Raw genomic sequence first — 133802 nt, 5'->3', positions numbered from 1 at the left:
AAATAACGAAATGGCGATGAAACGAGAGCCTCATTCCAGTCGTGACGAAAATTGAAGGGAGTCGACTGAGCTCGGCGTACGACAAGGTCAGGGCCCTCCACCAGGTCTAGACCGGCGGCGTCCAGGACTCCAGGACGACCATTCCCCATTGTGTGTGAGCACGGCGTCGACCGCCGCCGTCAACGCGTCATCGCACACCAACCAAGCCGTCACGGCGGTGCGGCGGTGCGGCGGACCGGCCTTCCCTCCACTTGCTCATCACTTCGGCCGACTCGTAAAGAGGCCGTTCCGAACCCAGCCGTGGTAAATGATGATCTGATGTTATCACCCGCTGTGCCCCGCCGCTCCCCGCCCGCCGCGCCCCGCCGTGCCATACACTCTCGGGAAAGGGTTGCGTTTCGCGCGGCCTCGCGGTGCACGGGCGACGTTTCCGAGCGGGAGCATCCCGCGATGAACTCAACGGGACGCTGCCGGGGATGCGTCTCCCAGGAAACGGACCTCTGAGAGAGTGCCTGCAGTGCCTGCAGTGTGCGCGGCTGCTGCGCCGCTGCAAGTTTATAATTATAGGTGGTCATGCAGGACGGCGCGGCCGCTCCTATCGGCCATATTGCCCCAGCCCTGGCTGCTCTGGCTGCCCCGCTGCACTGCCGGGCCGTGGCAGGGCCGTACCGGCGTGGCGGTGGCGTGGCACCATCCTCGGCCACAAACAGGTTTCGTTCGTTGGCGGGCTTCTCCCTTATTTTCCAATTTCCTCTCTTCAGTTTAATTGGTAATCACGCTTTGCCGCCGCGGCCCTCAGTCCGCGCGGTCCGCGCGTCGCGACGACGGCGACGAGGATGAGGCACAGCAGGCGCAGCAGGCACAGCAGGCGCGGTCGCTAACGGTGCGGTGCGCGGACTACCCGGACTGCCGCGCTAACGACCACGGGGAGGGCCAGGACGACGACGGGCAGGACGGATACAAGTGTGTTGCTGCGGGCCTGGCGCGGTGACGCGGCGCCGCACGGAGCCCCATCCCAGGGCAAACCGTTTAGGCGTTTACGCGCGCACCAAAACACCTCTGCCGATGTTTTCGGAAATCACCGACCGAACAGCAGTTCTCTATTATCCCAAACCAAATTAAGTGATACGCCCACTCGCCCACCGAATACCTGGGCCGCCCGGTATCGGGCCCTTGACGGGGCCTGTCTGGCGGGGGCGGGCCCGAGGGGGGCGGACCCAGGGGGCGGGGTGGGCCTCCCGTCTGTGATGAAGGGGTGGTGGGCCTCGGTGCGGGGGTGGGCAGCAAAGGGTTGTGGTCCTGCAGCAGGCCACCAGGGCTACCATGGAAGCCGCCATAAACCATCATCAAGTCAAACTCTGCTGCATCCGCCCACTACAGTACCGACCCAGTGAGGAATGGGTGACCGAAGCAGTCCAGCAGAATTGGTCCGCGGGGCGAGGCAAAGACGAGGCGCCGCCCCCAGGCGCCCCCGCCCCCAGGTGGCGGAGTTCTGGTGGTCCCGGAACGAGGGCTGGAGGACTCGTGAAGTGGGACGCGCGTGCACGGCAGGACCAGGCAGGACTTGGTAGGGCCACGCCGGGAGCCGACCGGACGTGGCACGGCGGCACGCGGCGGCACGGCCTCTCGGATGGCCTCTGGACCTCTGGACCTCCCTGCGAGGGCCGCGGCGTCCCGCGTCCCGCGCCACACCGAGTAGAGCCATTTCCTGTATTACCGTGCGATGTGGCTGCGTCCGGGGCGGCAGGGGGCGGTCCCTAGGCCCCAGGACCCTTCCCTGCGGGGCGCAGCACTCGCAGACGCAGCCGCGGCGCTGGCCCGCCTTGACCGCGACTACCATGCTGCAGCACCACCGCGGCGATCACGTCCACGACTCAATGAAGCCCTGCTTCTACTTCTACTCCACTTCCTGTGCGCCCAAACCGCTCTCGGCTCTTCCTTTTCCCCGTAATAATAATTCGGGTCGTTTAGGAGACCTGCTTGATTGATAACCGAGCAGATGAGATGGGCAGCGTCGTCGTGTAGCAGCAGACTGATTCCGAGAGTCGCTTTCGTCGCTCTGTCCCCCTCGCACCTGTAGGGGACGCCCCATGAGTGCGAGAGAGACAGAGCGACGAAAACGACTCTCGGCATCAGTGGGCAGTCCAGGCAGCCCGTGGCGGCCGTGCGACACGAGGCTGCACCGCGTGCACGCGAGGAGTGCCGCCGCCGCAGCCAGGCCACGTCAAGGGCCACGTCGGCGACGCCGCCACGACCATCAAATCAGTTGCGTTCTTGTTTTTTAGCAGCGAACGGTCGCCGCGCGCTGCATCGTTTCGGTTACCAGAACTGTGAAGTCGATTCGAACAGCGAGTCGTACCCACAGTCGGAAAATAATCTTCCCCTCCCCTCCGCGCGCTCTGCCTTCCCTGGCTTGTCTGCGGACGATGACAGCTCGGTTCCACTCCGGTCCTCGTCACATTACTGATTCGACTCGCTTTACGGAGACGGCCCCACGGCCCCACGGCCCCGCCACCGTCAGTGTCCGGTAGCAATTGAAGAAAAATTTTGGTCAGAACGGACTGGCTGTGCCTAGGCCTGGACCAGAGAAATGCCTCTTTATACTGAATTTTGGTTGAGTGAGTTTTTCTGATTCGTCCATGAAGACATGGATGTGTGGTTGTCCAATTGGACAACCACACAATGGAATGAAATAGATGAAAATATTATATCATGATATATTATAGATGCAAACAACAAAAAATATATGAATGAATGAATGAATGGATGAATGAATGGATGAATGAATGAATGAATGAATGAATGAATGAATGAATGAATGAATGAATGAATGAATGAATGAATGAATGAATGAATGAATGAATGAATGAATGAATGGATGAATGAATGAATGAATGAATGAATGAATGAATGAATGAATGAATGAATGAATGAATGAATGAAGGAATGAGCGCCGCTACTGATACTAAATGACAGCCCACCGCCTAGCGCAATATCATGCATTCACTCAAAGCCACTCAAAGCCGCTCAAAACCCATCAAAAACAAAATTGCGGTTCGTTCCAGCGATGGACAGCTTTGCGCCACTTTTGAATGAAGCCCACCTTCGCGCGCTTCCAGCTAAACTGCCTATAACGCTACGCCACCTTCCTCGCAGTCAGCGCCAACAACAACAACAACACACAGCAGACAGAAGAGCAGCAGAAGAAGGCAGCAAGATGGCGTGAAGACGCTGAGAACCTGCCGCAGGGACTTTTACATGAGAAACAAATATCTGTATCGCCCTAGTTCGGCAACGATTGCTTGAGGACTGGTTCGCTGACTGCTTAGTTTCGGTCATGTGATTGTGATAAAGGCACGTCTGACGCGTGTCCCGAGGTTACAGCGTCATTTCAGTAGCCACAACTCTCTCTCCCTGTCCCTGTCATTGCCATGGGGGACGCCACTGATGGCGATGAAGGAGCCTTAGATCCTAGAATTCAGGTAATTTTTCGTGCCCGAGATTCCCTGAAGCACGTTCAGCAGTTCTGTGTGCATTGATCCTCTCCTGACCCCCTGAGCAGGATGCACTAACCGTGGCCTAAAAGTGGTTTTAAGGTCATTGCACTTACTACCAAAGATCTTAATTTATTCTGTCCATGAACTATAAAATTTCCTGATCATGTGTCTGGAAGCTGTGATTGTAATTAAACTGTCTAAATTTCAATTTTTGCAGATTGAGCTGGAGAACCTCAACACTGCCACAGATGAAATCAATCGTCTAGAGATTGCGCTTGATGTAAGAATCCTGCACTGAGGATCTCCAGTTTTGTTCTTCAAACTTGATATATTTCTTCAATATTATTCTTTGCTGTTGCAGGAGGCCAACACTACATTCAGAATTTTGCTCAATGATTGTACGAGGCGTTTGAAAAACAAGTCCAAGAGCTTGGGCAGCTGTGTTGAGAAGGCACGTCCGTACTATGAATCGCTAGACATAGCAAGGCAGGCGCAGATGGAATGCCAGAGAGCTGCAGTTAATTACCAACGAGCTAATGGTAAAATAAAGCTGAAAATTTGTTCAAATGCGGAAATGATGTTTTGTTTTAACAGATAATGATATTGTATACTATTAATGATATTATATACTATTACACAAATGCAAAATTTTTATTTCAGAGATCCATGCAGCCGCTAAAGAAACTGTTGCTCTTGCGGAGCAACGATTTCTCAGTAAACAACATGAGTGGCAATTTGATAATGCGTGGCAGGAGATGCTAAATCATGCAACAATTAAGGTAAACATTTTGAAGTTGTATACCTTATCATTTTTCAAACCACCTGATGTACTTCCCCTCTCCTGTTTGTTTACCATGAATAACTTATTCCTTCAAAATAGGTGAGGGATGCGGAAACTAAAAAGGCTGAAAGTGGGAGAGAACATCACCAAAGAGCAATGCTGTTTCATGCTGCTGAACAGAAGGTATATTGCCAATAGCGAAAGATCCGTTGCTTGTGTTCAAATCTTTTAAATTAGAAATGGTAGCTTATAGTTAAACACTTTGGTTCAATATTTAATTGAAGCAATTCTTCTGCAACCCCAGGTGCAGCAGCTTGAACAACGATTCCATCGCCAGATTATCAAGTCAAGACCTTATTTTGAGGAGAAATCTCTTTGTAATGAACAACTAGCGAGCCAAAAGGAGAGAGTGGAAGTTTTACAGACACAAGTGGCAGCTGTGAAGGGCGCTTATGCAGCATCTCTGAAAGAACTGGAAAGAATTTCTGAAGAGATCCACTGCAAGCGGAATAAAAACAAGCAAACGGAAAGTGAGCAAGAACCGCCCTGTGGACCAAGGGAACCAGGTGTCGGAGCAGAGTTGGAACCAGTCTTCTGTGAATCTTCTGTGCCAACTGATGCCATTGCTAATGAACCTCAGCAGAATGCTGAAAAGCCACCAGAACCTCTTCCAATTGTAAACCCTGCTGAAGTGCAGAAGGAATCAGCCCCTCAACTCAAAAGCTTACCACCATCACCAACTAAAACTTCCTCTCCTACTCCACATTCTCCTGCTTCAAGGCCTAATCTTACAGCCCTACCTCTATTAGACAATTTAACACACCTTAAAAATACTATTGAAACCCCATTGAGTAATGCTATGCTCTGTTTACCTGGCTCCTCTGACATTTTTAAGAATAGCCATGTTTTGGAAGATGACTTTGGAAAAGTTGCAAAATCATCAACAGATAGTGAGGAAGCGTACAATCATGTACTTTTGAATCACTTGATGGAAAATTATGAATCTGAACTGGATCGATGTGATATGAATAGCTTGAGTGGCATGTCTGCTGCCACTGGATCATCAGCTGTGAGTGAGAAGGATGAAACAGAATACTACCTTGATGAGGTAAATATTTAGATTAGATTTCATGATTGATTTCATTCACTTACCAAAATTTCTGAGCATATGTTTTTGATTCTTCCAGGAGCTAGAAGATCTCAGGGAGCAACTACGTGAAATTTCATTGTGTCCCTCTGCCGATTCTTCAAGGAATGTTTTAGCGGTCAACAAAGCATCCAGCTTACCTGGTAGCAATAAACACTCTGTGCCTCAAAGCCCAGTCAAGAACCCACTCCCCTCAGAGACTGTTTTACCAAGTTCGAAGAGCTGCAGCAACATAGTGAGCAATGCAGTGGAGTCTCTCTCATTGCAGTAAGCTGTAAAATAATTTTTCTTTATCTAGTAACATGTTGCTTGTGATCTGACAACCACCATGTAAGGTGACTTATAGTGAACGTTTGATTGATAGTTCTGTCTCAGACTACATGTTATTAGTGCTTACCCACCGACTCTGCTGTCTTCAGTGTATTATCATGCCATTCCTGTTGCCATGACTGAGACCTGTGATAAAATCTGTAACTACATAATACATACCGGTATATGATTGTGGTGGTCAAAATTTTAAAAGGAAGTAGCCTTTTTTCAGCTAAGGGTCTACCAGGGGTGACTTTCTCTATATAAATATATGTATATTAACAGCACCAATCATTTTTGTAAGTGGTTAGAGGATTTTTCACTTAAACATTTGTGCTGAAACTGTAGCATATTTTGTAAGTGTTCTAAAATTTTGGTTGTGCTTCTTGACCAGCATCTTATCTTTAAGATCTGCTCCTAAAGTGACATTCTTTGTTCTTTTTTCTTTTTTCTTACCCAGTTTTTCTTTGCATTGTGTTTGTTAACATTGCAATCTTGGGCTTTCTTCCTTGCCATTCATAACTATTTATTTTTATGATGTAATGTTGTATGTTGTTCCATGTAAACTAGAGTACAAATGTGGGTCAAAAGATTTCTTTTCAGAAGCTTTCCTTTAGAAGTTAAGTGTGTGTGCACTAACTAATTACAAGAGATACTTTTGGTGTAGATCTTCAAACATTGACATTGAAGTGTGTGACTGTTTTCCTCACACATTGCTACTCTCCTTGACCCATCACCTTTAAAGACTTCTTACTATATTTTAAAATTTCTTTGAATTTTGACAGAATACCTTACTATTTAATTTAGAATGAAATTGGCATCTTGGTGATTGCTCTTGTTGTTGTCAAATTTTTGACTTAATCTTTCTGTTCCTGTAGGTCCTGCCAAGAATCCTTTGTGTTTTAATTTAATAGTCTCTTTAATTAATTATTAACACAGTAACATCAAATGAAGACAGTTTTGCTCCTAAGAATTTAGTTTTCAGATGTGATGAATTTTTGCTTTTTATTCTGTTTATGATTTAACGAACTGATATTTGACTACCACCTCTCTAGAGGAAAAATCTTTTATGCAGAATTGTGATCTTTATAATAATAATGTATGGTATGATTTAATGTCACATCTTGAGCCTACATTATTTTTGTCTTGTGTTGTGTTTTTTGTGATTTTTATGAAATTCTACCAACTACGTACTATAACTACATTGTTCTATACTTCCTTTGTGGCGCTGAATCAAATTGCATGAACTGTGAGGTGCCCAGGCGTGTGATGCATGTATTTGTGTGGACGTGTGCATGGAAAAAAGAAGAGACACAATGTGATAGCATTTTGAATGTGGTTGTGAGTTTGTTACATCAGAAGAAACTATTTTTCTTTGCTCTCCCATTTGAGGAAGCAATTAAATCTTTTGAGTTTGCAGCAGAAGATTTCTTTGATTGATGTTTTGCATACTGATAAGCAGAAGGCGATCATTTTTGTAGTTATTTTGTTTTGATGAAATTTACTAGTGCTGCAGAAACTGCTGCTAATTTCATAGGCAATATGAAATCTGACGGATTCACTGAACTAGGCATCTATGTATTACTGCTGTGAAGAATTTAATAGGATTTTATAAGCTTTTGTTTATTGAACGTGCTCCTTGTCCATTTAATGTTTTGTGGAGAAAGTAAAAGTAATTATAATGAACAAATCTATAGTAGTTGTTGACTTTATGGACTTCGTAACTGGTGATTGATTGGCTCGAGTTTTCAGAGCCAGTTGTGCCATTAGAATGTGATACTGCAATAACAGTATGATTGATGTGTGAAATTGTTATGAAATTTTCAAAAGTTAAAATAATTATATTTGTAAACATTTATTGAGTTTATTTCGATCTATTAAGTGTTGGTCCTAAATGTAAACTCTTCTTTCATTAGAGGAGGAACATGCTCAATCTATACTGTTTTGAATGTAGAAACTCCTGCAGACATTACTACTGTTATAGCTTTAATATTTTATGTTTTGTAAGGAATATTTGTGAGTGGTGACATGCTGGTGTTGCTTAACAAGTGATGAGATTTGTATTGTGAGAAGTATTTTAGACATTGTTGATGGATGGATATGATGGGCTGCTGCAGGCAGCCTGATGACATTTCTGCTTTAATCTTTATAAAAGTAAATTTATCAATAATAAATGCTTTTGAAAGACTATTGCCTTTTATTCCTCGCCCTTACCCAGTTGCAGCCAATTACTCCTGAAGGGAAACACTCACTGGTCGTAGCAAACGGAACGGCGTGAGTGGCAAAGGGGCGCACCGCGTGAGTCCACCCTACCCCTACGACCCCTACCCCTACGACCCCTACCCCACCCTGCTCTACCTTCCACCCCCACCCGGCCGTCGCGTCGCCATGGTGACTTTGTTATCACGCTGGCGAAGCGAAGCAGCCCCCTTGGCAGTGCTGTACTTCGCCGGCATAGCTCGTGTGACCTCTCTCCCTCACACTGCTCGGCCCTGTACCGATAGAGAGAGAAGGACGGGCACCGCGATGGCGGGGGCAGCCCTGGAGGGGCTCCGGTGGGCGCACCCCGTGGCGGCGGCCGGGCCAACCCCGCACGGCCCCAGTCGCCTGTTTTGCATCGCCGAGCTACACTGCTGCACGATCTGCACGGGTGACCGGACGGCGGCGGCGGACTTGCCGCTTGCCGGGCCAGCGAACGCGGCGAGCCAGGCGGCCGACCGCGCCCGCGAGGCAGTGGAGGCAGGCAACCCATCGTACTCCCGCGCGGCGGGGAGGCCTCCCTGAAGCATGGCGCGGACGACGGCGGCGTCCGGCGACGACGGCAAATCGAAACCGAGCGAGAGCCAAAACAAACCGGCGCCCCCGCGACCGACCCTGGCCAGCATCGGCCGCCAGCGCACCTTCACGATAGAGAGGGAGCCCGAAGGCAAGCCCGAAGGTACGTCGTTGCGATGTGTTATTCATTGAAAGCGGCGTTCTCATGTGCGATTTCCGGCAGGCGATGCAGGCCAGAAGCGAGACGGCGCCGAGACCCCTATAGAGGCGGCGGCCGCGACCGTCACGGCCCCCACGCCGACGCCAGCACCGCGAGGCCGGGTGACTCGGTTGACCGGTGCGGGGGCCGACAGCGAGCGCCAAGCACCTGGCCGTGGAGAAGTCTCCTCCAATGTCACCGAGAGCACCCACCCCCCTACTGCTGCTGCCCCTGCTGCTCCGGTGCCAGCGCCCAGACGACAAAGGGACTCGCCCGCGCGCCGACACTCTCAGCGTGCCGAACCTGACTCCGCGCCCGTCGAGGCCGAGGCCACCGCGCCGTCCACCGAGGCCGTCTCCAAGACGAGCGGCGAGACCGTCCCCACCGCCTCCACGGGCCGCGGCAGAGGCCGGCGGCGGCTGTTGCGGCGCCAGGCAGCCGACGACTCGTCGTCCTCGGAATCGAGCAGAGGCCATGGCGGCGTCGTGATCGTGACCGAGGCCGAGATCCACGAGCCGCCGCCCGACGCCCGGGCTCATGTCCCCACCGTAGCTGACGGCGAGGGTCTTGCGGTGGAGCCGGATGCATGGCGCGGCGCCACTGGTGTCGTGACGCCGACGGCGACGGGGGTAGAGGGAGTGCCGGGGGAGCAGGCAGAGCAGCCAGCGGAGAGGCTGCCGGATTCGCAACGAGTGTCTCCGCCTGCAACTCCTGAGGCCGAGGAAGCTGCTCAGAGCGATCCGGACGAGCGACCAAAGCCGATCGACTCAACCACTGACGTCCCTGGCGAAGAGACGCTGCCAGAACCTGACGTGGCCGTCGTGGCCCTCGACGTGCAGACCCCCAGCGCCAGGACACCCAGAGACGGCACTGGCGGTGACGGCCGGGACGAGGCGCTGGAGGGCGCACTCGTCGTGGAGGTGGGGGACGAAGGAGTGGCTGACTCAACCCCCGCACCGACGGCACCGACCCTCACCACCGAGACCGTCAAGACCGTCGGCCAGGACGGCGAAACGGAGGCGGAAGATTCCACGGCCGCCGACGTCGTCGGGGATGACGAGGTGCCGACGCTGCAGCCTTACTCAGAGCCAGCGACCCTCAACGAGCAGGACGAGCAGGACGAACAGGACGAACAGGCAACAAGTGCGGACGGGCTGCCAGGAACGCCTCCCCGCTCCCCGGCCCCGTCGTCTGACCCTCCCCCCACCCCCGTCACCACCGTCACCCCGACCGATCCCAGCCCTGCCACTGATCCCACCACCATCCCTGGTCCGACCCCGACGCCCACGCCTGCCTTTGATCCCGCCCCCGGCCCTGCCCTTAAATCAGCCACTGATCCTGACCCGTCTCCGACCTTTGACTCCGCCCCTGATCCCGGCCCCACCCCAACCCCCGCCCCTGCGTCCCCTCCCCCCACCCCGGCGCAGCAGAGGACAAACAGTGGGGAGCAGCAAGTGCGGGAGACGGCCACTCCGACACAATTACCAGTGCCAGAAGAATTAGTGGCGCGCGGGGGCGGCGTGGGGGCGGCAGTCCCGGAGGGGGTGGCGGCGGCGGGGGCGGCAGAGGAAGTCAAGCCCAGGACGCTCCGCGAGATGGACGAGGCGACGAGGGACCGGCTGCAGCTGCGAATAACGAGGCAAGCCTGGCGACAGTGGACTTCCCTCTCACTGATTCCGCACAGCGTGTCGTCGCTATGCCTCTCTCTCTCTCTCACACCATAGCACACCCATGAGTGCGACAGAGACAGAGCGACGAAAGCGATGTGCGGGATCGCTGAGCTGGTCGGTGGAGTGACTGATTCGTTTCCCCGGCAGGGCGCTGGCCGAGAGCACGCACCGCTTCACGTCGCGGGCGGTGCTGCAGCGGGAGCTGGACGAGTCGTCCGCCGCGCTGGCGGCCTTCTACGCCTCGCCGGCGTCGGACGCGGCGCGGCTGCGGAGCCGCGGGGAACTGCTGCTGGGCCGGCTGCGGGACCTGCGAGGTAAACCCTACAGGAGGGAGGACGGGGAAGGACCACGCGGTGTCCGGCACGTCCAACTGCCTGCCGTTGTCGTTTGATGTGGCTGCGCTGCGGGCTTGGTTGCGGGATGGGGCTGGCGGCGCGGCACGGGCACAGGGGCACGCAGGACGTGGACCAGCAGACGACCCGCTGGTACACTGGTTGCGGGATGAATGCGTTGGCATGTGCAAGAATTCTGCTCACAATGAATGTGCCAGGAATTGAGTGATTCTGAGAGTCATTGCCGTCGTCTGTCTCTCTCGCTCCTATACGGGACGCCCCATGAGCGCGAGAGAGACAGAGCGACGAAAACGACTCTTGGAATCGGTGTGCTGCGATCGATGTCATCGCCGCAGGGAGAGGCGAGGCGAAGCGAAGGGCCGCCGGATCTTTTGCGCGACTGTACTCTTCCCTTTGCTTTCTCGTCTTTGCAGAGGCGGTGTCGGCGACGCAGAGCACGCAGAGGGCCGCCAACTTGGACTTCCGGTCCGGAAGTGGCGTCGGAGGCAGTGGCGCGTCCTTGGGCCCCCCTGCGTTCGGGGCTTGCCTCGCCCGCGTCCTGGTGCCGGACTCGTTCTGCCGCGCGCTCCAGGGACAGCTGTGAAAGGGAACAGAAACAACAATGCTGCCCCAAAGCCCTGTTGTTGTTCACGCGCTGCAAGATGCAGGTTGTGCGGGCGGGCTCCGCCTCTCATGTTCATGTTCGACCACGTGGAATGAAGTGTGCGCCTGTGTTAAGATTTTAATACCTGTCAATAAATATTTTTACACCGATATTGTGCGTGTCTCTTCTACCACTTTCCCCGGTGTGTTTGTGAGTGCGTGGGTATCGCACCCCGCCTGCCACTTGGGTATGCACGGCGCCGGCGCCGGCCGCCGGGGCGCTGGTTAGGGCAGAGCCCTCAGTTCGCTGGGCTGGGGGCTGGGGGTCTTGACGTTGACGCCGGTCGATGGGATAGGAGTCTGTGTCGGCCGGCGTGGTGCTGCCCTGCCCCGGCCAGCCCCGGCCCCGGGCCGCCCCCCTCCACTTATAGATGCAAGGCGAGGCCGCGGCCGCCAATTTTAAAATTGCAGGCAAATGTGCTCTACAGTGGCCGCAAGCCGCAAGGCGGCGGTACTCGCAGAGTAGGGTGGGTTGCGATGGGGAGGGGAACCGGGCGGGCTTCTGCGCACGCAAATTGAATGGGCATGACCGGCAGGGCAGCAGGGCCTCAACGGGGGCACTGCCAAAATGCCCGCGGGCTTTGAATTATTCGCAGGGCTCTTCGAGCTCGCCGCGCTGCCCGCTGTGACGAACGACCCCGTCGTCGTCGTGCTGCCCGCCGAGCGCGACGATCGACAACAGGTCACGCGGGCCACGCACGTCACACGCCACGCACGCAAGGCCCGGTGCCGGGGACGCGTTTTGGTATCCCGGCCTGGCTGAAGGGGCCCTCCCCTCGGCAGACGGGCGAACAGATGCGGCTCGCGGAAGGCGGGTCTCGCCGCGGCTGCCTCTGGCTCCGAGTCTCCGCGCTGCTCTGCCCCGGAACGAGACTCATCTGGGTAAGGGGCAGAGTCATCATGGAGCCGGCTGAGGACAAAAGGGCCGCGGGCTGCCTCGACCCGCCTCGACTCGACCCGGGCGGAGGGCGGAAGGGCCAAAGCAGAAGCCAGTCCCCACCCCTTCTCCGCCGACACCGCCAACACGCACACTGTTAAAAAAATCCATCTTAATTTTAAGAAACTTTTTTATGAAGCAGTTTACAAAGACTTTTTGCTAGTAAAAGTAATAAACTTTTTCTTCTTAAAAGTAAGAATCAAATTTGAAAAGTAATACTCTGTTTCTTAAAAGTTGTTTTTGCATTTAAGAAGAATTTAATATAGAGCAGGTAAAAATTGAACGCCTTATGTACGTAATGAGTTATTCATTGTATGGTAGTAGTCGATTTCACTGCCGAAATCGCTTGGAAGCGTGGTTCACACTCGGTCTCGAACCCGGAATTCCGGATTACCGCACCGCGACGCTACCAACTGCGCCACGAGTGAGCTCTGCGAGACGTGCTCTAGGATGTGGATGACTCCAAGCCTCTCGGCTGAGACTCCGCTAGGCAGTGGAAGCGCTCATCCCAGGGCCTCCAAACACGACTTCACATGACCAAGATCATCCAAATTTGTTCTTTACGTACACTGGTAGTAAAGCGTCCAATGATCACAATTTTAACTGGCAGGATGAGAATCAAATATGAAAAGTGATGGTAATTTTGAATTTTAAGAAACAAATTATTGCATTTGGTAAACAGTCTCAAATTTAATGAACCTGTTTTTTAATTTTAATAAAGTTTCTAAAATTTACCAATATTTTCATTACTTGTCAGAAATGTTTTGATAAATGTAAGAAATTTTCTTAAACTTCACAAACCTTTATGAGTTTTCATATCCTTTAAAAAGGTTATTAAATTAAGATGTCATTATGTATTAAATTTAAGAATTTTTTTAACAGTGCACACACGCTGCGTCGGGGGAAATCAGCCACCGGCGTGCCGCCGAGCTGCCGCGCGTCCGCAGCGTGTCGTAATTGCTGCAGGAGCCGGCTAGAGGCCTGGCCCTTGGCGTGGTCGCCCTCACCGAGACCGGGTCCGCGATGTACGGCCGGGAAATAAGGATGACGGAAGGGTGCCGCCCGGGCCGCCTCGCCGCCCGCTCCGCTGCGCCAGGCTTGGCCGGGCTGCGCCGGGGGTGGGGGGGGGGGGGTGGTGGGCCGCGGGGGTGCGGGGGCGGCGAGGGGGGGGGGGCGAGGGGCGGGGGGCGCGCGCCCCCCGCAGCCGTGCCACAGCCTCGTGGCCGCACCGCGCAGCGCACCGCCCCGACGGACGCCCCAGTTGGAGTCCAGCGTCGACTCGAAAAGGTCCCACGGCGTCGCGCGCTGCCCCGGAGTTTCAGTGAACGGACGTCGGCGTGCGCAACCCACGAGGACTTGACTGTGCGTGTGTGAGTGTGTGTGCGTGTGAGTGTGCGTGCGGGAGTGTGTGAGTAAGAGCGCGCAGCCAGCAGGACAGCCACCATGTCGCGCCGCACCATCTCACAGGAGGAGGAGATCGACGAGTAAGTACATGTGCACTGGGAAATTGCCAGGTGGTTTTTGCAGTGGAGAATGCGGCTGGCTCAAGTTTTTGTTTTCGTGACGTTTTGGGACACCGCCTACGCAGCATCAGCTGCGAGAAACGCAAAGCTCGTGGCAAAATTTAGAGGGGAATCGCTTCTTGCTAGGTTATGGAGCGCATCCTGGCGCTCTGGCAGTGCACTCAAATTGCTATTCCGAGACTTGGCGCATCCGAGTACACTGCAGCGGCCTGCCGCGGGAGGGTGGGCCAGAAATAGAGCAACTGCAGCGCCGGCAAAAGAATCAACTCAGAAGGAGGAAAGTGGAGAAAAGAAAACAGACTGGGTGTCGAACACGTGCCCGGCCACCCAAGATGCACCAACAGAGTCAGTGACGCCTGGACGCGGGTTCGATTCCCTTCAGGGCGATGCCGTTTTTCCCGAACTTCAGCGCCGGTGCTGCCCCGAGGACTTTATAGAGGGCGCCATTCCATATTCCATTCGGCGTGGCTGGGCTGGGCGGCCGGCCACCACGTCGCAATGTCCAATGTCGCGTGGCTCGCCTGGCTGGTTCGGGTGGTGCGGGTTCGGGTCCTGTGGGAGTGGGCTGGACCTTCCACGGACCCGATCGTAAAGACCAGCACAGCACATCGATAAAGTCGCGGGGCTCTTTTTCCCCGGGAAAAATAAAACGGAAGGGCTGCGGCAGCCAGCTCCGCAAAATGAAACCCCAGAGAAGCCAAACTGCACCGCGCGCGAGAAGCAAGTGGCCCAGGAGCTTTGCAGCGGCCGCGGCCACCGCGATGGGAGCCCCTGAGCAGTGTGGTGGCGGTGGTGGAGGCCCCGCCTTTCCCAGCCCAGCCGTTTGTTTATATTCTTTTCATCCCGTCCGTCCGCTCCATAATCGACGCCTGCCACGCCGCGGGCAAAACAAGGCAGCCTGCTGGCGCGGCACGGCGCGGCGTCGGGGCACAAAAGAGACCGTGTGTGCCCAGGCACCACCCCCGGGGCCCCCGGCTAGCCCAGTCTGGAGCGAGACGTCCCGCCGGCCCTGCCTGCCCTGCCCCACAACGGCCACACAACAGCCCCGGGACGTTTCGTCCTTTCATCGTTTCATCGCGACGCCGGCGCACGTAGCACGTAGCGCACGTCCCCAGGCTGGCCGATGGCCGACCTGCGCGCCGTCGGGCTGTGGGTTGTCGCCACGCAAACTTCCCACGAGAGGCAACTCAGATACCGCCTACTAGGCAGGCTGATGTCGGCAGGGCAGCCCGGTGGTCCGCCGGAATGCCGGCCTACTCACAGGGCGACACTGCGTGACACTGCGCGGTGCGGCGGTGCGCTGCTCTGTCAGCGTGCAGCGAGACAGCCTGCGGCGTAGGCAGCGCGCTCGGCGCGGATGCGGCGGCGTTGCCTACCCGCACGGCGTTCTCCCCTCCCGGCTCGAAGCTTGCGGACGCAGCGCGACCCGTACAACAACCATGCTGAGGAGGACTTGACTTGCAAAGGTCGCAAATGATCCACTGTTTTTCGGGTCCGTAGGCGTCCTGCCTGCACTGCATCACAACACGAGCCCGGCGCTACTTCCACCGCCCGTTTTGCCGGCTGAACAAGTTCAAGGGGGTACACTCGCGGTGGGCTGCGGGGCTGCGGGCATTGTCTGCAGCCCCCTTCCCCTTCGGTAGCTGCCCTCCTCTTTGTGTGCTGCGCGAGCTCCGGCAGGTTCCGGCTCCAAACACATTCCAGGCCCCAGGCCCTCTTTTATTTTCACTCTCCGGGTTCCGGCTTTGCCTATACGTTTGTGAGTGAGTGTGTGTGTGTGTGTATGTGTGGGAGTAGGGGCGGGGGACCGTCCCCGCTCTGCCCGCGCCTCGAGGCCCCCCTTACCCCCCCCCCCTCTCTCCTGCGCCCCCTGCGGCGCGGGGCGGTCGATGTCCGCCTCTGCTACCCCCACCGTCCGCCTCCTTCCCCCCGCCACCCCCCTGCCCCCTGCCTGCTCATTTTCTCCCCGACAACAAGTAGTGCACCTCCCGCCTCCGCCCGCGGGCCGCGGCCCCGACAAAATCTCGGTTTTCACGCGTCGGTGCGCGCGGCCGCGCCGCTCCGTCGGACTGGCATGGCACGGCACGGCATGGCAGCCTGGCGGTGCGCGGCTGCTGACAAAGCACACATGAATTCGCCTCCCCACCACCACCCTCACCACCCCCGCCAACCCTGCCAGCGCCATCGGCTGTCATTCGGGCCACTGCGAGTCCACCGTGTACACCCGGCACGTTCCACCGCCAGTGCTATCTCTGCCCCCACACGTGCCCCGTACGTGCGCTAACACACACACACACACACACACACACACACACACACACACACACACACACACACGCTCATGCACACGCCCTCCCAGGAGACTACATGTTCGTAGCAAAGGGTCGTCTCTGCATCCAATAACTCTCTTGGTTCGCTCCTCTCCCCGCCCCCTTTCCCTCTTTCCTCCGGTCCGAAGGAAGGTCAAGGGTGACGCCGGCCTGCCCCGTAGGGCCTGGCGAGCCTTGCCCAAGGGCCTTTGGCGTCGTTTCTTCGTTTAGGGCCCAGCAAACTCGGTGGACGCCCCGGCGGCGAGGTGCGGGAAAAGGCAGGTGCAACACTAGTTGCTAGTTTCCAACTCGGCGGGGGGGAAGGCCGCCTGCCAGCCTGCCAGCCTGCCGGCCGGAGCAGGGCGGCGACGGGACGCCGCGGGGCAATAACGACCGTTTATGAACTCCGCGTTGTTTCGAGCGACGGTTCGCGCGGGTATTGGACCGTCCCGACGAGGAGCTCGTGGAGCTCGGCGGTGTCCGGGTCGTCGCCCGGACGGCATTCCGATCCACGTGCGTGCCGCCGAGACAATCGCGCCAGCGATGGCGTCGCGGCGTTCCCCGAGGCGGCCCGAGCGGCCCGAGACTTCCGGCGTGGCGACGGCGCCGACGCGGGGCCTGATCGCCGCAGCGCCAGCGCCGCGACGACGGGGACGACGTGGAATCGATACATCGCCGAGGCAAGGCGGCACCGGGACGGCACCGGGGTGGCCTCGGAGGGTTGCACTTAATTGCAAAATGACGGGGTCGGCTGCGGCGGGTAGGATGTGGGGAGACGTCGGTGGGTGAACCCATCTCGGGACCTCTAGGCGTCCTCCAGGAGCGCGCGCGCCTCCGGTTACGCCGCTCCGTTGGCAAAGCCAGACCGCACGGCACGGCGGCGTCCGCCCCCCTCGTCTCGTCACCATGGCGACGACGGGTCCGGGGCGGCGTGGGGCGGCGCACCTCGCAGACCCTGGGCCTGGGGCCTACACGCGCTGCGACGGGGCAGCGGGCGGGTCGTCGCCGGCCGCCCCTTCCCGCCCCACCTGAGATTAATTCAATTTGGCCGTGCCAGGCCAGGCGGCCCAAAGGCAGTCCGCCCCGCCGTGCCGCCCTGCCTGCTGAATAGCCTGGCCGCCTGCCTGCCCGGCCCGCCCAGTCCCTTGAGTAAAATCTCGTGTTTGATTAGGGACCGTCATTAATTATGTGGACACCGCCGGCCTTGGCCAGGCCTTGGCCGCTGGGACGCTGGATCGGGGACCGGGCGGCCGAGGCCGTGGAATTCGCTTTCAATTAGCACGGCGCCGCGCGTCCCTGCGCGTCCCTTCGCGTCCCAGCCGAACAAGAGCAGCCATTCCACGAGGTCTGTGAAGGGCGGATAAACGAAGTTCCGTTTTGACAGGCCGCACAGTCGCTCTGTACTTCGGCCGGCGGGGCCGCGGGGGCTGGACGGCCGTGCTGGCGTCCCGATTCATTTGTTGCCTGTCCGGGCCAGCTCCACTGTGAGCCCTGCGGCCGGCCCGAGCCAGTCCAGGCTCCAGGCTCCAGGCGCCACCCTCCCCGACCGCGGGCCGCCATTCCGGCCACTCCACTCTAAAGCCGCCCTTGCCGTGCCCCGGCAGAGCAGTGCGCAGAATGTGGTTTGCAGACTTGCCTCGCACAGTCGCGTCGAATCTAGGCAAGACAAACAGGATTAGGTTGATCGTTTATGCGTTGCTCCCTGGTCTAAATCCTCTACTTTCACTTCCAACTCCTTCTCGTCGTTCTCGACTTTTCCTGTCCACGCGGCTCCGATAACTGAATCGCTTCGGCCAGCATCACCACGACTGGGCAGCGAGATGACCAAGTGATGCCGGCCGATAGGTTTATCTTGCCGCAGCCGGCCTCCGCGTGGCTGCGGCTTCGGCCTGAGAGGGCCCGCCCCGCCCTCGGCCCCGCCCCGCCCCGCCGCCAGTGTGTACAAACAAGGCTCCCTTTACGCGCGCAGCGTCCCAGCGTCCGAGCCCGATAGACATTTATCAATGGGCGGGATGGCGTTTAGCTGTCAGTGTTAGACACAACACGCCGCTTGCGCAACCGATTTCCCATGTGCGTGAAGCGCCGCGACCGCCGCGACGCGTGTGTGTTTTTATGTAGATGTTGGGTAAATGTTTCCTTTTAATGAACGTTTGCGTTTTCGCCCTCGCTGCGCCCCGCTACCATACTGACATGGAAACCAAATCCGAGGACAAATATTATGTCACACTCAACACAATGTGTGTTTTGTCATCCATCTGCAACGTGTCGAAATGAAACAAAAAGCAAACCGTGTCGCTAAAATGTTGAGACGGGCGCGTTGCGCGTTCCGGCTCGAGATAACCCTACACTCTGTCTCTGTTTGTCTGCGGCCGCCCCCATCCCCGCCCCATCCTCGGCCCCGGTGTCGTGTGTCCCTGCGACAGTCCAAAGTCTGCGCAGCCTGGCGCAGCGCAGCCCCATCATGCCGGTTCGCTGCACCGCCCGCCCAAAGTTATGCCGAGCCAGCTTTTGACAGTTGCGACAGCTGCCGTGCATTTCCCCCTCCACCATCCCGGCCTTGCTTGATCCGTTGATGCCGAACTTGCGCGCGTCTTGCAGCTTGCAGTGGTGTCCGCCCGCCCGCCCGCCCGTCCGCCCCTCGAGACGATGAAGACACTCGGACACTCCAGACAGGTGCGGGCCGCGCCGCGCTCCTCGCTCAAGAAAGTCCTTGGCAAGTTGATAATCGCGAGGAACTTTTCGCTGGCGGGCGCGGTGGGGCGTGGCGGGGTGTGGAGGGGTCACACCCAGGGCGGGACGCACTGCGGAAGATCGCTAATGGCGCTAATTTGATGGTGGCGGCACTCTGCATTACGAGTGATAAGTCGGCCTCGGGCCCCTTGGCCCCCCAGGCTGCCCAAGGCCCCACGCGCCGCCAAGCGCCATGCCATGCGGTGCCACTGCACTGCGGCGCCGCGCCGGACAATGCAGGCGATGCAGGCCGTGATGCAATACAACAATCCAGAGTCCTTCGCGGGGCCGCGCGCCCACCACGCGCCCCGCAACACGAGCGAGCCGGCCAGGCCGAGCTGGCGGGCAGCGCGTCAGCGGCAGCAGCACCAGGACGCGCTCTGGCGGGGCAGTCGGGGCTGGCAGCCGCGCTGGCGGGGAGGCGAGGCGACTTGATGGCGCGGACGCCCCAGCCCCAGCAGTAACCCCGCCGAGTTTGACGCGTTCGGATCGGCTTTGGATCGGGTGTCGGATCGCGGCGTGCGGCAGCAGCCGAGAGTGCAGAGCGACAGAGCGGGAGCACAGGACCTCGGCGACGAAGGACTCCGCGACAGCAAGACTCAACACACACTCGCCACCATGCCGGACGAGTGCGAGTGCGACTGCGAGTGCGACTTCCAGGCGCCCCAGCTGGAGGCCATCGGCTGCGACGTGTGCAAGTCCCGCGGCGTGGAGAAGAGGCTGCGCCTGGAGCAGGAGAAGAGGCAGCAGCAGCACAGGGAGGCGCCCCAGGCCGTGCAGCCCCAGGCCGTGCAGGCCGCCGACGACGCCGACTTCCTCAACGGCACCCGGCCGCTCGTCAGGTAAACAGGCGGGGGCAGATCCGGCGGACGCACCGCGACGCACCGCCTAGAGGAGTCTAGAGGAACCCGGAGAGAAGCGTCGCAGAGCGCGGGGAAAGGATAAGACGCTGCCTCATCCTCCACTCGACAGTGTCGCGGCCGCGGGCTGCTGGCCCCGACCTACCGCACGGCGGTACGCCGCGCCGCACCGCACACGGCACCGCACACCGCACGCCTCGACGCCAGGCTGCTTTTAGACGCCCCTGGGCGGGGGAAGAGAGGGGCCTCTCCTCTCGCACCGCCCTGCTCAAAGCGCACCCCGCCCCGCCCCGCCTCACTTTGTTACATTACCGTTTTGTGGAGCTTCCGGTTCCACGGCGCGCGGGTCCCGGAGAGCGCGCCCCGGCCGAGACACTGCCAAGGAAATAGAAAACGAGAAGATGCCTCAGGCTGCGAAGGGCGGGGCGGGGCGTGGCGTGGCGGAGCGTGGCGGGGCGGGGCGGGGAAGTCCTGCCCGCACCCTTGTTATCAGCCGGCCTCGCGAACAACAACAAGCAAGGGCCCCCAATCAGCTGTCAAACAGTGTTGCCAACCGGGAAATAGCTGTTTTGAAATTCGCGAGGAGGCACGGCTTTTTGCAGTGCCGCGTCCGGACGAAGCGCAAACTTGTTTCAAAATTAATATTAATCCTGCGACAGCGTCGCCGTTTTGTTGTTTTTATTTAGCGTCCGCCTCTCCGATAATAACCTCCTGGGAGCGGGGCGGGAACAAGTTCGTCGCGAGTTGGGATTGAACTACTGCCGGACTGTGCTGTACTCCCCGGAGGTGCCCCCGGGACTCGGCCGCGGCGCCGCGCCTTGGCGACGACAACGAGTGCGTTGTTTGGCACAACTTGGAGGCGCCGGGCCCGGGCCACGCCACGAAGGGCGCCGCGCCACGCCGCGCGGTAACAGGCTGCATCCGCGACGACAGCGTGTCAACCGATACACCAGCAGGCTGCTTCCGAACGGCAATTTCGTCGCTCTGTCTCTCTCGCGGCCCTGCGGCACGCCCCATGGGTGCGAGGGAGACAGAGCGACGCCTGCAGGCAGCAGTGTAGGCCTAGCGATCCGGTTTATTGGACGGGCACGTCATTGAAGGCCGTAGCGCAGCGAGGCTGTCGAAGAAAATACCGATTGACTAACAGCTGCGTGCGGTAACCGGTTGTTGGAAGCATGCTACGTTGTATGCACCCGACGCTTCGGTGCTTTTTTTCGAAACTCCTCGGTCGCTCTCCTGTTTCCCGATTTCCACTCCTTGGATTCATATTTATAAACACAAAAACGGAGGACATTTCCAATTCTGAGTTTGTTAATGTATTCACGAATAGGCAGGCATTTTACGAACTCAGGCGAATCGCCCACCACCGCGCTGAAGAGGCTCTCGACTACGCTGATGTACTGTATATTGATGTATCGATTAGTGCTGAGTGTTTTGTTTTTCGCGTGTACCTGTCCGCGGCCCTGCTGCAACTTGAGGGATTCCTCGTGTGCCGGTGGGCCCAGTGGGCCCGCCCTGGGCCGCCCTGCACGGCGACGACGGGCTTGGTGTCGAGTGGCGCACAGGGCGAGGCCCAGGCCCAGGGCGCCCGGCGCGGCTCTGGCATGTCGACACCTGGAGGCCGCGGAGGCCGTGGCCGTGGCCCTGGCGCCCTTTGTTGTGCGACGCGAGCTCTGACATCACCCCTTATCTCCTTCCTGTGTGTTTGCCGTGTTCGCTGCCGGCCGAGCGGCATTTCCCGGCATTTCCGCGCCGAATTTCCTTTTCCTCCCTCTTTTCCGATCGCTCTTCCTCTCACGATCCGGCCGAACCAGCGATGTGGCGGAAAATTGGTGCCGGAAAATGGGCATGGCAGATAATTGGAGTTTTCTAGTCACGCCATCTGGGCGACATAGCGGGGCGGGGCGGGGCCTTCGAGTGATAAGGGAGTGCCCCGCGGTGCAGAAATAGGCCCGCGGTGATAACAGAAACAGTGCAGGCGTCAATAAATACGTGATTCATGCATAACGAACACCGGCACCCGCCGTGTTCAGAGAGTTCCCGCATTTTCGGATCGGCTCCATCGGGTGCTTTCGGTTCTCGGCAGCGTCATCGGGTGAGCAACCTGAAACAGGATTCAGGATTCCGAGGCAGAACCGACGTGGCTGCGGGACTCCGATGCGTTTCACGGCCAAGACTGCCGGCGTTGGGATCGTCGACGGCCGCGACGTTCAGCGTTGATGCAATTGCAGCGAATGGAATCTCATGAATAAAAACAAAATGACATGCACACGAACCTGGACGTGAACCAGTCGCATGTCGGACTGCTAATAGCCTTTCCGTGCCAGCTAAAAAAACAACAACAAAAACTCACGAAAACTTTTTTTTTGTCAGGTTGGTGCAATTGCTAATGCACCCGGCTGCGCTGCGATGCGCGCAGTCTATCTATAAACTCCCCCCCCCCCCGTCCCTCCGCCTGTCTGAAAAAAGTGAAAAGTGATTTGAAATGGGATGGCGTTGTTCTTGTTGCAGGTATCCAGATGGCACCGTCAAGCTGCGCAACCCCCACATCGAGCTCATGGACCAGGACATCCTGTACCACCTGGCGCTGGGCAGCGAGTCGCACGACCTCGTGTCCATGTTCGGCGACGTCAAGGTGAACAAAAGTGCCGTTCGAAGATGACACATGGCGGCAAAATCGAATGTCATTCAAAGTAAAATTGGGTACAGTCACGGCTTGGGTGTGGCGCAGTAGTGTGTCGCGGTGGCGCAGCAGGCTGGCCCGGGGGATGGGGAGGGGAGGTGCGGGGTGGGGGTGGCTACGCCGCTGACTTATCAGGGGTCAGATTAGCGCTGAGTGCTTGGTAAGCAGCAGGCGTCAGATGAGATCGGATTTGGGCAGAAAACCCGCCGCACCGCCGTGCCCCGCCCCGGGTGGACCGAGAGCGCACGGCTGACGGCTCAAGCCTGAAAGCCGAAAGCAAGGCCGAAAGCTGGCGGCGCCGCTGCGCAGGTCGAAAGCTGGCCGGGATTCGGCTCCGCGCTCCGCACGTGTGTCGGAAGCGAAATCCCCCCGCAGCAGATTTTTGTGCAGTTTCGTGCCCTTCCGGCCCCAGCCCGACCGAACCCGACGAAACGAGCGCTGCTCCAACCCCACCCCCACCCCCTCCCGGTGGTGCGCCGCCCCCTTCGCCCTTCGCCCTTGAAAAGTTGGCAGCGGCACCGCCCTGCGGGCCTTTGACGCCGCGCCGCATGCCGTCAAGTTGATCGCGGCGGCGAAAAAGAAAGGGAAGTTTGCTTTGAACCTCTGAACCGGGGGGCGGATGACACGTTTGCATAGCATTACGGTAATTTGGCGCGAGGGGAAGCCGTCGCCGGGATGAAAGTTTAGCAGTCCCTGGGGGAGCTCTCTGCCGGCGAGAGAGCTCGGGGAGCAGCCACGGATAATGGCACTTTGCGCGGGCTTGGGTGGGAGCAGCAAATACTCTGCAAGGGATCGATCTTTCGCGTTTCGCGCCTGTAAGAATGCCCACTGCACGGAAGAAGTTTGACGATCTGTCATGCAAGTTGGGCTGCCTACCCTGCCGCGCTCGGGCGCTCGCGGGCCGCCGCCGCCGCGGGCCCGAAAGAGTCGGCCGCGTTCGGCCGAGCCGAAACCCTAAACGGCCGTGTCGTTTGAAATATGGACGAGACACGCGGCGCGCTGACTTGGATTCGTTTTCACTTTGCAGTTCGTGGTGATGGGCGGCACGCCGAAGCGCGTGGAGCAGTTCGCCTACTACATCATGCAGGAGATCGGGCACAAGCTGCCCGCCGGCACCACCCTGCTCGACATCAGCCAGTACTCGTACCGCTACTCCATGTACAAAGTGGGGCCCGTGCTGTCCATCAGCGTGAGTACACTCGCTCGCTCCTCAGACACATCGATTCTTCGTGCAATATCGATTTTGTGTGTTTGTGCATGTGCAGCACGGCATGGGCATCCCCTCGGTGGGCATCCTGCTGCACGAGGTGATCAAGCTGATGTACCACGCGCGCGTCAAGGACCCCATCTTCTTCCGCATCGGCACGTGCGGCGGCATCGGCATCGAGGGCGGCACCGTCGTCATCTCGGAGGAGGCCGTCGACGGCCTGCTGCGGCCCGTCCTGGAGCTGGTGAGGCGCAGCGCGGAGCAGGCGGAGACTGGAGTCTGGAGCGTCCCGGCCGGTGGTGCTTTACGCTTCGTTTGTTTGTCCCCGCAGCCCGTGCTCGGCAAGATGCACTCCCGGCCCGCCCGCCTCGACAAGAAGCTGACCCGGGAGCTGAAGGCGCTGGCCACCGCCGAGGACCCCTACGACACCATCATCGGCAAGACCATGTGCACCTACGACTTCTACGAAGGTCAGTCTTCACGATGAAAGTGACTCTCCTGAACCTCCTGGATGTTTCTAAAATGGTTTGTGCTGCAGGCCAGGGGCGGCTCGACGGCGCCTTCTGCGACTACACCGACGAGGACAAGATGGCGTTCCTGGGCCGCGTGCACGAGGCCGGCGTCACCAACATCGAGATGGAGTCGCTGTCCTTCGCGGCGCTCACGCACCACGCCGGCATCAAGTCCGCCGTCATCTGCGTCACCCTGGTGGACCGGCTGAAGGGCGACCAGGTGCTGGCGCCCAAGGAGGTGCTGAGCGAGTGGCAGGAGCGGCCGCAGAAGCTGGTGTGCCGCTACATCAAGCGCTACCTGCAGATGAAGGGCCGCCTGTCGCTGGACGGCCACTGCGGCTCCATGTGCGTCAAGTCGCCGCGCCGCTTCAAGCTGGTGCAGCAGGAGTCCGAGCACGTCGACTAGACGCCGGCCTGGTCGGGCTCGGTCAGGGCCTCGTCCGCCAGCAGCGCCAGCAGCAGCGCGCAAAGGAGGCGGGGCCGCGGTCTCATCGTTTCCAGTCGCCGCGCTGAAGCACCAAGGCGCCGAGAGGCAGTCGACGACGTCGACGAGGAGCCGACGCGGAGGCTGCCCCGCCGCACCCGGGTGTCCGGAGCCACGAGGCGACGCTCCACCGACAGCAGCGCCCTCTTTTTGTGCTTTTTGTTGTTTACCGAAATCGCAGATCTGGAGACGCGCGTTTCATTCCATTCGCCTGGGGTTCTATTTCCCCGCCGGTTATAATTTCTTCCTCGCCGCCTTCGTCAAATTACTTTCACTTTACAAGACCCTAAAGCTGCAATGTGATTTGGGCTTGTTCTTATCCGAGTGCACATTGTCGTGTTTCCGTTGGTTGTGTGTGTGTGCGCGAAGAGCGAGGCACTCGTGTGATGTGTGGGGTGGGTTTACTGTAGTGAGCGTGTTTGTGCGTGAGTGATGTATCTTTGTCAATATTATATGTATATTTACAACAAAAAAATATTTATTGTTAGATTTATGCTGTATAGAAGCATTGTGAGTGCCATTACAGCAATCGTGAGACAGATTGACAAACAATGTAGTTAGTTTTAATTGTTACAGTTTAATCACGTGACTTCTATTCGTTAGAGTAAGAAGAGAGAGAGTTGTGTAATCGGGTTTGTAAGAGTTCATACCCTAAGGCACAGAAATGACATTCCATAATGAGGTTGTACCATACTATCGTTAATATTATCATTGAGAAACTACATGATGAGGTTTTAGAAAGGTACTATGTTACCGCAAAGAGTACTTAAATTCTACTTATAATTTTAAAATGGTCTTTCCCGTTCGTTTCTAAATAACTGACTTATTGTCAGTGTTATATTAGCAATTTTTGTGTATAATGGGAAACTTTTTCGATCTCTATATTGCCGCGTACTCTCGAAGCTATGAGCTATTTCGCCGTGTCTGGTCGATGTACTGTACATTCATATTAACCATAATGTGTATTATCGAATATCTTACGTCGGACTTCATGTTTCATTCTTCAATTAAAAGCTTTCGACGTCGTTAAGTTAGGCGCTACGACAATATTTAGGCTAAACGTTGTTAAGTTTCGCGGCCCAAGTGCCAAAACACCTCCAGTCTTCTTAAGAATACTGAAAGAGCTGTGCGCTGAATTTGTGCTGCTGGTTTTTGCCCTGCCAGCCCTGCTGCTCGTAGCAACCCTCCTCCTCGGGGCGGGGCCTGGGCGGGGCCCCAGGGACCTCATCACCCCATCTGTCTCTCGTTCCGTTCCAGAGTCGTAGGAAGCTTGGCGAATCTCTTCGTGCCGGTCGATTGGAAGGCGGCCGCACGCCTACATTAGCCTTCCACGTCAATTCACCCACTTTCGACATTTTCTCCCTTTAAAAATATGTTGTTTTGTTCATTTCTTTTGCTGTGCTGCGCGATCACCCAATCAGCCTCACATCGTTCCTATGCTGTTCCTACACTAATACTATTGCTTTTGCACGTCGGTATGCGCTGGCGTTCGCGTGCTGCTTTCCTAGTTGGATTCTGGTTCAAGGACAGAAAGAAAAGTGTTATTTTCGCTCAAAAATTAACAATATAGAACTATTTTTGGAAAGAGGATATTAATGTCTCAGACTGACATCGATAGATTGATTGTCTCTTAGTCGTCGCTAGCACGCTAGCCGGCTCCCTCCCATCGTTCTCGTTCCTGTTCCCACCTCTTACTTTGGTTGTGTCTGATCCATGCCGACTTTGACGCCTTGGCAGATTCGGAAACCGAGGGTAGCGAACTGCCGAGAGCTTTCCTATTCCTTAATTTGTATTCTGTAGTCCTTTTCTGTTGGCCTAAACCTCGGTGTTGAAATTAACATATCTGTATTGCATTTATTTGTACCAACTTTGATTCCAACTACACGTGATACATATTTTATATTTTTGTGATTATGTTGATTTTTTTATGTAACAGTATGAGTTTTGTAAGATTTTATCATGGATCCCGTTGTTTTTCAGAGGATTCTTTTGTCAGTCTTTTATTCACAAGGACAGGCTGGGTTACATTTGAAGGTGGAGTTGGCGCTGTAACCGATGTGCACACATTGAGAGGCTGTGGGTTTAAAAACTAAAACCTAGCTTGCATCTAGGGGCTCGTTCGACGTTCCCAATGTTGAAAGCTGCTTGTTGATAGCTGTTGTTGATTGTACTTTTGTTGGTTCAAATTGTGAATTAAGAAATACCGTGTTCAATAAATCGTTGGATAATCCATGAGCTTGTAGTAATTTCGTTGCCTTGAAATCCGTCCATATTTCTCACTCTCGGGCCGCTGGCGGGCTTCTGGCTGGCTGGCTTCTGGCTGGCTGGCTTTTGGCTGGCCGCATTCTGGCTTGATACCTTCTGGCCAGCTGCTGGCTTTTGGCTAGCTGGCCTTTGGCTGGCTGGTTTCTGGCTGACTGGCCTTTGGCTGGCTGGCTTTTGGCTTGCCGCATTCTTTTCAATCTTTGCAGCGGTCGGTGCTTTCCCGGGCGCCGTGGTGGGCCCTGCGTTGGGCGCCTTGGTCCCTGACTTGGTCCCGGCCTTCACGGCAGCGGGCCTCGAGGGCGCGGCCGTGGCGGGGCTGTGGGGGCGCTTGGCGGCGGCGGCCTTGTCCTTGTTGGAGCCGCGCAGCTCCAGCTCGTCGTCGAGGCGCGCGCGCAGCCACCGGCTCACCTCCACGCGGCTCCGCTCCGACCAGCGGATGTTGTCGCGCACCAGGTCGCGGCCCCACACCGGCGGCGACCTGGACGGCGTGTGCGACTGGAACTGGCGGAGCACGGTGTCCAGCTGCGAAGCACAAAGGGCAATGGCTGTCACTAACCGCCTCAACACGCGTACGCGGCTTACACCTGGGTGGGTTTACCTTGTCGAGCTGTCGTTTGGAGCTGAGCGACGACGCCACCTCCCGGACAGCCTTCTCCGCCTTCAGCGGACTGCCGCCCAGCCTTCGCAGACAAATCCGATTTCAAAATTCACTTAGATTATGCAGAGCGGCCCCTCGGCTTAGAAGGGCTACAGGGACCACGGCATCGGGGTGTGGTCTTAAAGGCATTCACGCACCTCTTGTACAGCTCGGCCGCCTGCTCCTCCATGAAGCGCAGCGTCAAGTCCCCGCCGATCTCGTTGGCGGCCACGGCGGCCAGCACCCCGGCGACGTCGGAGCGGCGGAGCGTGGAGTTGGCGTTGACAGTGTCCGCGAGGAAGCTGAGGAGGAGAGAAGCAGAGGGTGTTGACGACGAACAAAAGTCAAATGGCTGTCCGAGGCGAGCGGCGCGTACCTGCGGAGCTTCTCCTGGTCCCTGGAGCAGCCCAGGGCGGTGACGACGGCCTTCCTCGGCAGCACGGACGACGGGTTGGCCAACTGCGCGCGGAGGAACCGCCACTCGGCAGGGCCGCCCCAGCGCACGGCCGCGCACAGCTGGGTGTGCGTCAGCCGCCCCACCACGCTGCAAACACAAAAACAGCCGTCAGGCGGGGGGCATAATAGTGAAGTGGATATTTGAAGCCACGCCGATGGCTAAGCTCACATGGCTTCCGGGTCGCCGGCCATGAAGAGCTTGAGGGCCTTCTTGGCCTTGCGCTGGCAGGCGGAGTGGTCCGCGTGGCACGCCAGGGTGGTGACCTTGACGCGGAGGCTGGCCTGCTGCGGCGTGTCCTGGACGCGCGTCGTGAAGCCGATGATGGCCGTGTGCGGCGACACGAGGTCCTGCAGCCACGACTGCAAGGAAAGGAGGGCGGCGGTCAGGAAATGCTCGGATTTTCGGTTTCAACGGGTCGTGCGACTAGTTCGGCTCACCCTGAGCGCGACGCCGTCGCGACGGCCCCGCAACTGTCGCTGCAGCATGAGGAGGTGCGGCAGCGCGGCGCGCCACACCATGGGGTTGGGGTCCCTGCCGAGGTGGTTCACCATGCGCAGCACGGTCTGATAGGGTGCGCGGCCCTGGCGCGCCAGGTCCAGGGCGTCGGCCACAAGCTGCACGCGCGTGAGCGGTGCCACCTGCAGCCAGGCGGAGCGCGGCAGCCTGGACAGCTGCTGCAGCGTGCGCGCGTCGTAGCGCACGCGGTACAGCCCCGTCAGCCCCGCGTTCAGCAGCACCCAGTCGTCCCGCGCCACCTTGACGGGCAGGGTGACGTTGGCGCACGTGGGCGGCATCCAGAACACGCTGCTGGACACGGCCGTCTTGGAGGTGGCGTAGCGCACCGGGATCCACCACGTGGCCGACGCCGCGTCGCAGGCCTTGGACGCGTCGCCGCTCAGGAAGCGGTTCTAGGAGAACGCAAGGCGGTTAGGGATGGCAGCGGCAGGAGCGGAACTAGGCGACCACAACGTCGTCGTCCTCACCTGGCTGAGCGTCACGACTCCCGTCTCCAGGTTGCGGAACACGTTGACGATGGGGTAGCCCGGCTTTTGCACCCAGTTCTTCATGACCTCCTCCAGGGGCCGCGGCAGCCAGCCGACCTTGCCCGACACGGCGGACGGCGCGGGGCTGCGGCGCGGGGGTGACTGCACGTCCCCGTCAACGCCCGACGCCTTCTCGTCCTTGTTGGCTGCCTGGGACTTCTCGTTGTGGGCGGCGTCCTGGTCGTGGTGCGGTGCCGCCTCGGGGCTGTCCTTGTAGGTCGGATCGACGATCTCCAGCACGAGGGACCCGAGTGAGGGCTGTGACGGCGCACGGGGGAGTCTGTCAGAGGCTGTCACTGCCAGTGGTGGTTGGCGTCATCGACTTGCTCACCTGGTCGGCGTCCCTGCGGCTCCGCGACGGTGCGGATGACGTGGCAGCCTCGGTGGCGCTGTCGGGCACGAGGTCGGGCACCACCACGCGGACGTCGTCGTCCTCCTCGTCGCTGCCGTCGCCCACCACCACGGCCTCGCTGCCCGGCACCTGCGAGGCCGAGGCCTGCTGGTCCTCCACGGCGCGCTCGTCGACGGAGCCCTGCATCGCCTCCCACAGGTCGTGGGTGCTGACGCTGGCGTGCACGTTGCGCCGCACGTAGCTGCGCACGCCCGCGTCGAACATGTCGGGGCCCAGCGCGCTGTGCAGCATGCGCAGCAGCCAGTAGCCTGCCACGCAGAGGGAGGGGCGTTAGGTCCGCCAGGCCGAAGCGCGACTTCCACGCAGCCATGCTTACCCTTGTAGTAGGACGTGGCGCCGAAGACGGCGTCCAGCTTGTGCGGGTTGTCCGCGGGGTGGAGGATGGGCAGCGCGTTGGGCGACGCGTCGGTGGACGTGACGAGCAGGTACGCGTTGCCGGCCGCCGTCTCGTGGAACCGCCACGCGGGGAAGATCTTGACAAAAGAAAGGGAAATGGAGTGACACGGCGAGGCTCTCTCATCGCCACCGACGAAGCTCGCCTACCTTCTCCATGGCCTCCGCGGAGTAGTACGTCGCGAAGCCCTCGCTGAGCCAAATGTCGGACCACCAGGCGGGGGTGAGCAGGTTGCCGAACCAAATGTGCGCCAGCTCGTGCGCCACCACCGTGCCCACGGACTGCTTGCTCAGCTGGCTCGCGCTGGCGGGCAGCAGCAGGTGGCGCTCCCTGGTACCGGCGGAGGGATTTACTCAATCAAATAATTCAGACTTAAGAGGTTTCTCGGCTGGAGCCCGCTTCTTTCCCCCGGACTTACTCGAAGGACACGAGCCCCCAGTTCTCGAGGGCCTCGGAGCGGAAGCCCGGCACGGCCACCAGGTCGTGCTTGGGCAGCACGGGGGACGCGCCCAGCTTGGCCGCCAGCATGGCCAGCACCTGCGGCGCCACGTACAGGGAGAAGTTGGCCATCTGCGCGCGCCCCGGCGTGGTCCAGGCGCGCACCGCCGCCGCGTCTACAGCGCACACAACAACAACATCACCGTCATCAACATCATCATCGCTGTTAGGACTTAGTTTCACGTTTCGTCTCCCGCCAGCACTCCCTCACCGGAAGCATTGTTGGCCTTGCTGGCCTCCAGGTCGTGCACCATGAACGCCACCAAGTAGGTCGACATTTTGGGCGTCGGAGGGTAGTAGTCCCAGAACCAGCCCGGAGTCTCCGCCCTGCAAAACGTAAACAAATAAAAATGAGAGCTGAATTTTGAAACGCGGAGTGGAGCTAAGCAACAGGAAAGGGTCACCCCGATGTCAAATGATAAGATTACATTATTGCCGACGGTCAAAGTTAGAATTTTTTGTCGTCTAGTGCATGGGCCGCTGATGTAGAGCGTGACAATATTTTATCAATTTTATCAACTTCCCGTTTCGTGGGGGCGCCTGCGGAGCGCAGCATAGGCAACCCTGCACGACCCGCGTGTTGTGCGGGCTGGCCTACCCCGCACTTGACAGGCGTTTGGCCGCGCGCTCGGCGGGCTGTCGCTGTCGCTGCGCTTCGGAACGGAGAAGTGAACTCACATGGGCTCGGTGCGGTCCAGCGGCATGTTGGAGCTGCTGCTATAGTTGGCGTGGCGGCCCAGCACGAGCGAGAAGTTGGCCTTCATGTGCGGCTCGTCGAAGCAGGGGAAGGCCCGCCTGGCCTCGGCCGGCTCGAACACGGTGGAGGACACGTAGCTGCGGACGGACAGAAGGAAAGACGGGGTGGTCAGACAAGCAAGGGACAACAACAACCACAAACTTTTCCAATCCGCACTGACCGCGTCTGATTCTTGTGCTGGTAGCTGCCGCGGTAGTAGCCCCGGTCCTCGGTGTTGAGGGTGCCCCAGTAGCGGACGGTGAGCCGGTAGCGCGACCCGGCCTTCAGCGGCCTGCTCAGCTTGACGACGAGCTGGTCCAGCGCGGACTCCATCGACACGTTGGTCAGGCGCAGCCCTGAGGAAGCAGGGCGGAGGTTCAAATACTGCCAGCGGCACTGGATCCTTTTGGACGCTTTCCTGCAAATACCTTTGTAGTTAGCGTCTGCCGCGCCGTGCTGGTGGTGGCCCGCCCTGCCCTCCGCCTGCTCGGCCTGCTCGGCCTGCTGCTCCGCCGCGCCCTCCTGCTGCGGCCCCGCCTGACCCTCCGCCACTTTCTGATCCTGATTCAGCTTTTCTTTCAGTTCTTCCGCCCTCTGGTCCTGCTGCAACTGCTCCTGCTCGCGTTTCTGGTCCTGCTTGTGTTCGATGTCCTCCTCCTGCTGAGGCGTGTCCTTCTCGTCCTTGATTGGCTCAGGCTGCTGCTGTTCTTCGTCCTGTTCCTGGCTGACTGCCACCTCTTCTTCCTGCTGAAGCGTGTCCTTCTTCTCGTCCTGCAGCGGCTCAGGCTGCTGCTGTTCCTTGTCCTGGTCCTGGCTGACTGCCACCTGCTCCTCCTGCTGAGGCTTGTCCTGCGGCTGCTCCTGTGGTTCCTTCTCGGGCTTGTCCTGGGCCTGGACCTGCGGCTCTTCTGGCGGCTGGTCCGTGACCGGCTCCTTCTGAGGCTCCTTCTGGGGCTCCTCCTGCGGCTTGTCCTGCGGCTCCTCCTGCGGCTTGTCCAACGGCTTGTCCTGCGCCGGCTCCTTCTGGGGCTCCTTCGGCGGCACCTTCTGAGGCTTCTGCGTCTGCGCCTCGGGGTCCGGGATGTCGTTCGAGTCCTCGTCGTCGTCCGGCAGCGCGGCCGGCGGCTTCTCCACGACGGGCCTCTTCTTCTTCAGCTTCACCACCGTGACGGACTTGTGGTCCACGTTGAGCTGCTTGGCGTGCAGGCGCAGCTCGGTCGTGTCCCGGAGCACGTCCACGTCGACCACCATCTGGGGGGAAAGGAAGCGGGGAATGAAATCGGAAGTCCTGGCGGTAGGAAACGGAACAGCAATTTTTGAACTCACCTGGCCGTAGAAGCGGAAGCTGTCGTCCTGGAAGTGCGTCACCACCCTGAGGGTGTAGTTGCGGGGCATGACGTCGCCCGGCAGCCGGAACGGCAGCGCCTTGTGGGGGGCGCTCTTCTGGGCCTCCTGCAGCGCCTCTGTTCCCGCCGTGGCCGCGGACGCCAGCAGCACGGCCAGCACGAGCCAGCACAGGCGAGGTGGCGTCGCCATCACCATGGCGTCGACCGGCGTCTCCTCGCCGTCGTCAGTCCTGCGCGGAGACACGCGTTCAGGACGGGCTGCGGCGGCCGGTGGGCCGGTGGCGTCGACGCGCGCAGGGCCTTACCTCAAGCCGGGGTCCTCGTCGTCGCCTCGTCGACCGTCCTCCAGGGCGACGCTCTGCCGTGTTGTGGTCGTGGAGCTTGGAACCGCCGCGCCGGACGGCCGGACTCTGGGCGGCGAAGAACCGCTAACGGCGTCGTCCTGTCCTCATCGCCTTTCGCGGAGTGGGGTCGTGTGCGTGTGACCGGGCGTGCGTGTGTGTGTGTGCCCTGTCTTGCCCCGGCCTACCTTAGCCTTAGCCCGGTGCTGGACGGGCTCCCAGTGGGTCCCGGTCCCCGCGGGGCCCGCGCTGCTTCCAGCCTGATCTGATCTGAGAGGGGGTCCCGGGGGAAGGGGTCCCGGGCCATCCTCCAGACCCAGACTCCGGGCCAGTAACCCGTGTTGCCTGGGCGGGGAATTAAACGTCGCTGCGGGCACTGCTTATCGCCGAGCCCCGGGGCGATTAATGAAACAAAGCAGCGCGGTGGGGCTTCCCTCTCCACCTGGCCGTCGGCACCTGACCGTCAGGCCGTCCGTGCGCGCGGAATGTTTTCCATATTTTTTTCGAAGTTCAAAGCGCGTTGACGACGACGCCTGGGGAGCAACGGCCAGCCAGCGGCGGCGCGCCTCGCCTAGGGCACGGGGCACCTACTTGGAGGCTCGCCGAACAGGTCAGCCGAGGCGCGGCGCGGTCGCGGCAGTCGCGGTGGCCAGCAGGGCTCGGGTGGCTCTGGCCACGGCTCTGGCCACGGCTCTGGCACTCCCCGATAGCCACCAGTGTACCGCTGGAAGTACCCGGTGCCGGCTTTTATACCGTTACCGCCGCGCCGCGCCGCCGCGCCACGCCATATGCCGCAGGGTCACTGCTGGCCGCGGCTTGCTGGGCTTCTTGCTTTCATCCCGGCACCCGATGGAGCGGCAAGGACGCGCGCTGCAGTGCGCCTCCGGGCCTCCGGGCCGTGCCGCCGGGACACGCGGGTCACAGAGCGTGACACTGTGCGTGACACTGTGCGTGACACTGTGCGTGGCACGCGACGCACGCCAACGCATATGCATGGTCATCCTTTAGGTTGATTGTGTGCTGGCCTGTCTGTCTTCTGTCTGTCTTGCCGCCAAGGATCATGCCAGTCGAGCGCGTCCTTCATTCCGGAATTCCGTTTTGACGGCACGATCGCTGGGGACAGGATGGAACGGGTTAAAAGTTTTGATAACGTAAACTCCTTTGATGAAATGGGATCCGACATCATTGTTTCCCATGCAAGTGCTGCCTGGAGCCTGGAGGTGAGGCTCTGCTACCCGTCCGTCCCACGCACTCACACATACGACACACACACACACACACCCTCGGCACTCGGCAGCGACAGCTGCTCCCCGCTTGGTACCCCTCCCCTCCCTTTCCCCTCATCCCCAGGACAGGGAGTACAGCTGCACGGAGCGGGCCGCGGCGGGAGGGTCGCGGGCCGCGATAGGGTAGGCGGGAGGGGAGGGGAGGGGAGGGGTGGCGGGTAGTCCTCCCCCTGGCTGAGCCTGGCTTGACCGAGCGAAGCGTATCGACCCGGAGGCGCGGTGCGCGCGGTGCTCCCCCTGGCGGCACGGCGGCACGGCGGCGAGGGAGGCTGGCCACCTCCTCGCCGGGCTGCTCTCCTGACACGAAACCACCCCTACACTTTCCCTGCTTTGCCGACCCTTGCCGAGGGGGATGAAACTTCAGGGGTTGGTGTGAGTCTCGAAGGGAGGCTGGGCCCAAGCTGGGCGGGGCGGTCCTGCAACCCTCGCCCGACCAGGCCACCCAAGCCACCCTCGCCCTGGTCGCAGGGTGCTGAGGGGTGCAGCGGTCCTTTCGCTGGCCGCCGAGGGTGCGTTGCTGCGGTGCAACCCCTTGGGGAGCGCAGCCAGCGCAGCCATGTGCGGCTCAGCCACCGTCAGTCTGCCAGACCCGCACCCGCGGCAGCTGCCCACGGGCCTACCTCCGGGAAGGGGTTCCAGTTGTTGCAAATGTCATGCCGCCGAAGGGTGGTTTATTGACGCGGCGTAGCGCCCCACCCCGCCCCACCCCGCCCGGCCCGCCCCTGCCGCTCGGCGTGTCGCGGGGCGCGCGGGGCGTCGTCCACCTCCTCGCGGGACATGGCCGCCTGACGACGGGGAGCGCGCCGCACTTTCCCTCCCTGTCTGAGCGGCCCGGCCAACTTCCCTTTCACCGCGGGGCGGGGAGGGGGCGGGGAGGGGGCGGGGGCCGCCGGGGGCTGCTTCCCGCCCCACAGTCGGCCCCGACGACCGTTCAAAGGGGAGTATTTGCAATTTGACAATGGACGTGAGGGGCTGTGAGCTTTGATAGAGGGAGAGGGAAAGGAGGGTGACTTATTGTGCGTCAGTAAGTTTGATATCGGGGAAAATTTCGCTGGCAATATCTACTCCTGTCACTCTGACTGGCCAAACCCTCTAGCGCGATTCCATTTTATTTTGCTTTCGTACATTCAGCGTGTATGATTTATTTATTTTTGAAAGGGTGCATGGGGGTGGACGACTGAATGAAGATTCGTTTTTCTAATTCCGAAGCTTAACTTCGCAAACATTCGCAAAATCCATTGCACTAGTTTTTTTCATCGCCTGAAAGACCTTGCACATCTTGCAATGTCCGCTCTGAACGCCTCAAAAGCCCAGATCTCAGGCTACCAAACTTTATCTGCAAGGGATAGAGCGGAAGCTTTAGTTGCTTGGATTTCAAATTGTCACTAGAGTTCGCCTGGGAAAAGTGTGAAAATAAAACATCTACTCTACTTTTCTCATACTTCATGATTTGGGCCTTCCCGGCTAGCCTCGGGGCAAATGTGGATGTGGATCTGAATCTGAAGCCTGGCTGACCAGACGATGTAATCAAAACAACACATTCATGACACACCCTTTCCTTTCTCGATAACAAAGATTTTATTCGGAAACGAGTGCACGGCGGAATACTTGGCGGTCTTCAGCATCTGCGCTTTCTAAATAAAACTACAGGTAATGGACTTGCACCCATAGCCCCATGCTAGCGACGCAACTTGTGGCTGCGTTCCGGCTTGCAGAAGATCCTGTCAAAACCACCTCATACGTCAGATTGACCAAACTTCCCTGTCCTGTGATAGAACGGCGTGTTTTGATCGGCTGAGGTAACTTAAAGTTCCCTGCTTCCGACGCTCACCTCCTAATAAATCTGTTGATGGCACTGTCTTGAAAATGCCCGAGCAGCCGACATAACGGTCTTATCTGGCAGAGGTTATGTTGCATCTTTTAATGTCATACGCCTTTGATTAACACTTCTGTAATTGATTCACTTGTGCCACTTCTCTGTGCACTTCTTATTTTTACTGCATTGTAATGACAGTCATAACTACTTTGAATCCTCCTATGGTTTAGGATGGAAACTATCCGCTTCTTGGTTTATTAAAACTTGTGATCTGTTTTATTTCAGACATGTGGAAAGCTGCAGCAGGAACTATGGCAGCTGTCAAGCCCCCTGCATTGCCTCAGGGGGAAGATGACGACTGGGAAACAGATCCAGATTTTGTCAATGACGTGACAGAACAAGAACAAAGATGGGGAGCAAAGACAGTCGAAGGCTCTGGCAGGACTGGAGGAACCATTGAGTAAGCAAAGTTCAATGCATGAAATAAAGTGGATTTTTCATTATTATTTTAGTAAGAATTCCAAATTTTCATCCATGTGTTTTGTTTTTCAAAGCATGAGCCAACTTCGTCAAGAGGTGGCTCAAGCGGATGCCATGAGGAAAAAGAAAGAACAGGATGAAGGACCGAAGGCTGCCTATGGCTATGGTGGAAAATTTGGTGTACAAAAGGACAGGTAAGCAAGTCATTAAGATTACAAAAACCATTGGCAGTTTTGCATGACTTTCATAATTATTTTCTTGCTGCACAGGATGGATCAGTCAGCTGTAGGCCATGATTATGTAGCTAAAGTGGAGAAGCATCAGTCTCAAAAGGACTATGCAACAGGATTTGGAGGCAAGTTTGGTGTTCAAACAGACAGAGTGGATAAGGTAAAAAAAAAATTTTTAATTCAATTTTTTTTTTACAATGTATACCTCCACGAGTTTAAAAAAAAAAATATCTTTATGATTCAGAGTGCTGCTGGCTGGGATCACAAGGAAAAGCTGGAAAAGCACACTTCACAGAAAGATTATAGTTCCGGATTTGGAGGGAAGTTTGGAGTTCAATCAGATCGTCAAGACAAGTCAGCCGTAGGTTGGGATCATGTAGAATCAGTAACAAAACATGAAAGTCAAAAAGGTATGTTTGATTGTAATTTTTGAAAGAATTGTTTATTCAAGATCTTAATATTTTGAAATTTGAATGGTTTTTTAGACTACGCTGTTGGATTTGGTGGGAAATTTGGTGTGCAGTCTGACAGACAAGATAAATCTGCTGTGGGATGGGATCATCATGAAGGCCTAAACCAGCATGAAAGCCAAGTGGATGGTAAAAAGGTATGGAAATAATTCGTTATGTTAAAAAAATGATAAGGTAGGATCTTTATATTAATTATTATCTTATTTGCAGGGCTTTGGAGGGAAGTATGGCGTTCAGAGTGACAGAGTGGACAGGTCAGCCCATGGCTTTGGAGAAAAAGAAAAAGTAGGCACATCTTATGAGAAACACAAACCTGACATTGGTAAGAACGCCCCATCAATTCCAACCTCCCCAAACATTTACAACAAAAAGTATGAAAATTACAATTGCATTCTTTGTTTTTCACCTCAAGGTTCCTCAAAGCCATCTAGCCTTCGAGCCAAGTTTGAAAACCTTGCAAAACAGGGGGAAGAGGAGACCAAGAAGAGGGCTGAAGAGGAGAGACAAAGGCGGAAATTAAGGGAACAGTCTGAGAAAGATGCTGCCCGTAAACAGGAAGAAGATCGCCTTAAGTTGTTACGTCAGAAAGAAGATGAGGTGTGTTTTTGTATTTCAGGCTTCTCAAGGTGTTGCTGTGCTAAACAAACAAAAAAATACAGTTTTGTATTTTTACTTCCAGGATGCTGCAAAGATGGCTCTGTCAAAGCAGAATGTTACTCCAAGCAAAACTGATGCTCAGCCAACTAAAGTCCAGGTAATATTCAGTAGCAAGTGCTGATTTGACTACAAGATCATTTTTAAAAACTTCTCTTATCTTAAACTTGCAGTCACCTGTTTCTGAGGCAATTCAGAGACATAATGAGGCAGCTGCTGCTGTCAAAACACCATCTCCTGTAGTGGAAAAGTCCCTTGCTTTTGAAACTGGGAAAAAAATTCAACAAGCTCCACAAAGTCCTGAACCTGAGGAGAAGGCAGAACCCAAGGTTGAGTCCAAAGTTGAACCTAAGTTTGAGCCCAAGGTTGTTGAGCCTAAGGTTGAAGTCAAGATTGAGCCCAAGGAAGAACCTAAGGCTGAACCAAAGATCCAATCACAGCCTGAGGAACCAACAGAGTCAGATGCAGCAGAAGAACAGGACGGCCCTGAGGAAACAGGAGTAACAGCTGTTGCAATCTATGATTACCAAGCAGGTGCGAAGTGTTTCATAATCAAAGCAATGTTCCCTCTTTCTTTTATTAATTTTTTTGCACCCATAACATTTGTGTGAACCTTTTGCAGCTGCTGATGATGAGATATCCTTTGATCCCGACGAAATTATAACAAATGTGGAGATGGTATGTTCAATATTTCAAGATTTATCAGCTCTGTGGTAGTTTGTTTCCATTTATATTTTTTTTATCTGATTTATTGCAGATTGATGAGGGTTGGTGGCGTGGAGTTTGCCGCGGAAAATTCGGCCTATTTCCTGCAAATTACGTTCAACTGCAAGAATAACTTGGTTTGTTGATTCTTCCATGTTAGAAGAAAATTGGGGAATGAGCTCATACAGGGTACTGGTGCTTCACTAATTCAATGGTGTTGCAGTATTTGCTGGACCTTTTCTTGTTACTTGAATAGTATAGGGTGTCAGAATTTTGGGTGGTGCTTCCAAAGAATTGAAAAGTGACAAAATCAAATTTGTGAAACTTTTTGTCTCTTTTTTGTTCTTGTTTTTATTGTACACTTTTAACTGGATTAGCTACCGGTCACAAAATAAGATGTAAGGAATTTTTTAAGTATTGTATCTTTGACTAATCTTTTGAAAAGTTTATTATTTTTGTGTAAAAATGCATTAGTCCACAGTGGACTTTGGGAAGATGGCAATGTTTATCACTCAATTGCCTAATTTCAATTAGATACTGAGATTATTTTTTATGGAAACTTTCTGTAGTTCGAATTAGTTGTTCCAATGGGTGCTGCCATTGTCTCGTAGTATTTCTGTTCATGAAACTCTTTGAAGTCTTCTTAACTTTTTTTAAAACTTTGGTTGTTTTTTTAGATGTATTTTAATTACTGACACGATGAAATAATGTATCAAACTATGATTATATAATAAAAACCGCGCTGCTTTGAGAGCTACGGGTTTCTATATAATGCAGCGGCAACGCCGCGCTAGGTAGGCAACCCAGCGGGCGCCTCGTCTCTGTCTGCCAAGCCACTCGGAAGAGTCGTTTTGTCGCTCTGTCTCTCTCGCTCTCACGGGGAACTCCATAAGGGTGAGAGAGAGACAGAGCGACAAACCGCTCTTCTGAATCGCTTGGCTGTCAGCACGCCGTGCTCCTTCGGCCACCCTTCGCACGCGGAACCTGGACGGGACGTCAAAGTGCTGTGTCGGGAGAAGCCCAACTTTCAAACCGCCCTTTCTTCCTCAAAAGACAAAGACTGTGGTTTCAACGAAAGCTGACATGACACAGTGTGACAAGTCATGGAACTTGGTCGCCGCGGAGTCCTGCGGATGTTTGTTGTTTGCCCCGGTGTGACGGCGACCCTCTTCGTGGGGGGATTCACTGGATTCTGCCGGAATCTTCTCACCTTTGTCTACGCGAGCCAGCAGCCAGCGGGTTCGTGGGGCAGGTCAAAGGGCGCGGACGGACGGCCCTGGGCCTTCCCTGGTCGCAGTTCGCGCCCTCCTCCGCACCCGATCAGCGCGTGGCGTGGCGGTGTGTGACAATCCCCCTCTCCCTCTCTCTCCCCCTCCCGCTGCTCCGCGCGGAGGAGTTAGGCCCTGAGGACGCCCGCCCAGGCTCTGGCCGCGTAGCCTGGCGTAGCCGCGGCACAGTCGTCGTGGAGGCGGGCTGGAGCACACAGCCAGCCAGCCGCCGAGTCCCGCAGCGACTCAGCAGCGCGTCGGGTCGGGTCGAGCCGAGCCGGGCGGATCGGGACGGGCCTGGACGGGCCGGGCGTTGAGGAGCGGAGGCGGACGCCGTCCGCGCGGTCCGCGCCCCGCGGTGCACGCGCGCCGCGCTAGCCGCGGTGAACGCCGGTGGAGTGATACCGCTACCCCGCCGCCGACAAGGTCGCCGTTACCCTCTTTGGATACAGCGGCGCCGCGACCACCATGTGCTGATGTAAGTAGTGTTGTTTGCATGCGTGGCAGCGCGTTGCTGAAAGGGTGCGCGGTGTCTTAATGACGTGATTACCGTGGAGGTGTCGCGAGCGACCGCTCTGTCTCTCTCGCACCCACACGGGACGCCCTATGAGTGCGGCCGAGACAGAGCGACAGTTCGGAGTCAGCCTGCCGGGGCTTGACAATGAGGCTCGCCGCGACGTGGTCGACGTGGCGCGGTCCTTGACAAAAGGCATGTCCGCGACGTGCCGCCGTCCGCCTTGTTGGGGCGCGTGCCGTGCTGGGCGCTGCCGTGCAGGCCGACGGGGCGGTGACGCGGTGGCGGCCCGCGCCGCCCGGATTGAGCCATCACTGGCCCACCATGCCCACCAAGCAGAAGGGAAGCCCTTTTGCAACTGTTCGGCCGCTGGGCACCACTGGTCCACGTTCGCTCCAAAACCGCCAGGACGGCGACGACGCTCGTCACCGCCACCCCTCGTCCTCGTCAACGCGACCCTGCAGGCGGCCAGTCAGTCCAATCCGTGGGAGTGAAGGCGTTTGGCTCTTTTGAAACGCGGACTCTAGTCGGGCAGGGCAGGAGCAGGCAGGAGGCAGGCCAAGCTAGGCCAGGCCTGTGGCGGCATGGTGGCGGCCTGTGGCCAGGCCAGCCGGGCCGCAGATGGTGTGTGATTGAGTGGAGTTCGCCCGCGCCCCGTGTGCTCCGGCTGGCTGGCTGGCTGCCTGGCACGTCCATTCCTTTCCATCTCATACACACTCTGACTTTCCGGGAAGCAGCAAGCCGTGTCTCAAGTGCTCGCCGCGGCCGCGCCGCCTTGCCGCCGAGCAAGCGAAGCAAGCGAGGCGGACCCTGGCCTGGCGGACCGCGGCACCGCGGCGGCTCCCGTGGGCGGGCGGACTGGAGGCACCTACTGCCTCCATGACGACTGACAGGGATGGCATGGCCGCGGCGCGGTGGACGTGGGTTCGAATCCCGTCGACTGCGCGCTGCTTTTTTATCGCTGGCCCACCTTCGACTGGCTTCTCGAGGCGGAAACGCCGAAACCCTTCGCGGCCCCTCGCCGCCCTTCGCCCTTTCCCGGGGAAGCGAGTTTCCCTGCCGTGGCGCGTCGGTCGGTCAACGTGTGAGCATGCACTTGAATCGCAGGACGCGCTTTCCTTGGCCAGGCTCGGCGTGCGGGCCGACTGCCGCCCGATTTCGAAGGACCGTCCTTTCGCTGTCTCTGTCGCACTCACGAGGCGGCTGGAAAGGGTGCAAGAGAGACGGCCCGCGGCGTGCGCCATGCAACACGCTGGCAAAGGGCGTAGGGAGGCCGGTCCGCCTGGCGGGTCTCACGGGAAGGAAGGATGCACCTTGCACACGCAGGCGATGGTCCAGGATGGCCCAGGATGGCCCAGCCAGCACGCTCATTCCGCACAGCGTTTCGTCGCTGTCTGCCTCTCTCGCACCGACGCGGCACGCCCCGTGAGTGCGAGAGAGACGACGACGGCAGCGCTGTCCGGAAACAGCCTGCAGGGCGGGCTCGCATCGCGCGCCGCGTGTTCGTGTCGTTATTGCGACGGGAAAGCGTGGATCGGGAACCCCGCGAGAAACCCGAACGAACGCGGAGTCAAATGTAGACGTTAAAGAAGCGACGACACCGCGCCTCGGCGTGTCGCTGTCGCGGCGTGTTGCGGGACGGCCGTTTTTCACTGCGCCTGCCTGGCCGCCCTGGCCCTTCCTCTCGCCGGGCTGGGCCTGGTCGGCCACGCCGCCACGCCCACGTCCAGACGGTCACTCTGCAGGCAGGCGTCGCCGAGTGCCATCTTCATTGTTTTGTTTTTTATTCCAACAAAAACGGCGAGGGTCAAACCCATTGTGAGATGCACCCGCGGCGGCTGTGCCGCGCGTCGGACCGTGGCGTGGGGCAGGCCAGGGGCGCTACGCCGCGCTACGCCCTCGGGGCCCGCGGGGCTCGGTGACGCAACGGTGGCCCAATTGGAGCAGCGAGTAGCACGAGTAGCACAGCTCGGGGCGATCGGGCTGGAGCGGCGCGACGCACTGGGCATCAACGTGCACTTCGTTTCCAGTCACTGATGTCGCCCCCGCGAAATCTCCCCCTTCGCCCTGCGCGTCGTGGAGGAATGCGTGTTCCAGTGCCGAGGCATTGAGACAGGTCAAGGCTCGCAGGACGGGCAGGACATGCCGGGACGGCCTGGTTGCTGGTTCAAGGTGCGCGCTGCGGTACGGCACGCCGGCGGGGCAGGGGGGCCGGGCCGGCCATCTGGTGGCTTCGCGGGCCGCCCCGGCCGCGTTTGGGCCGCGAGCGCCCTCACGTCGGGGCTGGTGACGGTCCCCGTGGGGCTCGACCCCCGGCCCCCTCGGGGAGCCTGCGGGCCGCCCCCGACGGCCTGGCGACGCCTGGCGACGCCTTCCGGGGCGGCGGGGCGGGAGGGGCGGGCTGCACCGGGTCGGCGGATGGTCGGGCGGCGCGTGGCGCGGCGCGGTGCGGCGCGGCAAGGTGCGGCACCGCGCGGCACGGCCTCGCCGCCTCCGGTGCGCCGCGCTGCCCCGCGCCCCGCGTCCCCCGGCCGCGACCAGCTGAGCCCCAGGGCGGGCAGGCCGGCCAGGCCAGCACTGCACCGAAGGCTCTGAAGACCGGAACCTCGTGGGTCGCCGAGTGTCGCCGCCGTGTTCAAGTGGGGTGCGCGCGCTCCAGTCTGGAGCCTCCAGACTCCAGTCTCCAGTCCGACTGGAGGGCAGCTCAAGGGCGGCCGGCGTGCACCTGCTGCAGAGGCGGTGCAGGCCGCGGCGGACCGGCCCGACTCAAGGACGCCGTCGACGCCATCCTGCGCGGGAATACCAGGAATCCTTGGCGATGCCCTCTAAAAGCCTCCGAGCAAATTAATCCGTCTCCTTAACAGCGAATTAGGCTTAGGCCGGACAAAAAGCGGGCTTGGTCGCGGCGGCGGCTCGAGTTACGCCAAGTAGAGCTCGCTGCGCCGCGCCCGTGCAGTCCGCGGACGCGCGCGCCGTCCATTGGAGGCGACTTACCGCGGCAGCGAGGCGAGGCGGCGCGAGGCGGCGTGCGCGAAAAGGGAAGCCATTGCAGGAAGCGGTGGCGCCGTCAATGGGAAGCCCAGTGGAATGCCCAGTGGAATGGGCATAGAAAGGGAACGCCCAGCATGTGCTGCTGCATGGCTCTGCGGCGGGGAGGGGCGCGGCGCGGCGCGGCCGTGAAGGATTGCAACCAAGTATGGATCCTGATCCTGACTCGGTGTCTGGCCGGCCGAGGCAACTCAGCGGGGTTTGTCGTGAGTTGCGTGGTTCGTCGACGGCAGCCTCGGCCTGATGGCTTGGGGCCGAGGCCTTGGCGGCCTTGGCGGCGTGCTGACAGGGTGGCGGCACATCACTCGGGCAGATGCCTGCACCTGTCCGCGCCAGCCGGGCCGGGCGCCGCGGTGGCCGTCGACGGCGGCCTCGCTCGCCCTGGTGGCGGGCGCGAACGAGCTACAATCAGGCCGAACTGTCTTCCGGAGCAACAACAACAAGCTCCCTAAAGACAGCAAGCAGACCGCGCGCGCCTTCGCGGGGCGGCCGAGCAGGGCCGGGTCAGCAGCAAAAGGAATTGTCGCTTCCATTTCGGCTTTGGCGCTGAAAAGGAGCTGTTATTTACGCCGTCGGCCGGTCTGTTTAGGAGTCCGTAAACGACAGGCCGGCCCGCCCGCTCCGCCCCGGCCGCCCCGGCCGCCATGTCGGCGTGCCGTCTGCTTGACGGCTTCGCGTGCGGCCGCGCGGCCGGTCCGCTGGGACTTCCCCCGCCCGCCTGTCTGATTAATCCCGCCATCACGACGCGGATCAGTGCCGCGGTGGCACCGACATCATGCTACCTGGTACTTACTTAATGCCGAAACGGCCGCGAGGCGATTGCCGGAGTGAGTCGCCGTCGCCTCCTTTCACGCTCCGGCCGAACAACAAGCTCCCCGTCCTTATCTAAACGCGCAAACGCGAAATGCGAAATTCACAGTGGCGGCGCGCCGCCGCGTGTCTGCGGCCTCGTTTTAGCACGCCGATTATTCCGTTTCTGTATTTTGTTTTTGCTCGTCTTGCTCCTCTTCCTCCCGGCCGCGTCGTAAAGGCTTATACTACCCGCGTTACGGCCGCGGCGTCCTCCCTCCCTCTTCGCCTGTCTCCGTCTCCCTCGCTCTGCATTCCCCGCTCAATTATGCGACTACCTCCGCACGGTGATTATGTTGTTTGATCTGCAACAACTAACTACAAGCATCGGCCATCGCGCGGCGCGGCGCGGCGCGAGTAGAGTGTGGGATGAGCGTGGCGGAGAGTTGTGTCGGAGCGGTCCCATTCCCCACGTCCACACATCTCCACGGGGGACCCGCTGCCGCTGCGCGCTCGGCCCCAAAAGAAAATTAAAAGAAAGGTCTGTTTTTTTGCGGCCGATTGCTGAGATGAATGGGTGTCTTCAGGCCCCCGGGTAAATTTCCTCGGCGTGGTTTGCCTTTGCCCCGCGCCTGTCGGGTGGCGCGTCGCGCGTCGCGCGCTAAGGGAAGTTGCCAAAATTGTGGGCCCTTTTGGCTCCAAAAAAAGTGAAAAAATATCTCGTTCTAAATTTTTTAGTATTTTTCCTGTATTCTAGGGGCATTTAAACGCTTTTCCGAAGGAGGCCAGTTTTTCTCGCACTTTGTTTTTTCCCCCTTTTATTTTAACATGGGGAGATGGCACGGAAGTTACCATGGCACGGAAGTTAATCAAAACAAACGGCGAAAACGGCCCAAACCCTTTCCCCAAATCGAACAGGTGTCTCGCCAAAAGTTTAAGAACTGAAAGCGCAAAATGGCCGGTGGACCGAAATCGATGGCCAAGTAACACGCTTGCTTTGATGACCGGAGTTCCAAAAACCGACACAGGCCGGTTTTTAAACCTTTGATGGCCGCCAGCCGGAATGGAGCCCTGCAGCGAAAATCCCCCTACCGCGCCGGAAAGAGGAAACCGCGCTGTCATTCGGTCGCTGAGCCAAACTTTTCTCGCAACAGATCGGCGCTGAGGCGCGAAACAAAAGCTGAGATGTTTGAAACCCGTACACGGGGACATTTTTTATCCAATAAGCAGGGGGTGAGAGTCACTGGAATAAATTGCTATCCAAGGGGGTCATAACGGTTGCCAACGGAACAAAAGGTGTTCGCGGTTTGCTCTCCCCAAAAAGTTCAGGAGATTTCGCCTTGAAACACGGACTTTTTGGACAATGGACAGCACGGAAGTTACATTTTGCCCGTTTTAGCCTTTTTGACAGGGAAATCTTGAATGCATGCTGGTTAGTGGTGGGATGTAGGGGAGATGAATCGAGTCATAGGAATCAAAACCCCGGTCGATACGTCGAAAAAAAGGAAAACCCTTGGGCCCCAAAGACACAAAAGGACCCACAATTTGGCAAACCCCCCCTAACGCCTTGACGGATGGGCTGTTGGTGTGGTGGCGCGGCGCGAGCTCGACGCGCGGCGCACAAAGTGAACCATTGATAAATTCGAGCCCCGCGGCGCTTCCGCGGCTTCCACGCGGCCGCTGAGACAGTCCAGGTCGCTGTCGGGCCGCCGTGGTGCGCCGGGGTGTCTGTCCGGACACCGCGTCTCCTTGTCTGCGCCTTGTTGGTCCAGGACGCCCGGGACCTCCAAGGGAACCTCCAAGGGGACGGCACGGAAGCCAGAAGCCGCGCGGAGCCGGACAAAGCTCGGAGCCCCGCGGCAGGCTGTGCTTGTGACCCGGCCGGCCCGCGCCCAAAGTCGATGCTAATTGAACTCGCCGGGCGATCCGATCCCGGCCCAAAAAGATGAAATTTCATTTGGCTCTGACCATTTCGCTTTGGCCGTCCCCCGAAAATGGCGAGCCGCCCCATTACGCGTCCCCGTTTCGAATTTCGCGCCAAAACCGGGGGCCGAAATTGGGCGGCAATGGCGCCCGAATGGCGGCTGCCCCACTTCGCGATGGCGGTAAGGCACTTCTCGGGGGAGGCCCGGAAAATTCCGTGGCGGAGATTGTTTGTGGTCCCGAGAGACGGCGGGGCGTCGCGCCGCCCAGCGTGCACGCCGGGTGTGCTGGCTGATGCACTGGTGCAGCGATGGATGTGGCGGGGCGGGGCGGGGCGGGGCGGGGCGGCCCAGGAAGGCGCGGGGCAGCGGAGCGCGGCAAGGCGCTATTTTTAAACGCAGACACACCGAGAGGCAAGTGCAACCAGGGTGTCTTGCCCTGGTGCCGCGCCGCCGGGACACGCAGGATGCAGCAGGATCCGATGCGTGGCGCGCCGGCCAAAGAATGCATACGGCCCGCACTCGCTCTCTGTCTCTCTCTCTCTCTCTCTCTCTCTCTCTCTCTCTCTCTCTCTCTCTCCCCTCTCTCTCTCTCCTCTCTCTTCCTTTCGCTCGCTCACACGGAGTGCAGCTCGGAATATGTATCACGCATTTGATTCGGCGTCTGGTCGGTTTGGCCTCTCGCTGCTTGTCGGCGGCCCACGCGAAAACGCTCTAGCCACACACACTTGTGTTGGTGAGCCCGACCGGCTGCATATGTTGGTATTACACTCGGGGTGCTTTGCCTGCTTCGCCTTCTGACGGATTGCGTTTTTAACATCATCCCGACACGTGCAAGACACGTCCCTACCACCGCCGACTCCTACTGCATAATATCCTCTAGCTGCCGAGCCGGCTCTCTGCATGTGATGAAATTGAAGCGAAAGGGGTAAAGAACGTGGCGCGGCTTAGCGGCTGGACATGACACTCCTTCGCCCCGCCCCGCCCCGCCCCGCCCCGCCCCGCCCCGCCCCGCCCCGCCCGCCCCGCCCCGCCCCGCCCCGCCCCGCCCCGCCACTACTCATGCATACAAACATAGTGGCATCTCGGTGTCTCCTTAACATTCAAATCGGCCGTTTCCGAAAGGGCACCGTGCCCGTGCATGGCGGCATGGCGGACACGCGACGGCCCGCCTCGGCACGCCGCGGCACGCCCCCTGGGTGCAAAGCAGTGCCAGGCACGCCGCGGAGCCGCGAACGCTTTTTTTGAAAAGTTACTATGAAATGACCAAAAGTCCGGCTCTGCTTGAAAATTTGTCTGTGTGTATCCCCGCGCTGTGTCAACGTGCGATGATTTGGTGCGGCCAGCTGGCTGGCGACGCTCCGAGTCCGACCGGCCGGGCCCGGCCCGACCCTTGCAATGACCATTGACTCACGGCCCCGTACGTCATTCGCCCCGCGATCGTGATCATCGTCCGCGATGCATCGCAATAATAATTATCGTAACGAGGTTCGCGATGTGGGCTGCCCGGCCCGCGCGAGATGGGATGGACCTGTTAATCACTGCAGAACACATCCCCAGCGGGGCATGGCCGCCGTGGCCGCGCACGCCGTGCTCTAGCTGCGCTGGGCGCGCCGGACATGCATATGGATGCGTATGCCATTTTTTCACAGCGGACCACACGGCACGCCGACGGCACGCCGACGGCACGGCGCGCGCCGGACTGCACCGCTGCAGCGGCCAGGTCGGCGATGGCATCAGGAAGCACAGGAAAGCGAGCGTGTCCGTTGCGTCACCGGCAGAGCCCCGGCAGACGACACGCCGCTCCATGACGGCCGGCCCTGGCGCGACACGGCGGTGTCCCGTCCCGGCCACCCGCCGCCCCGGCCGCCGCGCCGCCCTGACCCGCCTAACCTACAAAGACCTAACCTGCACTTTCTCGAACAGGCATTACCAATCGGGCTAATGACAACAACACGCGGCGTTCGCCTTGCGTGTGTGTGTGAGTGTGCGATGTGCGTGTGTGCGTGCGTTCGCGCCGCAGTCAGCGCAGGGAAGCCCCACCAGGCCCCACACGCTCGCGCGCTGAAACGTCCCGCGCCGTAAACCCTTGACGTCTTGCTCGGCGCGGAGGAAAACGTGGAGGGCCTTATTTCGGAATTTGAAATAGGGCTTCCGGCCGCCACGCGGTAACGGCCGCGCGTCAGCAAGTGCATTGCAGCGCCCCGCCCGGCCCCGCCGCCTCGTTCCGAAAGGGTCGCCGCCCTGTCTCTGTCGCACTCGTGGGGCGTGGTGTGAGGGTGCGAGCGAGACAGAGCGTCCTCGCCTGCTCCTCGGGGAGGAAGTGCAGGCCTTGGTGCAGGCCGGGGAGCGGAGCAGCGGAGCCGAGTGCGGCCGCGCGGAGCATGGAGGTGGCGGCGCCGGGACACAAGGACAGAAATAGTCGCGGCACGGAAGCCGGCCCTCGCTGTGCGCGCTGTGCGGAAGGGAAGGGAAGGGACGGCGACAGCCCTGCAGCCCTGCAGCGCCCACGCCGACCCTCTCGTCCTATTTCAGGCCGCCTTCTCGTCACTCCCGATTACCCCCCGTTCACCTTGCCGCCGGGAAACGCCGCCCCGTGTTTATGTCTCTTGTTTTTGTTGTTTTTTTCTGCGTTTTTGTTTGGTTGTTTTCGCCCGGAGCGCCTGCGAAGTCGAGGGTAGGCAGGCCCGCCGAACGCGCCTACCCCCGACGCGCGCGGTTGCCTACCCGCCACTCCGCAGGCGCTAGCCCGGCTAGACGACGCGACGACGCGGGCCTCGCGTGCGCGCGGCTGCAGTGCAGTGCGGCCTGCAGACCCATCTCATGATTCCGCACTGCGGTTCGCCGCTCTGTCTCTTTCGCACTCACGGGGTGCTCCGTTCAGGTGCGAGAGAGACAGAGCGGCGAAAGCGATGTTTGGAATCGCGCTGCTTAGGTAGCGGCCAGACCGCGTCGGGCACGCGAGCGGACACGCTTGACACGCGTCAGCAGCACGTCGCCCAGTCTGTCATCCTTTTAATTGCCTGGGAAATGCGCCGTTTGACGACAGCCCACTCGTCCGTCTGTCCGTCCGCTCGTTTTTTCGTCGCCGCCGTTGTTTTTTGCCTGTCTGTCTGTCTGCCTGCCCGCCTGTCCGTCGCCTCTCCGTGTTATACGGCTTGTCCGGCGGCGTCAGGACCGCGACGACAAACGCGGCGCGGCCTCTTTAATAACGTGCACCGCCACCGTCGCGCTGCCTCTCTCGCAGTGTGCGGAATCGCGGCTCTTGCGCCTTGACACACATCACACACATGGCGGTCCGCGGATCGGCAGCGCCATCGGCACCGCCGGATTCCTTTGGTTGAAACCACCGCCACCCGAAGCGACATTTTTGTGAGTGTTTTTCTTTTGTATCGAGGGGCGCTGAGGTCAGCACGGCGTGCATGACTTCCTTCCTGTGACAACGCTGCGCCTGTCTGTCTGTCTGTCTGTCTGTCTGTCTGTCTGTCTGTCTGTCTGTCTGTCTGTCTGTCTGTCTGTCTGTCTGTGCCCGGCCGTCCGCCGCACGTACCCGCGGGGCCAGGCAGGCAGGCTGGCAGGCAGTCTGGGGCCCGGCGGCGTGGCGGCGTGGCGGGGGCAGGCTGTGTGCAGCATTTCTATATTAGGGCTGGGAGCGCCCGATGCCACGGCAGTGCCAGCCTGGTCGACAAGCGATGGCCAAGGCAATGCGGCGGCGGCCACGCCGGGGCCGCCTGGGGCGGGACAGCCAGCCAGCCAGCCAGCCAGCCGGGCTGCACTTCTGATTGATGCCTTACCTCAATGTCAGTGGGACCCCCGCGAGTGCCCCGTGCTCCACCCTGACCCCGGCCCGGCCTGAGGCCCTGCCCGACGCGCGGGGTGCGAGGCGAGGGCGACGGCCCTCCTCGCGGCGCGCCGCCACGCCACCTGCCCACGGACATATACGTACACCAATTAGTTTCCTCGAACCCCGCCGGTCATTATGCAACTTGCAGTGTGGGGCGAGGGCCGCGAGTGCCGTCGATGCCCTGGCGAGGCCCGCCGCCCGCCGCGGTCGAAATCTTTGTCGCGTCGCGCGGGCCGAACTCAGATGAAGCCGTTGCCGTCGAGGAAGCATCTTAGGAAGCCCTCTGGGTCCCTCTGAACCACGGCGGTGACAAAGTTTTCACCGTGGCTGCGCTGAGAAGCGGCGAGCCTTCTTCTCCTCGGCTCGGCGAGGTGGCCGTCGACGCCGCGCCGCAGTCCGCACGTCCGCGGAGTCACCGCGTGAGTCACAGTCGTGTCCGGACGACATCCGGAGCGCCAAATAAGACAACAAATGCCGCCCCGAGTGCGTGGCACGCCGTGGCACTGCGTGCGGCGAGTTCCTAGGAGATCCTCGAGTGACTGACGCGCTTCCAACACTCCTAGCGTTGAACTTTGTTGAGCGAAAATTGGCGACGGCGCCGTTTTGCCGCAGAGTACCGGGCCACTCCACGCCGTGCCGGCCGTGCCGCGCGTCCGTCTCGTCCCGGTGCTGTAGGCGTTGACCGTGCGCCCCCATGGTCGGGCGGGGCGGGGCGGGGCGGGGACGCTAAGGCCGCAAGGAGCTGCGGCGAGGCGGGGCGAGGCGGGGCGGGCGTGGGGCACTGCTGTTGGTGTGCTGACTGTGACTGGATGGGTCCCCATATACTCGCATTGTAACGCAGACCCAGCAGGCTGCATATATATTCCGCCCCGAATGAAGGGGCCTCGCCAAGGCGTGCTGGAGCAAGGCCTTCGTCGTGTGCTCCGCGTTTCGGCGCAGCATTTCGGCGCTGTGGGCGCCGCGAGCGCCTGGTGGGTAGGCCACCCGACGTATGCAGATGTCTGCGGCGGGGCGTTTCCACTCTCGCGTCTGTCTCTGTCGCACTCGTGCAGCGCCACGTAGCTGTGCGAGAGAGACGGCACTCTAGCAGACACGCGGAATGAGGCGGCGGATGGGAGGTGCGGCCGCGCGCGTCGCGTTGGCCACGTGACCCAAACTGCGCGTCCAAGACCACCCTGGTGCTGCAATCCTACACACGAAAAAAACTGCCGAAACAAAAAAAATGTGGGCTGCCTTGTGTGTGTGTTGTCCGGGGCAGTACTAGCAGGCGGGCGGGCAGGGCTGGCAGCCTGTTAGCTTTGGCCCTATATGGAAGGTGGCCGCTCTGGCATTAGGCTGCTCGGCCTGACTCAGGGCTGCACACTGCAGGGGGGAGGGGGGGGGATCGCTCATATGACAAGGTCGGCCTGCGCGACGCCGCGCGCCGTGTCGCCGTCAAGGAAGGCCCCGGCGAACTAGTGGACGATCGGGGTATCGATGTCGACGCGGAGCTACACGGAGCCCTTCGAAGCCCACCAATGCTTGTTCGGCGGCCGTGGGCTGGTGGTGACCACCGCGCGGGTGTGACTCTGGAAGTGTTTTTGGCGGGTAACCAGGAAGGTGAGGGTGTCCCCGTTCTTTCTGCTATCGCCAGAGCAGCGGAGCACCGCGCCCGGGTTGTCACCCGCTAAGGCGACTGCCCATTGGCCGGCGTTGCCCGGCGTTGCCCGGCACAGCCCGGGTCGTGCAGCAGGGATCGCCCCACCGCGGGCACCGGGGGCACGGCGTGGCCCCCACTGCAAGGGCTGGGCGACACTTTGCGCGCCAAATCGGCAACGAGGAAGGCAGGAACACAACAAATAAAGAGGTCAGTGAGCGGAAGGCTACACTGACACGCAGGAAGCGAGAGGTCCTCGTGTCCTTCGTCCCTCCGCGCCATGGTTGACTCTGCGGTTGGTACCGCTGTTTTTTGTCGCTGCGGCTCCACGCTACGCGACGCTACGTGTTGGTAGGCCTGACTGCCTTGCCGCCCACGCCTTCGGCTGCCTTTGGCGTAATGCTCGCCTTCCGGGGCGCGCCGCGCCGCCTCGCACCGCGCCGCAGGCAGACAGGCAGGCAGAGGTTAAGCAGCGCGAGAGGCAGGTTGTCATCCAGCACGTGGTTGCGTTTTTCTTGCTCTTCTCTCCGGCTACACTGTGCTATGCACTCGCTGCGCGCAGCCGATGAAATGCTCCAATCCATTCCCGGACTGTCGTCGCGTGTGTACTTATCGCGCGGTGGTTTTGTTTGCGTTTCCTCCGCCAAGTGATTCCGAAGAACAGTGCTTGGCTCTGTCTCTCTCGCGCCTCGCGCCCCGAGGCGACGAGCCGTGAGTGCGAGGGAGACGGAGCGTTTGGGAATGAGCCTGCTACCGCCGGAGTGACGAGAAAAACGTTGGCTAATTGCGCGGTGCAGCGGGGCGTCGGCGTCTCTCTCGCCGCGCAGCACGACATGCCCGCCGAATGAATGATCTGATCCGACGAGACGGTCGTCATCGCGAGAAATCCCTTCCGGTGTCCAGCTTCGGGCGCCAACAGCGCCGCCGGCAGGCTCCCTGTCTCTCTCGCACTCATGGGGCGCCCCGTAGGGGTGCGAGAGAGACAGAGTGACGAAGCACTCGGGAATCAACCAGCCAGCCAGCGCCACGCACTTCGCGCCGCAGCTGGATTTCTTTCGGCGACGGCGTCGCTGTTCGGGACTCGGCTTCAACAAGTGCGCGACGGCGGCCGCGTCGCCGTGCCGCGCGGAGACTTGGGCGCGGGGCGGGCCGACAGCGCCGCGCCGTCCGCGGGGAGGGAAGGGAAGGGGGAGGGGATGCACGGGGGAAACAGCAAAGTGTATCAATTTGCTGCGAGCCCACTCATACTGCCGAGGCACGCCGCAGCGTCGCCGCAGCACTGCAAGGAGGAGGCGGGGTGGGGCGGGGACCAGCGGCGGAGCAGCGGGGGTCCCCCCAGTCCCCTGGACGGGACGGCGACGGCAGGCAGCAGGGAAGGGGGTCTCCACCGCCACGGCCAGCACCAGCGCAGCGGCGGCGCCGCCCTGGAAGTGACTACGCCACTGGAAGCACACACACACACTCACGACTCCGCGCGGCGCGCTCCGCCCACGGCGTGCGTAACAAGTTTTGGCAGCGCGGACCGCACAGGGACACACATACACACACTCACACTTACTGACACACGCGCGGGGGGGGGGGCCTCATCGCGGCGGGCGAGGGGTATAAGGCTCGCAAAGAGTGTCGTCTATAGTGGCCGTATAAACAATACGCAATGGTTGGCGGCGTGGCGCAACGCGGCGCTGCAGTCACGAAGCTGACCGTCGCGACCCAAGGGACCCATGGGGCCCACGGGGCCCACGGGGCCAAGGGGGCGGGGCCCCCGGCAGCGGCGCGCAGCGCGCAGGGGTTGCCAGGCCCCTGCCATTGTGAGGCCCTTTAGGCCCTTTACCGCATGCTCGGCGCAGCGCGGCCGCGTGCCTGCGCGCCTGCACTGTCGGGCCTCTGCCGCGAGGACCGAGGACTGGGCTGGACTCGCCGGACTGCACAAAGGGGCATGCTCCGGGCCCTGCTACCGGGCGATTTCCAAGAGTCGCCGCGTCGCCCTGCCTCTGCCGCACTCCCACGGGACGCCCCGTGAGTGCGAGAGAGGCAGGGCGACGCGGCGACTCTTTGGAGTCATTCGCTGCTGGTCCTCTCCTTTCTCTCGCGAGGATGGAACTCGGCGGACTGCGGCGAGCGCGGCGAGCGACACAACACAAGGCCGTCGGCGAGGCAAAGGCTGCAAAGGCGGGGCTGCGGCGGACGCTGCGTCGCCGTCCGAGGCGGTGGCGGCGCGGCATGGTGGCGGTGGCGGCCGCGGGGACGCACGACGGGATGTGACGCGACGGCGACGGCAGGCGCCAGCCGCGCTCCCACACTATTCGGTCGGGGGAAGTGGGAGCGGGAGGTGGGCTTCGCGACTCCGCGAACCGTTCCGTGACGTCAGCGTGACGTCACGCGTGCAAACTTGGGGCGCGCCGTGCGGGCCACAGGCTCGGCTCACAGGTGCGCGCGTGGGCGCTCGGTTATTGTCCGAGCGCGGAGCTCGAAGCTCGAGTCCCCAATCCCCCTGGGCACGGCGTCACGCCGCGGTGTCCGGCACATCCTCGGACAGACCGGACGGGAGCAGACGCCGGGTTAGCGTGTGTTTGTAATAACTGCGATTATGAGCGTTTTATGGACTGCCTGGCAGCCTGGCGTAGCCGACTCGTCGACTCCCCACCTGGCGCGCTGGCTGGTGATAATTGAATCGTTAAGACTGTGTGCACAGTGCAGCGCGTGGCGGGGTGGGGCGGGGCGCGGCGCCACCGCGGTGCTGGTTAATCGCGTGGCCGTGGACGACAAGCAGGTGCAACAATGTGAGAAATCTCGACGAAAAATAAACTTACCATGTTGCGCAAGCGGTGATTGCACCGCGGGGTGATTGGCGGCAGGGGCACGCCTCGGGCACGCCCCGCAGCGGTTCGGCGCGGACCTTCAGTTCCAGATGGGCAGCTGTACATGGCGCCGCGGTACGCGTGTTCCAGACCGGCGGCGGCAGATGCAGCAGACTGATTCCGAGACTCGTTTTCGTCGCTCTGTCTCTCTCGCGCTTATGCGGGACGCCCCATGAGTGCGAGAGAGACAGAGCGACGAAAACGAAACTCGGAATCAGTCTGCTGCATATGCTGGCGGTGCCTCTGCGTAGTGCCGCGGTCCGCGGTCGGGGCGCGGACATTTTTGGGGTCCGATCGATCGGCCGATCGTCCATCGCAGCGGTCCGAGTGTTCGACGCGTTCGACGTGCACCTGGCGCGGCGCGCGGCTGGCCTGGCTCCTGGCCTGGGCTGGCTCCATTTCCTCTCGGAGTGTAAGTCGGGCCGCCGATGAGGCCAGGGCCGCATCCCCATGTAGGGACGCTACGCGGACGCCCCGGCCGCCGCTCTGCCGCTCTACCGCCGTGCGGCCTGGCGAGCCATTCGTCGCTCTGTCTCTCTCGCACCCCCGCGGGACGGACCGAGAGTGCGACAGAGACAGCCGGCCGGCCGCGGCCGCCGCGCTGCAGTCGCACGCACTTCGTGGCGGCCGCGGAAAAAAAGTGACAGCCTCATTCCCCGCGTTCCAAAACAACAATTATCTTCTCGGTTTATTTGCTGCCGATCGGTGTCCTTACCGGCGTGTGTGGCCTACCGACGTCCTGACGTCCATCGACGTGGTCCCCGAGGAGGAGGCTGGCCCGGGCTGGCCGGCAGACGGCCCTCCCGATTAGCCTCTTTCAATATGAGACGTGTCGGCTGATTCCGAGAGGCGCTGTCTCTCTCGCACCTGCACGGAACGCCCCATGAGTGCGAGAGAGACAGAGACATTCGGAATGAGCCGGCTGGCCGACGTGTGTGATGCGACCCTCGGATTCGCCTCCTCCTAAGCCCAGCCTGTGTCTGCCGCAGATCGACGCCGGGCACGCCGGGTCGGGGTGAGGTCGCCGCGGTCGCCGTCCCAGGATGGCTTCGGAGTCACGCTATGGCCTGGACTACATCGTCGAGAACCCGGAGTACACGCAGAAGCTTGCCGCAGGTAAGACACCCAACATGTTTTCATCATTTTCTCAAATTTTTTGTGACGGTTGTTTTTGTTGCTCTGCTTTTATTACTTATTAAAAATGTGCTAATGTTTGTGTTTTGATTCGGGATTGTTTGCATGGCCGGGGAGCCACACTGATTGGCTGATACCCCAGACTGGGTTGGGCCCGACGGCTAATTTGTATTCTTAGATCGATCGCTAGCTCTGGATGAAGTCGAGGATCCCCGGCCTACCCCCCCCCCCCTTTCCCCCGGTTCCCCCGGTCTCCGCGCCGCGCTGCTACGCCCTCCCTCCTCCCTTCGGCCACCTACTGGGCGCACTGCACGGCATGCACGGCACTGCGATCCCCGGGTCGAATTCGGTCGCAGCGGGCAGAAGGCGAAGCGAGGCGAAGGCGCGCGGGATGTAGAACGGAGGCAAAGCCTAAAAGCCTTTCGGACAGATGAAAGGGGGGAGGGGGAGGGGGGCGGTCCGCGCCGCGGTCTCCACGTGGGCGTGCACTGCGGACCGGAGCGCGGGGCAGCGGAGCACTGGCGGCGGGGAGCGGCGCGGCGTCAGTGTTGCCAGATGAGACGCCGTCCCCGCGGACTCCTCCAACTGAGCCCCGATCCTGCCTCGGACACCTTGAAACCGACCATGACGACGACAACGACGTTGTCGAGGGCGGCGAGTGCGAAGTGGCCGTAACGAGGGGTTGCCGACGGCGGAAGGGCCGCGATAATGACTATCCATCTCGCCCGTTTCTCCGAGGCGGGGCGGGGCGGGGCGACAGCACGCCCTTGCCGGCCGCCTTCATGCCGATCATGAGCGTGTTTTCTCCGCAGTGCATCCGCTCCTCGTTTTACATGTATAATTTCCGCACATGGCCACTGCTGCATCCCCCCGGGGAAAGGGGGAGGGGGAGCTCCAGGCTGGTTCCAGGCGTCCCGGCAGGGCCGCCGGGGGGGCACGCTCTGCGCAGAAGCTTTGCAGAGAAGGTGTCGAGGAGGTGCCCGGGAGGCTCAAGGCGGTGGTTCCCTTGGTTCCGCAGGGGAGCCCTGCTGCTAACACACTCGGCTCGGCCTGCGGCAAGCTGTCAGGAGGGGGCACGCCGACGGCGGCACGGCGGCACGGCACGGGCAAGGTGGCGTTTCCGGTGCCACGCCCCGCGGGTCCCCGCGGGTCCTTCGGGCAGGTCGACGTCGACCCCGTCCGATTCGGCCGCGGTGATCCCGGACTAATCGCGCGGCACGACGCGAGGCGGCGGCAAAGCCAAAGGCGGAGCCAAAGGCCGCGCCTCAGGCTCAGGCCGCGATGCGGGGACTCGAATCTGAATCTGAATCTGCGTGCCATCGCGCTGCCCGGCGCTGCCATCGCCATCTCCGTGGCACAATGACGGCGGCCAATCGCGCGGCAGACAGTGTGACGACCTCAGACTCGCAGACCTCGCAGACCTCACACTCACGCAAGCCTTGCTTATTATTACAATGCCTGCCCGCGTTGCCGGCCCTGCCCGTCCTGCCCGCCTGCCCTGGTGGCCGACACTGGCCGACAGCGAGATGACTTTTACGATGGCGCGCCTGCCCCGGCTTGCCACGGCTTGCCCGCACCGCTGGCTGACCCGCCTCGATTGTTGTTGTTGTTGTTGACATGTTGAGGGCCGCGGGCAAATAGGTCTCGCCGCGGTTCTGATCGATAATAAACCGCGCGCGGAAAAGGGTCGCGTTTTCGTAGGAATGGGACTTCCCCCGGCGCGCTTATTCCGCCTCGCGCGTCCTCCTCTTCGTTGCAACTTTCCCCGCCTTCCGCTTCCACGCCGAGCCGCATTGGCTGTCGCCATGGCGCGGCACGAGAAGGTATTTGCTCCAAGGATATGCTGGAAGTCCTTGGTCCTTGCAAGCGCTACCGTCGCCGTGGCGGGGCGCGGTCGCGGCATGTACCTGAACACACGCCCAGCGGCGACTGTCCGCGGCTAGGTGGCGACCTGTGTCGGTGCAAAGCCACTCGAGATACAGAGCTAAGCTTTCTGCGGACGAATGGCCGGACCTCATAACGCTCCGAGTCCGTTCGGCCGCCGTCCGACCATTGGTCCCGAATTGGTCCTCACAGTGCCCTGGCCCAGGCTCGGACTGGCCAGGGCAGACAGGCAGAAAAATCTGCCGGGGCCTTCGGGTTTGGGACCAGTAACGTCACAAAGTTGGTCAAAAAGTGATTGAATCTCCGAAAGTAGCGGCCACTGCGTCCGATCTAGTTGCGGCCCACGGCCTCCCTCGACGCCCTAGTATTCTTAAGACCCTACTCTTTCATGCCCTGCATCGGGAAGAAGTTGACCACAACGATTTTGCCTTTGACCGCAACGATTTTGGGACCAAAGTTGGTCAAAAAGTGGTCGAATCTCGGAAATTTGCTGATTTTGCTGACTTTGGGTGGCCACTGTGTCCAATCTAGTAGCCGTAAAAGGCCTCCCTCGACGTCCTATTATTCTTAAGACCCTACTCTTTCATGCCCTGCATCGGGAAGACGTTGACCACAACGATTTTGCCGTTGACCGCAACGATTTTGGGACCAAAGTTGGTCAAAAAGTGGTCGAATCTCGGAAATTTGCTGATTTTGCTGACTTTGGGTGGCCACTGTGTCCAATCTAGTAGCCGTAAGGCCTCCCTCGACGTCCTAGTATTCTTAAGACCCTACTCTTTCATGCCCTGCATCGGGAAGACGTTGACCACAACGATTTTGCCGTTGACCGCAACGATTTTGGGACCAAAGTTGGTCAAAAAGTGGTCGAATCTCGGAAATTTGCTGATTTTGCTGACTTTGGGTGGCCACTGTGTCCAATCTAGTAGCCGTAAAAGGCCTCCCTCGACGTCCTAGTATTCTTAAGACCCTACTCTTTCATGCCCTGCATCGGGAAGACGTTGACCACAACGATTTTGCCTTTGACCGCAACGATTTTGGGACCAAAGTTGGTAAAAAAGTGGACGAATCTCGGCGTGTCCCGGCGGCTCCCGCTTGGCTCCGCCCCGCTCCGGTCCGCGGCGATATAATACATTGAGTCAGCGCGGTCTGCGCTGCTTGCCCAGGTTGCCCGGCCTGCCCTGGCTGGTTCCCCGAAGAAACGCGAGCCGGGCCAGCACGGCGATGAAGCTCATTTTCCTCGGGGGCGTTCTCTGCCGCGTTCTCTACGCCGCGGCCGCCGACTGATTGGCAATGGCTTTCGGAGGGCGAAAAACGGAGGACCCGAAAAGCACGCGAAAATGGCGCGAAACTCTGGAGAGCGCCGCCGCGCGGCGGGTTTTTCTTGAACGGTGTCAACGAACGCCTGGACGGGCACACGCCACACGCCACGCCATCCACGCACGGCGTTATGAAGGCGAGTCAGGAAACGAGTGGAAAACGGGAGATGCGTGTTTGGAGGCGCCGTCAAGGCCGCCCCTGATCACTACGCCGTGGATGCGTGCGCGTGTTTGTGAGTGTGTGTGTGTGTGTGTGCGTGCGCGCTCATGACGGCGAAGTCTGCTCCTCTAACGCCTCTGGCTCGCCGGGCGCGCCCCCGTTTGTGGCCAAAACTTTGTGGCCACACCTGTCCTAAATGGACTAAGGACCCCGCTACTGGAGGTGATGCCAACTTCGGAGCTTTTCTCTCGCCCAAAAGCATTTTACTGCCAAGAGCATTTCTCTGGCCAATGTGCCTCCTGGGGGCCCCTCGTCTGATACTGAAACCCTACGCGCCGCCCTCCTGTCTCTTCATGTGAAATGCCAGGCAACTCGACGCGGTGTTCGCGGTGGTCGAGGTGGTGCGTTGCGTCTGTTGCGCCTCGCCCGCCGGTCCAGTGGAGACGGAGACTGCGGCGCCGCCGTGGCCGTCGCCTTGGCCGTCGCCATCCTGGTGGCAGACACGCGAACACGCGAGATGCATCTCCGCCGCGCCGGCCATCCAGTTGCGAGGGTTCTGGCGTTCGCACGCTGATTCCGCTCAGTGCTCCGCCGCTCTATCTCCGTCACACTCAAAGGGTGGTCCGGTTCTGTAGGGACGAGAGAGAGAGAGAGACCACTGTTTGGAATCAGCATCATCTCGCACGCAGGCCGTTTCGGAGACAGGCGAAGCGTTTTGCAGCCCGCCGGGCCGGGTAGCGTTTCATTTTTCATACGCGGATTGGGTTCTCTACTCGTTTCGTTTCCCAGCCTGACTTCGGCTTTCCGCGCAACGCGATACTCCTTGGTCCATGGAGGATTAGGATTCGGATTCCCACCCGGGCTGGGCTGGCTGGGCACCGAGATGAAGACGCGGAGGACCTGCTGGCTGGGGAGGCGGTAAGGTGTTGATTTTCGAATTCGGTCTTACCAGCGTGTATTTGTTTCTTTTGCAGCTCTCGACACGCCCAACGCGCTCGTCAAGAAGCAGGTGTTCGAGCTCCTGTCCGCGCTGTGCGTCTACAATGGCGACGGCTACGCGCGCGCGCTCGACGCGCTGGAGCACTACAAGGTAGGCACGACCAGCACCACAGTTTTATACCCGAGTTTTGCTCTTATAAGTATTTATTCAACCAAAAACCGTGGTTATAACTCCGCTAATGGAGTGGCTTGGCATCGCGTATGTATCCGCCAAAAGGCGCGAGGCAACACAAGGCGTTGTGGCGCGGCAAGGACGGCGGGGCGGGGCGGGGCGGGGCGGGGCGCGGTGCCCAGCCCACTGCCGGCAAGGTGCGTGAGTCATATTACGTTGGCGCCCACTCGATCAAAAGCCCAAAGCAGCTCTCTGCGGCAACAGTGCGTCCCTAACTGAATGCCCCCCGCCGTGGCCGCGACGCTGCGACGCCAGTGGCACTGGCCGCGAGTCGGCAGCAGCAGCGGCAGCAAAATTGAAAACGGTTCCTTCTTCGCCAGTATTCGAACCCAGGCCGCGCGCGCTTGGTTTTCCTTTCCGTTGGCAAGGCCGACCGAGGCGTGGCTGTCTCGCCGTTGGAGCGTTCAAGCGCAAGGCCGGCGAGACAAATTGTTTGGCAGTCGGCAGCCCTGTCGCATGGCGCCTGTCGCGCTGATGCATCCCCGAAGGGACGCGGCGCGGCCAGCTTTATGGTGATTGGCTGCCGGACTGCGCCACTTCCGGACTTCCGGTCGGCGGGTGTGTACACTGTACGCGCGTGGGTTGGAGGCGCATGCCGCGTTCTGGTTCCGAACAGAGTACCGGGGGGTCAGGGGGAAGTTGCTCAGTTCGCTGTAATGACGGGTGGAAGTGGAGTAGGGCCCCATTTTTGAAGAGGCTGGAAAAAGCGCCCCAAACCTGGCCTAGCTCTTTTGTGACTGTCGTCGCCCAGTTTCGACGGAATACGAGAGAAAGCCAATGAGGCAAAGTGGCGACGGTGTCATTCAAGGGAAACGGCGGGGCGGGGCGGGGCGGCCATGTCGAAAAGCGGCATGAATATCCCGCCGCGCTGCTCCGCGCTCCGCGCCACCCACTCGACGAACTCGACGGTGCCGTGGCCGACCTGGTCACACCCATTTTCCGCTGCGTCTCCGTCTTCGCCGCGGTGGCGCGGAGGGCACGTTCGCTCTGTTTTGTCATTTTCTGGCGCGCTGATCCGTTGATCGTTCCCTTTCGTTCCGTTCCAGACACACAAGGGCCAGCGCTACCGCCTTCAGGGCATCGTCGCCGAGCTGCAGGCGGCGTGCGCCTCGGGCGCCGTGGACTACCAGACGGCCCTGCTCGCCTTCATCAACTGCCTCATCATCTCCACGCCCCAGCTGCAGGACCGGATCCGCATGCGCAATGAGTTCATCGGCCTCAAGCTGCTGTCCCTGCTGACTGAGCTGCGGTGAGTCGAGGGGGAACAGGGCGGGGCGGCCGAGTTAAAATTATTGGCAAGTGCGGTGCAAGGCGAGGGGTCTAGCCCGGGTCGGCCTGGGCCACTGCGGCAAGTCCATGGCGACGGCCTAGAGGCGCTAGAGGGAGTTGAGGGAGGCCCCCGGGCCGGGCCGCCGGCGAGGTAGGCAGCCCAACGGGCGCGGACGCGCGGCGCGCTGCGGTTCTGGCGGCGCCGAGTGCGACGACCGGCGCGGCCGCCGCGCTCCTCGTCGCAGTCGCCAAAAAGAACGACGAGGCGAAATCTAAACGACGACTCGCCTGAGGTCGGCTCTATGGTTAGAGCTTCAGCCAGGGCGCCGGTTTGCGAGCGTTCGACGAACCATTGTGCGGTCGCACGTCGTACTCGCGGCGGGCACTCACGGCCGCGACCGGCGACTCTCGGCGCGCAACGCCATCGCCATCGCCATTGTGTGCGTGTGCCCCGCTGTGCCCCGCTGCGCCAGTCCGCGCCATGCGGGATGCGGGTTGTGAAACGGGGTCTGCACGAATCATAATTTTCGCAATTTGCCAATTGAAACGCGACTCCGGTCCTGTGTGGCTCTGCTTTGGCCCCCTCCCCCTCCCCTCCACCGTCCTTTTCAAATGAGCACACTCCACCACATGTGCCCCCTGCCCCTCCTCCTGGGGCCGCAATTTGCGCACAAAGGCGTCCGATTCACAGTCGCCTATGGTGGCCATACTGCCGCCAGGCAAAACGGGGGGCGGGAAGCAAGTGAGTTGTCTGTCTGTCTGTCCGTCCGTCCGTCCGTCCGTCCGTGCACCAATGTTGTGACCGGCAATGACATTTCACATGACGTTCCAAAGAGCAATGCGGTTTTTCAAATTTGTTTTGCCGGTTTTACCGCACGAAACGAAGATGATGGTTTGGCGTGCGAGTTACTGGGGGATTGTCTGGTGCCGCGTTGGGCACCGTATCTGCGACGCCCATCGCATCGCGGAGAGTAACAGACGCCCAGCCATCGGATTGGCACCGCGTCCTGCGCGCCGCCGCGCCGCGCACCTGTCCTGGCGGCTAAAGGCCTGGCCCTGGCGGGGACCCCGCGAACGCCCCTCGCCCGCGACCGCGCCTCCAGCCGTTTGTCACGTGCGCAAACGTGCGCGACGTGGAGTCCAGGACCGCGACGACGCCGCGTGCCAATGCTAGCCCACTGCGTAGTCCGCCCCCGGGGCCGCTAGAGTGGCCGCTAGAGTGGCCGCTAGAGTGGCCGCTCGGGGTGCGATGGTGGTTGACGGACGCCCCCTCCCGCCGGGACCACGCGGTGGCAGCCGCCCTGTCGCGCTCTGCACTGCACTGCACGCTGTTTACGATTGCCCCCGCCGCGCGCACCGTGCACGTGCCCTAGCCGTGCATAGTCGTGCAACCTCGTGCACTGCACCTCGCCGAAATATTTTGCGCGTCGGCATGCCTTTCAAGTCGCCGGCATGCATGGACGGGCCATCTGGCCGCCGATGAGGCAGCATTGACATCCGCGCGGAGGGCGGGGGAAGGCGGGGCGGGGCGGGGCAAGGCGGGGGTTTATGGCCGAAGACCAGGACCCCCAGTACGGCGGCCGGCCGGCGAGGGCTGGACAGCTACGGACAGCCACCACGGACAGCAGCCGCCCCGAGCGAGCAGATGACGCGGATGCCGGCGGTGGAGGCGGTGGCGGCGGTGGCGGTGGTGGTGCATCGTGCAGCCATCCCCCGCCCCGCCCCTCCCCTCGCGCTCGCCGCTCGCCTAGACTCGCCCTGCTGCCTGCTCGCCCACGCCCCCCAGCCCCGCCGGGGGCTGTGCTGGGGCAGGTCAGTCAGTCAGCCAGTCAGCCAGTGGATGATCGGCAGTGCACAGTGCAAGTAGTCTGTGGTTCGTCGCGGCGGCTGTGTTGTTTTTCGGCTGCTCGGCTCGCCCTGTTGCCGGACAAGGAGGCCCCTTGCGTGGCCATGGGTCTCGGCCTCGGTCTCGGCGGCGGAGAGGTCACCAGCGGTGCCATGGGGAAGTGCATGCACACCGAGTGAGTACTGGTCCATGCGCTGGCGAGGAGGGGAGGTGGTCCCTGTCCCGGTCGCAACTGAAAGAAATGACCCGAGTCGACAAGTTTGCCCATAAGATTACCATCAAGTTTGGCGCTCGTGAATTGTCGACGGGTCAACTCTTTTGCCGTAGCGACCGCGCTCGGAGCGCCACGGCGGCGCGGCGGGATGATCTGGGATGCCGACCAACCGACGCGTGCCTTCCTGAAGTAAACACCAAAGACACACATCGCGGCGGGGCCGGGCCGGGGCCAGGGAGGGGCACCACCATGGGCACAACAGCCGCCGCCCCCTGCAGCCTGCAGCGCCCTGCCGCCGAAGACGCAGCGGGGAGGGGAGGGGGAGGGGGCTCCACGGCTCCATAAGCCCCAGGAAGTAAGGGGGAGGGAGGGGGAGCAGCGAAGGGCCCATCGTTAGCCGCCGCTGCTCAAATTCAGTCGGGTCCTCGGCCCGCACGGCCCGCACCGCCCGCACACGGACGCGTGAGTGCGCCCCATTCGCGCGCCGAGCCGAGTCGTGGTCGTGAAACCCGCGTGAGGCGCGCGCTGCTGGTGGCCGAGGCCGTGTTCCTGCTCGCGGCCACCACGGCGCCGGCGCGAAGTGCGAGCGTCTGCGACGTACCGGAGCACGCCGTCGACGGCCCTGGTGGAGGCGGCCGAGACCGACGGCCCCCGGAACCTGGGCAGACTCCCGGCCGAGAAACGACTTGCTCCTGCTCCGCCTGGTCCGGCCGGCCGGGCTCCACGACGTCCGCGCCGTCCAGGCCGCGGGGGTCGGTCTTGGCGGCGTCGGGGGCTCCGGAGGTGGCCGCCGACGGACGCGAGGTTCAGGGCTGTCGCTGCGTGATCCGTGGCGAGTAAGTGCATTGGGCGTTGGGCACTGGCAGTGGGAATGTGGGTCAGTGCAAGACGGGGTGAGACAACCCCCGCCCCGGTTTTACGGTGTTTTCCTTGAGGGAGACGATGACGGTGTAAATATGCATCTCTGGTTTGCGCTTGGCCTCGCGGCTTGGCGGCCTCGCGGCTTCGCGCATCGCGGGCGCCAATACTGCCAGTGCCCACGACTGTTTGTTTACTGTCAGCCCTTTTCCTTTCCGCGGCTCCGAGTGTTTTCGTTTTCGCAGGCAAGGCTTGCAGGCTTGCAGGCTTGCAGGGCTCGGTGCAGTGGAGACGAACTTGGCCTGCTTGTTGAACTGCAGACTGGTCCCTGTCGCTTTCCTCGCCTTGAACCAGACGCCAGGCCCCTCCCCCAAATCACCCTGAAACGTAGGCAATCGTAATGATGCCCCTCGGGGCGATCTATAAGAGGCGCTGCCTCGCCTCCCACCTTGCTCCTTGGCCTCTCGCCTCTCACGCATTGCCCTGCCCGCCCAAAAGCGCCTCAAGTAGGTGCCCCCCTCGGCGCTGCAGGAGTTGAAGCCGTTGTGTGCACTGCGGGCCATGGGCCTGTGGGCCATGGGCCTGTGGGCCATGCCCACAGCCGCTTTCGGCGACGCCCCGGCGGCCCATGGCACGGCCGAGGGCCCAGGGCCCGGGGCCCAGCACGAACGGGCAGAGCCAAGGCGAGGCGGGCCAAGGCAGGGCGTCGCGGCGGTCCTCAGCCCCTCAGTGCCATACCATCACTCAGCCAATCACTGGCAGGCAAGGCAAGACAACAAGACCCAAGCACAAGTTGGGACCCGACGCGTCGCGTCGTTTCCGCCCTCGCCGAGCACGAGCACGCCTCGCGTCACGCGTCAGGCCCGTCGCGCGCCGTGCGGGTGCTGCCGTGTCTGCCGTGCCGCCGTGCCTGGCCGCCGCACGCGCCATCGGTGCCCGGTAGGGCGATGGCGGTGCACGCGTGCCTGCCATGTCACGGTAACGACCCTCGTTTCCAAGACGGGATTTAAAAAAAACAGGAGAAGTTGGACTTTTCTTTCCCAGAATAGCGTTTTTGTCCGGACATTCATGCGACAATGGTAGCCTTCTTGACCGGGGTTGACGTGCGTGTTGCCTACACTCACAGGGGAAGGGCGGCGTTTTTTTGCTAGCGAAATTGCATTTAACGGTAACTTTTATGCGTCTATTTTTTTTGTTGCAGAAAGACCGCCCCGTCCGCGCCGGACCTTGGGGTCCAGCTTGACGTGTTCGATGAGCAGCGTGAGAGCGACGAGGCCAGCATCCTGCACGCCCCGCACGGCGTGGGCGTGGACCTCAACTCGCACCTGGACGTTTTCTACGCCATTCTCAGACAGGTCGGTGCGGTGCGGTGGTTTACTTTATTGGATGTAAAATTGAATTTCAATCATTTTTTGCCCCTAATGCGTAACCCCTGCTGCTCGCCATTCCAATATTTTTTTGTGGACACCTACAGGTTGCAGACACACCTCAAGAAATTCCATTTTTAAGCATTCTTCAACACCTTTTGAGTGTTGATCCGAAGGAAGCAGTGAGTGACATAATTTGGGACACAGCTGAAACCCTTGTACATCGAGCTACCCTTCTCGACAACCGACAGGATGCATCTAAACTTCTCAGATCACCATCTTTACAAGTAATGACTGCTGACATATTAGTTATTCATTATTTTTCAGCTGTTGCATTTTTAGTCTGTACTTTTATTAATCTTACTTTATTCTGGTTTGTCCCAGTCAAAACTATGCTCACATTGCAACTGCCATCCACACCGAACACCTGACAAGGAAAAGGACTCGTCATGTGGCAGTCGCAAGCAGTCGCTTATCTCTGCCTCTGGAGTGGGAATACCTCCACCTCCACCTCCCCCGACAAATGGGGCGGCTACACCTCCACCACCTCCATTTCCTCCGGCTGTCCCTGCACCTCCCTGTCCTCCTGCGGCTCCTCCTCAACCCAGCAGGAATGGGGCTCCACCACCCCCATGCCCTCCTCCTCCGGTCGCTCAGGAAATGTCAAGGTCCACACCAAGTGGTTCCAGCCCTGAACCGCCTGACTCTAGTAATCAACGACTCCTTCCTCAACAAGAGATTCCAACACCAAAAGCAAAAATGAAGACTATTAATTGGAATAAAATCCCAAATAACAAGGTAATGCTCATGCCATTTGTTTCAATTTTATAATAGATTTCAGATTTGTAAACAATGTGTTTTGTTGTTAGGTTGTTGGTAAACACAATGTGTGGGCTCTGGTGGCACGCTCCCATCAGGGTTCGCCGATGGCAGAGCTGGACTGGGCGGAAATGGAGGGCCTGTTCTGTCAGCAAGCACCCCCAGTCCCCACAGCTACTGTACCTTATAGAGCAGCACGAGAAACTCCTGATTCTGATAGGAGAAGGAAAGAGTCATCTGAGGTATATTTCCAACCTTTCCATCTAAATTTTGTGTGCCCTTCATCCTTTTCTAACACTTTACCTTTTTTTCTAGATTGTATTACTGGATGGAAAGCGTAGTTTAAATGTAAATATTTTTCTCAAACAATTCCGCAGGTAAGAGCAAAGCATTATTATGATGTCCAACTTTGGTACCTTTCTTAGAAATTTGAGTTTTATAATGCTCTTCAAACTTTTTCTCTCGTAGTTCCAATGAAGATATTATTCAGCTCATTCGAGATGGTGCTCATGATGACATTGGTGCAGAAAAGCTTCGAGGATTATTAAAAATTTTACCTGAGGTAGATGAGCTAGAAATGTTAAGAGCATTTGATGGCGATGCCAGCAAGCTAGGAAATGCAGAAAAATTCTTGCTTCAACTTATTAAAGTACCCAAGTAAGTTTCTGTTCTGATTGTCTTGTCAGATATGCTGCAAAAGGGACCTAATTCTCAAATTATCTTTGTTTAGTTACAAGCTAAGAATTGAAAGCATGCTGTTGAAAGAAGAATTCGCTTCTAACATGAGTTATTTAGAGCCGAGTATCAATTCAATGATTGTTGCTGGAGAAGGTAAATTCGACATTATGCTTTTGTTGTTGTTGTTTTACTCTTAATAAATAATTCTGTAACAATACAATGATTTCCTTTTCTTTTCAAAAATAGATCTAATGACTAATAAGCCATTGCAAGAAGTCTTATACATGGTGGTTCGAGTGGGGAATTTCCTAAATTCTGTAAGTTTTGTTAAAACTTTCGGATTTTTTTAGATATAAAATTTTTAATGAGCTGTTTGTAACTATTATGAATTCATTTCACAGGGTGGATATGCAGGTAACGCAGCCGGTGTCAAACTGAGCTCATTGCAGAAGCTTACAGATATCCGTGCTAACAAACCAGGAATGCATCTGATTCATTATGTTGCTATGGTTTGTATCCCTTTTATTCATAATGTTAATTATGTTGCATAGTTAAAATTCAGTCTTGTACTTTTGTTCTACCTTTTTGCTTTCTTTATTAGCAAGCTGAAAAGAAAAGAAAAGATCTTTTACGATTCACAGATGACTTAACAGCTCTAGAAGATGCCACAAAGTAAGAAAGTTCTTTTCCATTAATCCAATTTGAGGTGCAAGTATGGCAAACTTCAAAATGTACTGTCCTAACACTTTTTTTTCCTCTCCACAAATTATGTTAACAGAACTACAGTAGAACAGATACAAAATGATATTAATGCTCTTGATGTGAGGATAAAAAAAATAAAAAAACAAGTTGAACTGCAAAGCACAGATAGTGACATTAAAAGTCAGATGGCTGAGTTCCTTCAGGTAATTACTTTATTCTCTAGCTTTCTTGCCTTTTACTGATGAAGTGAGCTCACTACATTATGTTTTGCTAGATGGCTGAGCGTGAAGTTCTTGGCCTGCAAAAGGATATGGAAGAACTTGAATCCTTAAGACGTAGTCTTGCTGATTTCTTTTGTGAAGATGTTGCATCCTTTAAGTTGGAGGAGTGCCTCAGAATATTCCAAGGTTTCTGTGTGAAATTCCGCCAAGCTGTTGTTGAAAATGAACGACGCAGAATTCAGGAGGAGCAAGCTACTGCAAGACGTAGACAGAGAGAGGAACAATTAGCTGCCAAGAGAAGACACTGTGAGTAGATTATCATGTTTTCATGTCTGTAAAAGTACCCTGAAGAGCAGCTATTCATATTTTTATGTTTTCTTGAAGTGAGTGGTCATCTAGGTTCAGGATCAACAGAATCTGAAAGCCAGCTCGTAGACAACCTTCTATATGATATCAGATCAGGCTTTCAACAGAAGAAGGGGCTGGAAAGGGATTTGAAAGTTCGTAGCATGGCCTCAGAAGAAGAAGTATCTATTCCAGGCTCCCCAATGATGCAACGACGACGACTAGGCTCTTTCTCTGGCCAATCACCAGACCAGCCACCAGGAAGTGGCAAAGATGATACTTATTCCCCTGGTATATTTGAAATACCTGGTTCAATTAATTATTGAATTCAATGAGCTTATCCTGTTTATTTGTTTGTTATAATTTACATTATATTTGTTTGTAGATGTTACTCCTACTGGTAGTCTCAGAAGGAGGAGGAGTCGTGTTCCCTCTGAAGAAGACGACTCAAACTTGATGGATTTCTTGCGAGCATCAGGGCAAGATGCGTCAAGGGAAAGAAAATCGTGGGGTAGTTTAGGTATGCCCAAAACTTTCTGATCCATCCCTTTATTCCATTTCATGACCTACTTCTGAGTTTTGAAATGTTTTGCAGATCGTTCATGGGCACGAAGAGCCCGTGGTGGTAGTGGTCGTCGTCGGCCAGAGCTTTTGAGTGCAGATTTCGGTGGAGATCGTGAAAGACCAACTTCTCCGACTCCAACTCCAACTCCCCAATTACCTCCCCTTGAGCAGGAAGAAAAACCAAGGTGAGTTTGACCCTCCAATTTAATAGTTATATGTTTGTGTTTACTCTTAATTTGCTGTTACTCCATTTTCCATTTTTCAGGGCTTGGCGACAAAAAATTGAAGCTTGGCTTCAAGAAAATGAGAAAGAGGAGAGGGATTCAGAGGACTTACGCCGACGTTCCAGACGTTTGCAGAATAATCGTCGTTCCTTAGAAGCAGATTCTGGTATGGTATAATTTGCACATTTTAGAGTCAATGAAATAAGTTTTATGACTGAGTTGGAATTTGCCTGTAGATGTTTGTGGTTTAGCATGTTTTGTGTTCAGAACTTATTTTTCTAAATCCTTTTTGTGTTATGCACAAGTATTTTGTTTTATGTGTGAGTGCTTGCCATTATTTTTTGAATGTGGTTCATTGCATGCAGAGAGTGATGGCCGTAGTGGTGGATTAGACACACTCCCTGAGGGAAAGCTTGCCGACAGTCAATCCCCATCACCTCAAACAGCTCCCAGTTCTACATCCCAGTTTGGTCCTGGTGTTCAAGAATCTCTATCAAATCCTCAATACAAACGTGTTTATCCCGATTGGAAGCCAACAATTGACAAAACTGATGTTGTAGGAACCATGGAAGCCATTGCCGGTGCGATTCTTTTGATTTTGTGTTGTGTTAAGCTGTGCTTTTAATTGCTTCAATGGTGATATTAACACAAAATGCTTTTTTTTTAATGGCAATATGTGATCTTGATCTTCCCTATAATAGATTTTTGGATAGAAATTTTCAAATTTCTGTTTTAAAATTGCTTTGAAAGTATCTTGCTGCTGTGCTTGAGAAACACCTGTTAATTACCTCAGTATCCTTGAACTGTCTTTCTTGATTTTTTCAGAAGCACAACCTCCTTTAAAAGATAAATCTTCATGGCGGAAATCAAATCTCAATGTTCCAAACACATCCGAGGAAACTGAGTTAGAAGTTAGAAGACTACGAAGGATGAGGTCAAGAGGAAATATGGATTCTTCATCAACATCAAATACCTTACAAGTAAGAAGTACAATAGTTAAATAATTTGCACCTTCGAGCATGCGTTTGATATACTACTTTTCCTTTTTTTGCACAGGCTATTAAAGAAGAGGTGAAACGTAAGAATGTACCCACTGTAACTGAACCAGAACCTACATTATTGGATAAGTCAAAACTTAGAGTAGATAGCGGTGTAGTAAGTGCTCCAGGCAGTCCTCTTCTTTCAAGGTCTCAAATACTCAACAAGTATCGGAATACTGTTGATGTTACTGAGGACTTTTTCAAGTCATTGGTTGGTCGAAATGATGAGAAGGAAAGAGATAAGGATGATGACCAGCTACCACCATCTGTGCCGAGACGTTTACGAAAGCCGCCATCTGGCGAAAATGACATTGTCAGTGATCGTATTGAAATTGACTCTGACAACATTGAGACACCTCCAGCTACTCGTAAAGTGTTTTACGGCTTGCAACAGCATAACAGGCGGCAGACACCTCGTCGCAGTGCAAGTAAAGAGCGTGTTTTGAGTGCAGAATCATTCACTAAAATGATAAGCCCTGATGGACAAATTAAAGGTCAAGATGAAGAGGAGATGGGAGATGGACAGTTTGAGCGATTTTCCTCCGCCCGGCGCACAAGGCGCTACAAGAAGAGTCAGGACTCTGACAAAGAGGATCAACCACCATTACGGAGAGAGGATAGTTGTGATGAAGCACAGTCAAAATTAGAGACATCCTCATCACAGCTCATCCCTGAGAAACAAATCTTGCGACCCAATACACAGCAGGCCCATTCATCTGTCATCAGTGCAGCACAGGAACTCACTCATCCGCTTACAGAGGAATCTCAAAAGCGTCTGAAGAAATGGCAAGACCGTCTTAATCACAGACCTAGCCCCGAAAAAGAGACAGGAAGAGATAAAGTAGCTGATGATTCAGATGGTGTCACACAGGAGGCCCTGGCTGACATTTCCAAATCTAGTAAGGAACTTCAGAATTTAGATGTAACATCAAGAGCAGGAAGGTCTAGTTCTCGGTTTCTTACTGGCATAGATCGCAATGATGTTTTACTAGCCCTTCGTAATCGGCCTAATGAATCCAAAGTCACTCCACGTGATAGAGTTCGCAGTATGATTGAACCTAGTCAAGTTCATGAAGCCTTGAAACAGTCTCGTGGTGGGGGCGAGTTAACTCCCACTGTTCCTAGAGTTCCAAAAGGCCCATCAGCTTGCAGTCAGTACTTACTTCATGGCTCACCTGCTGTCCATACTGCAAAAACGCGTCAAAGTAATGAATTAATTCCTGAAATTCGTGTCCAAGCTTCAACTCCCGCTGGGCATGGTAAGTTAAGATCGGAACATGATTTGTTGGATGAGGGCTTTGAAGAAACACAAAGTCTAGTTTCAGAAACTCCCAGTCAGGGAACATCCTCTGATGTTGTTGATTCACCAGCTCGTAAGAAAACTGCTCCTTTGACCAGAGCTGACAGCAGTGGAAGTGGTGAAACAAGTAGCAGCACCAATCTGGCTACTCAGGCTTCAATGAACGGTTTGTCATCAATGCCTGTGAAACTACCAGAGAATAGTGACATAAGCACTGTTCGACAGAAACTTGAGAGAAGCAACTCTGTGAAAGCTGCATTTGGATCTCGAGCAGAAACAGGACGTAGCGGTAGCACAGTTGTGCCAAGACGTTCTCCTAGTTTAAGACAGGGGAATCCACAGAATTCTCAACCTATCTCGACCAGGCAAAATAATCGCAATTCTAGTGTAGAACGGTCGAACTCTAGATCAAGTTTGAGAGGCTCACGCACGTCCCTCATTGCTGACAATCACTGTGGATCACCATTGAAGAAACCAACAGTTGAAAGATCAAACTCTAGAACCAGCCTACGTAGTTCCCGTAGTTCACTTGCAAGTGCAACATCTGTAAATACAGTACGAAATATTACATCTCCTGTGCCCAAGTCTTCAAGTCACTCTAATGGAGGTAGACTTACTGGATATACCTCAGCAATTAAGTCTCTCACTTCAAATTTGCGTAGATCTAATCCAGATTCTAATAATTCCACGAGTAAAGATCTGAACAAAGTTGGCCTCAATCGCTTGTCATCCACTACCAAGAGACCATTAGCTCCTGTTCAGCTAAAAGATCCTAAAACTGCTGTCCCTGCAAGTAGGAGCAGCAGCAGTGGTAGTAGTATTGGTGCAACTATTCAACGTCCAAGAGTGACATCAGGTCTTGGTACTAGTTTCAAGGAAAACTCTCGCTCTGGTATACCTGCAAGTCGTAGCAGTAGCAGTGGCAGTAGTGTGGGAACGTCCCCCAAGAGAGTGTCAACACTCAATAAAGTGACTTTAAAACCTGTATCAACAAGTGGTTTACGTTTCATGAGACCCACTGCTGCAAGTGTGGCTAAGGACATCCCAGGTAATGTAACCAAACCTCGCCCAGGATTACGGTCTGTATTTAAATGATCATCATGCCTGGTTCAAGATTTTAACAATTGCAACAAGTTTTGGACAGTCTTGTGAGCACCTACAATTTTTGTGGTCTTTGTCTTCAATAAACTCTCAGGATTATGTTCATTTTGGAAGTATTGCAGTTGAAATCCAATCTTTTGGAGAGACAAGCGTTGGTTGGAATTAAAATTGAATTGTGAGTCTTCAAAATCAGTACTTTTGAAATTTTGTGTTGCAAATAATGCTAGGTTTTTCCTACAGCTTCAACAATTGTTATTCACATATTTCATTAAATGTCTGACTCAAATTTAGAACACTTTAAAATCTATCATCAGTTTTCATTGCCTTTCAAGTTGTTAACAAAACGGTACCTTAGTTGTGTTTGCCAATCACCTAAGGAAGTGATTTTTTATTGTCAAATTAGGAAATTATTTGATTTTACTATCTTCCCATAGTTAAATTGATTACTTTTCAAAGAATGCCCACCGTTTTGCTCATTTATGATAGGATTTAAATTTTTTAATTACATATCTATGCTCCTAAATTATGTTATTTTTCATTGAATGTAGATGAAGTATGTTAGGGGTCAAAGAAAGTTCTTATTCTAGTCTCATGTCATACTATGTACCTGCAAATAGACAATTGCTTTAGTTTTCACACGCTCATATTCATTAATTGCAGCCATGCTTTGTCTCTCTCATTGTTGGATCATTTACTTTCTGGGAAGCAAAACCCACATGTTAAACTGTTCCAAGTTTACATTTTTTCCTTTCTTTTCTCTCTCTTTTTTTTTTTTTTAAAAAATTTAACCATTTTGTTTTGTAACAGAACTAGTTGTAAGGCTGGGGTTGGATCCTTCACATAATTTAAGACAAATTAGGTATTGTCAGAAATGTTAGAGTTATGCCTGCTAACATAATACATTCTTCAATTAAATCTAGGACTCATATTGTACACTTGTTAACAAAAATAGTGTATTAGTTAAGTTTGGTTTGCCCAAGTAGCTGGACTAATTAAATTCTGATTAGACAGTCTTAAGACTATTCAATTGCTGCAACATAACACGTCAGTTGTACAGATTTTCTTGAGTTCCCTTTTATAGATACTGAGCAGATAACACCAGTCATCGAAGCAATATGCTTCGTCAACAGGCTTCAATAATATTATACCAAACCAATATGTAGATATAAGGATAAGATATGAATGTTGTAACTTTTGTTTACTCAAGATTGCAACTAATTTATGCCTTAAGTTAAATTTTTATCAATACGGTTACAGAATGTATTACAATTTTCATAATCAAAGGAGTTTTTGTGAAAGGTGATTTGGAAATTGGATTTGCAATACAAATGCCTTGGATATGGTGTAGCTTCATTGGGTCACATTGGAGAGGCTTTGAAAAGAAATGTGTTTTTTTTTTGTTGTTTTTTTTTTAGGGGGGTGAGCTGATCTTTTGTATGTATGTTATCAGGGAATTATTACCAATGATTAATTCATGACATAGTTAGTTCAAGTTACCTTGCAGATGTTAAATTTCTTCTTTTCTCAGCAAGTTAAGTGTGTGAACATAGTGATGATTTTTTATCTTAAATGGTATGGTAGTTATCTTTTCTGTGGTAAATTAGGACTTCATGACTCAATGACCTAGGGTTTTCTTTTGATTCCTTAATGAATGTATATTTCTGCTCTCCTAGACTTTTGAGATTGACTATCCTAAAGAAGTGTCCGAAGTTAGATAAAATAAGATGAGGATAGATCGAAACTAGCTGAATACAAAACAAGCCTTTTCATTTGAAGTTAATTTATACTGTGAGTTAAGGTTACAGTGTATATATGTAGATCTAGTCACATCCATTTCTTTCTTCCCTATTTAGAAAGACCGTGCAAGTTGTGCTATCTTTCATCTCTGTCCTATGTGAAATGCCTATTACTTCTCCCTACACCTCTACTTTTATTGTTGTTCTTTCCTATGTTACCAGGCTTCAATACCTTGAATCTTGGTAGAAATGTGTGGGCCAGAAACATGATGTGCTTGTGATCCCTTCTTAAGCTTACCCAAATCATTCGATTTGACTTTAGTCTGGCTCAGAAACAGGTGTTCTGATGCTTGTACAATCTTTGTAATTTTGTATTGCTTATGTTGATTCTACGACTGAAAAGGAAATAAATAATTTAACTAAGTGATTACATTAATAGCCCCATCCCTGACTGCGCATTTTCAAAAATATTTTCAAGTCTGACTAGCAACAAATTTATTGTGATGTAACAACATTGACATGCATTCGAAAACACTGAAAAAGGCATAAAAATGGATCTTTTGTACCCAACAGAAAAGACAGAAGAGAAGTAAAATTATATGAAACAACATCAGCAAAGAAATGTCGTCAATTCTTAGAAATTCTTATAAAAAAGATCTGCTAGCTGGAGACTAGATCTTATACTGTATCATTGAGTATCTATAAGTCTCTGTAGAAAAATACATCACAGCTTAAGGAACAAATGGTTCAAAAAACAAAGGTCCATTTTACCTTTTTCTTTTTGAAGGTTTCCGCTTACTGGATTTACCACGAGACACTTTAGGGTTGTAGGTATCATCTGAATCAGCATTTGTCACACTTTCTTCTGAATCACCAAGCAAGTCTTCATCAAGGGCACAGTCATCACTGGTACTTCGTTTGACACCTCGTTCCCTGAAGTACAAAGGTGTTGTAGCTATATTCACAATTTGTTTCGAACTCTGTTCTTCTGCTTTTGAGGGCTTTACACTTTTCTTGCCTGCATCAGATGCACCATTACCATCTTTGGAAAGTGGTGTCGAGCAGCTGAGTGACTCCTGCTGTGACGTCTTGACAGAAAACATTCGTGAGTTGTGAGCAGCGTCCTCACTATTACCAAGTTTGATACTTGACCTCGGTCGCCGTTTGATAACAATAACATCACCCTCAGGAGGCATGTTATTCTTGGAGCCAATGTTTGTGGATGATTTCAGAGGGGCTGCTGGCAAGGGTGCTTCTTCCTTTAGGGGATTGGGTTTCAATGTGCTAGTTGATATTGAGAGGGTACTTTTTAGATCTCCATTTGTTTTTTTGGAAAGTTTTTCTTCTGGTTCTGGAGAAGACTCCCCAAACAATTCTGCAAACTTCCCCTTGGGTTTATGCCCTTCCTCCTTTGGGATAGTAGGTTTTTTCTTTAAGGACTTTGACTTCATTCCATCTTGGATTTTGTCTGTTTTTGCACCATAATCTTCAGTTAAAATTCTTCGGCTGCCATCTCTTGACCCAGTAGCTCGTTGACCAATTTTCGATCTATGATCATCTTCTCGAAGTCTCTTTTTCTGGGGACTTAAACTCCGAGATCGGCGATCACGAAAACGTGCGCGAACCTTGTCCTGATGAGAAATTCTTGCTATTCTACCACTCCTACCATTGAGAAGTTCAGAGGGACTGCGTCGTTCAGGTAAATGAACATACGACTTCAATGACAAATGTCTGTTACTATGCACGGAGCGCTGAGTCTGGTACAGACGGAAATCAGAAGATAGTCTATTTTCTTGATTATCAGACTTTTTTAGGGGGGTCCTTTTTAACTTGTCAGAAGATTTATTTGGCCTTGAGCTGGTTTCAACTTTTAATGATTCAGTGCTTTTCAAATTGATTTTGTTATCCCCATCATCAGCATCCTCAATAACAACAACGGACTTTGCTCGTCGACGGGGTTTGAAAGGACACTGTGTGTAAAGGTTCTCATCAGACCAGCGAGGTCTATTATTTTTTACACTTTCCTGATGATCATCAGATGTAATGTCTACATTAGAACGACTATTAACACATAAATCATCTTGCAATGAGATTAAACCTGTTGATACAGTGTCTTTGAGATCGGGGATTTCACTAGTAATTTTGTTTTCTTCATGCTGGATGCTTTTAACTGGAGTAGGCGGGGGGGTGCTTGAAGGTAGAGGAGGTGGTGGTAAGGGATCCCCAAGAGGTAAGGGGGGCTGGAAAGGCACAAAACTTTTTGGGAGTATCCTGTCTTCATTTGAGACCAACGAAGGCTGAGAAAGTTCACATGCAGGATCTTCTTTCTTCCTAGGACCCTGTAGTGATTCAGTACCTTTTACAACTGAGCTTTGTGCTGCTTTCAGGAGACACAATGCAGGTGCTTCTACTTCACTAGATTTCAGGGGTTCCACTTGTTTGGAAAGTGTTTCTCCTATCAATAGGTTTGTATTTGATAATTTGGAAGTGTCTGCACAAGGAGTCTGTTGACTGTCTTCTTTCTTCTCACTCAGTTTAGGAATACTTCTTTTTATCTTTGTCTCCATTATTTCATTCACATTGAGAGATACACTGGTTGATGTCTCGTTAGATGATAAAGGGTTATTTCCCTGATACCCTAGCCTATCCCACACACTCAATTTTGGCGGAATCACTTTCCTGTCACTAGTTCCATCATCAACAGGTCTTTTCTCCTCAACATCTTTATATTCAATGACTTTCCTCTTCTTGGGGACTTCTTTGATAATTTTCTCAGCTTTCGCTTCTGGCAGAGCATTTTCTGTTTTTCCTGAATTTATGGTGATCTCCCTAGAACTTGAGGAAGATTCTGTGAAAGTTGTATTGTCTGGTTTTGATTTTCTTTCAGAACTGGTAAGTGAAGAATGGATAGTTGGGGCACCATCTAGCTGGTGTCTGGAGTTTTCCGTCAATGTTTCAATGATTGAGGGGTTGACATTCTTTAACCCACGGTCCGGTGGTTTTCTGCCATTACGTCGAAAGAAGTAGCTATCTAACCTGGAACAATTAAAAAATGTCATGTTTGCAGTTACAGGGGCAAAATAAAAGCAAATAAGCAAAACATACTCTCTTGTTAAATCCTCTATGGCCTTGTCTTTACGCTTGATTTCTTCTGTTGCAGTCTTATAGAGAATCGAAATGTTGGCACTTAAATTTTTATTACTGGCCAACAGGGTTTTATTACTATTGCGCAAAGTTTCATTTTCAGATTGTAGTGATGAAACTTGTTCTTTGAGAGACTTCACAACATCATTTTTCTGTAAAGATAAATTGGTGGGTCATTAGGGCATATACCTCCAAAAACTTTGAAAACCAAGTGACAAGATAAAGGTAACCCAACTCACATCTTCCGAGAGGTTTTCATTCACATTTGGATCCGCTAAATCAGCGTAAATATCGAAGTCTTCATCAATGTCAGACGGAGTCGGAGTAATGCTCATATTTTAAATGACTAGACACCAGCCAAAGCTTGGAAATGTCCTGGAATCACAGTTAGACTGAAAGAAGTAAACAACACGAAATCCTAACCTAAAACAGTACAACAACAATCGCGAGGCTACTATGAAAAATTTTAAGGCCCGTCGTTCAATTTAAAAATAATTTTTTCTGTTGATACTGCTGCCGTCGTGGTTGTAGTGTAAACTCTATCGAAAAGAAACAACAATTAATGTTGAATCTTCCAGTCGAAAATGAGGAACCGTTAAAAATGCAATGGCAACATCCCCTAAGCCACTCTAATTGTTAGGTTCAAGTATTTGCCCGGTGTTTAACATCGAGGCGCGGATTCCGTCTAGGTTATGTGGATTCGGACTGCATTTCAGTTTTCTGCTTGAATATTGCAGTCTGTAGCCGAAAGGTAATTGACAAAAGAGAGAATCAAAATTTTAATTTGAACGTGTCCCGTCAACTTTTTCAGAGTTTTTCCCTGGTTCTTTTTCCAGACATCATGGAGGTAGATCTCACTGATGATGATTGTATCATGACAACTCCGATCCAGCTTGGTGCTTCGAAGACCCCAGCTTCGACACCCAAAACTCCTAAACCACCGAACAAACCCTCGGCGCCTCTAGAGATACTGGAAATTTCAGATGATGATGATGATGATATTATATTTGAGCCAGAGAAAGCAAATCCACCATCAAGCGGAGTTTCAACAAGCGCGTCAAAGCAAAGCTCTGATACATTGAAGAAGCTTCAAGTGTCTTCAAAAAATGACAAAACGGAAGATATTCAAGTATTCACTCCTATACCAATCAATGAAAGATTGCCATTACTCTCTTCCTTAGCTGAAAATGTACCTAAGAAACACTCAGCCAAGGATAAATCTGGTACAGATGATATTATTGAGGTATTTGATCTTCCCCCTTCAGTTTCAAATACAGAGAAAAGCAAACCATCTACTTCAGCTTCCGTAAGAACTCCAAGTAATTCAGTGGCAAAGAATCAGTCCACGCTTTTGCCCAAAGACAAAGCAACAGATCCTAAAGTGCCCAGTGGGCAGTCCAAAGGTTTTAAAGGTAGAAGCGACCCAACGGTAGATGATGTCATTGAGGTGGCAGAGTCTCCTCCGCGGAACCAAGAGGAGTTTTCGTCGCTCAACAAAGAGAAATCTGGGGCCAATAATGTTGCTGAGAAGAATGTTTCTATAGGTCAAGCTAAACAATCAAGAAATGTATCAACTTGTAGATATGTAGTAGATATAACAGATGAGGAAAAATCCAAGCAAGTCACCTGTTACCCTAAAAGAAATTCAGAAAATACGTGCTTGAATGTTGGCTGTAAATCTGGCGATGATCTGAAGAGTGCTCCCATGTTTGTGATAAGCTATTATGGCTGCAAGTTGAAGAAGGGAAAGTATGATGTTTGCGCAGAGTGTTTTCAAGCAGCAGTTGATCATCATGCGGTATGTATTCAGAGACACTGTAAACTATCTTTCCCAGTATCTCCTTTAACTGTTTGTTTTCTCCAGGAACTTGCCAATAGGTTGTGTCACCAGGAATCATTGTTTGCATATGAAAATTTTCGTATTAATGACATTCCTATTGTTGATCTCGAGTCTGATGAAGAAACCTCCGATAATGGTTAGTGAGCATGTTTGTCTGAAATTGTATTATATTGTTTCATTTTTATTTGATACTGATTGGTGTGAGATTCTTCGACTTTTTTGTTGCAGAGGAACCTCTTCCCTTTTCTGTACTCCTTGATCTAGAAAGGAACTTGGAAATGGCCTTGAATGAATCTTTTTCGAAGTACCACCTTGATTACCAGATCAAAGAAGCAACTGGAATGTTAACAGATAAAATGACTTCCTTAGAGTGTAAGTACATCAGTTGTGGGGAGAGATAGGTCTGATGTTAAATTTTGATAAATTTACTCTGCTGCTATTAACTATCTAAATGTTGCCTCACTAGTGGAAGGGAAAAAGATTGATGACCAATATGATCAGCTCCAAAAAGATATTGATGAAATGCGTAAGAAAGTGTATGAAAAGCACAACGCTATCATAAGAGTATGTATACATCTTAGTTCCAAATTTTGTGAAGTATTGTGTAGCTTTGTTGTTCATCTTTGTTTTGCAATGATTCTACAGCAAGTACCAAGCCTTGATACAGCAACTCTTACACTGCCCTCAACAACACCTCAACAATTTGATACTTCCACCAAGTATCCTCAAAATATTCAAGAATATCAACCATTTATGCCGCACCGAGGAGTTGCAATGAAGAGAGTCACAAATCATTCACTGCATTCACCTCACAGGCCAATATCTCCAACAAGTCTTGATGGATGTGTTAGTACTGATTACTTTAGGGAGAGGCTTTCTTCCCCTTTCAATTTGATGTCTTTCAATTTGATGTAAATTACACCAATACTTCTATTTATGGTTTTTGTGTGTGTTTACAGAGTCAGGAAATTGTTGCTCTCAGGGAGGTTAATATTCCTCAAGCTCCATTACCTCCAATTGGACCCCTTGTGCGTCCCAAACCACGTACAGATGATATTGTATATGTCATGAAAATGAGTTTCTTTGGTGTTTGGCTCCGTGGACGTGTAATCGATGTTACCAACACATCTGCTGCAAATTATGTAAGCTCATATACCTTTATAAAAAAACTGTTTGTGTTTTAAAATCATTTTGTTAAATTTAATAACTTTTACTTTTATTTTTTTTAAATTTTATTGTGTGAAAAAAAAAAGATTACAAATACAGTGTATAAAGTAAAAATGGAACTTCAAGCAAATAAAAAACAGTTCTCAATTAAAACAGTGCAAGGAAAGCACATGGCTTATCCCAACCCAGCTTCTGTTCGTCTGGAGGTTGGTACTAGAGTTATAGCTGTTTTTCAAGATGATGAAAGTAACAACCAAAACAAAGGAGGATCCTACTATTCTGGCCTCATTGCTGAACCCCCAAAACCAAATAATCGATACAGGTAGGTATGCGTTGCAGGTTTGATCTGGTTGTGGTGTCACATAATAACTCACCTTTATGATTGTTTTCAGATATCTAGTATTCTTTGATGATGGTTACGCACAGTATGTCCCTCATAATAAAATCTTAGTAGTCTGTGAGAGTTCTAGTAATGTTTGGGATGACATTCATCCTGACTCACGTGAATTCATTCGTAAATACTTAAACCAGTACCCTGAACGTCCCATGGTGAAACTGGCCCCAAACCAAGTTGTTAAAACCGAATGGAATGGTAAGGAGGAAATTAATGGTCAAACTATGATGAGTTCAGCAAGAGCATTCTATTCATCTGTCGGTCTTTTCCTCTCCAGGTAAATGGTGGATTGCCCGAGTAGTAGAAGTTGATGGGTCCTTAGTCAAAATGAGTTTTGATGCTGATAAGCGCACAGAGTGGATTTATCGGGGATCTACTCGATTACATCCCCTTTTCAATGAACTGTCCAAACAAGCTGAGGCTCAGGCAGTTGGCTCAGGCACAATAACTCGCATGCGTGGAATGGGTGTAAGAAGGGTATGTACATTTTATCTATTCTGTCTTAAAATTTGATCTGGGGTGGAGCTATTCAAGAGCTAATTTTTGTTCTTTTGTATATTCAAAGGTAAATCAACCATATGTAGAATATACTCAGAACACTGGAATTGAAGATGAAGGCAGTGAACCCGCTGGTAAATACTTCTTTGTGATTTGTCTTTATGTGAATGAATAAAATAAAAGGGGCAGAGGTCATTTGAGTGCTGATTTTATTTTTTCCAGCACCCACTGCAGTATCAGCGCCATCAACAGTTGTCCGTGCTGTAGCTAGAAAGAGTACTTCATCTAAGAAACATGAAATTCATGCTGTCATTCCACAGACGCCAACCTCTAAAACTCTGTTTTTCAGCCCAGATAACATTGGTATTGTTAAGGTAAGACTGTAAAACATAATTATAATAATAATGAGTAACATTGAAACGAACGGCCAAACAATGTTCTGAAACACTGATGCTTTTCCATATGCAGGAACTACAACTGCCTAAGGATGCTCTCATGCCTAAGCGACTTCAACCTCATACATGTGGCCCCCATTGTATTGGATGGATTAAGTATGACCCTGTGAAAATGCGAGGTTACAATCCATTGTCAATCCCTCTCTACTGTGGGTGGCAAAGGTAATTAAGAATTTCTTTTTTGTTTCATCTAGGCAAAATGACTATTTTATACAAGGTATTTTTTTTTCTGTAGGGAATTACCAAGGTTTAAGAAGAAAAGCACAATCCTTTATACTGCTCCTTGTGGGAGAAGGTTACGAAACATGCAAGAACTGCATAGGTATTTACGCATTTGTAAATCGGAAATGTCTGTTGATTTATTTGACTTTGACTATTGGGTCAATGCATTGTCCGAATTCACTCTCACAGATAAATTAAAAAAACATATTGTGCAGGAGGTATGCTAAGTTCTTTTCTTTTCTTTTATGTGTTGAGTGCTGTGTTTCAATTAATACTTCAGGGTTTTCAATTGTTTTTCTTTTTATATTATAACAGGACATTACATGTGGCAGAGAAAATGTTAAAATACCATTGATCAACTATGTAGATAATTCGCTCCCTGCTAATTTAATTTACAAAAATCAACGCGAACCGTATGAAGGTGTGCCATTAAACAATGATCCTGCCTTCCTATGTGGCTGTGATTGTACTGATGATTGTCAAGTAGGTTCAGTTTAGAAAAGTACTAAATATGATGTTTTTGAGAAAATGTTTGGTGCAAGTTCTACATGAATTTTGTCTTACTTGCAGAACAAAGAAAAGTGTGCTTGTTGGAAACTTACTATACAGGGTTCTGCGCTATACCCTGGTGGTGTGGAGGATCCAAATGTTGGTTATTACTATAAACGACTACAGGAGCGTGTTATCACTGGCATTTATGAATGCAATGAACAGTATGTATTTCCCTCGAACCATTTTCCCTCATTTCATAACTGAACCATTTTATTTATTTACAGTATTGTGCATTATTTGCAGGTGCAAGTGTTCAAAGAAAACATGCTTGAATAGAGTTGTCCAGCACCCACTGCAGTTGCAGTTACAGCTGTTCAAAACACCAAACAAAGGATGGGGTTTACGATGTGTGAATGATATCCCAAAGGGAACATTTATTTGTATCTATGCTGGATACCTTTATACTGAAGAAACTGCAAATACTGTGAGTACTGTTGTAGTGACTGAAAAAATTGGATTCAAGGTTGTAGAGAATAATAAAATGAAGACCAGTTTCTGTTTCACCAACATATTTGTTGTTTCTTTTTCTTTCCAGATTGGTGAATTAGAAGGTGATGATTACCTTGCTGAATTAGACTACATAGAAGTTGTGGAGCGTATGAAAGAGGACTATGAGAGTGATGTTGAAGATGAAGAGGAAGAAGAAGAAGAAGATTTTGTAGACAGTAGGTTTCATTATAGAGAATCATAAGATAAAAACCTAACAAACTAAAACACAAACAGCTAAAAAACAACACATGCCACTATTCTGCTTATCTTTCATGTCATGGCTATACAACTAAGTTTTGTTTGTAAATTTTCAGAAAATGCAGAGAGAAGCCGATACAAAGGAGAAAGTGACTCTGACTACAAGTCAGGACGGAAAGCCTCACTGGATAGTAACTCAGATGCTTCCATTAGGTAATTAATCTGTTTGAAATTTATTCAATTCCTGTAATCTCTTGATAACAATAGCCATTTTTCTATTGCAGATCTCGATTACGGAAGAGAACTGCAGCTGACTTGGACTCTGGGGATGACAGTAGAAATAGTAATGTATCAATTCATCATTCATAGTTCCTTTCTGGATTTTGTCACCTGGCTTGTAAATTAGTTGTCATATTTATCCTTGCAGCAGGTGATAAAGGGAGCAAAAGAAGAGAAACCTCTCAGAAAAATGATGCTGAAGATGATGACGGGAGTGATGATGACAAAATGGGTATGCCAATACAGAAATTCCCTGCATTTTTTAAAGCTTTGTTAAATTTTCTCAATATATTTTATCCTCTTTCCTTTAGAACGTCTGCCTTCAAGCTTTACACCAAAGCCCTTAACAAAGACACCTATTACTGATACTCCAGTTCGACGCTTTCAATCAGTTCGCAAATTTTATGGACCAAATGAGCGTGTCTATATTATGGATGCAAATCAAGTGGGAAACATTGGGCGCTACCTTAATGTAAGTAACTGATATTTAATTCTCAAGCACCCAGAAGAATCAACCTAATCAATCAGGAGACTTAATAATGGTGTATTTTTTAATTACAGCATTCCTGTAGTCCTAATGTGTTCGTACAAAATGTATTTGTTGACACCCATGACCTCCGTTTTCCTTGGGTGGCTTTCTTTGCATTGCAGTATATTAAAGCAGGCGCAGAACTCACTTGGGATTACAATTATGATGTCGGCAGTGTGCCAGATAAACAAATTATCTGTCAATGTGGTAGCTTGGAATGCCGTGGACGACTTCTATGAGATAATTTATTACAATTTTTATGTACAATTTTAATTTAAGAGAACTGATTTTCCTTGGGCAAGTCATTAGTAAAAATTGAAGTGCACTTTTTGTGAACCATGTGTTTGTGCAACTGGCAGTTTTAGCATGAATTTGGGTGAAATAAAATGGCCCATTGATGCTGTTTATGTCTTATTTTTTTGTTTTCTCCTTTCCCCATCCTACCCTCCTACCCACCCACTATACCCACCTGACTCACCATCCCTTGACTCACCTTACACTGAGAAGGAAACCTTTAAAAATTGACCCCCCCCCCCCCCAGATTACCGTCTATCTCATTCTGAGTAGAAAATCTAGCGCCAAAATGCTTATTTTCTCCCAGAGCAGATACTCCGAACTCAAAGAGGCCAACTTCACCGGGAGCCACCGCTGCCACCGCTCACTCCGCTCACCTCCCCAAAACCCAACCTCCCCTAGCCGCTGCCCCCCCCCCCCCCCCCCGGCCCCGTTGTCGTGGTAGTGGTGGTGGTGGTGGTGGCAGTGGTGGTGATAGGCGGAAAGCGCCGCCGGATGAATATGGGTTTCTCTCAAATTGTTTCATATTTTCTGTTAGTTTTATTACTATACAGTTGCAATGGTAAGTACAGTTGGATAGTCAGCTGCGGTTTCACCTAAATTTCATTGGGATATCTTGGTTCTTTTGCCCAGAGATGCGTTGTGATGGGAATTCAGTCAAACAATATCTCTTGTGTATCTCTTGTTTTAGACTGTTTCACTAACTTTACCTGAGTATTTTTTTTTACACACAAAGGGAGTTTATCCTTGTGGGTGTTTATATTGATCTTGCAGTACTCTATACCTGATACATCTCTTTGACCTAACCTATAAATCTGTTTGACAGCTATTGTTTTTCTTGTTGTTTTTTTCTAAATTCTTTTCCTATAGACTTAATTTATCTTATTATCTTTCAGGGGAAAGCCAACGTCTTAGGTATCAAATGTACGAGGACATAGAGGGGGCGTATGCTTGCTTCAGACGACTCAATGGAACCCATCAGTTCGGTTGTTCATGTAAGCTTGTCGGATGTGTATACGCTATGTAATATTTTATTTGTTGTTAAGTCAAGTGAGTTCCTAATACATTTGTGTTGCCATTTTTCAGCCTCTAGATCGGGTAACGTAGGTGTTGTCCATATTATTGAAAATCAAGCTGATTCGGATTGGTTAGTGAGTAATGGCTTGGCAGGTCCCTATGTTGCTGTTGTGCACCCTTCAATGTTTACCAGGTTTGTTATGCAGTCATTATGTACTTTTATGCAAAATTACTTTACGATGCAAAAGTTTCTTATTTTCCTTTTTGATGTCAGGTCTTTGCTGTTGACCCTGCAGTCCTCTGGTAAAGTCAATGGTGTTGTAATGATCAACAATAGCTCAGCTGAAAAGCCACTTCATTTTTCGCATGAAGACACATGTCCTAATAGATATTCAGGCCTGTCCCAACTTTATGGTCAAACATGTAGTGTTGGTGAGAAAAGTGGATGGAACCCTCATGGAACATCTGTGCTCCTTATGGATTGGAAATTTCCCATTTTCTATGTCACTGATAAGTCCCACATTGATCATTTGTACAAAGTAAGTTTGTCTCTGGTTTCTGCCTTGAATTTATAAATTACTGATGTAAATATTTAATTTTGTCAAATTTTGGTGTCAGTGTTATCAGAAACATAATGCAGTTGCACACCCTGGCGAACAGCTTGAAAGGGCTTTGTGTGCTCTCGAACTTAAGTCTCATATGTATGCTGCTGTAAATTCAAAGAAATGCATGAAAAGGAACAACTACCAAACCCTCTTTTCTCAAGGTAACTACATTGCGATTGTTTTTTGTTGTCTTTGTTTGTGAACTTGGTGTCTTACTTATTTGTGCATTTAATTCTAGTCAATTCATGTGATCCTTTGGGTGGCCGCAATGTTTGGCAAACATTATTTCCCCGCTCAACCCACCAACTAGGCAATGGCTTGGATCAAAGAAGTTCAAAGCAAACAGAAGCAAATGGTTCCATCGCAGTTTTAGCTGCTCGCATGGATTCAACTTCTATGTTTGATGGGTTGGTTCCAGCATCTATTGGAGCTGTTTCTGGTATTGTGACCCTAATTTCTACGGCTCAACTTCTATTCCGAATGATTCCTCAACAAGAAAACTATGGTATGGATCTGTAGAATTATACAAGTAACCATGCGAAACCCTTCTTCAACAAATGATTTTCTATATTTGGAACCCTCTTTATTTGTAATTCAGACAAAAATGTTCTATTTCTGCTCCTTGCTGGAGAATCCTATGACTATATTGGATCCAGCCGTATCGTTTTTGATATGAAACAAGGGACATTCCCAGTGAAGCCAGATCCATCTGTCGCTCAGCCACCACCAATTGGACTACAACACATTGGACCATTCATTGAATTAAGCCAACTTAAAAAACCAGCTGATGGACAGCCTCTCTATGTTCACCGCTTAGAGGATTCTTCAGAGGTACAAATACAATTTTAGGATGATTTCTGGTCCATATTGCACTTTTTACATACTAGGAGACTAATGTTTTGCCTTCTCTTGTTTATTTTGTTTTTCAGGTCAAAAACTTTATTAAAATCTTGCAGAGGAATGGGAATGGTTTAGGTGTTCCTATAAGTGACAAATTGCCAGCTTCAAGAAATTTGCCCCCTGCTTCATTACAAACCTTCCTTGCTGAGCGGCCTGACATTCCAGGTTTAGTCCTTACAGAACATGCAGCACAGTACAGTAACAAGTATGTGTTCATGATTCACCCTATACATCATTATGGTCAATTGTTTCAATTCAACAAGATACTTATGTGAAATTTTTTTTATAGCTACTACCATAGTGTTTTTGACGACACTGCTTCGCTGAACTACATATATGCCAATAAATCAGAAGTACCAAATGATAGCATTCAAGCATATTTGGCAAATGTTTCAACAACTATAGCCCATTCATTGTATGAACATGTTACAAACAAGGAGTATCTGGGCTCTCTTACTGCAGACAAAAACCTGGTAAGTGAATTGTAATTTATTTGCCTATAGGTTGTTACATCAAGTGTTTTTAAGAAGGGTGTGTTTCAAGGTTAGTTAATTTTCTTTCTTAGATGGATGAACTGCTGCACTGCTACTTGGAGCAAAACAACTGCTCTCTCTTCCAATCTGCTGTTGCTGGAAGTTCTGAAGGGGAAGAGAAGCCTTTGTCCTACTATGTAGGAGTTTCTCATGTTTACTCATTGGTGTCTATTCTCACTGGAGCTGCAATGGCTCTTCTGACAGGCAGTCCAACTAAGTTCAATGAAACTGACTGTCATAATAATGCTTCAACCGATCAGGTACTAAAATCCTTTCCGAAAATTGTTAAATAATTTTCCATTTCATTCAATTAACCGCTCCCTCCCCTCTTTTTTTAAAAAATAAGGTGTACCAATATATTTGGGTGAGCTCCCAGTGGAATAATTCCTCAAGCCCTAAAGTTTGTCTGCAAACAACAATGAACTTTTCTTCGGCTGTTAGCCCTGCTTTTATTATAGATGGTTTGTAAAAATTGTGAACTTTCTTGGGGATCTGCTATAACAGATGTCCCATAGATGGCTCTAGTAATTATGTTTATTTATTTTCTTGTAGGCTATGACATGGCTTCTGGAAAATACAGCACTTGGACTGAATCCGTGTGGCCGGAATTGACTGCCAGAATGTTCCTAAAGCCTCCATTTTATCAAGAAGTGATAACATTGGTTCTTGGAATTGTTGTTTTGGGTTTATCCTTTGCTGGTGTATTTTACATCAATGGACGCAAAGAAATTTTGTTTAGCCCAGGGTAAGTTCTTTAAAAACTTTTCTATTAAAGCATGCTAGCACATCTCTTTATATCATTTTGATTACAGTGGAACCTAGTTATAACATTGCCTACTCTAACATTATTATCTATCATTTTGAAAGACATACCATAGTGTACTTTCCAACATCAATGTTATAAACAGGTTTTTCTGTTGTTCTTGATGTTTCCTTGATTGTGTGTGTGGTGTCATGTTGCTTTTTTTGTAGAACTAAAAAGTACTTTGGTTCGCCTGAAATAATGTAGACAGATAAGCTGTAAATCCAGAACTTAGAGGTCTTTTAGACTGTGCATGGTACTTTTTTGGTTAATGCATTTATTTTTGGTTACCTCCACAACTCGAAATCCCCCATGTTTTGAATTGTGAAAAATAATTGGTACATTGCAAGGATAAACTAAAATTATCTTACCACAGCCAGGTCATAGTGCATGTCTTGTTTACTCTTAATTTACTGATGTTTTACACTAATGTTAGCTCAATTTCAATTGCATGATATTAATTTATTATTATTTTACTTATGATGCCTTTACCTAAGTTTTTCTTATAGTTCTCAAAGCTCTGTTTATTCTTCTTATTGATTGGAAATGCATGCAGTTGTAGAACAGTGTGTTCTTACGTAGTGGGCTACTGTCTGAACAGAGCGAGCACTGAGGACGAACGAGCACCTCTTATCCGCACCAATGACCAGGTGTTTTGCTGAGATCTTAACTTGTGTACAGGGAAGGTAGGTTACAGTCCCATTAATGGCTACCAAGCTGCTTCTTTTCTTGCATGTTCTCAGCTGCCATTCATGTAGTTGGAAATGGCTCACATTCAAATTTACTGGGTATGATGGTTATACTTTTCTTCTAAAACCTCTTTGGTTCTTTGCTTGCTTTGTGTTTTTCTTTGTCAGACATCAAAATTAGGCTATGAATATGATATAGCATTCAGATGCAAAATGACTCATGTATTAAGACTGTGTTGTAATAATCATTATCAAACTATAACCTGCCACCTTCAAATATCCAATGGAAGATGTTCATTCGTATTTTATTTTGTCTGTTTTATAGACTACCCAGCACATAGGAATACGCCGCAAACCAAATATCAATGGTCACATTCCACCGTGACAACTCGAATGTGGCTCAGCTGTGAGGGCTTCATTGTCGCGTTGTGATGTAGTATATGTAGGATGTGACAATGTTTGGTTTGCACCTCGGAAGATGAAGTTATGTTCTCAAGTGAATGCTAGTAGGAGTTGAGCCAAGTGGCTGGTACAGCTACTGTCATTTCTGTGATGGCAATTTTTAGAAGTTGTGTTTCTTTGTATAGTTATTTTTTGTTTGTCTCTTGGTGTTTAAGTACAGCTTCAATTTACATTGAGTTCATAATTTGTAACAATTTTAACCCTTAAAAAAAAACTTATTTTTTCAAAAGCATTTTGCTAGTAATTGGACACATTCCTGATTTTTGCTTGGCAATGTCCTCTTGTAATGGAACTATTGGACCATTTTGGCAGAATAAAGACTAAAGCAGCAGGTGCGCATCCTCCTAAAATGCCATCAGGTCTTGAGGCATTCCAAGTGGTCCTTGAGAAAATTATAGGAAGGAATATTGGCTGGAGCAGAAGCAGAAAAGATGTAGAGGAGCAGAAGTGACCAGCTGCTAACATCCCTAAATAAATGATTGGAAGGAATGGACAACTTTCATAAAGACCGTTAACACAGTTGAGTTATGAGCTAAAGCTTTGTGGTCTGACTGTTCGTAGTGGAGAGGGAAGAGCACTTCTTAATGTAATAATAGGAATTTTATCTGGCTTTTCTGCTATCTTGACAGTAACTAGCATTGTTATTGTATTTGTCTTATTTATTTATAAACTCACTGACAAGACTGGTAACATTCTAGATGTACTCCTTGTATGTTTTTTTTTAAATTATTATTTGGAATCTAGATGATTTGAGTATATCATCAACTCATTTTATGAGCTAATTTCTAACTCTTGATGAAAAAAGGGGGGCAAATGTTGTTACTTAAGAGTATTAGAAAGTCAATATTGTATTGTGTATATATGTAAGTAGAGTATGCAGTTTTAAAGAGAGGGGTTGCGTGATTGATTGATTGAACTGCACATCATGGGGCATTATTATTATTATAAAATTGTTCATTGGAAAAAATTGTTTGTGAACAATAATTTAATTGTGATAAATATAAACTTAGAAACCGTTTAACAGATAAGCTGTTTCAAGTAAGATTCGGCTGTCTCATGCTTAGATTTTAGTTCTAATCTTCCAATGTGTGTCTCTTTATTGAATGTGGAGTAACCTGTTTGATTAAAGTGGATTATTCTTATTAATGATATTGTGTTTTGCCTCTTTTAAAAATTTCTCAAACCGTATTTTTCCATCTAGAGGCTTAAATACTAAGTATATAGACCTCTATCCAAACCCACACCTCCCATCCTGAAGCATCCATCATGCTCCAATCAAACTACAGAGACGCCGAGTCTCCATGATCAAACCATCAAACAGACCCTCACACAAAACGTGTGTTGGAGCAGTCCTATGATTTGGGGAAAGTTAAGGCATGGTTAAAGAGTAAGACGTTCTTTGTTGGAAATTTAAATTTAGTGACATCACATAGTTCGTTAGCCGGCCGTGGACTTCCACAGAGCGCACCACCACGCACCACTAAGCAAACAAGAACAAAAAGCATGAACAAGCGAACTGAAAGCATAGGCCAAGGAAAGGAAGAAGCAGGGAGGAAGAAGAAAAGCTCGCCTACTAGCCAAGTGTCAATGTTTTCCTTGAAATCGCAAAACAAGCAAGCCTTTTCTGCACTTTAGTTAACACATTTGCCCAGTCAGGGCCGCATTGCGACAGTAGGTTTAATTTCATTGGCCCAGCCATGAATTTGGGGCCTTCAAACCCCCACGGCAACGGGCTTTTATTTGCCGGTTTCAACCAAGACCAAGGTGAATAGTGTGTTGATTCGCTGCGCTGCGCACCAGCTCCTTGTTTACGCGTCACTGTTTAGTGATAGTTTCTATTTACCTGGAGAATTGCATTTAATTGTTGAGATATTTTGTTATGACATCTGTATCTTGAGTTCGATTTACTGCCTGTCATGGTGGTTGTGCCCTCCGTCACATCAGGTTATCTCTTGTTTAAGGTTTTTCTGTGTTATTCTTCCCCTGTCCCATCATTGATCTGTCAAATTTGTGGGACTACCATGTTCATTTACACCATATATATAAATACCGAACAGTGGATAACTTTGTTGATTGTGGCACCTTTCTTACTGCGTTTGGTAAAACGTCATTGATGTCTGACAGGATGCTTCGCTTGTGGGATGGATAATGGATTCAGAGTGTACAATTGTGATCCATTGAAAGAGAAGGAAAGAGAAGATTTTACTGATGGCGGTTTGAGCTATGTTGAAATGCTCTTTCGATGCAACTACTTAGCTCTTGTAGGAGGAGGAACTCATCCCAAATACCCTCCGAACAGAGGTATGTTGTCGAGACATTAGTTTATGGTTTATTGTGTTTGCTATCGTTTTTCTATGAAACTTTTCCAATAACCTCCATACATTTGTCTTTGCAGTAATGGTGTGGGATGATTTAAAGAAGCAGCCTGTGATTGCACTTGAATTCAACGCTCCAGTACGTGGTGTTCGTTTGCGAAGAGACCGTATCGTTGTTGTATTGGAAGGGGTAATCAAAGTCTACACATTTACACAGAATCCTCAGCAGTTACATGTCTTTGAAACTAGTCCCAACCCTAATGGTAAGCCAAGGTTGTTTTATTTTCTGTTGGAGTCTTATGACCCAGTGGATTGTTTTATTTAATTGTCATTTTTTTCCCTCACCAATGAATCTAACAGGTTTGTGTGTACTGTGCCCGAACAGTAACAATTCACTATTAGCTTTCCCTGGTCGTAAGTCTGGTCATGTACAAGTCGTTGATCTAGCAGACACTGAAAGACCCCCACTAGATATTGCTGCCCATGAAGCACCTCTCAGCTGTATAGCACTTAACTTACAAGGTACTCGACTGGCTACTGCATCTGAAAAGGTATGTGTATCCCTACTTGATTCAATGGCTGTATCCCTTGTTTTGAAGCTGTGGAAGCCATTAACAAGTCATATTGGTTACCTTTGCAGGGTACCCTGATTCGAGTATTTGATACTGCTAGTGGACTGTTAATAAATGAACTGAGAAGAGGTGCTAATGCGGCAAATATTTATTGGTAATTAATTTTATGCATAATTTTTAAAATAATAAACTTAATTTTGAAGTGTTGAGCTCATTCCCTGCTTTTCCTCTAGTATTAATTTCAACCATGATTCAACATGCCTATGTGTTTCAAGTGATCATGGAACAATCCACATATTTTCAGTGGAAGACCCAAAACTTAACAGACAATCCAGGTAAGCACATGCACTTTACTGCCATTTGCTCTTAAATCTAATTCATGCTTTTGTTCAATATTAATTCTTTTATATTTCTTTTGCTCAGTTTGGCAAGTGCTTCATTCTTGCCAAAATATTTCAGCTCTAGCTGGAGTTTCTGCAAGTTTCAAGTTCCTGGAAACTGTCGTTGTATGTGTGCATTTGGAGCGGATAATAATTCTATCATCGGTAGGCTATGGTTGGTTTTGTTGTAGACCTGTCCCTTCACTTAAACGTGACTTACAATTTTCTTCTGTTTTTATTTTTACCAGTGGTTTGTGCTGATGGCAGCTACTACAAGTTTGTGTACACCAAGAAAGGTGATAGTTCAAGAGATGTTAGCACTCAGTTCCTTGACATGCAGGATGACAAGTTGTAAAGAAAGAGAAATTGTTCTCCATAGAATAATAATAATAATAATAATAATGGTAATACCTACAAAATAGGACAAACATGGACATATTATAAGCACAAATCCTTGTGTTTCTGAATTTTTATTTGTACAATTACCTAGAAGTTTAAGAGTAATTGCAAAGTGTCAACTCAATCATGAGACTAAGCCCTAGTCTCATGACTCAACGTCTTTCATTAACTAACACTAGGGACAAACTTCCCTTTCTGAGGATCAAGACCTCTCATTTGCTATTATGTGGCTAAAGTTGGGGTATCATTTCAGACTAATAATTGTATTCAATGCAAATTTCAAATTTGAGTGCAATCATGACTTGGAACCAACAATTAGCTGAACAGACTATTATCATAGGTTTGATTTGACAGTTGTGCCGTGTACTTCTGTATAGAGGATTCTAGAGGATTTAAAAAATGTACCAATATTTAGGTTTTGTTGTCTGTGATAAAATCTCTTACACAGGATTTGTTCGATGTTTTCTGGACAATTTCAGAGTTCCCTCTCTTTAGACCTGAAGTGCATTTTGGTTGTCAAATGTTATGATGACAATTTCAGAGAGGACCAGTGATATTTTCATTTTTCTTTGTAAATTGATTATTGGCTGAAAGTACATGGCACTCTCCCAGTGACAGCAACAGGTCATCATGGTTTTGTGAATTTAGAATTTAGTACAATGAAGTTGAACATTTCTCTCAAATTTCCTCCTATCCATGTTGTGAATGTTTTTTTTTACTCTTAGCCTTTAATTGGAGAGAGAGTTGAAGTACAAGTTCATCACATTGCTTGCTTTTTAAACCACAGTTCAATTAATGAATTTCACTACGTTGCTGATTGTTTTCCTTTGCTTGCATAAAATGCTAGAGGTTTATTTAGGAATGTACTGGTAGAGAAAAATGTATTTCCCATGTATATTCTGGCACCATATTGTGCTATGATCGTTGATGACCATACATATTGAAATGTTGAGATTTCTTTTCAGTCCCCAGTGAAACTTGAGTTAGAAAGATACTGCCCATCACTCTCCTTTCAATATTTATATGTATTTTACCGAGTCCAGCATTTTAATACACTGTTTTTATCCTGCAACAAGTAGATTTTAATGTCATATCAATTGATAGTGAGTGCTAAGCAGTCAAAGGGTCAATATAATGTAATAAATCACAGAAGTTCATTTGAAATGCTTCATCTCCTTAATTTACAACATCATAGAAATTGGCATTATATGCAGTGTTTGAGATTTCTGTTGTTGAACTGATAGGTTTCATTATTTTGTTAAAAAGGTGATCATGTTTTTATAAGTAAATATATTTAGAAATATATTGTTTTCAATAAAGTGTAGAAAAAAAATCAGACCTACTTTCTTTGGCATTTCCTTATCTCAGTTCACTTTTCCTCCTACGGCATAGTGCTAGCCTCTTCCTCCGGTTCTTCAGCTTTGTTTGTAGGCTTTGCTTTCTTGTTTTTCTTTCTATTTTTTTTCTTATACCTACTAGAAGAGCCCTGTTGAGGCTGTTGATTTTGAGGCTGTTGATTTTGAGGCTTACCTAAAGAATGAAATTAAAAGTGACAAATGATGCCATTCATAAAGTGATTTTGATGAAAAGGAAATCGATGCAGACAAGTTCTCTCAAACTTACTCGGTTTTGACTTAAGTGTTGGACCTTTTGGGCTATGGAAGGTACATGGCATTGACTGTATTTGTAAGTGTCTTGGCAAAATAACGTTAGTATCAATCTCTGGCCATGGCATATCGTAATCTATTATCTCCGGGCGACTCCCATAATCTTTAGGAAGATACCAGTCTATTACATTTGCCCTGAAAATAATTAAATATTTAATTATTGATTTACTTTTGGGGAATTACATTTTAAACACAGATCCAATTATTACTAACTCGTTTGATGCTTTGAATAATTCTACACTGGAACCCATTTGTGGAGAATGAGACAACAGATATTGGCCAGTTGGAAGCTGGATCAACTCTCTCAAAATTTGTTGAAAGCATTTTAAATTATCTGACAAAGCTGTTTTGTAAAGAGTCTGAGCTTCCTCCTCAATTTCTAATATTGATCGCTTCTCGAGTGTGACCAGTTCTGCCCTTTGCACATTGACCCTGACTAAAACAGAGGAAAAAAGATAATTAAGATTTAAAATTTCTTATGGTTTGGCTGCAAAAGCAAAAAGTAGGTTTGAACATACCTCTTGCAAGCTCAGTGTTAGGTTGGATAAGTAGTTTGGTCCATTGTCTTGTTAGATCACTCAAAGGTATGATGCTAGGACCATATTCAAGCTGATATTCTGGTTTGGATGCTAAACAAATAGGCTGATATTTTCCATGATCCAAAGGCTAGAAGAAGGGTAAAAATACAAGTTGTAAGCTACAGCTAACAATATTTCTAATTTTAGGGAACAAACTAAATAAGAATGTTACCTCACAGCCATCAACACGGCTTCGTATTAAAAGGTTGATTTCACCTGACTGGTTTTGATCATTTTCTTCTTCTTCAGACTTCAGACACCATAAGTTATAAGTCAAATTTGTGTTAGAGACAGGTAGTGCATTGCCATTCACAATTTGTACAGGCTCAGGTGGACATATTTTTTCCCATTTTCCTGGTTGTGTTTGTTTATTAGAGCCACCACAGCATGCTAGTTCAGCTGGTGGACTCTTGGTAACCGAATCTTCAGTGCAAATAGTTTCCTTGCTCTTCAAGGGCTGGGCTTTTATTTCTGAATCATCAGATTTAACAGCTTTCCTACTAGGAGTAACTTGTTTTGAACTTGATACCTCATTATCTGGTAAGTCAATCATTAAGGCATCATCATCATCATCATCATCATCATCATCATTATCATCGTCGTCCTCATCATCAGGTACATTATTCTTATTACGATTTGGATGCAACGTTGATGGAGGCGGGTTACACAAATTTGATGAATCATTGTTGGAGGGTGGTTGTTCAATTGAACTAGACTTATTGCTGTGTTTGAGTGCAGATTCTTCAGCATTTGTTCCAGATGAACTTTCTGACATTGTGTCTGTAGAGTCTAGGTTTCTCCTAATTAAAATATCCTCTCCTTTTATGTCAAACCTAAAACAGGGGCAAAAAAAACAATAAGTGTTATGGATTTGATGCATAGAGGACATGATGTCTATGTACTTATCACTCACTCAATCCCTGCATTACGGTTTCGGGTAACAACAGCAGCAAACAGTGCATGTTTCTGGTACCAGGAAACTTTCTCAACGCCCGTCATTTTGGGTTTTGGCAGTTGCTTGTCAATAAATATTATGGTCTTTGTGACTGGTTTACCATCACCTGAAAATAATTACAAAAACAGTCCAGTTTAAGTTTTGGGAACAGTCCATCATCATGGTGAAGCAGCTGCTACTTACAAAATGAACGATGCTCTTTCACAATAATCGGAAGAACCCAGGACCTGCCAACTTCACTGACAGGACATTTCTTCTCATCATAATTGTCAAGGAGACACCGCATGCCACTAGTAGATATCACAACATTGGCACCATGAAGACGCGCCAACCGTTCCGCATTCGGATCTCTGCTCACTTCATTTTTAAAGTAAAAGCAGGAGGGTAATAGAAAAGTTTTAGAAATATCAAACAAGTTTTACAGATAAAAACAAAATTATTCTTAAATTATTAAATTATTCTTTTATGAAATGTACCTGGGACCTTATGTAAAGTTCCATTTAAATTAGATGGGGGGACATTTAAAAAAGCCCAAGTTCTTAACTTTAAAATACTTGAAGCAACTCTGAAAGCTTCATGAAAATCAGGTAGACGAGCCATTGCAATTTTACCCTGACACATTAAAAAGAGAAGAAAAGCATAAACAATCTTGATGGAAAAAGAAAATTTCATTACTGTACAACACTGCACTTACAATGTTTAGGAGGTTTTTGACAAAATGCAGCTTTTGACCCATCTCAGCATTTTCATGAATAGAAAATGTTTTCAATTTTACATACTTATGAGGATATTGAGACATAGCATTAGAGACTTTGTTCTGAAATTTAAAAAAAAAAAAAAAAAGTAAAAAATTAAATAGGGCTCCTATGTGCCTATAAAATTGAAAAGGAAAACAAAACAACCGCCATTGATGACTTTGCAATCAGTTTTGAAAATTTGCGATAATTGCCACTTACAGCCCAGAACTGCAAGAAATAATTATGAGGATCGCCTTTAATGTTAACAGTTCGATGCTTGACCTCAGGCCAATTTATTTTGGCACATTCCAGGAATTCCTTTTGTTCTGCTTTCACTCTTGAGTACAAAGACTGCAAAGAGGTAAATAAATTTAGTGATTCATCACTTTGGTTCATTTTTATTATTAATCAATAGGTGTGCAGCATTAATTTTTACTGACTTGAAATAGTTGATGTTCTGCTTTTTCAGTTACTGTTAGTTCTTCTGTTGGTTTCCCATCAAATTTCATCCAGAGTCTTAAACATTCTGCATGTTCTTGAGAAGTGAGATCTGAGATACGAGCAAAGTGAGGGAACCTTGAAAATCCTGGTACATAGAGCTGAAAGAAAGATGAAGTCAAGAAAAGGTTCATGAATAAAGCAGAAATAAAATAGAAATGCCTTACTTTTCCATCATTAGAATCCTTTAGCTGAGCTGCTTTCATGCTCGCTGCATCACGTTTTGACTTCTGCATTAGTAAATCCCTTATATTTCGGTTTAGGGCACTTTTGGGAGCTCCCTTACCTAAGGACAAAACACCCAAAAACCATGAAGCAAGTTAACAACATAATTGGAAACTTTGTGACAGTATGTATGCATACTAGGTTCGATTTCGTGGGGAAGAGGGCACTGTAATGAACCAGTCAGAATCTTGTGCGTTGAAGACATTGCAAACCATTCTTCCATAGTAAATAATTGAAAATTGTCATCAGGTGGGCGCTTCCTTTGTTCTGGGTCGTCCCTGGAAAAATGACATGAGAAATGGTAGCAGGTCAATGAAAATCGCTCATCTGACTATGAATGAGACTTGCGGCGAAGCATCAAGTAACAAAGTAACCTTACCACAACGCGTTGAAAACGTCCATGGTGTGGGTTACGAAATCCTGTCGAATAACAGTTCGATAAAAAAATCTCGGAACCCTGCAGATATTCTAAATGGATAAACCGAGTTATATCTCCTTTTCGAAAAGCACAAATAGCTAACAACTAAATGTAAATGTGCACCTGCTTGCCTCTTGTGTTTGTTTACGTTCGCAGACGTATGGGAAATTCGTCAGGAGCTTGAGCGAGCTTTCATTTGTTATCAGCTGCTCCTTGCTCTTGCAGAGCGCAAACAGTGTGATGTTTCTTGGTTGCGGTCCTGTTTAGTTGATTTTCTGTTACTGTCACGATGGTGGATGCTCCGTCAAACGATATATTGACTCAATATAGGTCTATATCCAACAAGTTGAAAAAGTATGTGTTTGCAAACCTAGGGGGAACATGCTGACCCCACCTGAAAAACATAACCTGCTTTTATTTCTGACAGTTCTTGATTTTACTTTCTTAAAAAAATTTTCTACTTAGGAGATTTTTACGGAAGCCTAATGTCCAAGAAGCCAGTGAACAATATGGTAAGTTGTTTTTCTCTGCTGTTTCTTAGTTGTGGGAAGTTTTAATCACATTGTCTCTTTTTAAAAATAATTCACTGTATACTTTGTATTTATTGTTTCTTGTCTGTTTAGGTTCTTTGGCTATGCAGTGTGAGTCGCAGCAGTTATTGCCCTACGCTGGTCTTTGCTGGCAGGCTGTGGCACGCTGTGAAAACGAACTGGGACATTCCAATGGAGAGATTTCAGCCTTGGTTAGAGGCGGGCGATTGTTCTTACAGTCAGAACGAAAAGGAGCCAGCATAGGTTGTCAAAGTGCTGGCGGTGAAAATGTACAGGTAATTCAGCCAATACGAGCCAACTGTTTGGTTGACGCTTTGAAGTGAAGCAGACTTTGGATGTGCTGGTGTGCCATGTCATGGTGTTGCAGGCCGCCCTTTGCTGCTTCTCTCGAGCGGGGCAGCGCGCGCAGTTCCAAGGGCCCTTGGGCGTTCCTGCGGCTGCCGGGCTGGCGCTGCAGGTCGCCACGGCGCTGCGGCTGGAGCTGGACAGGCCCGAGGCGGCGCGCAGCCACTACGCCAGGGCGGCCGAGCTGATGCGCTCCAGCCCCATGGCCTACATGCACTGCCTGGAGAACATCGCCAGCGACAGGGTCAGCGACGGTACGCCATCCTCGCCCTCCTGTTCGTACCGTCGCACTGGGCGAGTCCCATTGAGAACTCGACTTAGATTGCATTGTATGTGCAGGCGACTACGACGGCGCCCTGGCTGTTGTGGACGAGATGGTCTCGGTGGCCCAGGGAGCGCCGCAGCCGACGGTGGGCTGCTTCCGCGACCTCCTGCACAGGTGAGCAGAGCACTCCACCCCAACCCTGGCGTCGTGGTTTCGCCATCGCCGTCACGCTCCTTTAGGCCAAAGCCGATCTAAACGAAATTTCCCCCGTCTTCCAGGTGCGAGGTGACGCAGGTGCTGCTGTTGCTGCTGCTCCAGCCGACGCCGCAGCGACTTCCCGCCCGGCTGGCACACCTGCTCGAAAGATACACCTGGGGCGAGCACGCCGACGGTGCAGGTGAGTGAGTGCCCGCCGACGACGACAGCCCGAAGGGTAGGCCAGCCCGCCACGCACCGGTGCGTCGAAGCGCTAGGGTTGCCGCCCGCGCCCCTGCCGTGCTGCAGCCTGTAGCGTAGGCCAGCCTGCCACGCACCGGTGCGTCGAAGCGCTAGGGTTGCCGCCCGCGCCCCTGCCGTGCCGCAGCCTGCGTAGGCCAGCCTGCCACGCATCGTTTGCCGTCTCACTGAATGCCAACGCGGCTTCTCTCTACTTGCAGACGAGCTGGTGAGCGAGGAGCTGTTCCTGCTGCTGCAGTCTCTGGTGATGGCCATCCAGTCGCAGGACATGCCCGCCCTGCGCACCCTGGAGGCCGACCTGTGGCGCCACCTCTCGTCGGAGCAGCGCACCCTGCTGCGGTCATTGGCGCGCTCCGTCTGCCGAACAGTGTGAAGCCGCAAGACTGATTTGCATCTCCTGCTGGTCCGGGAGTGGATTGAGGGGCTCCGTGTCAAAATAAATAGAGTCATTTATTTAAAATAAATTATTATAAATACAAATAAATAGAATAAATAATTTTTTTCTTGTTGGCCTATAAATTATTTTGTCCAATGTCGGTGGTCTGCGTTGTCTCCCCGTCTCGTTGTGCCAGCTCGAGCTGCCGCCGCCCACGCACCCGTGGTCCGCGCCGCACGCACGCACGGCGGAGGCCACGGAGGCCAGGGCGAAGAATGGCCGCCCTAAACCGGCAACCGGCCCAGAGGTGCCTTTGATCGCTATCTGTGCGCGGAAGCCGGAAGCTACCCGGCGGCGTGGCGGCGTGGGCGGTTCTGCAGGCAGCCCCGTGATCTCGGTGACAACCGGGCATTACCCGGCAGGCGGCCCGGATTTGGGCGCCGCGCGCCGCGCCCGCCGCCGTGCTCCTCTTCCTCCCCACGATGGCTATCAGTCTAGTGGGCCGTCCTGCGAACGGACCCACTGCTAAATGAGATCTTGCGACGGTCCCGCTGCGGGCCGGCAGGGCCTACAGGGCGCCCACGGTGGGGGGCGGCTGCAGCATGGACCTGGTGGCCGACGTGAGCTTCTGCGACACCAGGTGGGCGATGTGGCTGCTGCGGGACCACACGAACTCGCGCGTCCTGTCGTGGTCGTCGGCGCTCTCGACGCGGACCTGTGCACAGGGCGACGTTAGTACAAGCTGGGTGGTTGGCAGCGGTTGGCAGCCACAGGCTGCTGGACAATGGTGCTGATGAATGACGACTACACTGCAGTCGCCGCAGTCTGGCGGAGCTACCCCGCGCTCGCGAGCACTGGAGCGTGGAGTAGCGACGGGACAGGTGCGCTGGCCGCGACTGCAGCGGACTTGAGCACGACATGCATGGCCACGTTGTTATCTCCAGCATCACGTGCTCTACTTGCAGTGGGCCGTGCGCGCGGCGGGCGCCACACGCACGGCACGCTTCCGCCGCCCGTCTCTCTCCCTCTCACTGCAGACAGGCGAAGAGAGAGAGACAGACAGACAGACGACGAAACATGGCAGTCGTTTTATTTTTCTACGTTCAAATGCACCCCGTGGAGCGGCTGTGCTTTGATGCTCAAATGGAGTGCGCTCTAGAAGTAAATGAAGGGTGCGTGAAAGCGTGCAAATCGACCAAGCAGTTATCTAACGACCAGCCAAAAGTACGCCAGGCAGGAGAAGCAAAGTTTCAGTGACAAGTGAGAGATTTACATAGTGCAGCCTACTTGTACACCCGCCGGGCCCCGCACTAAACTACCGCACCAACTATACCGCCCGCAAACTATAGGTGGCTGGCCGACAGGGTGAGATGAACTGTACTGCTCAGCACTCCGAGGAGGCGAGTGTGAGTGGCTACCATGATTTAGTAATGATGCTGGATGAAGTCGTGGCTAGTCACGACGAGCTACACTGTTAGTACCGGTCGGGGAGCGAATAGAGAATCCTATCGCAACGCCGAGACACCCACGTCCGTTTGCCTTTGTACAGAGAGGCACGACCGCGCGCACCTCCGAGGACGCTTTCCCTTATTCACATTTTTCCCCGGCTTGCCCGCCCCGGTCAGGGTGGACCAGGGTGGACCAGGGTGGACCAGAATGGACCAGAATGGACCAGGACGGACCAGAGTGGACCAGAGTGGACCAGGGTGGACCAGAGTGGACCAGGGTGGACCAGGATTGACCAGGATGGACCAGGATGGACCATGGTCCCCGAGGGCGCGCGCGGCGTAAGAATGTGGCGGTTTGGAACATACCTTCGTGCTGTTCCCCGCCCCCGCCCCAAGGCTCATGGTTTGCATGCGAACCTGCACACACAGACCACAGCACCAGAGTCAGCCAACTCACCCGGTTTAAATTTTTTTTTTTTTTTCGTTCAATGTTTTGGTTAGTTGGGGGCCGGCGAAGGGGAGGGCGCGGCGGGCCGCGGCTTCGGGGTTCGGACTGACCCCGTCCCGATCCCCGCCGCCTCGCCGCATCCCCGCTTGCCGCCGCTGCTGCTCCCACGACCCGCGGGGAGCAAGAAGAGAACCGCAATAATTCGCGTCATACTCACGGCGGGCGCCCGAACAGAAAAACCGAGGAAGAAAACACAAAGAAGGAGAAGAAGATCAAGAGCAAAGTCCCTCCCTCCTCAGTGACAACGTTTTTGTCGCTGCCGGTGGTTTGGCGTTTGGCCGAGGGGCCCGCGGGATGGCGGGACAGACGGGGCTCTTTAGGCGAGGAGCGCCGGGCCTGGCCGAGCCATTGTGTGAAGGGCAAGGGCCGCCAGGAGCCGGGCGGCCTAGTGGCAGTGCAGCCGGCATGCTGCAGCATGCTGCTAGCGCGGCAAGAGAGCGAGGCGTGCGAAGGGAGCCGCGAGTGGCGAGGGCCGTCGCCGGCGGCGTGGCCAAGGCGCCAAGGCGTGGCCGGGCCGTCGCGTCTAGGCTGCCTATCTTGGGTGATTGATCAAGGACGGGGTGGGGTGGGGCAAGGCGTCCGGAGCGTCCGTCCGTCCCTTTGGGCCGCCCGGGACGTCCGGGCCACGGACGACTCACCTGCTTGGGCTGCATGACCCTGATGGAGTGCAGTGTCGCCGCGCCGCCGTGCATCACCCTCAGGTTGAGCCTGCCCGTCATCTCGGCCGTGGTGGCGGTCGCGCTGCGCAGCTCCTTCTTGGCGCCGCGGCCGAACTGCAAGCAAGGGCCGGGGGCCGAGGGCGTGGGGGTCAGGGCCTGGCCGTCAGGGCCTCGAGCGGCGCGTCGTCGGCGCCACAAAGTGCTTCATCGCGGAGTTACGGCCTGCGCGGAGAAAGCGCTGCCCCTGCCGCCGCGCCGCCTCGCGGCCATGCCGGCGTGGCCCGCAGGTAATGAGGGCCTCGCCGACGTGGGCGGGGCAGACGGGGCGGCCGCCGAACCAAATCGACCGAATCCCCGCGAAACGCGGCGCGCTTACCTCCTTCTCGACCTTGAGGACCAGCGGCCCGAGCAGGAAGTTGGTGCGCACCGTGGTGTGCGTGTTCATCATGTTGACGGTGACGTCGCCGGACCGCTTGATGGAGGACAGGCCGTACAGCGTGGCCTTGGCGCGGGGGTGCTGCGTCTTGGTGCCCGTCTTCTTCTGCAAAAGCACGGCGTTATTATGTCGTCCCCCTCCCTCCTCGTCACGCTGGTCACGCCAACCATCAGCGTCGCGGACTCATTAAAGCGTCACGGTGCGGAGCGTAAAGCGGTGCGTCGCGACGCCGCGGGGACGGACCGAACCGACCGAACCGACGCACCGACAAACAGAACCAACGGCTTGGTTTATCGAGTACTGTTCGGCCGAGTGACATTGATGCGGTTTCGGCGGTCAAACACAAACACCGCGACCGCAAACGAGCCTGCAGCCGGCAGCACGCCGACGAGGAGTGAGTGGTTGACGAGGAAGCACGCCGCGGCAGCCGCGGCGTGAGGGAAAGGCTGGACTGACGACGCCGAGGGCCTACAAGGGCCAGTGGCGGACACTGGACACTCTCCTCTCCTCGTGCGGTGTGCGGTCACGAGGGGCTTTGAAAAACGAAACCGCAATCCGAACAAGTGCTGGTTCTTTCCCTTCCGCGTGACCGCTGCAGAACTACCATTTCAACGTAATCAGGCCTTGAAAAGCTGACCCCTTTCCTGGTGGAGTGCCCCTCACCTTGTTCTTGGTCTTGTTCTTGGTGTTCTTGGCGCGCGGGCTGGCGTGGTGCGCGCGGCCGGTCGCGTTGCTGGCGGGCGCGGGGGCGACGCTGGCGACCGTGGTGGCGATGATGTCCTCGATGGTGGTGGCAGCGATCTCCCTGGACACGTAACAGTGACAGACGCGAAGCACGCGAAGCAGTGCAGCGCCACGGCACCGCGGCTCTCCTGCGAGCTGAGGCGAAACATAGAGGAAACAACACATGGAGCTACTCACGCGTCGTCAGTCTTGGACATCATGTCGCCGTCGCGCTGGTTGTTCTTGTCCTTCTTCTTCTTCTTTTTCTTCTTCTCCTTGTCGGCGGACTTGACGGCGGCCTTCTCCCCAGGCGTGAGGCGGACGTTGACGGGGTCGTAGGAGCGACGCAGGATCTTGTTGACCCTCTCCAGGATGGTGTCCACGAAGCGGTTGTACTTTGTGATGTACGCGGTGGACGGGCCGTTCTGGAGCGCGCCTGCAACGCGGGGCAAGCCCACCTGTGAGGGACCGGGAGCGGCGCCGGGCAGCCAATGGGAGCGCCCCCCGCTCACCCCACTATGTACACGCCTGGGTCCCAGCCTCCCAGCGCCCCAGGGCTGCATGCCTTGTCCATCCCCGCCCAAGAGACAGACGCTAGACTAGACAGAAGGCCCGAGGACTTGGCGCGCCGTGTCGCCGTGTCACTCGGCCGGCAAGACGGCTTCGCCACAAAGAGACCCATCGGGGAATTTCGGCCGGCATCCTTCCAGTGCAGCAGCACCGGTGGGCGCGAAGCGCGAAACGCGCCAATCGGAATCGTTTTCTTCCCGGCACGAGGCAGGAGCAGAGGGCAGTAAGGCAGCAAGGCAGCAGGCCCCTGGGCGGCATTCTCGCCGTTCTCGCCTCAGAAGGAGGCCGCCAGGCGGCGCTGCTGTGGGCCGTTCGGCGTCGGCCCTTTATGCTGCATTTTGACAAAACGACCGTGCCGTATTCCCCCTGAGCGAGCCTTGCTCTAGCTGGCCGGCTGGCGGCTGGCCGCGCCCGGCACTAAGCGACAGGCAGGCAGTCAGGCAGGCGACAGACAAACAAGGGGACGGCTGGCAGACAGCGGGGCGGGCTGAGTGGCTGGGTGGAGCGCCTGGCGGGTAGGCAGGCCCGCGCAACCCCCGCGTCGTGCAGGCCGGCCCACCCTGCCGTCGGCGGGCGCTAGGCGCTAGGCGCTAGGCACGCTGCGCTCCGGGCCGGGCTGCGCCAAGGGCTGCCCCAAGGGCTGCCCTGGCTGCACTTCGCTCGCACCGCCCCCTCCTCCGACGCTGTCGGCCCACCATCGAATGTACACGAGTAGATGTAGATATATGCAAATGAGTAGATGCTGGGATTAATTGACATCATGCACCCCGAAAGCAGTACGACTTCTCTCTTTCCGGAGCCGAGCCGAGCCGAGCCGAGCCGAGCCGAGCCGAGCCGGCGGGAGGTGCCGGCCTTCCGGCTGGACTCCGGGCCTCACTCCTCACTGTCCGCACTCGTCCCGGCAGCAGCGTGGACCGCGCGGACGAACAGCAGCAGTAGCGGCGGCAGCGGCAGTCAGTGAGTCTGTTGCGTCGCAGCAGTGGCGGTCCTGGCGGTCCGTTGTGTGTCGTCGGGTCGACTCCAGTGCATCGCCCCGCCACGCCCCGCCACGCCCCCTCGATGCGCGTCTGGCGGAATCCCCTTCGGTCCTAGCAATCGCCCGTCTTCTAGCGGGCCTCGGCTCGGGCCTCCGTCTTAACGGTCGCCGCGTGTTGGGTTGCCTACCTCGCAGGCTGTCCCGGGTTGTCCCCTCCACTCTCAACATTTCTCATTTCTCTCCCCTCCCCGGCCCCCTCCGCGACGGCACCTCAACGGTACCTTGACCCTGACCAAGTACGTGTACGCGAGCCGCGTTTACGCGCGTGTGTGAGTGTGCGTTTTAGACATCCGTTCGGTTTTGGCAGGGGTGCTTTCCATAACTCACGAGGAATGGCAACCATTTCATGTTATTTAATACTGCCCTGTGTTATAATTCCCCGACCACGGTGAACCAGTGAAAGCTCGCGGACTGTCCCCGGAGTCATCCCCCGCGGTCCCGGTCTCGGGTCCGGCGTCGTCGTCTCTCTCCCTCTGTCTCTCTCTGCCTCGGGTTCTGGGCGAGGGCTGCGTCATCGGAGGTCACAGGGTTAGCTCGGACTGTACAGAGTGTCGGTGAAAGCCTGTCTTAAACTTGAGGTGAAATGAAATGACAGTTTTTGTTATGCAAGCAGGGGTTGTCGGCGGGGCGGGCGGCGGAGGCCGGTGGCTGTCGGGACTACGTGGATCGGGCTCGAGAGTCCTCGGTGCGGGGGCCTGGCCCAAGGGCTGGCTCCACCGAGTCATTTTCCGATCGACGAAGTCAGTGGACGGTGGCCGTGGCTACTAGAAGACGACCACCTTCATTTCGAAGCCAGGTTCCGTCCGCTCGCCCGCCCCGGGACACCCGGAACCGGACACGACATTTCCACAAGTCTCGCGTACTGGAGCGCAGCGCGCCACCTGCCCGCCACCAAGCACTGGGGACGGTCCGGGGCGCGGGGTTCGGAGTTCGAATACTCGCGAGGGCGCTGTTTTCAGACGCGAGCCCTACTTACGATTTGATAACTCCTCCGTGGCTTTGTCGTCGGGGTGGCTGGCTCTTCCAGACTTCTGGCACTTACCCGGGGAATGGCGACGCTTGGGGAGGCGGGGGTGGAGGGGGTGCGGGGCGGGCAGTGTCAGTCAGGTAGGTCAGTCGTTGGCTCAGTCTCAATGGCAGATTAAAGAAGCGGTAAGATGCACGCTGGATTAGTTAAATCATGTTAAAGCGCATGCAGCGATATGATGGGTTAATAAAGGTTATTTACCATGTTACGGCGGGGAAAAGTTAGATGGAAACATTCTCTTTTTTTTGCGTCCTTTCAGAAAATGGCTACGGACGAGAACGCCGAGCTGTCACGCTGGAACCGTATCATTCGTGTGCCTTTGCTGAGTTTGGTTAAAAGAATGAGGACTTAAATTGATTGGGCGCATTCTCTTTAATGGTACACATACACACAGAATGTACTGAATCCCTGAGCTATCAGGCCTTCAGCCCGCCCGCCTGCATCACACTGACAGACCTCAAAGTAAAGTCATTCCAAAAAAAATTTTAAAAAAAAATCTTTTAAAAAATGAGCAAGCATAGAAATTGAGCAAGACTCGTCATTTGTTTCTCTCTCATACACACTGGCACACAGCAGTCATCCTTTTCTCACAATACATCGAATAAATTAACACAAATAAATATCTATGGCATGGCAAACGCACGTTTGTGGCGATGCAAACGCGGTCTGAACAGTAACAATGTGTTTCATCTCTGCACTAACTAGATGACTAATCCACGAGGGACAAGCTAGTGTCGAGCGAAATGGTGCCTTTGGCATTCACATTCATTCCTCTCTAAAAATCGATTCTGTCTTTTTGAGCAAATTGAGGACAGCAATAGAAATTGATTTAAATCAATAATTTAAATCAATAATTTAAATTAATAATTTAATTAAATAAATAAATTAAATAAATAAATAATTTAAAATAAATAGCACGGAAGGGATATCGTCAACAACAACAATTCAACAACTTGACTGACTTGGTAAATAGGCTTTGAATGATATCATAGGACAGAGTTGGCGCTGGATTGTGACGTTTCTTTCAGGACTTTGGACTCACGTGATCTTTTCGCTTCAATCGCCTCATCGTCCACCACGTCGTCCAAGTCCGTCTCAACATCGTCGTCGTCGTCATCGTCATCATCATCGTCATCGTCGTCCTCCTCATCATCTACGAGATCGTCAACGCCGACATCTTCCTCGTCGTCGTCGTCGTCATCGTCGTCGTCATTTGAGGAGGCGTCCTGAGAGTCCTGGGTGGCCTGGGGGGCGGCCTGCACGTCCTGGGCCGTCTCGGAGGCCTGCGCTTGGACCTGGCCCTCGGATGACACCTCGCTGGCCGACTGGCCCTGACCCTCGGCGTCGTCGGCGGTCTGCTCGCCGTCCTGCTCGCCGTTGGCCGAGTATTCACCTAGCGAGTCCTCGGAAACCTCGGAGGCGGCCTGGCCCTGGGGGGCGGGGCCGGCGGAGGGCTGAGCCGCCGGCTTGGAGGGTTCGTCGTCGTCATCGTCGTCATCGTCGTCTGCAAAACAAGAGCGTCAGTGACGAGTTGTGCGCCGCTAGAAGCCAACGCCTTGCTATAGCCGAGATACTCACCTCCAAGGAAGTCATCGAAGAACCTCTCGAAGTAGTCTCCCTCATCGTCGTCGTCGTCGTCATCGTCGCTGGATGATGCGACCTGGGCGGGCTGGCTGCCGCTAGCAGGGGCGTTCTGGCCCGTGGGCGTCGCGTCGTCGTCATCGTCGTCATCGTCGTCGTCATCATCATCGTCGTCGTCGTCCTCTATGTCGAGGTCCAGATCCTCATCGTCGTCGTCATCGTCATCGTCGTCGTCGGACGAGGACACCTGGTTGTCGGAAGATGACTGGCGGCCGGTGGCGACGGCGGGGGCGACGGCCACGGCCTGGGGGGCGGCCTTGTCGGCCTTGTCCACCTCCTGCTCGCGGTTGGCGATGGGAGATGCGACGGCCAGGCCGAGCAGGCAGCCCAACGCGACGAGAACCAGCCACCTCATGGTATCCTGCAAGCAAGCGAAGCAAGCGACGACTCATTAGCACGTGGAGAAAGCCAAAGCCACACATGGCGTGGCGTCGCGCCGCCGGGTTCAGTGACACTTTCATTCGGCCCTGCCGTGCCGTGCCCTGCCCTGCCCTGCCCGCGCTTCGGCTTTTCGGCGGCACGGAGGACGGAGACAGGACTGCAGCGCGATACTTTCGTCCCGGAGAGCGGGCTGCTTTTGTGCGGCGTGAGTTTCACTCGCTAAGCGACCGGGCCGGGCCGTGCGTGTGTGCCACCGTGCCGCGTGCCGCCGAGCTTGGGGGCACGGCATCGCCATTGCCAGCATCGGCAGCATCGCCAGGCCCTGGCGCAAGCCCGGCGGCCGAGCCGGAGCGTAGGGCCCCGTTCGACCCGCTGGGCCCAGGCCAACAACTCACACGGGTAACGGCACTCGACGCCTAGGCCTATAGGCCAGGTGGATGCCCCGCTCCGCCCCGCACCACACCGCCCCGCACCACACCGCCCCGCCCCGGCCCGGGACGCGTCGTACGAACACATCGTCAACACGCATCTCAACGTGGAACCTGTTGGTGTGTGTGCGCGCGCCTACTGATCACCAGGACTCCGCCCTGCGCGTCCGGCCGCTTCCCGCTCCACTTTCACTTGGAGGAATCCGGCGGGGACTCGCACACATGCCCGGCCCCGCCCGGCCCCGCCCCGCCCCACCCGCCCCGCCTCACTGCCACGCCGTGCCCGCCGCAGCCTTGGCGCCTGACCTTGTTTCTTGACCCGGCCGGGATGACCGTCACGCTGGAGACGCTCCAGCAAGGACCTCTCACAAGGACGGGCTCGCCCCGCTGCCCTGTGGCGTCCTTCAGGACCCGTACTTCATTCGGGACCCTGGCGTCCTTCGGGACACGTCCTTCGGGACTCCTCTACGTCCTTCGGCGACAATGCGTTCTTCGGGACCCGTGCATCCGTCCGGACCCCGGCGACTGCGCGTCCTCAGGACACCGGCTGGCCGCGCGGGACGCAGGCAGACACAGGCTCGGCGGCGGCGAGTTTCGAGATCCAACATAATCTTTGTATGTGGGTCGCATCTAATAGCCCAATCCTGGACCGTTCCGTTACACGCTGCCCTGCCCACCCAGCAGCCGTTCCGGCGCGGCTCCAGGCAAAGTCAACGAACGACCGAAGCGAGACGAGTGGAGTCAACTAAACCGAGCCAAGCCGCGCGCGCCGCCGAGCCGAGCCGAGCTGAGCCGTGACCACGGCTAGAAGTACCTCCACTTCCACTACGCGCCGGAGCGGCTGCAGCGGCCCGGCCGGGCCGGGTCACACTCGAATGGGCTCGACGAGAAGGCCAAGGAGGCCAAGAAGCAGGGCAGCGGCGGCAGTGGCGGCGTGGCGCCATGCCGGATGCACGACAGATGCGCAGGACACAGCCCCGTTGCCGACGCGGCACGCGGCACGCCGCGCACGGCCTTCCCTCCACACCTTTGCTTTCGAACGGCCGCGCCACCGCGCTCTCGATGCCAGGTGCTAACCGCGCCGGTCCTTTCACCACTCCCTTCTCGTACGTGCTCTACTTGACCGGCTGCGGCGCCCTGCCTTCTTCTGCCGACCTCTCGCCGAGGTGCTCCAACGGGGTCCTCAGGAGTGCCTACACTGGCCGTCTCGGATGCACTGGGCCAGACCCTGGTGCTCGGCTTGCTGCAGCACCAGGGCCAGCCAGGACCAGGCGCAGCGCCACGGCCAGGGGGGCACGGATGCGGTGCGTTCCACAGGTAGCGTCGCTGGCGGCGAGTCGGCGTCGGGGTGTCGGCGTCGCGATCATTGCAGCGGGCGTCGCGGCCGCGGCCGTCACCAGGGGGTCGCCGGCGATCACCTCCACGCGGCGGGCCAGGCCAGGGGGTCCCCGAGAGCCCCAAGGGAGCCCGTGCCATTCCACGTACCTTGTGTTGTTCGTGAGGTGAGGGGCCCTTCCGGCTATCCTAAGCACTACACACAAGCCAGGCAGGACGAGACGGGCAGACACGTCGGGAAGACACGTCTGAGTTGCGCGCGCGTCTGTCGAGGACTGGCGTCGCTGCGGTAACGGCCCGCGCGCCCGGACCCCCGGGCCGCCCCGCCCCGCTCCAGAGCGCCGCGCCTCCGCGCCTCCCCGCGCCCCGCCCCCCGCGACGCCGCGCTCTGCCCCGGGCTGACCCGCGCCCCCTCCGCCGGCGTGCGGAACGCGTTTGACCCCTCCCCGGGTGCAGGGCGGCAGGCCAGGACGCCGTGATGCGATATTTCGGAGGGAGGAATAAGGGGCACTCACCTACTCGGCGCGGCGGCGGGGCGGGGGTGGGGGAAGTGACGTCACGGCGGAGAGTGAAGCGGCGTGCCGTCCCTCTGACGGCGTCCTCGGCGACCAGGAAGCCGCCCTCTCTGTCCGACAGTGCGGCAGCTCGGCCGGCCACCGCAAACACGCTAGCTGTCAAAATAACGCGGTCCAGTTAGAAATACAAAGAACGCGAAAAGCTGACAGGCCGTGCGGGTCACGCCACGCCACCGGCATCTCTGCCGCTACTCTGTCACAGGATGCCGATATCGGCTATCGGCCGCGTATCGCCATCCTGCAGACTGCGTGCCGCCGCGCCGCCCAACCGCACGCACGCCGCTTTGGCAGATGGGATCCCATCGGCCATCGCACGCGAACGCGAGGCGACGCGCGGCGCATTGTTTCCGCGAGTCGTTGCAATAACAGTTACCGCGCCATTTTGATCACGAGAGGCGTTTTCTTCACTCTGTCCCTCGCGCACTCATGTTGCGCCCCTTATAGGTGCGAGAGACACAGAGCGACGAAACCGTCTCCTGGAATCTGGAATCGGTGTGCCGCGTGCCGCGTCTTGGCGACGATGGGTGCACGCTCGCGGTTCCGAAGGCAAATTCGTGGCAGGGTAGACCTGGCCGGCGGCAGGCCAGCCAGGCCTCAGCCAGGGCTCCACTCCAGGACTCCAGCTCGGTGAACCGTTACCTTTTCAGTTCAAGTCGCCACCTTACCACACACGACCAATCACGTGCAGGGCAGGTGGCTGCGGGGCGGAGCGGGGCGGAGCGGCGCGGGACGGGTTGGGGCCAGGGTCCATCCTCCAGCCAACCTCTCTTCTCCGCCTCGACCAGCGAGACCAGCGCAGCGTGCATGTTCCAGTAGCGCTTCCAGGTCTTTTGTAGGCCCCGCGTTTTGAACCGCGCGCTGGAGCCTGGAGCGCCAGTCACTCTATTTTCCATTCCGCCGGTGTGAAATTACCACGAGTGAATCGGCGAGCCACACAAGCGTCGCAATCTGGGGATCTGTGTCACTTGGCGGCCTTTCTTCCTCTCCTTCTTTTCTCTCTCTCTTCTTCGCGCCGCGACGCCCCAACGGCAAAGCTCGTGTGAGCCATTATAATTTTCGATGGCAGGAGAACGATACCGCGATTGAGGGGTGGGGGGAGCCAAAGCGACGTCCTCGGCGGAAGTTAGTAACTGTTTCCACTGACCAGCCCGGGCGGCTAACAGCGCCCCGCCCCGCGGCGCCCCGTGGGTGCGGTCTTGTGGCCCAGTGACGTCCCTCAGGAATGCTGCCCCCACTGGGCGGCGATTGCGGGCCAGGGCGGGGTGGGGCGGGGCGGCGTGGCTCGACCTGCACTTGCATGCACCGCACGCCGCCGCCACGCCGGTCCGCCTCCACTGCCCGTTTGTCGTCCGCGACGCTGTTCGCGAGCTACTTGAAGGTAAGCATCACGCGAGTCACCCACGCCGCGACCCGTGCCTCGTCTTGCCTCGCGTTGCAGCGCGGCAGCACGACTCGAGACACGCGAAAGAGCGAGCAGGCCGGGTGAGCTGCTGCAGCAGCCTCACAGCCTTCATTGTGTGCAAGGGATCCTCGGGGCGACGGAGCGGGCAAAAAAGAGGAGCGAAGAAATGGTCACTTTGGCCCCCTCCTTCGCGAGGCGCCTCGCCACGCCGTGCCGGCCGTGCCTGGGAAGGCCGGCGTGACGTTCGCCGCTTCCGTCGCCGGCGGCTCAGCGGCACAATAGGCTGTCCTGTCTCCTGTCGCGCCCCATTTTCCGCGCCTCGCTTTCATCCACTCGATTTTCGGAGCGGCATCGGATCGTCAATTATCATAATCGAGTCATCGGCGCGCGTGACCGCGCACTGCGCGCCGCGCGGCCCGGCGGAAGGAAGTCGGTGCGGGCGATGCACCGCACTGCGGCGGGCCGCACGCAGGCCGTCAGGCTGACAGGCCGCCAGGAAGGTGCACGGAGTAGCTGAGCTAACGCCGGACCAGAAGAAGAAAGGAAGAACAATGCGCCCACAACACAGCCGCCAGCGAGGGGTGAACGACTCAGCGTTCTGGTGTACACATGAGTACATGAGTACGGGTGAGTACACCTTGCTTTGCTCACAAATTTCGCACTTGTAAACGCCCACGGGCTTTATTTAGCGTTTTAAACGACACCCAACGCCAAATCAAGCGAAAAAGTACAGAATTTCACCCTTATTAAACTTGAGAGTACACTGAGTACGGGCAAATTTGTACACATGAGTACACTAGTGATTCACCCCTCGGCCGCCAGGCCAGGGCACCGCGTCGTCTGGGCCCAATCAGGACCCTCAGGCGGCGGCGGCCACGTTCTTGAAGCATTTCTCCCTTTCTTCTACTTGTCCGGCGTCAGCTCAACCACTCTATTGTAACCGAGCCGCAAAGTCACCGCCACCGCGCCCCGCCTGGCCGCGCCGCGGTGACTCACGGAACTTAATTGTCGGACTTGGACAGCGGCAGAGCCACGGCAGAGCGGCAGCGGTTCTCTGAGCGCCTTGCGCCTTGTCGGCGCTGCGCTTCGCCGCCATGCCACACCCGCCGCGTGCGTGGCGTGTACCAACGGCACCGTGGCGCCGCGTCAACTCGCTGCTCGTGCTCCCCGCGGTCCTGGTGGGTGACGCGACACACGCGGCGCCGGCCGGACTTCCCCGTACTCGTTGGCGATGCACATGCAAGCCGCGGCCGTTCAACGACTCCGACAAAGCGACACAGCTCGTGAGAACAGGAGCACGGCCATCGTCGTCCTGCTTCTCGCGTGTCGCGGGCGTGTCGCGGGCGTGCCGATCTGCAGTGCACTGCACTCGGCATGCGCGCCGCGCACGCCGCCTGCCGTGACTGACAAACAGGTGGCGCCGCGTTGGGCCGCGTGCGCGCACGATTCGAGGAAGGAGCGCGAAGCAGCGAGGCAGTGGGAACAAGGCGTGCCAGAGGCAGCCAGAGGCCAGGGCCACGGACAATGCACTGCAGGCGAGAGAATATTGAACAGGATCGAAAGCATCCCGACGGCGGACGCGGCGTGGCACGCGCTGCGATACGCACAGCGACGCACACACGAGGCAGGGCCACTGGCAGTGGCTGGGCTCGCGGGATGTGTGTCAGACTCTCTCTCAACTGGTGCCTCTTGGCGTGGCGCGGCACGCCACGCCACGTCTCATGGCTGCATGCACCACTGGAAAGTTGGCACCACACGCCGGAGTTGTGTCTACACTCCACTCGACTGCAGGGCAAGGCAGGACAGGGCAGGATCGGTAGGGTTAGGCAGTGCAGGGAGCGGGCGGAGGCGCCGGGGCTCGAGCCAAGGCACCAAGGCTCGCCGGCCGAGCCGAGGCCCGAGTATTGACTTGTTGACGCGGTCCCCTTGGCTCCGCGCTCCGCGACTGCGGTCGGCCGCGTGTTTTGCCAGGACCCCTGTCGTCAGGCTGCTGCTGCAGATACTGCCTGTGGGGCGCGAGAGTAGTATTATTTGCCGAGCTGTGTGCGCCTCCAGCCTCCACGGGGAAAAGGCACGTTTTTTCTGAACCACGTCGGGAGCCCGTCGCTTTTACAACAAGTCAATTCGTAACGCCTTTCCAGGGCTGGTCTCCATTTCTTCTTTTTTTTTCTGCCCCTCCACCAGCCGTTTCTGCAAGCGATCTTAGTGGAACTTGTTGAGCATCTTTTTCTCCGGCGCTGCTCTGCGCTGCTCTGGCTCCTCGCCGCGGCCAGCCACGGCCACGCGCGCCGCGGTATGAGTTTCGATGTATCGAAGTATCGGTACGCCGCGCCGCCCCGCCGCCCCGGCTTCTCAGAACAGAGGAAACTCTTGTCCAGACGAGACGCGGGAGGTGGGAGGGCAAGGCAAACACCGGCACGGTGAAAACTTTGCCTTCCCCTGCCGCTGGTTGGGGTCCACCGCACGGCTGCTGGTCGGACACTGCAAGTTGCCTACGTTCGGGCGGGTCTTGTCCCTCCGGCCTCCGGCCTGCACCTGCGCGAGATTTTCGCCCGGAATATGGGTCACCGGTCCTTCCGTTTGATTAATCCTTGGGAACTCGTTACCGGCCGAGCCGAGTCCAGCCGAATCCGGCCGCGCCCTCAAGGGCCGTGGAGCCGAGGGCTGTCCATGTCCAGGACGTCCAGGACGACGTCCAGGACGGGCCGCCCTGCGTGCCGAGTGCCGCCGAGTGCCGGCCGACGGGCCACAGTGGGCCAGAAGACCGGCGGAGGCGGCCAAAACTCTAGACGCGTTTTGAGCTCCAGAGTCGCTAAACAGGCCTCGAACTGAACGTGTGACCCCACCAATGGATCCTTCGTTCGGAGAGCAATCCATTGGTGGGGTCACACGTTCGGTTCGAGTCCCATTTAGCGACTCTGGAGCTCAAAACGCGTCTAGAGTTTTTGCCGCCTCCACCGGTCTTCTGGCCCACTGTGCGGGCCGCCCGGAGCTCGTTGTAGTTTGGCGGGCCCTGCCCCAGCCGGCAAGCCCAGCCGGCCAGCCACCCGGAGCCCCGCCCGCCGTGGCCGCCGTACTGCGGTCCTGTCCGGGTCCGGTCTGCACCGGTCCGGCTGCGCGGACTCCGGGGAAAGTGTTTCCCGCATCACCTCATGATTGCTTTTTCAGCCATCTCTCTCCCTCCCACTCGGCCTTTGTCCGGTCTTTGCCGACCGATGATCCCGTCATTCCGTCTTCCAAGGAAGAACTGAACGAGGCTGCTTTGCCGGCGGTGCGTCCTGCGTCTGTCCGTTTCGGCTTATTCGGGCCCCGCTCTTTGACGTCTTGGCTGGGCGTGCGCCGTGCGGTCAGAGTGGCGGAGAACCACTGCGGGAAAGCACCGCTGGGCCGCGCGGCCGCTCGGCCCGAAATGACTAGATTTTGCATTTGCATGCACCTCGAGCGAATCAGACCACAAACCGGAGGGAAGGGCTCAGCAGGGCTCGCCAGCCTCCTGCCCGGCGTGGCCGGCGTGCTCACGAACTGGCTGCCCAGTGCCCCGCCGCGCCCGCCCCGCCACCACGCAGACCGGCCGGGCGGGCCCAGGGCTCGCCAAGCCGCCTGGCTTGCCCCGGCTGCAGCAGCAGCAGCCCGACCGGCTAATTATTTCGGCCATTTTGCGGTCTCGCGAATAAAGGCGATTCTTCTTCGCCCCCCCCCTCCGGCCCCGCGGCCAGTGCACGCCTCGCGGACCGGCCGGGTTAGTGCGCTGGAGTTCGTGGACAACTGCACGCCGGTGGGGTTGACTCGCACCGCTGAGATTGGCAGTTGAAAAATGCAGAGAATGGCGAGACATCCCACGGGAGCGTGGGGCCCCTCCGCGGGAAAACACGGAAACATTGATCTTGAATTTCTCCTTTCTTTTCAATGGCCGTGGCCCCTAGGGCCCTCACCCGCTGGCTCCGCCGCTCTGCTTGACGGCCTCGGGCTGCCGCAGGCCAGGGCATTACTCGGGTGCGATCATTAGCGGTGAGGTGCATCGCCCCCCCCCTTTCCCATGCCGCGGTGCCGCGGTCACAGTGAAAGCTGTTCGGTGTGTACGATGTCCAGGAGCTGGGAGGCCCCGCCGAAGACTACAGCACAGACCCCGTCCGCGCGCATGCGAGTGTGTGTGTACGTGTACTGAGTGCGTATGTTTGTGTGCGCGCGCGTGTGGATGTGTGCGTGTGTGTAAGTATGTATGCATGCATGCGTATGTCTGTGTGCGTACTGCGTACTGCTCGGCGGGTCATGTAACTGCGAAAGAAGGAACCGCCTCGGAGCCCTTCGCCCTCCCCTTCCCCCCGGAGTGCACTACGCACATTCGGTGTCGTTGTCTCCCTTTCCCTTTCGGAGTCTGGCCCGCGGCGGCCGGGCCAGGGCACTGCCAGGGCACAGGCAGGGCCGGACCGGCGGGGCGAGCCCCATTGTCCTGCGGGACGCCGTCCAGGACTGCCAGGACGTCGTCCCGGACTCGGCGTGGCGTGGCGTGGCGGCGCGCGGAGTAGATTTGGCCGGGCGAGGTCGGTCTCCACTGCCAATGTCGTATCGAGGGGGAGGGGAGCCGGGGGCAAGGTGAAGGCGAGGGGCACCACGTCGGGGAGGGGGAGGGGATCTTGGGGGGGAGGAGGGGAGAAAGCGTCCCGGTTCACGGCGAGGCGACCAGGCGACCGGCCACTGCCTGAAATAACGGAGAAAGTCACGGAAAACGTTTCACTAACGGGCAAGCCGTTATGGCCACGGCGACACCTCACCTTTGGGAGTGTGTGCGTGCGCGCGTGTGTATGTGTGATCTGTACGTCGGCAGTTACGTGATGCAGCGCTGCGGGGCGCGCCGCTAGCCTGTATACAGTGCACAGCACAGGGAGGGGGCGAGGCGTGAAACGCTTGTGCGTACACTGTACACTGCGTACAAGGGGGTGAGGGGCAGGAAGTGGCCGTCCCGGGAAGGACAGGGGCCGTCGAGGCGAGTAGGTCATCAGGTCGTATGGGTACGCCTGTGCCTGTGCCAAGGCTGTCCGCCCAGAAACAGGGTTCACGTTCACGGCTGAGGCCTCCAGCTCGGTCCCGCCCGGCCCCCGCCTCGGCCCTCGGCTCGCCGGCCAGTGGCCAGTGGTTAGGCCCTATTACTGCCGCAACCTGTTCCTAGGTCTCGACGGCCAGACTGGCCGACGGGCACGCTGCCCCTGGCTGTGCCTTTGCTGCGCCCCTGGCAACCCCTCTGGCTTCACCCCTGGCCCCGACCATGTCTTCTGCCCGACTCGTCCACTGCAAGGCACGGCACGGCAGCGCTGTAGGCTGATTCTGAGAGTCGTTTTCGTCGTTCTGTCTCTCTCGCACATGTGCGGGACGCCCCACGAGTGCGAGAGAGACAGAGCGATGAACCGACTCAGTCTACTGCATGACCGGGCCCGTTCAATCAGAGCCAGACACAAACTCGTCCAGCCCGGCGGCGTGCTGGTGGCCGGGCAGGACGGCCAGGGTGCACAAACCCCGGGCCGGGCCCGGGCCGATCCCCGCCAGGCCCCACGGGGGGACACGGGACAGGAATGCGGGCTCTGCCTCGGTTGCAGATTCCTCCGGCGAAGGAAAATTATAATACAGAGTGTATTTTAATTCAATGAATTTCGCCTGTTGAAAAAAGGAACCCATATCCGTTGCTGAAACGTGTCATCGGCAGGACTGTGCGAGTATTTCGCATAATCGAAACAGCACTGCGTTCTGTTCTCCGAATTTTTAATCGCAAACAAGCTCCTATTTTGCCGGCTGTGTGCGTCCCCAGGCTGTCTACTCTGCGTCGCTCCCCGCCGCCGTCACCAAGTAGGCGCCATCGGCCCGCTGCAGGCTCGGACTCTCCGACGGCCGCACCGGCGCATCCAGCTCAATTTGTCGCTGCCAGTCGGCGACACTGGAGGCACGGCGTCGCCCGGCGTCGACATGGTAACGGTGGAGTTGAGCCCGCTCCGGCTGAGGCCTGAATCACGGCCAGCGTCTTACAATACAAACCGAGCGCTGCTCGACTTAATTGGTGGCGGCCACGGCCAACGTCGCGCCGCGTCGCGCGTCGGCGTCCGCGGCCCGGGCGACACGCCGCCGCCATCAGACTGCCGCCGCGCCGCCGCGAGTCCCCGTTCCCACACACCAGTCCTCGCCTTGTCCACGTCTAGCTCGTCTAGCTCCGGGACCCGGTCGGGCCGGGGCCAGGCCGTGTCGGGCGGTACACTCCGAGCGAAAAATAAAAGTCAGATCGTCTTCGGAGAGCGCCTGGCAGGCGGGCCGCCCCGCGGTGCACGCGTGTGGCGGACAGAGGCGCTTCTGCCCCGGCGGCCTGCCTGCGGGGGATTCCGAAACGGCGCTTCGTCGCTCTGTCTCTCTCGCACCCCCTGCGGGCTTGCTCCATGGGTGCGAGGGAGACAGAGCGACGAAGCGCCTTTTCGGAATCAACCTGCTTACCTGCGTTCCGCACGTGTTTGTTCTGCACACAAGCGGGGCGGCGGGGCGCGCCTTGGTTTGGTTTGGCTTTGGCCCCGTCGCACGACCGCGACGCCCCCAGTCCTCAGCGCCCCGCCACGCCCAACCCCGCTAAAAGCTTTCACCGAATTTCCCTCATTCTTGGACGTCTACCAACTCAAGTCGCCGGCCGCCGCTAACTCTGTCATCATGTGTTTCTCCGTGGATCCGTCTCGGCCAGCCGGGCCTTAAGGTGTGGCGCGCCGTGGCGGCCCGGCCGGTCGGCAGCGCGACGCTCGCGACGCTCCGCCCGGAACTGGACCGGTCGATTAATCGATTAATCGTCCCAAACGGATAACGCCGCCCGCGCGTTTCTCGTACAGATTCTTCTTTTTTTTCGACGAGTTGGTTCGTAAAATTTAAAGACGCCGCTTTCCAATGTCCAGTTGGCCTGGGGCGGTCTGAAGTGGTCCGAGGCGGTCGCGGTGGCAGAGGCGTTGATCCGCGACCGCCACCGCCATCGATGCGAATAGAATCCCCGCGTTTGGTCGCAGTGTCGAAGAGGCTCGCTCGATGGAGAGGAATCGCGGCGGCCGGGTCGGGGACGGGGACCCACTCCACTGCACTGCAATGCCGCGGCGGCCAGGGCACGGGGCGCGCCTGGCGTCTGCGGGGTAGGCCACCCAACGCACGGCCGGGTGGCGCGGGCCGCGTTCTTCCAGCCACCGGGGCAGTGGCACAGCCTGCTGCCTGGCCTTGGCCCGTGCGTGCGTGTGTGTGTGTGAGAGAGAGTGCGTGAGTGTAAGTGTACGAGAGCATGTGCGTGGCACCAGTGCAATATTCATCTTCCTACTGGCTCTACTGCGGCTGGGGTTGGGGGAGCTCTTCTTTGCGCGCGCGTGACACGCGAGTGGCAAATGCTGGCGGCAATAGCGCAAAAGTGGCGCGAACGCATCAATCTTTTAAACTGATTTCCCAGCCGCGCGAAGCGAGGGACTCGGGGGCTGGGGGACGGAAAGCCACGGCGTGCGGGGCGCGCGCCACCGCCACGGCCTCCACGGCCACGGCGTTGTGGTAGGCGAGGGGGATGGCACGGACAGGGGCGGGCCGGAGGCGGGGGCGTCCGGGGGTTGCGCGGTGGAGGGGGTAGTGCCGCAGTCGGGGGTTGCAGGCCGGGCCCGGCTCAGCCAGTCAGTGGGGCGCAGGCAGGCAGGCAGGCAGGCAGGCAGGCGGGCGGGCAGACGGGCAGGCACCACACGTGTGTTGTCCGTCGCACCACGCACCGAGGATGGACAGTCGCCCCGTCGCACGGCAGTGAGACACGCGACACTCGGAGGACGCGGCGGAAGGACAAGCAGTGCGCAAAAGACAACAACAACACCAAGGTAAGCAGAGGTTATCGAAAAACAACAACAACAACAAATAAAACACTTCAAGCGACAGTTTAGCCACGGTCTCTCCCGCTCCAGTGCCCGGCTTTTTTTAAACGTTTTTATTGGGTCTTGTAACAGGGTTTAACAACAGTGGTAAAATAAAACTATATAACAAATAACGATGTTGCCCAACATAACAAGTTCGCGTGCTGGTAGCTAAAAGGGTTGTTCAATGTTCTTTTTAATTCAGACTTACCTAGGCCTCACCCACCGAATACAAGGCTGGTCCTTAGCCCGGGCTTGCCAATTTGTATCGGCGATCGCCCTTTTCCGCAATATGACTCTGGATTAATCCCAAAATCCCAAAAATCCCAAACCGTGACAAAGCACGACACACCAACTACCCTCTAGGGCACTAAAATCGTTTAGGAAGAAGCGAAGTCCGAGTGGTAGTGGGCCGTAAACACCGAGACCCTGCCGTGACGGTCTGAGTGGTGCGACAGCCGTTCTTCTCGTTTAGCGTTTTTCGACTTTGCAGGAATCGCCGAGGTTCAAACGACACCGCGATCGGTAAAACTCGCAAACATCTGCAATCGAAAGCGCGTCCGCTAATGGTCCCTATCGTGCAGCGAGCGCCACCACCGCCACCGCCGCGGAGGTCGTGACCGCAAATGAGGGGAAACCCCGCGCTTTTGCACACCTCCGCCGTTGCCAACAGCCGCGCCGCGACCCATCCCTCTCAGCGCCCCACTCGTCTGTCAGGAAGGAAAGGCAGGACCGTGCGGGGCTGGGGCAACGGCTGGGCCATGGCCCGGGGCCCCGGGGTCAGAGGCGCTGTGCCGAGGTCGATCAGGCCCACGCCTGATACCGGGGTGGACTACGGCGACCCGCGGAAACACCTCGGAGCACCTGCGGTGGTGAGCGACGGATGACAACGATCCGGCGCGATGAGCCTCCACCACGCAGCGCCGCGGTCGTGACACGCTGATAGAGCGGGAACGCCCGCTTTTCACCTTGGCCTTGCCTGACTGATGCGCTTGTCGACGAAGTAGTGAAGTGCCCCATTCTGCATTCTGCCAGCAGGACAATGCCGGGGCTGCGGGGCTGGGGCAACGGCTGGGGCAATGGCTCGGACCGCGGCGTGCAGTACGCGCGCATCGTGCCCGAGGCCAAGCAGGAGCCCACCTACGCTTACCTGGAGATGGACTACGGCGACCCCTGCGGCAGCACCTGCGGCAGCACCTGCGGGGATGGTGAGGACGACGACGATGACAACGATGAGGACGACGACGGGGCGCGGGCACGCGGGCGCCCTAGATGACCACGCTTGGATAGCGCTAGGGTGCTGCCGCCAGCTCGGCCTGCGCGGCCTTGCATGTGATGCCGCTCTGCCGCGGTCCTTTGTGGCTGGCCGGCCTATCAGGGTATCACCCTGCCGAGGCGCGCCATTGTGCTAGTGCCAGTGACGCCATGGGGTGCCGGGACCCGGCCCGGAGCCCGGGACCACCCTCGCCCGGCCGCCTGGCACGTCGGGTGTCACCGCCTGACACAGCCTGACACCCCGGGCCGGATCAGGCAGCGGATCTGCCAGGAATGTGTTGCTCTGCACGTGGACGCCTCTGGAAGCCCGAGATGGAGTGGCAGGCGGAAGGCTCGCCGTCAGCGCCCTCATCACCGCAACAGCCCGCCGGGGCGCGGCGGGGCGGCGGCGTTTCAAGGTCCCCGACGTGCAGCTGCAGTCTCGCGAGCGAACGCCGCGACTCACGGGAAAGGGAAATTCAATTTGGCGTCTGCTTGCATGTTCGACTCTTAAACGCGACGGGGCGCTTTGCAGTTTGCGAGACATGACGTTTGCATGCCCGTAACGAGGCCCTCGCCACCGCCGTGGACACGGCCCCGAGTGTCGCGTCGCGCCCTCGCGGACGAGGGGAGGGGCTTATCCGCGCGCCGATCCGCAGGCTGCGGGGTGGAGGGAGGGAGGGGGGAGGGGGAGGAATGGCACTGCAGGTGAAGTGGTCCGTGCCCCACTGCAGCCACTGCAGCCTCTCGAGGAGCGGCCACAGCAGCTGGTGGTACTTGCATCGCGAAGGAGGGCGTGGGGGTGGCGGGGTGGGGGCAGCCGATTGGGGGGCTGTTTTCTTCTCCGTCGTGCCCTTGTTGTTGCTAGGCGACCTCATCTCCGCGCCAGCCCGCACGCCGCGGGCAGGACAGGTGGCACGCGTCAAGCAAATCGACTCGGGGCGCAGGGCACTACGGCCAATCGATTGCGGTTGTGGTGCGCCCGGCCCGGTGCCGAACAGGGCTCTCTGTCTCCCTCGAACCCTTCCCGACGTGCCACGAGTGCGAGAGAGACAGAGTGACGGCATCAGCCCGCCGTGTGCTGGAGCGCGCGGTCGTGCGCATGCCTCTCGCCGTGCCGTGCCGTGCCGCAAGGCCGCACGCGCGTGGCGCCAAAACGCGTGGCGCCACATTCATCCCTAATTCAGCAAGGGCGCCGCCGTGCACGAGTATGCCGTGTGCATGCCGACCGCGGGGCGGGCAGGCAGGCAGACAGGCAGGCGAAGAAACCGACGCGAAAACTGACTGTATCAGAAACAGAAAAGCCAGGCTAGGCAACCCTTTTGGCCGCGCCGTAGGGCGGGCTGCCTTCCTGCGGGGCCGCCTGCCTGCCAGCCTGCCGGCGGTAATGCGATGGCTGCGTGGGGCTTCCCTCCCCCCCTCCCTCCCCTTCTCCGACCCCGTCTCACCCCCGTCACAATGTTTCGGCAGGTCCGAAGCAGCTTGGCTATATGCAGAGCATTAAACCCCCCGCGCTTAGCTCAGGTGTAAGCCGACCGACGGGATCCCTCCCCCTTCCGACCCGGCCCCTCCTGTCACGCCTTTGGCGGGGTACTTTGTGCGGCGTGTAGCCCTGCACTGTAAGCCGACTGGCTCATATCGCAAAGCCCCCGTCTCTCTCTATTTCGAGTTGTAATAATAATAATAATATATACACAAGTATATGCAAATGGTAACGGCGCGCGCATGCCGAACTTGTCGTTCCCGCGCGTTGGCTGGCCTCGGCAGGCCTACCCGCTCCAGAGGAATGTGTACAGTGTGGGGCGCAGGGAGGGGGGGCGGAGTCCAGCGCAAAGGAGGAAAACAGAATAACAGAAAATCAGGGCAAAATCCGCCGCATGTTTGGCTCATTTATTTTTCATGACCATCAAATATTACGGCGCCACGGCCACGGTCGGGGTTTGGCCGCGTTCGGCCGCGCCGGGGCGGGTGGCGCCGGGCCTTGGGCGAGCACTACCATCTTTTTGGCACTCATGAAAATGTCAGCAGGCGGCGATCGCAGCGCCGGGATAAGCGGCATGGGAAGTGAAGTGAGTGGGAAGTGAAGTGAGTGGGAAGTGAAGTGAGTGGGAAGTGAAGTGAGTGGGAAGTGGGCGGACGGGGCGTGGAAGTGCGCGGCCAGGAGCGGCGCGTCACGGTGCGCGAGGGCTTCAGCTGCGGCAGATTCAACTTGGATTAGAGCGAGGTGTGCGAGACGGGCGGGGCTTTAGGCAGGTAGGCACACACGGCCCGGGTGACGCGCCTCGTCCCCGTCGTCCCGCTGGAGGCCAAGGAGGTCGCGGAGGCCGAGGCGAGGGGAAGTCGAGCGAGCCGTAATTGCCGTCCGGGAATCAATACGCAGTCCCTGCTGCTTCCGGGTGTTCCGGGCGTTCCGGGGTCAAAGGGTACGCCTTTCGGGTACGCCCCGGGTACGCCCTACAGCGGGTACGCCCCGGGGCAATCGATGCGACCCAGTCTGGTCATGGTTAAGCAAAGCCGTGACCTCGGCGGAGAGCAGGCCGCCGTGGCGTGGCGTGGCGTGCCGTGCCTCGCCGCGGCCGTGTGCGCGCATCGCATCTGCGCCGTGCCCCGGAGGTCCCCACCGCCCCGCAGGCCCCTCGGAGACGGTGTCGTCTCCCCGCCGGCGACCTTACCCCTTGCCGGCTTGCCGCTGCAGCCAATGAGCGAGAAGTAATCCCTGCCCCTCCCCGTCGCCAACCCCCTCGTGCACAATTACTCTTCACATTATATTTCGCCCTCGAAACGACCTTCGGAATTACAATGACAGAGTCGCCCTGCTGCCCTGCTGCCGGCGCTGGCCGCCCACGGGCCGCGGGCGGGAACCGTGGCAATGACGTCGAAAATTCAAGTTGCGGCCGTTTTTATTTTTACGCCCAAAATGATACTAATAAAGTCGAGGGCGTCGTTGGCGATATCGCGGCTCGCTTTCGCAGTGAGGTGGAGGCGGGGAGGGGGGGGGGGCGAAGGCCGGCGCGATTTGCATGTCAGGGCGGGGAAAGGCTCAGGGAAAGGGAAAGCGATATAGAAGCGGCAAAACAGCACCCGGCCTCAACCCCACCCCCTCCCCTCTGCCTCTGACGGGACGTCGCGGCCCAGCAGGGTCATTCCGCGGAGTGCGGCCGTCGGTCTATCTCTCTCGCACTCCTGGGACGTCCCGAGAAGGTGCGAAAGAGATAGAGCGACGGCCTGCTGCCGTGCCGGCCGTGCCTGCCCCCGTAGGCTGCTAGGCTCTCAAGCCTCCACTACAAATGGCCAAATGGCAGCGGCGTCGTTAGTCACCCCTTGAAGACGGACGAGCCGTGAAGCGGATTCTTCGAGTCGCCGGCAGCACAGCGAAAAGCAAGCTCGTGTTTTTTTTCGCTGTCAGCTCTAGTGGCCCAGTTGCACACTATGTGGTTCTAGCCACGTGCACTACAGCAGCGATCTGTGAAAGATCAGGACGCTGGTTCAACGCAGCCTGCCGCCACCTTTTTGTCAGACTGAACAGGACTTTGGTTCTCTGCAAGCACCTTTCTCTTGCCGACTTTTTTCACCTCTTTTTGAAGTTGTTTTTCGCCAACATGAGGTCGAGGTGGTTAAGGGCGGAGCGGGTACAAAGCTGGTGCAAGCCAGCAGACCGCACATGTCAGGAAGAGGGGGAGGGGCGGAAACAGCGCGGCCGGTGGACCAGGCCGGACGAGAGGCCGGACGCGGCCGGTGGATGGGGGATGGATGGAAGGCTGGGGGATGAATGGGGCTGCATCCTTATCAAGTGGTCGCTCCGCCTCCCTACCTTGCCTCCCCTTCCCGCTCCGCGCGGCAACACATCGAGCACGTGGTGCTGGCCGTGCTGGCCGTGCTGGCGGTGGAGGGGCCCCTGGCCGCGCGCCGCCACCCCGCGACACGCCGCGCCCCTCCCCACCACCCTGCTGCCCCTGCTGCAATGCGGCACTGTCCCTTAGCGAGGCGTGGCCGCGGCGAGGCGCCGCGCCCCGGCCGCCCCGGTGCTCCCCCTGCCCAAGGACCGCCACCGCCACGTCCTTCGCGGCGTCCTTCGCCGCCACGGCCGCCCATTTGGCACCGCGATAAAGCCTTTATCCCCCTGCGGCCTGCTCCGCGTCGTGCGGACCCTTTCCGCCGAGCGGTTCGAAATGAAGCCGCCGCGGTGTTCAAGGTCACCGGCAGCGAAAGCAAGGTCGGGGCGGCGCATCGCGGCCCTATATTGCCACCACTCAAGCCTAGTGCCGGCCATTGACAATTTACAGTGCGCCCCTACCTTCCTTCGCCTTCTATTTCCGCGCCTCGCCGTCGCTGCCGGCCGCCTCGCCGCTTTTACCTGCAAAGCGGCAGCGCAGCAGCGCCGCGGGGCTTCCCCGCCGCCAGTGGGGCGGAGCGCGCGAAAAGGAAGGGAGAGAGGGAGACCGCCATTCTCCGTTTCCAGTTGAAAATAAAACGCGCGGTGCGCGTGGTGGTGGAAATGCGGCAGGAAGTGGGACACCGCACCGCCACCGCCAGCACCGCCAGCACCGCCAGCACGCCGTCGGCGCCACGGCGATACCCGGCCGGGCTAATCTGCCGAGTGGCCGAACCCAAAACACGGCCACGTGGGGCGGCGGGCGGCGCCAGCACGCTGTCTCTGTCTCTCGCACTCGCGGGGCGTCCCGAAGAGGCGCGAGAGAGACAGAGCGCCGAGCAGAGCGCTCTTCGCGATCAGCCTGCCGCCGAAATGAAAAATGATATTTACCGAGTGCGCCTCGCCTCGCCCCGGCCGGTGGAGCAATTACGAGGCCGCCACTGCACTGCCGTAAATCGCACAGTGTAGCGCACACCCCCGCGCTGAAATTCTCATCTTCCGCCGAGCGGAGGGAACGCGGGGGGTGGGCGGGGGCAAGGCGTGCAACCCCCCGTGACGAAGCGCTCGGCCCGCGCAGACGGTTCCCTTCACAACTTGCTGCACACGCACTGCTCGAAGGGCGCGCGGCGCGCCGGACGAAGGGGGAGGGGAGGGGGAGGGTCGGAATGTAGGGCAGTGTACACCACCACGCCGCTACCCGCTACCCGCGCTACCCCTTTTGATACATGGCCACGCCGCGGCCCCGCTGCGTGCGGAGTGCGGGCCCAAAGTAAGCAAGCTTCTGGTGGCTCGCCTCGCCTCGCCTCGCCTCGCTTCAGTTTGCTGGCCCCGGCTTTGGCTCGGCTCGGGTGCACGCGGCAAAACCCCGCGCGCAGTTTTCGGCGCGCGTTCTGCTGCCCTTCTGCCTTTTCGGGGATCGATTAGAAAAACTTGGCCAGGAAGCTCGGCCCGAGGCGGGGCCGACGCGGCGCGGCGTGGCGGCGTGGCGGGGCGAGGTGTGGCGTTCCGAGTTCCCACCCGCACGTCGGACTGTCGGACGCACGCCGGGAAGGGTTGCCCTAGCGGCGGGGGCAGGAGAGGGGCGGAGGACGGCACCCCCTCTTTTCATACCTAATTGAAAGTTGTCGGGGGACACCGCTGGGACACGTTTTACCGTCCTTCAATTTCATTTTCATGCCCTACATCACTGACGTCACGCCGCTGACGTCGTGTCACTCGCGGCTTGCCGGGGGAGGGAGAGCCTGCTTCGGCCTGCCTTCCTCGGCCTCGGCGGCCCCGGCGTCCGGGGCCACTGCCACCACACTGCCATCCGGGCGGTGCGCTCATCGCTCACGACGTCGCCAAGTGCGTGACTCTGCAGACCGACTCCGAGAGTCATTTTCATCGCCCGGTCTCCCTCGCACTCATGGGGCGTCCTTGTGGGTGCGAGAGAGACAGAGCGACGAAAACGACTCTCAGTCTGCTGCCTGCGTCCCGGCCGACCCGGCGGCGGTTCGGGGCGGTTGGCGGCGGGTCGTCGCCGAGACGCGGGGCTTAACGAAGCGCAGCGTCACACAGTGTACCGCGGCGTTTGAGGAGAGGGGAGGGGGGGCGGCGCGGCGTAGAAATAGAAACACACAAGTATCAGCCACCGGCCAGTTGGGACCACCGGGTCCCCAGGAAAACACAGGGCCTGCATCACTCACCCTCGCGCGGCCGGGCCGCGCGGGCCGGGCATTGTCAGAGCCGGGTTCCCTGTTTGTTTGTTGTGTGAGTGAGTAAGCGATTGTGTGTGTGTCTGAGTCTGCCCGCCGCTGTGTTTGTGTGTACGTTTCCCAGAAAGACAGAGGCGAGCAGGTTCATGAACGGCGACAAAAAAATGCGAGATCAACGAATGAAAGTGAGTTCGCAAAAACAGAAAACAGCACCCATGGGAGAGAGAATAAAAACGAAAAAGTACGTTGATTCCGTGATAACCGAAATTACCTTTCAAAGAACTTCAATGAAAGCAGATGATACTTTCTTAATTCCCGACGAAAAAATTTAAGAGCAGAAATTTTAATTTGCCATGGTAATTGTTTTAATTTGAAAAGGTCTCATGAATTTTCCCAGCCTATTAAAAACTGAAAAATGAAATAAATAAGATCAGAAGAGGCTTTCCAGGGACCCAGAGCAACGCGCGGGACACCATTAACCCTGCCACACGGCAGGACCTCCGACCATCCGAGGTGACCTATTCCACCCCGCGTCCCGTGACGCCGTCGCCACAGCGCCATGTCACAGTGTCGTGTCGCGCCGGAGGAGGCCGGGCGCGAACGAAGCGCGCGGACGGGAAACAGTAGTAAACCGGAAAATTTTTCGTCGGCCGACGGGGATCGAACCTCGGCTCGGTAGGGCGGAGTGACGCACCGCAGTGCGTTCTGCCCCGCCGTTTCTCGTAATTGTCTCCCTTCCCACACTTGCCACGGAGCGGCACCCCTCGGCTTCCATTCCGGTGCTCCGAGGCGTCGTCGTCGTCGTCAGCGGCGGCGGCGTACTCTCGGTGCCGGCTGATGACGTCACGCGGTGCATCGCGTCGCGGCCATCAGCAATGCCGTCTGCCTCTCCAACGTGGGGCTTCCCTCGCTGTGTCCTGCTGCGGCTCGCCGTCCTCCCCGAGGAGGCCGAGGAGGCGGTGTAAGATGCCAATGAACCGCCACGCTGAACTGAACCGAACCGAATGCACTTCGGCCCTTCGACGGCCGCGCCGGCCCGCCTCCCTCCGACGCGGGGCTGAGGGCGGCCGTGGAGGGGCGCCACTTCCTCCGAGGGGCGGGGCGGGGCCGCACGCCGTCGTCAGGCCGCATCGCGCACCCCCTGGACACGGCGCGGCCACCAGGCCAGGCCGTCGACACCGAGTGCCCCAAAAAAGTGTTTGACGTGCTGCACACGCCAGGCAGCCCCCGCCGCCGAACGGGACCCACTTAGATTAGGCCGAGCTCCTGCAGGCCACGCAGCTGCACACTGCAGGCAAGGCAGCCCATCGTGCTCGCTCTCCCCCCCCCCCCCATCATTGGTTTCCTATCCTTTCCTCGTTTCGTTGTTTTTGTTTTTGGGGGTGGAGCACAAATACCCCAGGACATCTCGCAAGTGCCCGCGATCGCGTACAAGCTCAGTGGGGCTGGCTAGGAGGGTCATCGGAGACGGTGCTCTGAAGCGGCCTTCTGGCATTGCGAGAGACTCTGAAGAGGCAACTCGCTCGCTTGTCCTCGCTAGACTTAACCTCATTGGGGAACTCGCTAGGCGCAGACGAGCAAGTACGACTTCTTAGTCGACAAGAAGCTGGCTAGAGGCCCACTGGAAGTTTGGAGGCTCAACTGGAGCCAGGCACGCCTGACCTTTACACCAGAGGAGTCGCCACAGTCCCAAAAGGCTTGCCAGAGCAAGCGCCGACCCAGGCAAGGTGCACCAGGGATGAGTGAGCCACCCTCAGAAACAGAAACAAAGGAACGAGAAAAGGGTAGGAAAACAGGGATTCCGCAAGATCGTGGAGTTTGCGAAGTTGATTTCCTTACTGTTCAGGTTTGACCAAACAGTGGTGGGGTGGATTTCGGTACAACCCGCGGTGGCAATGCCAACGGCCTAGTGGCCTAGCAAAACTAGGAGTGACAACTCGAAGTGACACACGCACTTTCGCCGCGTGACCCGACTGACAGGCCACTGCCCGCCGTCCGACGGCTTGGCCAAAACGGGCCGGCCCTGACCTTGAGGCGGTATTGGGCAGACGGACGGACGCGGGGAAAGTGCGGACGGACAGTGCGACCGATCTGGCGCGAAAAAGCAAAAGTTCAAACAAAGCGCAAGGCGCTGTTGCTACTTTGTGTCTTACTGCCGCACGTCCCGCAGGCCGCCCCCACCCCCACGCGTAGACGTCCAGCCCCACGAGGGCCCCGCCCCGCCCCGCCCCTCGGAGGAAGTGGCGCCCCTCCACGGCCGCCCTCAGCCCCGCGTCGGAGGGAGGCGGGCCGGCGCGGCCGTCGAAGGGCCGAAGTGCATTCGGTTCGGTTCAGTTCAGCGTGGCGGTTCATTGGCATCTTACACCGCCTCCTCGGCCTCCTCGGGGAGGACGGCGAGCCGCAGCAGGACACAGCGAGGGAAGCCCCACGTTGGAGAGGCAGACGGCATTGCTGATGGCCGCGACGCGATGCACCGCGTGACGTCATCAGCCGGCACCGAGAGCACGCCGCCGCCGCTGACGACGACGACGACGCCTCGGAGCACCGGAATGGAAGCCGAGGGGTGCCGCTCCGTGGCAAGTGTGGGAAGGGAGACAATTACGAGAAACGGCGGGGCAGAACGCACTGCGGTGCGTCACTCCGCCCTACCGACTAGTGGCTCGATCCCCGTCGGCCGACGAATAATTTTCCGGACGCAGCGTGGCAACCTTCAAAGACAATGAAGGTCCAAGACCGACAAGCGAACTTATCCCTCACAGAGTCAAGCGCGGGCCTGCTTCCGAACTAGCCTAACTGGCGACCGGGACTGGCCCCGCGAACGGACGGCAGCGCAACGCGCGCAGCGCACTCTTGCGGCAGCTGGCGGAACCACGTCGGGTCAGGCGGTGACAAAGGCGCGAAATGACTTGACCCACGACAAGACGAAACAAGGCAATATCTGACTTGATTCAAACACTGCGGACTGATTCCGAGAGTCGTTTTCGACGCTGTGTCTCTCGCACCTACACTGGACGCCCCATGAGTGCGACAGAGACAGAGCGACGAAAACGACTCTCGCACTGATTCCGAGAGTCGTTTTCGACGCTGTGTCTCTCTCGCACCTACACTGGAAAGCCCCATGAGTGCGACAGAGACAGAGCGACGAAAACGACTCTCGCACTGATTCCGAGAGTCGTTTTCGACGCTGTGTCTCTCTCGCACCTACACTGGACGCCCCATGAGTGCGACAGAGACAGAGCGACGAAAACGACCCCGGAATTCCAAATCCACGCGTCCTCTACCCACCGGCCCAGACGAAGAGGAGGACGAAAACGAGGGCACGCCAAATTTGGCGGGCGTTTTCACGGTGCTCTGCCCTCACTGCCCCTTGCACAGATAAGGCGAGAAAACGCCGCCGACGACGATCCTTGGCCGTCACAAAAACACGCACACGCTGATATGGCTTGAAGTGTTGTTCCGCGCAGCCTCCGCCCTACGGCCGGGCCCGCGATGCGCAGAGACGCGGCACTTGGAAAGCGGCTTCGATGTTCGAATAAAAGGCGCTCCCCACCGCGGACCGCGCAGCCAGAGGCGCCAACATGAGCGGCTGTTTTAACAAGAGCGGTCGTAAAGTCGGCCGGAGGCCTCACCGATGCACAAACACACAAACACACGCGGTCAAACGGCACTGTCACTACACTTGACACTCCCGGCGGGCTCCACACGGCGGCGGCGGCGGCGGCACAACAAAGAGCAGCGCGCCAACGCCAACGGACGAACCGTCGAACCCAACCGCTCGGCGCGGCGTTCCCGCCCAGACTCCTAGTGCGCCGTCCCGCCACCAGAGCGCGCTCAACCCGCCTCTTCCCGCCACCTTCCTGCCTCTAAAATAGCCTAAAACCGCCATAAGAAAGCACCTATTTTTCCTTGAAATTAAAAACGATGAACTAGGCCCTAACCCCAAAGTTTTTGTCTTGAAACCCTAGAAATAATTGGGTGCTATCATACTGCCTCGGTGGCGAGGTATCGACTATTTCAGCGGAGGCGAGAAGAAGAACAAAAGGCGAGCGGGTCACTTCCGCTTGGGTCACAACAAACAGACAACAGAGGATTTAAACATAGCCGAAAATCTTTTTTTGTCAGTTAAACGGCATTTTTAAGCCAGCCAGCAAACGTGTGCAGTGGGGCAGTTCGGTGCTGTGCCGGCTGTGCCCCTGACCCTCTGGCCCGCCTCCGCTCGGTCACAAAACCGGGAGACGGGGGTGTGGGCTCCGCCATAGCCAGGCACGCCAGGCACGCCAGGCACGCCAGGCACGCCGCACAACGCAAGGACGCTGCGGGGCTCCAGCCAAGGCTCCGGCACTCCAGCGTCCCAGGGGCACCCGGGCCATGAGGTGTGAGGTGGGCCTCTCCGGCGCCTCTCCGGCCCTGCGGCCCTACAGCCCTGGTCTGGCTCGAGTCCACGCCTCTCACCCCCGCCCCATCCCACACAATCGGTGCCCTCCAGGATCCCTGCACCCCATCCCTAATTCACCCACCGCCCGCCCCGCCCCGCCCCGCTGGGCTGATCAATTACTCATGACCAGACAGGCGTTGGCCCGCAAGCGGTCCTGGAGTCGTGCTGGGGGCGGCTGGGGGCTGCCGGGCCAGCGGCGGAAGTCTCGCGTTCGCGGGGAATATAAAACCACAGACTCGGAGACACAGAGCGGGCACCGCTTCAAGGCCGGGTCGGGCGCCTCGCCCTCCGCTCCGCCCTCCGCCCTGGCCTCGCGCTGCCGCCGGGAAGCAGGGAAGCAGCGGAGCGGCGGAGCGGCGAAGCACAGCGAGCGCAGCGCGACGCGACATGCAGAATTATTGATATTCCGCCATTGTCGATGGAGCGGGGCAGCGCGGCAGCGCGGCAAGGGGTGACTTCGAAATGGAGCCAGATCCATTCCGCCGTCGCTCCCGGGGGGCAAGAATTAGCCGGGGCAGCGCAGCGCACACCGCGCGTGGGTTCGTATCCCCGCTCGTATTTTTGCAGTCGCCCGCGCGCAAACACTCCCAAGCACACCTACACACACATACAAGCGCGCGTGGCGAGGCCGATTATTACTGTCCGCCTCAGGATGCACTGACCCTCCCTAATAATAGCTCATCTCTTCCGTTGCACCCAAACGCACGCCCCCTCCTCCTTCGATGCCCATTGGCAATCCACCTCCCGGTCGTGCGAATCCCCCTTCCCCTCCCCTCACCACTCGACATCTCAAGAGCGCGAGGACCCTCCCCCCTCCCCTTTTACTTGTGCGGTGTCGCCGTCCCCCTCGCTCACCCCGCGATAAGTCGTACCCCTAATGGTGAGGGAGCGAGACGGCACCAGCCGCCCTGGACGTCGCACGTCGCCGCGGACGTGTCCTCCACGACGGCCACCGTGCTGGCGCCGTGCCGCCGTGCCGCACGGGGACACGTGACGTCGCCGCGCCCCGCCACACCCCCACCCCGCCCCGCCCCACCCCGCCCCACCCCGGCGTGACGCGGTGCCGCGCGCGGCACGGGGCTGCGGGTGCTGGTGGCGGCCGGGGCGGCCAGTGTTGTCGAGATGCTGGGCTCGGGCCGAACCTCCACGTCTTTCAATATCGCGTTTAGGAAAAATGCTTCCTCTCGTGAGTACTTGATGTTGCTGCCTGCGGTGCCTGCAGAGAGTGCCTGCAGAGAGTGCCTGCAGTGAGTGTCGACCATGCGTGTGCAGCGTGTACATAGAGCGTAGCCCAGCGTAGCCGATCGTAGCCCAGTGTAGTGGCGTGTGTAGGCCACCCGTAGACGTTGTTGACGCCCGTGTGCCCGTGTGCCCCCGTGCCCCCCGTGTTTCCCAGTGGCGGACCCGACAGGACAGCACAGCCGTCGCCATGAATATCATGTTCAGAAAGAATTTCCACGCAGATAAGGAGGCCGGCTACGGGTTCGGCAAGAGCAGCGGCCGGTCGGGGCGCAGCAAGGCGCACCACGGCAAGCGCGCGCGCGACGCCGGCTACAGCTCCATGCCGGAGGACAGGGGCGGCGACCGCGCCGGCTTCTACCGCACGCACCTGTTCCTGAACCCGTCCAGCGCGTGCCAGAGCTGCGGCGGCGCCGTCGAGGAGGAGACCACCTCGGCCGGCCTGCAGCAGCCGCCCGACTCGGCGCCGGCCGCGCCGCGACGCACCTCCGTCACGCTCATCAAGTGGCCGCGCAAGTCCTCCGGCAGCGCGTGCGGCAGCACCATCGGCGGCCGCTTCGACTCGCTCGACGTGGCGGCGGCGGGCTCGGCGGCGGGCTCGGCGCCCGGGTCCGCGTCCGCCTCGGCGCCCCCCAGCAGGCAGGTGAGTGCGGTGAGTGCCAACACGCAGCGCGTCGACCGCCGCGCGCCGCGCGCCCGTCGAGGCGGTCGCGGGGACATAATTAGAGAAA

The 133802-nt window shown here is 55.6% G+C and overlaps 12 protein-coding genes across 26 annotated transcripts; 8 read left to right on the top strand and 4 right to left on the bottom strand.

Moving 5' to 3' along the window:
* The first annotated feature begins 3168 nt into the window (after window positions 1-3168).
* LOC117649447 (SH3 domain-binding protein 5-like) lies at window positions 3169-7922 on the top strand. The gene is made up of 7 exons (XM_034392258.1): window positions 3169-3482; window positions 3715-3777; window positions 3859-4036; window positions 4158-4276; window positions 4378-4461; window positions 4583-5386; window positions 5466-7922. Exons 1-7 carry the CDS (start codon window positions 3432-3434, stop codon window positions 5694-5696), a joined length of 1530 nt encoding a protein of 509 aa, XP_034248149.1. The 5' UTR covers window positions 3169-3431; the 3' UTR covers window positions 5697-7922.
* Window positions 7923-13557: 5635 nt separating this feature from the next.
* Window positions 13558-26853, top strand: LOC117649165 (uridine phosphorylase 1). 2 transcript variants are annotated; one of them, XM_034391649.1, is made up of 6 exons: window positions 13558-13794; window positions 22244-22367; window positions 23443-23604; window positions 23681-23866; window positions 23954-24092; window positions 24161-26853. In XM_034391649.1, the coding sequence occupies exons 1-6, from the start codon at window positions 13754-13756 to the stop codon at window positions 24538-24540; spliced, it is 1032 nt and encodes a 343-aa protein (XP_034247540.1). In that variant the 5' UTR covers window positions 13558-13753; the 3' UTR covers window positions 24541-26853. The 2 variants fall into 2 exon arrangements, with proteins under 2 accessions (XP_034247540.1, XP_034247539.1); XM_034391648.1 differs by lacking the exon at window positions 13558-13794 and adding an exon at window positions 19274-19714.
* LOC117649166 (aminopeptidase N-like) lies at window positions 26433-35904 on the bottom strand. Its single transcript, XM_034391650.1, has 17 exons — window positions 35865-35904; window positions 32712-32848; window positions 32387-32636; window positions 31242-32311; window positions 31003-31158; window positions 30536-30651; window positions 30245-30440; window positions 29976-30156; window positions 29749-29905; window positions 29352-29680; window positions 28961-29278; window positions 28415-28885; window positions 28146-28336; window positions 27897-28064; window positions 27679-27822; window positions 27482-27563; window positions 26433-27405 (listed from the first exon to the last, which is right to left on the bottom strand). The coding sequence occupies exons 3-17, from the start codon at window positions 32600-32602 to the stop codon at window positions 26812-26814; spliced, it is 4389 nt and encodes a 1462-aa protein (XP_034247541.1). The 5' UTR covers window positions 32603-32636; window positions 32712-32848; window positions 35865-35904; the 3' UTR covers window positions 26433-26811.
* LOC117649164 (src substrate cortactin) lies at window positions 35527-39141 on the top strand. 3 transcript variants are annotated; one of them, XM_034391647.1, is made up of 12 exons: window positions 35527-35683; window positions 36135-36309; window positions 36404-36523; window positions 36599-36719; window positions 36804-36969; window positions 37045-37166; window positions 37240-37351; window positions 37442-37626; window positions 37709-37783; window positions 37857-38217; window positions 38306-38361; window positions 38441-39141. In XM_034391647.1, the coding sequence occupies exons 2-12, from the start codon at window positions 36137-36139 to the stop codon at window positions 38519-38521; spliced, it is 1572 nt and encodes a 523-aa protein (XP_034247538.1). In that variant the 5' UTR covers window positions 35527-35683; window positions 36135-36136; the 3' UTR covers window positions 38522-39141. The 3 variants fall into 3 exon arrangements, with proteins under 3 accessions (XP_034247538.1, XP_034247536.1, XP_034247537.1); XM_034391645.1 differs by having other exon boundaries at window positions 36599-36969; XM_034391646.1 differs by lacking the exon at window positions 35527-35683 and adding an exon at window positions 35708-35832 and having other exon boundaries at window positions 36599-36969.
* An 864-nt stretch (window positions 39142-40005) lies between these two features.
* Window positions 40006-74639, top strand: LOC117650090 (inverted formin-2). Of its 5 annotated transcripts, none has more exons than XM_034393385.1 (23): window positions 40006-40134; window positions 55257-55383; window positions 59736-59851; window positions 60979-61181; window positions 65321-65474; window positions 65594-65773; window positions 65871-66284; window positions 66356-66547; window positions 66621-66682; window positions 66774-66962; window positions 67036-67136; window positions 67230-67300; window positions 67385-67492; window positions 67585-67655; window positions 67762-67888; window positions 67960-68212; window positions 68291-68542; window positions 68637-68771; window positions 68847-69000; window positions 69081-69205; window positions 69405-69620; window positions 69865-70019; window positions 70096-74639. In XM_034393385.1, the coding sequence occupies exons 2-23, from the start codon at window positions 55311-55313 to the stop codon at window positions 72472-72474; spliced, it is 5730 nt and encodes a 1909-aa protein (XP_034249276.1). In that variant the 5' UTR covers window positions 40006-40134; window positions 55257-55310; the 3' UTR covers window positions 72475-74639. The 5 variants fall into 5 exon arrangements, with proteins under 5 accessions (XP_034249276.1, XP_034249277.1, XP_034249275.1 ...); XM_034393384.1 differs by lacking the exon at window positions 40006-40134 and adding an exon at window positions 49283-49301 and having other exon boundaries at window positions 70096-72474; XM_034393386.1 differs by lacking the exon at window positions 69405-69620.
* A 55-nt stretch (window positions 74640-74694) lies between these two features.
* LOC117650093 (uncharacterized protein DDB_G0284459-like) lies at window positions 74695-77824 on the bottom strand. Its single transcript, XM_034393391.1, has 3 exons — window positions 77600-77824; window positions 77322-77512; window positions 74695-77252 (listed from the first exon to the last, which is right to left on the bottom strand). Exons 1-3 carry the CDS (start codon window positions 77693-77695, stop codon window positions 74984-74986), a joined length of 2556 nt encoding a protein of 851 aa, XP_034249282.1. The 5' UTR covers window positions 77696-77824; the 3' UTR covers window positions 74695-74983.
* A 29-nt stretch (window positions 77825-77853) lies between these two features.
* On the top strand, window positions 77854-84390 carry LOC117650092 (histone-lysine N-methyltransferase eggless). Of its 2 annotated transcripts, none has more exons than XM_034393390.1 (23): window positions 77854-78111; window positions 78197-79158; window positions 79225-79336; window positions 79429-79572; window positions 79667-79764; window positions 79846-80046; window positions 80160-80342; window positions 80454-80689; window positions 80760-80959; window positions 81039-81238; window positions 81327-81393; window positions 81482-81633; window positions 81728-81876; window positions 81950-82154; window positions 82252-82419; window positions 82507-82649; window positions 82732-82912; window positions 83024-83153; window positions 83292-83388; window positions 83460-83518; window positions 83606-83686; window positions 83766-83926; window positions 84016-84390. In XM_034393390.1, the coding sequence occupies exons 2-23, from the start codon at window positions 78202-78204 to the stop codon at window positions 84220-84222; spliced, it is 4131 nt and encodes a 1376-aa protein (XP_034249281.1). In that variant the 5' UTR covers window positions 77854-78111; window positions 78197-78201; the 3' UTR covers window positions 84223-84390. The 2 variants fall into 2 exon arrangements, with proteins under 2 accessions (XP_034249281.1, XP_034249280.1); XM_034393389.1 differs by having other exon boundaries at window positions 77855-78111; window positions 83603-83686.
* Window positions 84391-84711: 321 nt separating this feature from the next.
* Window positions 84712-90434, top strand: LOC117650096 (nicastrin). Of its 2 annotated transcripts, XM_034393396.1 has the most exons (14): window positions 84712-84839; window positions 85174-85272; window positions 85364-85487; window positions 85569-85833; window positions 85913-86060; window positions 86138-86404; window positions 86498-86730; window positions 86829-87004; window positions 87089-87272; window positions 87365-87592; window positions 87679-87793; window positions 87885-88077; window positions 88736-88820; window positions 89149-90434. In XM_034393396.1, the coding sequence occupies exons 1-13, from the start codon at window positions 84773-84775 to the stop codon at window positions 88794-88796; spliced, it is 2160 nt and encodes a 719-aa protein (XP_034249287.1). In that variant the 5' UTR covers window positions 84712-84772; the 3' UTR covers window positions 88797-88820; window positions 89149-90434. The 2 variants fall into 2 exon arrangements, with proteins under 2 accessions (XP_034249287.1, XP_034249288.1); XM_034393397.1 differs by lacking the exon at window positions 88736-88820.
* A 376-nt stretch (window positions 90435-90810) lies between these two features.
* On the top strand, window positions 90811-94096 carry LOC117650098 (WD repeat domain phosphoinositide-interacting protein 3). Of its 2 annotated transcripts, none has more exons than XM_034393401.1 (8): window positions 90811-91049; window positions 91410-91586; window positions 91681-91863; window positions 91961-92151; window positions 92241-92326; window positions 92406-92507; window positions 92596-92717; window positions 92801-94096. In XM_034393401.1, exons 1-8 carry the CDS (start codon window positions 90983-90985, stop codon window positions 92905-92907), a joined length of 1035 nt encoding a protein of 344 aa, XP_034249292.1. In that variant the 5' UTR covers window positions 90811-90982; the 3' UTR covers window positions 92908-94096. The 2 variants fall into 2 exon arrangements, with proteins under 2 accessions (XP_034249292.1, XP_034249293.1); XM_034393402.1 differs by lacking the exon at window positions 90811-91049 and adding an exon at window positions 91082-91229.
* On the bottom strand, window positions 93884-98215 carry LOC117650094 (little elongation complex subunit 2-like). Of its 4 annotated transcripts, none has more exons than XM_034393393.1 (16): window positions 98153-98215; window positions 97991-98079; window positions 97750-97889; window positions 97554-97672; window positions 97329-97487; window positions 97108-97239; window positions 96846-96968; window positions 96628-96763; window positions 96335-96508; window positions 96110-96257; window positions 95369-96029; window positions 95137-95284; window positions 94832-95054; window positions 94575-94753; window positions 94295-94481; window positions 93884-94017 (listed from the first exon to the last, which is right to left on the bottom strand). In XM_034393393.1, exons 2-15 carry the CDS (start codon window positions 98011-98013, stop codon window positions 94333-94335), a joined length of 2514 nt encoding a protein of 837 aa, XP_034249284.1. In that variant the 5' UTR covers window positions 98014-98079; window positions 98153-98215; the 3' UTR covers window positions 93884-94017; window positions 94295-94332. The 4 variants fall into 4 exon arrangements, with proteins under 4 accessions (XP_034249284.1, XP_034249286.1, XP_034249285.1 ...); XM_034393395.1 differs by having other exon boundaries at window positions 98161-98179; XM_034393394.1 differs by having other exon boundaries at window positions 94295-94461; window positions 94570-94753; window positions 97991-98181.
* LOC117650099 (40-kDa huntingtin-associated protein) lies at window positions 98203-100152 on the top strand. The gene is made up of 7 exons (XM_034393403.1): window positions 98203-98383; window positions 98495-98541; window positions 98653-98855; window positions 98948-99179; window positions 99265-99364; window positions 99469-99587; window positions 99847-100152. The coding sequence occupies exons 1-7, from the start codon at window positions 98319-98321 to the stop codon at window positions 100017-100019; spliced, it is 939 nt and encodes a 312-aa protein (XP_034249294.1). The 5' UTR covers window positions 98203-98318; the 3' UTR covers window positions 100020-100152.
* Window positions 100097-110499, bottom strand: LOC117650097 (acidic repeat-containing protein-like). Of its 2 annotated transcripts, XM_034393398.1 has the most exons (9): window positions 110365-110499; window positions 108008-108431; window positions 107472-107933; window positions 103995-104232; window positions 103737-103878; window positions 103014-103178; window positions 102617-102751; window positions 101837-101887; window positions 100097-100737 (listed from the first exon to the last, which is right to left on the bottom strand). In XM_034393398.1, the coding sequence occupies exons 2-9, from the start codon at window positions 108423-108425 to the stop codon at window positions 100591-100593; spliced, it is 1758 nt and encodes a 585-aa protein (XP_034249289.1). In that variant the 5' UTR covers window positions 108426-108431; window positions 110365-110499; the 3' UTR covers window positions 100097-100590. The 2 variants fall into 2 exon arrangements, with proteins under 2 accessions (XP_034249289.1, XP_034249291.1); XM_034393400.1 differs by lacking the exon at window positions 101837-101887.
* Window positions 110500-133802: the final 23303 nt, after the last annotated feature.

Source organism: Thrips palmi, unplaced genomic scaffold (genome assembly GCF_012932325.1).
Source record: "Thrips palmi isolate BJ-2018 unplaced genomic scaffold, TpBJ-2018v1 HiC_scaffold_4, whole genome shotgun sequence".
NCBI classification, from domain to species: Eukaryota; Metazoa; Arthropoda; class Insecta; order Thysanoptera; family Thripidae; genus Thrips; species Thrips palmi.
Note: the sequence above shows the minus strand (reverse complement) of the source record. Positions and strands in the feature narration are given on the sequence as shown.

Bases quoted from the DNA above. Each gene is read 5' to 3' on its own strand.
- LOC117649165 (XM_034391648.1), top strand. From the start codon at position 19,491: ATGCCGGACGAGTGCGAGTGCGACTGCGAGTGCGACTTCCAGGCGCCC. The intron at 19,715-22,243 runs GTAAACAGGCGG...TTCTTGTTGCAG, and splicing joins GGCACCCGGCCGCTCGTCAG to GTATCCAGATGGCACCGTCA. The intron at 23,867-23,953 runs GTGAGGCGCAGC...TTGTCCCCGCAG, and splicing joins TGCGGCCCGTCCTGGAGCTG to CCCGTGCTCGGCAAGATGCA.
- LOC117650090 (XM_034393385.1), top strand. From the start codon at position 55,311: ATGGCTTCGGAGTCACGCTATGGCCTGGACTACATCGTCGAGAACCCG. The intron at 67,656-67,761 runs GTAAGAAAGTTC...TTATGTTAACAG, and splicing joins GCTCTAGAAGATGCCACAAA to AACTACAGTAGAACAGATAC. The intron at 67,889-67,959 runs GTAATTACTTTA...ATGTTTTGCTAG, and splicing joins AGATGGCTGAGTTCCTTCAG to ATGGCTGAGCGTGAAGTTCT.
- LOC117650099 (XM_034393403.1), top strand. From the start codon at position 98,319: ATGGTGGATGCTCCGTCAAACGATATATTGACTCAATATAGGTCTATA. The intron at 99,365-99,468 runs GTGAGCAGAGCA...CCCGTCTTCCAG, and splicing joins TTCCGCGACCTCCTGCACAG to GTGCGAGGTGACGCAGGTGC. The intron at 99,588-99,846 runs GTGAGTGAGTGC...CTCTACTTGCAG, and splicing joins CGAGCACGCCGACGGTGCAG to ACGAGCTGGTGAGCGAGGAG.
- LOC117650094 (XM_034393393.1), bottom strand. From the start codon at position 98,013: ATGGACGTTTTCAACGCGTTGTG. The intron at 97,673-97,749 runs GTATGCATACAT...TTTTGTCCTTAG, and splicing joins TCCCCACGAAATCGAACCTA to GTAAGGGAGCTCCCAAAAGT. The intron at 96,258-96,334 runs GTAAGTAGCAGC...AATTATTTTCAG, and splicing joins GAAAGAGCATCGTTCATTTT to GTGATGGTAAACCAGTCACA.
- LOC117650093 (XM_034393391.1), bottom strand. From the start codon at position 77,695: ATGAGCATTACTCCGACTCCGTCTGACATTGATGAAGACTTCGATATT. The intron at 77,513-77,599 runs GTGAGTTGGGTT...TTATCTTTACAG, and splicing joins ATGAAAACCTCTCGGAAGAT to AAAAATGATGTTGTGAAGTC. The intron at 77,253-77,321 runs GTATGTTTTGCT...TAATTGTTCCAG, and splicing joins ATAGAGGATTTAACAAGAGA to GTTAGATAGCTACTTCTTTC.
- LOC117649164 (XM_034391645.1), top strand. From the start codon at position 36,137: ATGTGGAAAGCTGCAGCAGGAACTATGGCAGCTGTCAAGCCCCCTGCA. The intron at 37,627-37,708 runs GTGTGTTTTTGT...TTTTACTTCCAG, and splicing joins TACGTCAGAAAGAAGATGAG to GATGCTGCAAAGATGGCTCT. The intron at 38,218-38,305 runs GTGCGAAGTGTT...AACCTTTTGCAG, and splicing joins AATCTATGATTACCAAGCAG to CTGCTGATGATGAGATATCC.
- LOC117650092 (XM_034393389.1), top strand. From the start codon at position 78,202: ATGGAGGTAGATCTCACTGATGATGATTGTATCATGACAACTCCGATC. The intron at 81,634-81,727 runs GTAAGACTGTAA...TTCCATATGCAG, and splicing joins ATAACATTGGTATTGTTAAG to GAACTACAACTGCCTAAGGA. The intron at 81,877-81,949 runs GTAATTAAGAAT...TTTTTTCTGTAG, and splicing joins CTCTACTGTGGGTGGCAAAG to GGAATTACCAAGGTTTAAGA.
- LOC117650098 (XM_034393401.1), top strand. From the start codon at position 90,983: ATGAATTTGGGGCCTTCAAACCCCCACGGCAACGGGCTTTTATTTGCC. The intron at 91,050-91,409 runs GTGAATAGTGTG...GATGTCTGACAG, and splicing joins CGGTTTCAACCAAGACCAAG to GATGCTTCGCTTGTGGGATG. The intron at 92,327-92,405 runs GTAATTAATTTT...CTTTTCCTCTAG, and splicing joins AATGCGGCAAATATTTATTG to TATTAATTTCAACCATGATT.
- LOC117650096 (XM_034393396.1), top strand. From the start codon at position 84,773: ATGAATATGGGTTTCTCTCAAATTGTTTCATATTTTCTGTTAGTTTTA. The intron at 86,731-86,828 runs GTACAAATACAA...TTTGTTTTTCAG, and splicing joins GCTTAGAGGATTCTTCAGAG to GTCAAAAACTTTATTAAAAT. The intron at 87,273-87,364 runs GTAAGTGAATTG...TTTCTTTCTTAG, and splicing joins TTACTGCAGACAAAAACCTG to ATGGATGAACTGCTGCACTG.
- LOC117649447 (XM_034392258.1), top strand. From the start codon at position 3,432: ATGGGGGACGCCACTGATGGCGATGAAGGAGCCTTAGATCCTAGAATT. The intron at 4,462-4,582 runs GTATATTGCCAA...CTGCAACCCCAG, and splicing joins TTCATGCTGCTGAACAGAAG to GTGCAGCAGCTTGAACAACG. The intron at 5,387-5,465 runs GTAAATATTTAG...TGATTCTTCCAG, and splicing joins CAGAATACTACCTTGATGAG to GAGCTAGAAGATCTCAGGGA.
- LOC117650097 (XM_034393398.1), bottom strand. From the start codon at position 108,425: ATGAGGTGGCTGGTTCTCGTCGCGTTGGGCTGCCTGCTCGGCCTGGCC. The intron at 104,233-107,471 runs GTGAGTCCAAAG...CCCGCGTTGCAG, and splicing joins GATTGAAGCGAAAAGATCAC to GCGCGCTCCAGAACGGCCCG. The intron at 102,752-103,013 runs GTAAGCGCGCCG...CCTTGCTTGCAG, and splicing joins TCCTCAAGGTCGAGAAGGAG to TTCGGCCGCGGCGCCAAGAA.
- LOC117649166 (XM_034391650.1), bottom strand. From the start codon at position 32,602: ATGGTGATGGCGACGCCACCTCGCCTGTGCTGGCTCGTGCTGGCCGTG. The intron at 29,279-29,351 runs GTGAGCAAGTCG...GCGCCGTCACAG, and splicing joins GCCGCAGGGACGCCGACCAG to CCCTCACTCGGGTCCCTCGT. The intron at 28,337-28,414 runs GTGAGCCGAACT...CTTTCCTTGCAG, and splicing joins GCGACGGCGTCGCGCTCAGG to TCGTGGCTGCAGGACCTCGT.